Consider the following 144179-nt stretch of genomic DNA (forward strand, 5'->3'; position numbering starts at 1 on the left):
ACTTAACGTAGGCCTACATGTAATAAAAGTTTTCCAATGAATAACTGTTCCGCAATTCTACAGCAGAATTTGATATCCTGCATGACAACTCGTTTGTATTTGAATGGGGGATGCCATGCTTAACAGCGTACACCCAAGCCTTTTGCCTTCAGATACATAAGGAGCAGACTGATAGATTTGCAGCTTTTAATTCAATTCAGGAATCAAGAATTCAGGAAGACCAATTCAGGTCCTTTGATTGACTGGTAAATAGAAATGTGTTTGGCACAGGGAATTGAATTACAGGGACATTTGGTCGACAAAAATAATTTTGCAAGTACAATCAATGTCCAAGTTTGGCTTTGTGCATTATACTGAGGGAGTTACTGTAAATGCTGGTCTTTCAATTAATTTTTCATTCTCTTTTTTTCATTTGTTTCTGCTGATTTTGTTCACAGAAAATCTGACAGGTTTACTTGAATGATTCGTTGGAGAATTTTATATGTATGTACATGTGTATATAATATATATATAGAGAGAGAGAGAGAGAGAGAGAGAGAGAGAGAGAGAGAGAGAGAGAGAGAGAGAGAGAGAGAGAGAGAGAGAGAGAGAGGAGATGCGTGTTATCAATTCTACATGACCAGAGTAGTTTCAGAAACAGGTTGACCTCAAACACCTTTCATGGCCTTCCCAGTCACAAGATCTAAACATTATCTACTCTTCTTGAAAGTTTGGCACCAGTTTGGCACCATTCACTTCAATGTTGTTTCCATGGAAAACTGCACAAATATTTTGTTAACTAAAAAACTTCCCACCCGACCTTCCACCAGCATGGGGGTGAGTAGATAATGACTACATTTTCATTTTTGGGTGAATTTATCCTTTAATAAAGTTTTATTAATTAATAAAAGCTAAAGAAATACTCTGCCGGGCACTAAGTAGTTTACTAAATTAAGGTCATATATCAGTGGATAACAACTGTTGAGTGCTACTATGCAAACTGTGCAAATTACTGTTAGCTATGCATAAAGATATATAGATATGCTATAAAGAGTTAAAACATTGCCTTTGCTCTCTTTAATCTTTTTGTTTTTACTTATGGAAATTGATGTCTTTGATATTATGTGTTTTCCTAACATATTGGGACTGGAGACAGCAAAATCTCAAAATCTAGGTGATCCAGTATATAACTGCTAACTTTTTCAGTGCGCTTGCAGAGTATCTGTCCCTAAGTACAACTAAACCAAATAAACATAAACAACATAGAGGGAATTATGAATGAAACTGCCTCCATAGAAATTGGCTCCCTAAAACCTGGTTATACCAGGAAATAGGCTGAAAATAAGAACAAGAAAATACAAAAGTATAGCTTCAGGCAATCTCAAGTGATAATTTTCCAAATTGCTAGTCTCCTCTTTCTTCTGTCTCACCCGTACAAGTTCAAATCCCTCACTCAGACAGACAACTCTCTTATTACTGCTCTCCCCATGTATGTGAGCAGGTAAACAGTAGCAATAGCCTACAGTAGTAGCTGAATGTGCCTCACAGCTATGCTGCATATAATAATATTACAAAAGCAGTGAGTTTGCAGCACTCAATGACATCTTGCCATCGATTTGGATGAGTTATTGTAAGATGGGGGTCGTGTTTGTGAAAATACTTTAAATTACCAATTCCGAAAAACCAAAAGGTACATTTTCAGATTACAATCAAAAGCGAAGCTTTTAATCATGCAGACTTTTCTAGTTCAGGTTTGTCACCTTTATGTAACCAAGCATGTTATCTTAGAACTCGATGTACTCCACTTCAGTCACTGCAAGGAGCCTGGAAACAATGTATCCAAAGATGTTAACACTGACAGAACCGCTTGGTTGCAGACAGAATTCACCAAGGCTCTGATCCAGGCAAACCAAGGGACATAAAGGACGATAATCTCCCTGGAATTCCACAGCATTTCATCTAGAGAGGAGGGGAGCGCTGGACAGTGGGGTTGAGAGGTCAACGGGACCAGTTTGCTGAGGCCCAGCTGTCGGCCCCGGCTCTGTTTACGCACCATCTCTGAGCGCCTCAAGAGCTATCCTGTCCTCACAACACTACGGCACTTCATATTGGTGGAGGAGAGACAGGGGGAGCTTGTGGTCTGAGCCCAGCTACCAGCAGTGTCCCCCTCCTATTCTTCTTCTGCCGGACGTACGAGACCTCCAGACAAAACCAAGAGGAAGCTTTGATTCAAGAGGGCCTTTCACTTTCCAGCTTCTGTCCTTTCAGCTTTGATGCTACAAATGTTCAGTGTGCCAGGATATCTCCAGAACATGATGGCAGGCATTCTTGAGAAGTGATGCACGGGCGTGAACTTTTGTTTTGTGTAAAAAAGTAACAAGGTTTGAATTATTTTGAGTAACATTCAAGAAACAGGTTTGATACAAAGTGATTTGCAGAAAACGCAGGACACACAAACAAGGCAAGATTGTGAATGTGTGTGTGTGCGTGTGCGTACATGTTCTGTGTGTCTATGTGCATGGTCAATGTGTGCCAAACGTGCCAAACGTCACCATTAAGATCTGATTAACAATGCAAAATGTAGTGAGGTGGATACAATTACAGAGCAGGCTTCCCATTCGTTGTTTTGTTTTATGGTTGTTTATCTGTGTATTGCCAGTCTCTGCCTTCAATATCAGAGTAACCCTGTGTTACTGTCTCAGAAATAAAATGCTTTTAAAATCAGGCTTTAACACCTGGAGGCAAGTAGTGAAGTAAGTGCTGCATAACTGCCATTTTGACTCGACAGTGAGTCGTTTCATTCACAAAATCTATGATTATACGTTTTAATGATACCATGCCACTCGATGAGAGAAAGGATGGCTGGTGTTTCAGGTTGTGACTGAATATCAAATGGTGATGTACAAAATGAGATGGTGTTCCTAGCCATTTGAAACTATGATACTGTATTTAGAGTGCATTTTGCCTAAACTTGTAAAAATTACAGCCCTGGCTATGTATTTAAGAGGAGCTGAATACAGTCGGAAGGCAATATATGAACACCCCATGACCACATTAAACAGCACTTTAATATTTGACTTCAAAGGGGCAGAGTAAGAGCACCAGGAGCAAGCGCTGACAGCAAAAACAATAATTTAACACATCATTATAAATATTAGGTAAAATTCAAATGTACTTTTAAGTGGGATTTTATTATGTTGACTTCATGTAATAAGAGGTTTGGTTGATGAATGTGTCAGGTGAGAGATAGGCTTGCCGTTTCTTATTGTGGGTTAAGATTAAAAAAAAATCTATTTATAGACATCAGATTAGAAAATACAGATACATTGTAGGATACTTTTCAGATTAATTTTGTATCTGCCAGGCATCACAGCACTACATTCAAAATTGTAGTCGGAAAACTTGCTCTGACATTTTTCCTGTAACAGTGTTATTTTAGTTGATTGTTAAAGTGTCAAGAATATTTTCAGGATTTGTACAGACGGCATCTAAAGAGGTATTTTTCCTGTGATTGCACTATAGGACGATAATGTGGGGAAGGGGATATCCTTGTAGTGCAGCAGTAGATTCCCTGCCTAACACGAAGGTCGCAGGTTCGAGCTCCCGTGTTACAGTACCTTCGGCTTGGTCAGGCGTCCATACAGGCACAATTGGCCATGTCTGCGGGTGAGAAGCCAGGTACGTGTCCTGGTTGCTGCATTAGTGCCTCCTCTGGTCTGTTAAGGTGCCTGTTTGGGGGAAATATAGCCCCATATGTTCCCCTGTTCTCAGTTCCTCTGTGATCCACTCTGAATCAGGGTCAGACAGCGTTCCATAGGGAAAATGGCGGGGGTTGAGCGTTTAAAACGCTCTCCTACCTGTCTCCGACGTCCGATCGCAGATCCAATGATATAATAATCTCCCTACGGAAGCCAGTAATATAGGCAGGTCTGTTAAAATGATATTCCTGTGTGAAACAACCATTTAAAAGCAGTCTTTACACAGCCTATGCCAAATTTACAGCAGGGTCAGGTGTGTTTGATCTTACTATCACGGTGCACCGCTTGCACGTGCCGAGCAAACAACATTACAGTAGAGCCCGACCGATTTTGGAGGCCGATGCCGATACCGATATTAGCGAGTAAAAAGAATCCGATATCGATATATCGGCCGATATTCTTATATTATATAATAAACATTATATTACACAATTCTTTTGCAATGATCCCTCAAATATCAAACACTTGACAAAGATATGACTTGACATGACTTGAGATATGTAATGTAGGGAGGATATTTTACAACTTATCAATAAACTTTATTGTCCAAAATGACATCAATGTAATGAAACAGTAAACTGAACTGGGAATTTAATAATTATAAAAATCTAGAAATACAAAAACACAAATAGAACAAATATAAAATATAACTTGAGTTAAGAAAAAAGATCAAATCTACACAACATGCTGTCCATAACTTAAAAAATACAAAATAAAAAAATATCGGCATATCGGCCAACATATCGGCCGATACGATATATCGGTTATCGGCCGATAATATCGGTGGCCCGATATATCGGTCGGGCTCTACATTACAGACACACAGATACGGCGGCACAGTGATCAAATCCGGCGCACCTGGGAAGCAAAACATGTCATGAAATACTCAAACTCCCAAAGTTCCTGTCGGCACTGGGACGCTTCTCCTCTCCTAAATTTGGCACAGGCTGCGGAAAGACTGCTTTTAAATAGTCGTTTCATGCAGGAATATAATTTTAACAGCCCCACCTTTATTACTGGCTTCCATGGGGAGATTATTATATCTTTGGATCTGCGATCGGACATCGGAGACGCGTAGGAGAGCGTTTTAAACGCTCAACCCCCCCGATTTCCTTATGGAATGCTGTCTGACCCTGATTCAGAGTGGATCACAGAGGAAAGGAGAACAGGGGAACATACTGTATGGGGCTAGGGGGAATAGTGTGATTGGACCCGCTACATCCTGCCGGTGACACTCCTCACTGTCAGGTGAAAAGAAGCGGTATGTACATACTGTACATGTATGGTAGGAAAAATGTAGGAAACGTGCTAGTCTCCAACTCTCCCAGATCAGCAGGGATTGGAAATTGGCAAAGTACAGTTGGGGTGAAAACGGGAGGGAAATCCAGAAAAACTTGATTAAAAATAAAAATAAAAATTTCACTGTAATGTGGGGAGGGCCTGCAATATTTAGAATTAGTCAAAGGAAATGATAGGAAATGATGTGTATATTGCTTTGTTTTTGTTTTTTCTCTAAGTTATTGGTCATTTCGAATGAATTGAGGTCTGCACAGGCTCATTTGCAATATAATTGTTTCATATTGGAGGGGAAGTAATTACAAAACAACCCTGTGAACTATGTAATTACATTAAAGTAGTGGGCTTAGTTAATGGATACTGAGGTAACATCATTCAAACACTTCAGTGGCATGAACCCTTCAAAAAGGAAACAATGGGGTAAATCTTTAGAGATAACCTCGCTTTGTGCCGGAGTTGTGTAAACTAGGGAAATTCCTATTGTTGGCAGATGTACCAGCAGGTCTAGAAAGTCCTTAGGCATCTAACGTGCAAGTCCTGGCTACACGAGACACAGCCTGAGGAGCTCAGACAAAATATACAGACCCCAGATACAGGGGGGGAGAATCATCACACCCAGTGGAGATACATAAATTGTCTTGTCACCCCATGAGATTTTAATGTGAACAAAAAAGAACTGCACAATTATGTCACCTTAATGCTATGCCTTAAGTATCAGTTTGAAACAATGATGAAGACTGTGACAAATATGAACATCAAAGTAAACCACTTCTTGAACATTTAGACTTGCTTTGTGTACACTGTAGACAGACTTGAGCAAGCCCAGACAGGCCCACACGAACATTTAATAAATCTTACATTGAAGGAGGAAAACCCTTAACAGATTGATTAACTGCTGACAGTTTTATGGCGAAATTACTATTGTTGCACTGCGAGCACTCATCATTAGTTAAATCAATAGCAAGGTAGGATCATTTATACGATACCGCACTTCTACTGTCTGTGTCAGCCCTTTCATTTGGGCCCAGTCTATCAGCAGTCCCCAGCAGTGCAACACACACACAGACCCCTAATAGCCCCAGTTATGACAGCAACTGTCATATGACACCTAATAGCCTACAGTAAGTACTTTATATCTCAGCAAAGTTTCAATGGAATTGTAAAGAGCGTATATAAGGTTTATGTTGCAAAGATGTATCTGTTACTGTAGGTATTTGCTTGCTTAGTAAATGGCTACATTATGATACATTATCTCTTCTCAATAAAACAGGGTCAAACGTATCCAGTCTGCTATTATCAATATGTATGTGCTGGCAAGTATGTTGCTTAATATATATCTGTTATTTCTGTCTTATTCACACCTGATCTGCAATCCAAATGTAAAGAGTTAAATGGTGGGGCTAATTGGCTCTACTACCAAAAATAAAAACATTAACTTTAAAGGCATAGTTCACCAAAAAAAAAAAAATCTGTCATCATCTACTCACCCTCATGCCAGATGAAACACAGGTGAAGTTTGTCCATAACAAACAGGGAGGTTGCCAGCACAGCCCCATAGGGACCTTCTCCAAAACAACTGAAGTCAGTGGAGACCATAGTAGACTGTCAAGAAAAAAGATGGACATATGTGACGTCACCCATTGGTTTGTGGAATCATGTTTTGAAGCCTCCAGTTAGGCATTTTGAGTGCTGCCATCTTGGTTCTTCTCGCGCGAGACCAGGGGTTTGCCACAGAGCCGCCTGCTGTTGGTCCATGATCAGGGAGCTGCGTGATCACTGAACAGGCTATTTAATCTACTTTTTTTCATCTATTTTACTCTAAACGGGTGGGTTATATAAAAATTCACCCCCATAGTTGTCATGAAAGGTGAAATGAGCTAGACCAAAAAAAGAATTTTTGGTACAAGGCTGTAAAGATATTTATTTCTGCTGTAAATTCAGACATTTTAACATGGGAGTCAATGGGGATTTAGTCACTTTTGGAGCCAGTCTAAAGTGGCCATTCGAGGAACTTTTAGCACTTCCGCATTGGCCTCATTTTTGACAACCGAAACTCCCCCTTCGGTGGGGACCAGTTCTTCAGAGTTCCAAAAAGATCTATATTTAAACCATAATTGAGTGCAAATCTTAAAGGAGAATTTCTCTATTTTTCAACTGATTTTTTATCCCATTTTTATCCCCCGTTAGTGCTAATTTTTAATTTATTTCTCCTGGTTGCTGCTCCACCCTCTGCCAATCTGGGGAGAGCCGAAACTGGCTCCATGCTTCCTCCGAGACATGGGCAGTAGCCAGCCACTTCTTTTCACCTTACAGGGGAAGCTTCACCGGTAGGACATAGCACGTGGGAGGATCACGCTATTCCAACGAGTTCCCCTCCCTCCGAATGCCCCTAATGACCAGAGGAGGCACCACATCAGCGACCAGGATATTGCATGTTTTGGTGAAGGGGTTCCTATATGATTTTTGATATTCCTATATACCCTTATGAAGATATATTCTGTTTGTAACACTGCTGTGGACACGAATATACTACTTCGGGATTAAATACTATTTTTTGTAAAACTTCAAGGAGCTCCCTTCTTATTTTTGTTCCTATATGAAGGAAACCCCCAGGGGGCATGGGGAGAACATGCAAACTCCACACAGAAAGGCCCTTTTGGCGATCCCACCCGGGCAGACATTTTTGAAATTGATGCTGTATTGACTGAGATCACATCAGCTGGCCAGCAGCAGCAATGGCTACAATGTAATCACACGGGGCAACATGCACCGGCAATGTACGCGGTCCACTAAAAGTGCTCGTTTTTGCAACTGACAGCCTCAGATTGTTATTATAAGTGTCTGACAACATGGAAATGAGAGAAATTGTTTCTCTGACTTTTGTTTACCTGTCGCTGGATCCTGCCTGTTTGTGTAACAAAGTCTCGCTCAAGGAGAAGTCTAGCTCCAACTCTCATGAGAGTTGAGTTGTTAGAATAGAATAATAGAATAGAAAACTTCATTGATCCCCGGAGGGAAATCAAATCGTCATAGCAGCCAAGACACACAGATGACAAAAACATTAAAAACACAACAGATTAAAACTAAATGACCGCAACACGGACTTATGCCTCCGCCATTAGTTCATTCTACAGTCCAAATCGCCATTTGAGGCAAATTGGAAGAAATTACGTCAAGGCGCTCCTGAGATCTTGCGTTACAGAGCTTGAAAATTGGGTCTGTGAGGTCACAGTGACATTTAACTTTGACCACCAAAATGTCCTTGAGTCCAAGTGGACATTTGAGGCAAATTCGAAGAAATTCCATCAAGACATTCCTGAGATATCGCGTTAACAAGCTTGAAAATGGCATTCGAGAGGTCACAGTGACCTTGACCTTTGACTTTTGATAACCAAAATGGAATCAGTTCATCCTTGCGTCCAAGTTGATGTTTGAGCCAAATCAGAAAAGCCGTTCTTGAGATATTGCGTTAACGAACTTGGGAATGGCGTTCATGAGGTCATAGTGACCTTGAAGTTTGACCACCAAAATGTAATCAGTTCATCCTTGAGTCCAAGTCGATGTTTGAGGCAAATTTGATGAAATTCCGTCAAGGCATTCCTGAGATATCGCGTTAACAAGCTTGAAAATGGCGTTCGAGAGGTCACAGTGACCTTGACCTTTGACCACCAAAATCTAATCAGATCATCCTTGAGTCCAAGTCGATGTTTGAGGCAAATTTGATGAAATTCCATCAAGGCATTCCTAAGATATCGCGTTAACAAGCTTGAAAATGGCGTTCAAGAGGTCACAGTGACCTTGACCTTTGACCACCAACATCTAATCAGTTCATCCTTGAGTCCAAGTCGATGTTTGAGGCAAATTTGATGAAATTCTGCCAAGGCATTCCTGAGATATCGCGTTAACAAGCTTGAAAATGGCGTTCGAGAGGTCACAGTGACCTTGACCTTTGACTTATGACCACCAAAATCTAATCAGATCATCCTTGAGTCTAAGGCGAATTTGATGAAATTCCGTCAGGGCGTTCCTCAGATATCGCGTTAACGAACCTCGTACGGACGGACAACCCGGATCAATAATGCCTCCGGCCTGGCTATCGCCGGCGGAGGCATAAAAAAAACGGGACCCAAGAGACTATGATGGCTAAAATGGCTAGAAAAGCAGCACGACTAAATAAATAAATATAAATACTGACAATATAGGAGGTATAAAGAAGCTAGAAAGTAGCTAAAGCTATGCTGTCTGTACTCCAACACTCCTCTCTCCAGCTCTCACTCACGTTTCCACTGTTCTCTTCCTGCAACAACTCCACTTTTCTCCTCTTCTCCTCAAGACACCTCCTGAGCCAGACTTGGTCACACACAGCTACAAACAGAAGCTCTCCTTTCCAAGCTGTCAGACACTGATCATAACAATCTGAGCCTGTTGCAAAAACGAGCACTTCTAATGGACGTACATTGACGCCCCGTGTGATTACATTGCAGCTGCTTGCCAGCTGATGTGATACAATACAGCATCATTTTCTGCTCTGATTATTTAGTTAAAGATAAAAAAGAGGGAAAAACTAAGGTCCAGTTTGAAAAATACTGAAATTCTCCTTTAAAAGGAAAACTTTTCAACAGCTTGATTACAATGTAGTTATGCAGATGAACAATATTTACCTTCCCTCCATGTTTCCTGCACCGAGAGCTCCCCGTTAGTCTGCCGACAGAAACTCCGCCCCCGCCAGCTGGTATGGCTCGTTAAGACTCTCCATGACTGTTCCTATGTATGCATACAAAGATGAGTAAAACAATAATGTGTAGCTGGAATAACAGCCATGAGAGGCAGTGCAGCTTCAAGATCTACTCTCTTCCTCGAACCACTGATGTCACTGGATGACGGAAGAAAAGTCAAAACTCACTGGAGTGATGATTGGTTGGTTCAGGCCAATCAGAGGCAGTCGCCCCTCCGGCCGATCTATTGTAGCACCAACTTTCATAGGACTCAACAACTTTTGAGAGGTGGATATGCACATTACTTCACAGACCTCCTGCACACCGAACACGATCAACTTGCATGTACTCGCCATCGCCCTGTCAAGCCCTGCCCCAGTGCTGCAGCTTAGTTGGCTGCATTGCTGTATTTCAGTCTTAAATTGGTTTAAATTAAAACTTAAATTTAGATTTTGGCCCCTCCTCTCGTCTTGTCGTTCGCGATATCCTGACGCCAATGTCCCAGCATGCTTTGCAAGGTGATGAGCGACAACGCACTGCAGTGAGGAAAGGAGGGGCCATTTCGAAATCAACCAATTGAAGACGGAAATACAGCAAGGCAGCCAACCAAGCTGCAGCAGCGGGGCAGGGTTGACTGGGCGATATGTAAGGGATAATGTATATTGAGGCGGTGATTACGGGGAAATAATGACCGACAGGTGATGATTGAGCCCGACGCGTAGCGGAGGGCTTAATGATTCACCTGAAGGTCATTATTTCCCAGTAATCACCGCCTCAATATACATTATCCCGCTTAGAACACGGCCTACAACTAAATCATTCAATAATCTGACAAAAATAATTATTCAAATAGATTTTTTAATAGCGTTTTCAACGACAAAGCGGTTTCATTCGTAATAGACCAGAACTGCATCGCGTCTTCAAGCGCCCAGCTCCAAGGCCGCGCCCCTTTTTAGGGGAAACCCACCATAGTAAACGACGGTACAAGAAGCCGAAACCACTTCAAACAAACTATTTAAAACGGTTTAATTTGATAGAGATATGCCGAAGAGTTGCTGTGTTGTTATAGTTTCACTAACAATAAAAAAAAAAAAAAAAAAAAAAAAAAAAAAAGGTCTGCGATAGGGTAGGCGACGGCGTGACACCGTCAATGTGGACGATGCATGTAACCTGGTGGAAACTGGATACAGCGTTCATATAAGGCAAGTACCTCGTGTCGATGTATCTTGCGCATTCTATGGCCGGCCGAGTTGAAATATATTGTCATGTCATGGTGTCTTTGGGTCATTTATAAAGGAAATGAATTCTGTTATTTTTCTATAGATGTTTTGGGTACTGCTATTTTACATTGAAGTCAACGCGAGTGGCTTGTGTTATCCCCCAAAAAGGGGCGCGGCCTTGACGCTTTGGATGTGCAGTTCTGGTCTATGGGCACACAAGACACCACAGCTGCAACTGGTTGGCCTAATTACGGTAGTAGGGTTTGCTGACAAAAAGCTCTTATCAACTGATTAATCTCAGGTGTGGCAGAGCAGCGGTCGGTTGTCGAGAAATAATGACCGGTGAATATTGTTGATTGACCAATCAGAATCGAGTATTCAAGAGAGCCGTGTTCTAAATAGGAGTATATCGCCCACATCCCTTGGCGGTGTGCAGGACCCGTCAGGCCATGTTGCGGAGGAACGCAAATGTAATGTAACGAGTAGTGTAACAAATCACTTTCTCCAGGGAGTAAGTAAAGTGAGGCATTACTTTGAATGTGTAATATATTATTCCTTTTTTGAGTAACGGACCCCCAACACTGTTTGGAACTCGATGTGCGTTCAGACCGGGGGCGAATTGGTGAGATTACAACAAAGTAAATGTAGACACACAAGCAGACCCTGGGCCGTGCCAATGAGGGAATGAAGCAAAATTAAGTGGCACAAATGACGCAGAATTCTCCTCATTCGCTCGAGTTGAAATTTTTCAACTTCTGCAAATAATTTGCATGGTCAAACTCAAGAGAGTAACGTGATTTTCAGTCTTGGTCTGAAAGCACAGTAAAGAACTGGTCACCAATGACTTCAGTTGTTTTGAAGGCTGCTACGAAGTTGTGCTGTCAATCTCCCTGTTACCCTGTGCAGGGCTCACCATTATTTTTTTTACCCGGCAAGTGGGTAAAAAATCCACTTGCCCAAAGTCAATTTTTACCCTATACAAATCGTTTTAGTGTTTCCCACAACCGGTGGGGGTCGCTAACTTTTGCTACCTAAACAAAATCGCACCATGTCTTGGCCAACCTGACCGCAAAATGCTCTATTATCATATGTTTTTGTTTTATAATATGACCAGTAGGTAACATGTGTCCCTCCAATAGCCTGTTGAAATGCATAGAGGTGTTTATCTCAACATGGGCTACAGGGACTTTACTCTTTGATCCACAGTAGATGTGGTGTGCGGAGTCTCCTACTGGTAAAGAGATTAATAGGCTCTTTGCATTAATATTTAGCTCAGTGTTTTGGAGTGGTAAAGCAGGAAGTAAAGCAGGTATATAACACCAGGCATCGATTCATAGTCGCTAGCCGCCTGCTCTGCAGCTCGCCCGCTGCGCAGGCTCGCCTAAGCATACAGTACGCAGCTCGGCCGCTGCGTGGCCTCGCCTGCTCTACTGGCATGCGCAGTGCACAATCATGGATTGCTCGAGTGACATCACTCAGCGCATAATTGCTCAACTTCGCATGTCATAGACATTGTGACATCATCAGTGACATTACAATTGCTAGCTCGAGTGACCATCACTGATGATGATCATGATGATCATTGAGTGCCTTACCCGCAGCTCGGATGCTGCGTGGCCTCACCTGCTCTATAGACCCTTCTCACGGGGGGCATTTTGTGTCTAAAAGGCAGGGTAAACACAGGTGCAAGCAAAACACTAATGAGGGTTTCCAACTTCCATGAGTGGAATGTTTTGCTTGCACCTGTGTTGCCTTTTCGACACAAAATGGCCCCTGTGAAAAGAGTGTATTGGTTACACCTGCTTCACTTCCTGCTTTACCACATCATAATTAGTAGGCTACATTAGCTCTCAACCTGCCCTAAACAAAGTGGCATATAAGAGCATTATTTGGCATTTTACTTGCCCCTTCAGAGAAGAGCCTGGTGACGCAAGGTGAACTTCTCCCAGCCCGGGCAAGCCTTATGACCCCTGACAGAATGTTCATTTTCTATTCCTTTAAGACACTTTTTCATTCTCAAACTGGCTGTCAGACTGCAGTCCTCTGGTCAGCTCAGCTGGTGAGGCTGTCAGACTGCAGTCCTCTGGTCAGCTCAGCTGATGATGTGCTTGCTAGTTAGCTAAACATGAAAAGGCCTACTGAATTGTGTGACATCCAGAGGATGAACCCCACCGACCCCAAAACACAACAAGATGCTCAGGCAGGCGCGTAGTGGAGGGGTCCACCCGCTATGCCGACCACCCGCAATGCCGACCTTACGTTTAGGCATGGGGGTGGGAGAGGTTAGGTTTTGGGTTAGGGTCTGGGGGAGGTTAGGTTTAGGCATGGGGGGAGGTTAGGTTTGGCGTGGGGGCTGGGAGAGGTTAGGTTTTGGGTTAGGGTCTGGGGGAGGTTAGGTTTAGGCATGGGGGGAGGTTAGGTTTGGCGTGGGGGCTGGGAGAGGTTAGCTCCACCGACACGCTGCACGGCGCCTCGCTCAGCTGGTTCTGCTTGTGGGCTATCGGCATTGCGACCAGGCCCGTAGCTAGGGTTTGAGAATTACCAAGGTCATTTTAGCGTGGCGTGGGGGGCCCAGGGGGGCTGTGCCCCCCCTGATAGAAAATTGTGTCCATTTTAAAGTAAAATGCTTCAATCTGGTGCACTTTGAGAGCAAAATGAAGAGGCTAGATCTATAAAGAACTACATACATCATGTTAGATTAATATCCTCTTTACTGTGCTGTTGCTTTAAAATGATCCAAAAAATAAATGTCTCCGCATATGATATAATTTATATTATAAAACGGCTCTCTCAAATCAAGCAATCTGATTGGTTCACAGCCATTGTATAATTCCAGTAACCGAGTTCAATAACCCATGGCCATGGGTTATTGGTTGCCATGGCAACTCTCTTACTAAGAGAGTAATAATAAGGCTTACCTCAAATGACAACGTAGAAAAAAAAATGGCGGAGACAGCTGTCAGATCCTTGTGAATCGATCTTCGCTTATAACTTTACTAATACTTCGCAGAAAATGATGTTTTGTACAAGAATAGATGCGGGCTAATGTCTTCTTTGCAAAAGAAAGGCTGTTAACCCCGCATTTAACCCCGCATTTAACCCCGTAACGTTAGTTGGTGTCAGGCTTTGCAGAAAGCATTCAGCTTCTCAGCAAGCGCTGATGCAACGCTGCGCTCGAGCTGCCTGTGTCGGGGTTTCCAGAAAGCTCTCAGCTACTCAGCAAGCGCCAGGATTGGCCAATGTCAACTTCAGTCTCCAGAACGATCCAATCAAATCACCCGCATGTTCTTGCGGTCCCGCCTTACAGTAGTGTTTCAACTGACTCTATCAGAATGACATGCCAGTCGGAGTCGGACTTATAGTATTATTATTATTATTATATTATCATACTTGGAAACCGTTTTATAAAAGCAATATAGCACTCGAGCTGCGTGTGTTGTGGAATATATCCCCCTGCTCAGCAGTTATCCCACGAGGCCGATAACAGCTGAGCAGGGGGATATATTCTTCACAACACACTGGCTCTCATGCTATATTGCTTAATTCTGCATACAGGTCACATGGCAGAATACTGCTCAATTAAATACAATGGCCGATCTACACAAACATCACTTACAGGGGAGTTACTTACCCATTCACTTCAATAGAACTGTCCCCAAAGTATAGCCCCAATCTAGCCTCAATGCAAAATCTGAATGTTATTCCTCTTCCTTCTATAGCACACAGAGAGGAAGGAAATTGTTGCATTTCCGATCAACTGTCACATTAAAACATCAATGACAGATTAATAGATCTGGGGACCGGGGCTATTTAAAAAAAAAAAAAAAAAAAAAAAAAAAAAAATTGGTGTGGAAAATACCGAGGTCATGACCTCGGTGTCCTCAATGGTAGCTACGGGCCTGATTGCGACCTGTCGGCACTGCGACCTGTCGGCACATAGACGCGGCACCGTAGTGGAAGCCGCTGTCCCAGTCTGAGGCGTTGTGTTGTGAAGTGGATGCTCCTACAACAACTTGTTACTTTAGGATAGAGAAGCACAACTACAATGACTGCTGGAACTTCCCTCCTCATCATTGGCCTATCAGTCTCGGAGCAGCGCGCATTGCGCAAAGCCTGTGGTAATGTGAAAGAGGACAGGCTGCTTGAACTTAGCAGTTAGCAAATTAGCTAACGTTAATTAGGTGCTAGTTTGCTACTTTGGCTAAATTCTAGTAGCCGAGCTAGCTAGTGAGCAAAATAAATACATTGATTTACCTCAAAGTGCGCACCTGTATCCCTCTGGAGTTATGAAATCCATTTGCTTGTAATACATTTGTCAGTGTCCTGTTCCATGACGTTTGTAATCATGTGCATCATTCTGTAGCCTACTTGCTCTTCCAGGTCACCTGGAGGTTCCCACCCCGAATGTGAGGACAGGGTAGCCGTGGAAAGGTCTAAATGTATTTTAAATCCGTTTTCACATGCAGGGTTCATTTGCAGTGTTTGCAAACATGAAATTCCATTTGCTTCTAAAATACGTTAAATACATTAATAGGAGCCGTTTTTCCATCAAGAAGTCCAGCATTCCACCATTGCAATTATCGGGGTCATCCCTATGTTCCCCGGGTCCTATGTTCCCCGGGTCCTATGTTCCCCGCTTTTCCCAAATAGGGTCCTATGTTCCCCGCTATGTTCCCTGGGAGAGGTTAGGTTTTGGGTTAGGGTCTGGGGGAGGTTAGGTTTAGGCGTGGGGGGTGGGAGAGGTTAGGTTTTGGGTTAGGGTCTGGGGGAGGTTAGGTTTAGGGTTAGTGAAAAACGGGGAATATAGAACCCGGGGAACATAGACATGATCCCCAATTATCAGGTAGGCTACACTTCAACACTCCCATTTTATACATGTGTTCTGTCCTTATATCATATGACATCTCGACCATGCTGACAGCCTAACAGTTAGGCCTCATTGTACAATTTCCTGTTTTAGGGAAACAGACACTTCTGCATTTTACAGGAGAAGCAAATCAACAGTCTGTGATGTGAATCAAGTAAAAAGTGGAAAAACACTCCAAACAATAGCAACTTGTTTGAGTGAAATGATTAGGCTGGATCACATTTGTTTGGCTAAAGCAGCTTAAAGCAAGGAACATTCATCGCCAACAGCGGAATAACACACTGACTGGAGAGGGGCTTAACAAATGCCAAAAATCTGACAAAACAGCAAACAACGGTCCAATGGCCTCATTCTTTGTGACAGGTTCACATTCAATATGCTATAAACAAGACATAGTATAGCCTACTGTATGATACTGCTGACAATATTCCCATTTGACTCTATCATTCAGCCATGGCCGTCATTTACTGACAATTTGAAGACTGGTATTGTACACTCAGGCATTGCTGGTGCAATTACTAGCCTACCGGTACTTATTTACTCATTTCTAGGTCTAGGGTATGTGTGTGTATGTGTGTCTGTATGTATCATGTATGAGTGTGTGGTGGCACATTGATTCATTCAGCTCTGCCTCGTGTATTCCCTGCCTACCAACATTTTACAACCCAGTTTAGCTGAAGCCACGCCCCCATACGCCACGTCACTTCCGCTTACTCGCACCAAAGCCGGTGTTGTGCCAAAAAGTGATTTGCTGCCAGAAACTGATTTCGCTCCATGGGACCGCGCACAGCACTGCCTCTACCCACCCTGTGAGCCCCATGGCCGGCCCCAGACACCCAGGGCACTGACCCACCCCCACCACCCCACCCAGGGATGGTGCGTGAGACACATCCAGTGGTTTGAAGAGGATGCCCAAAACTGAAAGCCATGCCAAGACACCGCATTCTTCTCCAAGAACTAGGTGTGATCCCAATTGAGCTTTAATGACATATTCTGGGATGGCATCTGGGATGGCCTTTTACTGCAGTGTAATGAAGGTGTTGGGCGCAGATGATCACACTTGAGCCAATCTGAAAGGCCTCTGCAGGAACATGAGTGGACCAAAGCCATGGCAGGAAAACCATCAGCACACTATTACAGCTCTACCGCCACTGATGCGCTTCCTCTATTTTGACCACGGCCCATCTCTGCTCGCCCAAACTTTGAATCTCACTCGACACATAGCCCTTTCAAAGGGCCTCGGGTCAGGCCCTTCCTTCAGCTCCAGCAGTTAGTAACTCCATCTCTTTCACAAAAGGTGTGTCTGTTTACAAAACCCCGGGGAACGCGACACTTACCGAGTCGGCGGGTACAAAGCGTCAGTGGAGTGATCTGGGCCCTGGCAGTGGAAGATGAAAGCTCAGACTGAGGCCTGCACTCTGAAGCACGTGTCTGGATGATGCTCTCATCGGCCTTCATTAGACAGGTGGATGACTGCAAAGAGGGGCCAAGAGAGGCGAGGGCAGGGAGGATGAGGGTTAAGCCTCGGCCGGGGTTGGGCGAGCTTCACTCTTGTTTGATACACTTTGATATGTACACTCCACCTGAGCCCAGACTGTGAGTGTGAGGGGGGCGATGAGCAGGGACTTGTCGGACGCTTTATGGGATGCGCCGTTTGTTTATTAATCACTAGGTTCTGTGATGTGTCTCTCATCGCCCCAACAGCTATAATTAAGCTTTAAAGGGCATGTGAGGCTTGATGTGTGTGCAATTCATTTTGTTTTATCTCCATGTTCCTTTTGAAGTCACTAAGGTGTGTGTGTGTGTGTGTGTGTGTGTGTGTGCGTGTGCACGTGCGCGCGCGCGTATGGTCAGAGAGACCGATAGTAAAGAACTAGTCTTATGTTCCTATGTTGCATGTTCTTTGAAATGTCTGCTTACACACCAGCTTGTTTAGCCTGACACGTGTTGTTTAGCCTGAGTGAATCCAGCCGTTTTGAAGGGTGACAGTTCAAAGGTTGTCAGTTTTTGATGGCCAGGTATTGTGCTGCTGCTTATATGACATCTTGGGTTCCCGGCAGCCAGCTGTGGCTGCCTCTTTTCAGCGGAGGTATGTGACAAACGTTGGGGGGAAAATAAACACCAAGCCGGCACATCGTGACTGACATGGCACTGTTGACCCCATCGAAAGGTCAAGCGAATTGGAATATACATCAGAGAAATGTTTGAATTTCAGGAGTTCCTCGCCACTTCATCTCCACTAATATTGATTCGCGGTGTCAAATGAGATATGTTGAGTGGGACATCATAGAGGAATGTAAACAAGCCAGTGCTGCGCCTTACTAGCCTTGATCTTCCATTTCAGCTCTCTTCCAGCAGGACAGATCGTCAGACTTACCGTAACACGACAGATCGTCAGACTTACCGTAACACAAGAGAAAGCTAGCAGCCAATCAAACCTGCTGCAACTTAGGGATTCTTTTTCTCTGTTTTGAACAAAATCCAAACTATGTTACAGTCATCTAATACAGTGGTTTTCAAAGTGGGGGCACTAGGGGGGCCTCAGCAAATTAATTGAAATGCTTAAAAAACATCTTTATGGGGAAGGAAATGTTTCAGTTATATTTGTTAATACTACAGTATAATAAACAAAGAATATATGTTTTTATTATATTTTATAATTATATTTAGGGTAGTATTAAAACATATAATTGAATCCTTTCCTTCCACATAAAAATCATATTTGCCATGTCCATTCTGTCTAATTGTCTACCAGTCAAAACATCACATTCACTGTCATTCCCCCCAGGTGGGTAATAGTCTGGAACAATGTTTATAACGGAAAATAGAAATATTCAATATGAAGAAATTAGAAAAGATTTGAGATAAATTTAGACTGTTTCATAACAAGTCAGAATTTGCTCAGAGCTGCTTTAATAAAAGTCAATAAATATATTGGATTATGGTTATATGGATGTGATTTTTGACAATTTTCAATAGTATTGTCAATGGGTTTTTTAAGGCATCTTGCAATAGGGGGCCAAAGGCTAGTGCTATTTGGGGGGCCTTGGCATGAAAAAATTTGGGAACCCCTGATCTAATATATCCAGTTTGATGATATCGGCCAGGCTACCTACCTCCTTTGCTGCCTGTAAGCATGCCAAACTATTGGCCTTACAGTAAATGCAGAGCGGCTTATGTGCTTCTTCTTGGTCCCGTTCCATGTGATTCTCCAGCAGGCTGTCAGGAGAGCGCGAGCAGGCGAGGTGCGAAAAGATGAGAAGCTCACCTGTTTACCTTGGCATTGGACATCGAGCCGGCAAACAGCCAGTAGCCTGTCGCTTCTCCCACTGGATCCTCCGCTAATGTCCCTTCACATGTGAGTGAATAAATGGAACTCATGCAGAAATGTTATTTGAAATTGCACTTAAAAATATGACTAGGACGGTTCAACGGAACATTTCAGGAACAGTCCCGCCTGATGAAGCTTACGTCAATTAAAATTAGACAAAATAAGACAAACTGTTAATTAAATGGGACATTTCCCAGCAGTGGTCTATATATCTGACATCAATATTTATATTTACTTTATTAACACTGACTGTATCACATTCAAGTAGCATCATGATTGTGTGTATACTGAAATTCTATACTGTAGTAATGAGGTACTGAGATAATAATCTACCCTAGTATACCATAATAGAGTTATGAAAGTCAAATGGTTAAATGATTGATGTAGAATCACAGTATTTAAGGCCATCTTACTACTTAAAAAAAGAAGTCCAAAATCAAAAAGTGGTTGATGAATGTTGCTTTCAGGGATCGCCAGACAAAAACAAAACGTGAGTTTCTCACCTTAAAACAATACCGTCCTTAAAAACAATACAGTTATCGCCAACATGTCTTTGCTAGATACGATCTACAATAAAATAGTGGCCAATTTGTACTGCACATACTACTGTCATTTTAATATTTGTTATGATGATTCCTTCTGACATCAGTGGTATGAGACTTCCCATGACTACATTCTGGTTCATGACATACAGATATAGTCAAGCCAAAACCTTTGCTTTTCCAATATCAAACCTTCCCATCTCCCTCCAGCTTGCAAGCTGTCTTTCAAAGCCCTCTGTGCTCAGCTCAATGCATCATGGGAAATGCAATTAAGTGGTGACAGTCAAACATCACATCAGCAACTTCAAGCTTACAGTTACAGATTCACCGGGTGCCACAGGAAAAACCCTGACACTGACTGTGTTTTCACATCATTCACAGAAAGGCATATGCTAGATACCATTAAAAGTTTAATATATTACAAACACAGCAGTACTCCCTGCAAAGAAAATGTGAGATTGTCATTACCCAAGCAGGCTGTTGATGATGGAAATCTTTATAATTAGTAACTAGAAGGGCACTCGGTCAAGGCCAATTGCTTGTTCGTGAGTCGGATCCGGATCTGCTCCAAAATTTAACAGGTTCTTCCTTTGCCAATGCTACACCCTTCCACAAAATTTCATGAAAATAAGGACAGTAGTTTTTCTGTAATTCGGCTGATAGACAAATAAACAGCACCCAAAACACAACCTCCTTGGCAGAGGTAATTAGATAATTAGTTATCTTAAGCATATGGGGTTATGTCGTTAATATTGAGTTATTTATTACTTTCTTTCAAAATTGTGCCACAAAAGCTGCGATTCATAAACAAACATTCATCAAACGATCGGAGGAAGAGATTTGATGAGACAGATAGTGGAAACAAAAACATCTGTGGCTGCACCTTTGGCACAGAGAAAAACAAGTAAATAAGTGTTGCTACTTTAGCTTTCATCGCACACTAAAATTACAACCAGAAACCAAGAGACTTCTCTTGTTTGGCAGAATCTCAACATGCTTTGAAGTATGCAAGCCATGGTGAATGACTTGCCCTCTGAATGGTGAAGCAACACGTGTCATTTAGACTGTGAGGATTTGATGTGTTTTTTAAGATTGACTTGGCTTTTTGACTATCAAATCATTTGGGGGTTTTAGTAGGGCAAATGTTTTGGAGCTTAAGGCTGAACGCTGAGCTGGCAGGGACACGAGCAATGCCAAATGGGAATACAGGACCTCTGCCTTAGTAGCAATTTATTGCATCCTTCATGTGTTATGGCAATCCTTATAAAAGGGGCCCTATTATAGGAATTACAATGTTCTGTATTTATACAAGGATATTTAATGAATACATAGTTAAAATTTTATTCTGCATTCTCAAAAAATCTCTATTTACAGACAGTTTCAGTCTAACAACGCATCACAACTGAACTTGGTCTTGATTGACAGCCTTACACACATTAACACTGCCTGCTCTCACACACACACACACACACACACACACACACACACACACACACAGACACACACAGACACACCCACCGACCCACCCCCACAGACCTCTCCCTAGCCCCAAGTCAGCCAATCAGGATCCAGCATTGTGATGCCTCTGCCTGTGAGAACTCTACAAATTTGTTTCATAAATACCACTTAGCTGCAACACATGAAGAACATTATTCATATCAACAAAATAATGAAACCAAATGATATGAAACCTTTCCATCAAGGAGTTGCTGTTGTCTTGAAGCGTACTTAAACCTTGCAAGCTTCTCCTAAGATATGATCTCTTGCCTCCATGTTCCCACACCTCATCACCTGAGCATGGGCTCATCTCATCCCATTGCAGTGCATGTAGGTAGTAGGAGGAGACAGCGGGGTCCTGTGCAGACGCGGAAAGTCCCCAATTATGTGGTAATTCTAGAGAGTGGTTGTGATATTTATTCTTATTGCCCAAAGAACTTGGCATTTATGAGACTCACCACAAACACATTCCGCACAGCACAGGCAAACTTCAGGCTCTTGCACTCGTTCAATCAGATGAAATAGCTGCTACTGATTTATGGCGGGGGTTCGAAGGAAGTCTCCAGCCCCACTTATTTAATTCAGGTGCTCCTTAAAAAATGAAATCAGGTAATTTACAGTACCCTCTCTTTGATGAGCCTTTACAGTACCCTCTCTTTGACGAGCCTTTACAGTACCCTCTCTTTGACGAGCCTTTACAGTACCCTCTCTTTGACGAGCCTTTACAGTACCCTCTCTTTGTCGAGCCTTTACAGTACCCTCTCTTTGACGAGCCTTTACAATACCCTCTCTTTGACGAGCCTTTACAGTACCCTCTCTTTGACGAGCCTTTACAGTACCCTCTCTTTGATGAGCCTTTACAGTACCCTCTCTTTGACGAGCCTTTACAGTACCCTCTCTTTGAGGAGCCTTTACAGTACCCTCTCTTTGACGAGCCTTTACAGTACCCTCTCTTTGATGAGCCTTTACAGTACCCTCTCTTTGACGAGCCTTTACAATACCCTCTCTTTGACGAGCCTTTACAGTACCCTCTCTTTGACGAGCCTTTACAGTACCCTCTCTTTGTCGAGCCTTTACAGTACCCTCTCTTTGTCGAGCCTTTACAGTACCCTCTCTTTGACGAGCCTTTACAAGACCCTCTCTTTGACGACCCTTTACAATACCCTCTCTTTGACGACCCTTTACAGTACCCTCTCTTTGACGAGCCTTTACAATACCCTCTCTTTGATGAGCCTTTACAGTACCCTCTCTTTGACGAGCCTTTACAAGACCCTCTCTTTGACGACCCTTTACAATACCCTCTCTTTGACGACCCTTTACAGTACCCTCTCTTTGACGAGCCTTTACAATACCCTCTCTTTGACGAGCCTTTACAGTACCCTCTCTTTGATGAGCCTTTACAGTACCCTCTCTTTGACGAGCCTTTACAGTACCCTTTCTTTGACGAGCCTTTACAGTACCCTCTCTTTGACGAGCCTTTACAGTACCCTCTCTTTGAGGAGCCTTTACAGTACCCTCTCTTTGATGAGCCTTTACAGTACCCTCTCTTTGACGAGCCTTTACAGTACCCTCTCTTTGACGAGCCTTTACAGTACCCTCTCTTTGACGAGCCTTTACAGTACCCTCTCTTTGATGAGCCTTTACAGTACCCTCTCTTTGATGAGCCTTTACAGTACCCTCTCTAAGCATTTACAGTACCCTCTCTTTGACGAGCCTTTACATTACCCTTTCTTTGATGAGGTCGATGAATATGTCGGTAAATCTCCAGAGCCAAACATCGCTTTGTATTTTCATCCCACACGTCAAACCGTTCTTTGTGTGTCAACTAAGGAATACTATCATCAAAAAGTATTGCTTGTTAATGATGGATCTGGAAATTACATAAGATAGATTTGATGCTGTATGTCAAATTAAGGGCCGTCAATCGCACAGCTTTTATTCTGTAGAAATGCTGCCATGCATCCCTTCCATAACACCCTGCAAAGGTCAACCGACTGCACTCATGAAAGGCATAAAAGGTATGATTTGACTCACTTGGATGTGATCAGCATGGAGTCGGATATAAGGATGAGAGTGAATGTGAAGAAGTTGGAATGCCTCTCCAACTCAGCGGGGGTGGTCAGATTTTCTGCGCCCGTGCCTTCACAGGCCACAATTTATGGCCATTATGGTGTGCTATTTCTGGCTATAGTGATGGATTCTGCTCAATTATTGTCCATTATGGAGAAAGATGGCCGCACTAGCACACTAGAAATTATTGGTTGCTGCCGCAGTGACATTACAGTGAAATCGTCGCCGCGCATTCAGCCCAGTAAAAAGTAACCTACAGTAGGTTGAAATGGCTGTTGAACATGTGACAGATTTATTGCATATATATATAACAATGTGACTTAAAGACTGAGACTTCCCTTACATGCCGTATAGGATACATTTCCGTCCACTACAGTACTACCTTCCTAGAGGACTAAGACATCGCTAATCACTGCTATTATTATGATATTGAGTGATCCATCTTCTTGATAAGGGTAGAAAATGCCATCTTGGACACTTTTATGGAATCTCTCATACGATTAAATCTGGTGATTGAGAGGGTTTGGCAGGTGACTTGACGTCATTACCATACTCTTGAAACTACTGAGTGCCACTTGTGACTTGCTGATAGGTTAATTGTCCGCCCGGATGACACTGCTCCCATCAAGAAAGAGATGCATCACAGGTGGAAAACAATGTCACCGCATGCTCATCTTAATCGTGATTACAGTGCTTCTTCGCCTGCATTAGGAATTATCGATTTGAAAAATGCATCTCATAAAAGTTGTACATCCACCAGTCCAAAACTGTTGAGTGTGTGTTAGGTCATACCCTGTATCTCTGCATAACATTGCTAATTATCCTACAATGATCCTCCATCGGTAATGATCCGACGGCTGTCCAATAAGTAAACTCTCCTTAAACTCTACCCTTATTCCTGGCATCAGGACACTGCAGTGGCTGTCCTGTTGCCAGGGTTCAGGCTGGCAGTCAGCACAAAGTGAAGGTAATTGAGAGGGAGAAGTCCCAGCCAGTAGCACAGGGGGGCCTCCGCAAGCCTCCCAATGCCACCGTAGCCCCCGCCGCACGTTAATCAAAATGCCCGATCAATAACTTCTCAAGTGCTAATAAGCACTGGCACATTTTGTGATATGTGAGCCCCTTCGTCATTTCAACTACCCCGAGATTTATAGGAAATCCATTGTTAGGTCCAAAGTATGAGGTAATGTAGCACTTAGTAAATGAAGTAAAACCAAAAGCCCAGGGTGATTTGTATTTCATTTACAAAGGACATGTCTAATCATTAGAAGCTCCATCTCTCTGAAAAGCAACTAAAACGGCCGTAATAATGGCTGTGTTCTTTTATAGCTTACTTACTCAGCAGTGACGCAGCAGATAACAGCAAATAGTACCCGCTGCTCTCCACTCCTGATTGGTTCCCTCCCAGATAGCCACGGGGGACTCCTATTCACCGCCGAGTGATTAAAGTCATGTTAGGGAAGCGTTATGGGTCAAGTCATAAAATAATTTGATTTCTGTCCCCTCCACTGTCTCCTCTCAAAGTGATTGGTCTCCTGGTCATCTCACTGGCTGACATAATTGTTAATTAACCATTATGGGCTGCCCTCTCTCATCCATATCTCAGGGCAATTACTCATTTGACAACAATGCAATATATCACAGTGTATATATGATGTATGGATACGGACCAGTTTTACGACTATGAATTGACACAGTATCATGAAAGTGCATTTCCTCACATGACGCTTTATTTCCTAACATATTGATTACAGTCATGCAATGTTTGTTTCACACGTGATCTTCTCTACAGGTGCCTAAGATGACTCACTGAAATCTAGTTTCAAATCTTAGCCGCTTAGCATGACAGTGGCGAGGGAAAAACTCAGTATAACAAGTGCATTGTATTCTCAAAACAAGCATTTGTGATTTGAATTTACCTGCCTGTTTTTTCAGTGTTTATTTGTCTGGCCAAACATGAAGGGTCCTGCAGAAGAGTAGAGTGCACGCACATCCGAGATTATTTCAACAGGTGCTGGAAAAAAATATGCGTATAGAAAAAGAAAAGGAAATCCGCACACTGTTTTTTAAGCTCCCACGGTGAGTTTTTTAATTACAAAAAAGCAACGTTTCGACCCTCACGGGTCTTCATCAGGCAGTACAGAGAGGGCCATCACCAAGACTGCCTACCCCCCCCCCCCCTTCCTCTCAAAATGTTAATCAGATCGCATACCGTGTCCAGACCAATGCTGCCTTTTTTTAATACTTCCTCTCAAAATGTTAATCAGATCACATATCCAGAATATATCCTTAAACACAGGTGAATTTTGTTGTCCTTTTCAACCTGTTACGGGGGCAAATGTGCAAACCAGTTCAGCAAAAGGTTCAGTTTCAAAGTCCCACTGCAGCACAACCTACCTTTTTTTTCCTACCTTTCGCTTAAGTCATCAGCTCTTTGCACGACAAGGTGAGTTTTCTTTTCAAAAAAGACCACAGATCAGGTAAAGAGGTTCAGGGGGAAGAAAGTTAAATAAAAAGCTCTTTAAAATGGTATTTATAAAGAAAAAGACAAACAGTGTCCCTGTTGAAAATAGAAGCGCGCGCTGAAATCCATTCTGATGACAGTTGGAAGAATGCAGGCTTTATGAGGGACTTGAGCCCCATCTTTGCCATATCTTTTAAGCGTGATTATTTACTTAAAACAACAAACCGAGGCTCTGAGTCTGCCATTGTGGACGACAGCCCTTTGATTGAGCTCGGAGCTTGAATTCTTAACTAATAAATTGTTCCACGCCTTTGTGTGGGGCATTAACGGCAGTGGTCTGCGTTTTTCTTGCTCTAATCTCAAGAATGCAGCAGCCTCTTGAGAAGCACAGGGGTTTCCTCCTCAGGTCTTCACTTTGTTTTCTTAGAGGACTCCCTGGATTGACAGGCCTCACCGTTAGCCCTCTCCTCGGCCATCTGTTTTCACTGATTCTGTCTGAGCACATCAAAGTCAATCAAGGCTGCAAAGCATTTTAAAAGTCACACACACCCCCGCACCCTGTGTGAGAAATAAAGCAAACTTTTCATCGAGCGCACAAAAAGAGACGCTCGGGCTCCTATGTGTTTGTGTGTATGGTTTTCCATGTAAGGGGGTGACCTGGGAGGGATCCCTTAGCTCACAGCACAGGTATGAGCAGCTTAGCTTTGTTCAGTACCTGCTCTGACGACAGCTTGGTGAGTCACACACACACACACACACACACACACACACACACACACACACACACACACACACACACACACACACACACACACACACACACACAGAGAGAGCACAGGCTAGCCTTCTTTGGTCAGGTTCCAACTATTCACTGACATCTCCCTGACAATAAAATAATCATTAGTGAGAAGTAATCAAGAGTACCTGGCTGCAGACAAGTGGGCGGACCTCACGCCTCCGCAACTGACAGGAAGTCACGTGACCTCCGCAGCGGAAGTTCATATTTTTTTTATCTTTATTGACATATACCTCACACCTCGGCAGCGGAAGTTTGTCTTTTTGTAATCTTTATTGACATATTGAAGTTAAACAGACACACAACAAACATAAATGCAACTTTGCCAATGAAGTAGCCTACATGATGTCGGCAGTTCGTCTTCATATTTTGAACACAGATTTAAAAGGCTTTATACAATATATAAAACTGAGAAGTTAGCAGGTAAATGTGCTATGGATAGTATTTCTAAAGTAAAGATCTAACTATAAGTGACAGTCGGAATTATTGGTCGCCATGGAGACCCCCACACACACCTACATAGCCCTGTCAAAAACGTGTAAACAGAACATTCATATTGGACCCTTCACAATTTTTTATACTGTAGTCTACATTCTATACTGTAGCCTGCAGTCTATATTTATATACTGTAGCCTGCAGTCTATATTTATATACTGTAGCCTGCAGTCTATATTATTTTCAGAACATCAATAAAGAATACATGGCAGTTAGTCAATGGGGGGGGGGGGGGTTAAAAGAAACACCACCACCACCACCCAGGGCCGATTTTACCAACGGGTTTACCGGGGCTGAAGCCCCGGGGCCCGGGACATCAAGGGGCCCAAAAAATAAATAAATGTTTTTTTGAAAAAATAATTGAATAACCATGTGTGTGTGCACTGTAATAATAACAGCAATAATAAATACTAAATAATAATAATAAAAGTGCTTGTTGTGACATCTCAGTGGCAATGTTTTCTTTCCAATCAGGCTGTTTATGAAAGAACATGATGGCTAAACCTACAGTTTGTGTTTGTAAGTTAGAATGCTGACAGGAGAGCAGGTGGTGACATGAAAGTTAGTGAGAAAAGGAGAAGATACTGAATAATGACATCACAACAGTATAATCCTAATGTTGATTTAAAATGAGATATTCCTTTAAATACGGCTAAAAAAGGTTAAAAAAATACACTCAAATCTTTTTCTTTCTTCAGACACTCCCTTCTGCTTGAGGGGGGGGCCCTGCAGAGATGAATAGCCCCAGGGCCCATGAAGTGTAAAATCGGCCCTGCCACCACCACACACAAATCAATAAAACTTTACTTATTTATTCAGGCAGCCAACAAACTAAACCAAAGTCCTCTTCTTCCGACAGTCAGCGACCGTCAAAATCTTCTTCTTCTGTTTTACGGTGGTTGGCTTCTTCTTCTTTTTTGAGTTTTATGGCGGTTGGCAAACATATGTATGTGCATTACCGCCACCTACTGGAGTTTCGGCGGTTGGCATTGGAGCATAGAGAGCCGCAGGGATGACGTATTTTCGTAGTCAGAACGCGGAAGTCCCGGACTTCCTGGTTCTTCACTGTTTCTGTCTATGGGATTTTTGAATGGGTTTTTGCCGTGATGCTTCAAATACGGTCTCTGGGCAACGCAAGATTAATCAAACGCGAACCAGAGTTCAGTCGGATAATCTTCACACATGAGGACCACTTTCATGAGTTTTGTAGCGTTACTAGCGTAAATGCAAGCCCTAGAAGTAAAAAGCTCGAGCTAAGCTAATCCAGAACTACACACTGTCGCATAGGCTTCCACGTCACGTCAGCACTCAACCTGGACTGTTGTTGATGTGTGCACTGATTACTCCGGGCTGAACCAGGTGAGGGAAAGAGAATTTCCGTGTTCGTCCTTTGAAGTGGTGACGTTATTGACGTATATATCCCCATGGACTCAACAGTGTAGTCTCATTTAGCCGTTTGCTAGCTAGCCGCCCTTTTAACAGCACGTAAAAGCTTCAAAACTCATAAAAGTGGTCCTTGTGTGTGAAGATGATACTAAACATTGGTTCGCGTTTGATTAAGCCAGCGTTGCCCAGAGAGATTATTAGAAGCATCGCGCCAAAAACCCATTCAAAACTCCCATAGGCGAAAACTGTGAAGAACCAGGACTGTTAGCATCGATGATTTCCGGACTCGTTCCTGCGGCTCTCTATTGGAGGCAAAAAAAAGAGACCTTAATGCTATCAACACGAATAAGAAGAACTTCCGCTGCGGAGGTCACGTGACTTCCTGTCAGTTGCGGAGGCGTGAGGTTCTCCTACCGTCTGCAGCCAGACCCTCCTCGAAGTAATGGAGACACTCTTTAGATAGTGAAAGAAATAGACAGGATTTGACACCAATTTTAAACCAATTTTAGGAACACACCACCAATTTTCAACCAGCTTTGTATATCTGAAAAGTGTAAACAGTTCTGCAGGCTTTCATTTAGTTTGACAGTTATTGAGAGTTGATTTGAGTTTGGTTGTGGACCAGTGAGGTCATTCATGCACAAATGACATCACTGGTCCACAACTTAACTGCAAAACTGTTTACAATTTTCAGGTATACTACTGATTTTGTAATGATACAAAGTTGAAAGTCGGCAGAGTGTTACTTTAAGCCATCAGACAACAGGTGCTATTGCATAATTCTGAAAATTTAATTAATCACATTTGAAATTTTCATGATTCATGTAAGAATTTGAAAGCCTATTGAATGCCCCATTAGGGAGAAAAAGAAAAGAGAAAATACTGGGGTCTTAAAATGGCTCTAATGATTCAAATTGTAAGCAAAAAGAGAGCAGTGCATTACAATGACTTTAGAGAGCTATTGCTAGGCACAATCATCATGAATGATAGGCTACCATTGCTTTTAAAAAGAAAGAATGCAAATGTTCAAAATAAATATTTGTTATATCTGCATTAGTTGGTGCATTAATATTTGAATCTATTTTACCACTTCGGGCCTGAGTCAGCCAATCAGAACTCAGGACAGGACATCCTATCCATGGTAGTGATGAGTACATGTGGTGGACAAGGAACCTATAAAGAAGGAAGAGACATTTACCATTTGCCAGTTTACACCTATGGGAAATGCATGGAGAAGCACACTAATGTCGTATGACCTTTGATGAAGAAATGCCTCTACCAGATAAAAGAATACACTTCAGAGCCCTGTAAAGCATGTCTATAATCAGGTTTGGATACTGTTTGGAGACCAACAGCAACTAAACAAATGCACACATTAGGAAAAATCAGTCAGTAGCAGTCTATTTGATTGTGTATTTGATTGTATTTTTGTATGGACCTTGAGTCTGGAATAAAGCATATCTATCTATCTATCTATTCTCTGAAGTGTGTTCTTTCATCTGGTAGAGGCATTTCTTCATCAAAGGTCATATGACATAGATGTGTTTTAGTGTGCTTCTCCATGAATCTCCCATAGCCTTGAATAGAACTGGCCGCATAGAATCAAATGTTGGTATGATGTAATGTCTCTTTCGTCTTTATAGGTTCCTTGCTGGTGGAGAGGAGGGGGAGGCGGGAACTGGTTACCTAGTAACCACATAAACACTGCCTTGATAGGATGGCAATGCGGAAGGTTTGGATTTTACACAATATTCTTCATTTTGTTCATTTGTTTATTACATGAAAATGTGCCTATTGTGTAACTGTTAAAGCGTTTGGTTCTGTTTCTGGTCTTTAGACAGCCAGCCTGTCTTCCTTGATAGCAGGTTGGCATGTTTGTGTGTTTTTATTTGTTTGTCTGTGCTGCCTGTTTGCTGCATGGAATGGGATCGCAAACACCCTTGTCAACTGAACTACATGCAGTTTATGGGGGGAGGCAATGTATCATTTTATTTATGCGTAAAAAGTTTTTTGGGGTAAATATAATGAAGGCATTTGCTGATGTTGCGAAACCAGAAAGTAGTGTGTAGCGTAGCCCACTGCCCTGTCCCCCCCCCCCCCCCCCCCCCCACACACAGTAATTGCTATGACTCACTAATTGCATTATTACGTTGCTAATTGCTTACTAATTTCTGCATTAGTAAATTATCCTTAGCAATTCAGCATCGTCCATTTGGCTAAGCAATATCTTCTCTGCTCTGTGCCATAATTTGGTCTAGACAGTACTACAGAATTCATTTAGGCGATTATGCTTGGCTGTCTTCTTATTGTGATGATCAATAAAAAAGTCCACATTTGCCGCTTGGCCCTGTTCATGTGACATACTATAGCAGTGTTAGCCATTCATCAGTTCTTGTCAATTCAATTATGCACCATTGAACTAACATATTTTACAGGGCTTGACATCTAAAACGGGCAACAAGTTGGTAATGACCTCGGTTGCCTTCCAAGACCACATAACACGGACCCTGCTGCATCCGAATGAGCCTCTGAAGCTGAGGGGCAATAGAAAAGCCCCCCCACACACCACCGAAGACCCCCAAAGTAGAGGACGAGTGAATGAGAAACGTCTCCACAAACAAGATGGGCAAGAAGAGAGAGAATATGTGCTCGATCCAGCTTCACCTCGACTAACATTAGGTACACCTGGGAAAATTTGGGAATGTCAGACATCTTACTTTATGAATGAATCATACGTGAATATCGCACCACTACTGTATTTCCATTCTTTCTTCCAGCTCAGAAGATGGGTTTGGAGCCATCCCCAGCTAGGAGGCTGACGGAGGATGAATGGATGCAGGTCAAGGCTAGGTCTGTTGAGCAGGGGGGGTCGGCTCAGCCCTGTGCCATCTGCAGGGAGGAGTTCTACCTTCAGCCTCAGGTGTTCCCCCAACACAAGTATAGCTGTTGTTAATATTCTGTGAGAAAGCCCTTTTCTGCATGTTTTCAGCATTCATCACGCCTCGGGGAAACCTGTTTCCCTATACACACATAGCCATAGCAAGGCACAGTATGCGCGTGTCCGTGCGTGCCCACACACACACACACACACACACACACACACACACACACACACACAAAGCCCCACCCCCTCCAGTTCCTGTATGTTCTAATCTGTGTAGACAACTGTACAAATTTACCCATACTGCCTTGGAACTCAACTGTGACGCGATGATGTAGCAATCAGTGTGTTACTGTGAGGGTCATTCAGTCTTTTACACCTTTCCGATCCCCTTTTAAGATGCCAATCTCCTGAAGAATGCAGGGCTGGAATAGACGGCCTGACAAAGCACAGTTGCCATAGTAACATAGACGCACGTGTCAATATTAGTTTGACTCAGGGAAAAAATGTTAATTAGTGGCTGCTAACAAGGGAAAGTGACAAGAGGGAATCTTTGTTGATTCGGCATCCTCTCAGTCTTCAGTTCATATTGTAACAATGCGTTTTGTTACACTCAAGTATTAATACGCCAGCAGTTGTACTGAATCAGTTGTGTAGACAGAAATATTTGTTACTCAATCCGGCTCAAATTATGTGAATGCCAACCACACCAGAAATTGTCCATAATAGGTCGGTGTAAAAGAAAGAAAAGACAAAGTGAATGTGCTTTCTATATTGTGTGTCTGAAAGTGTAGCTTGTAACCTCGAGGCTTTGATAGTGAGAGTTGAAAATTCTCTCTGGTCTAATGGCTTGTCGAGCTCCTGGAAATTGTGCACTGCAGGGGGCCCTTTCACTGGTGATGGAGTATGTTGGTCAGGCCAAAAACAATGGGAAATCAATATGCCTCCCCCCTGCCCTCTAGACATCTGAGTAAACTGGTTTGTGTGCCAAGCCCTATAGATGTGGCTGTCTCCTTTCAGACGATAAAAGAGCCCCTCTCGCAAGGAGAGGAGACTATAGTCCAGGTCCCCTCTCACAGGGAGAGGAGACTATAGTCCAGGTCCCCTCCCGCAGGTGGAGGAGACTATAGTCCAGGTCCCCTCTCGCAGGTAGAGGAGACTATAGTCCAGGTCCCCTCTCGCAGGTAGAGGAGACTATTGTCCAGGTCCCCTCTCGCAGGTGGAGGAGACTATAGTCCAGGTCCCCTCTCGCAGGTAGAAGAGACTATAGTCCAGGTCCCCTCTCGCAGGTAGAGGAGACTATAGTCCAGGTCCCCTCTCGCAGGGAGAGGAGACTATAGTCCAGGTCCCCTCTCGCAGGTAGAGAAGACTATAGTCCAGGTCCCCTCTCGCAGGTAGAGGAGACTATAGTCCAGGTCCCCACTCGCAGGTAGAGGAGACTATAGTCCAAGTCCCCTCTCGCAGGTAGAGGAGACTATAGTCCAGGTCCTCTCTCGCAGGGAGAGGAGACTATAGTCCAGCTCCCCTCTCGCAGGGAGAGGAGACTATAGTCCAGGTCCCCTCTCGCAGGTGGAGGAGACTGTAGTCCAGGTCCCGTCTCGCAGGGAGAGGAGACTATAGTCCAGGTCCCCTCTCGCAGGTGGAGGAGACTATAGTCCAGGCCCCCTCTCGCAGGGAGAGGAGACTATAGTCCAGCTCCCCTCTCGCAGGGAGAGGAGAATATAGTCCAGGTCCCCTCCCGCAGGTCGAGGAGACTATAGTCCAGGTCCCCTCTCGCAGGTAGAGGAGACTATAGTCCAGCTCCCCTCTCGCAGGTAGAGGAGACTATAGTCCAGGTCCCCTCTCGCAGGTAGAGGAGACTGTAGTCCAGGTAGAGGAGACTATAGTCCAGGTCCCCTCTTGCAGGTAGAGGAGACTATAGTCCAGGTTCCCTCTCGCAGGTAATGGAGACTGTAGTCCAGGTAGAGGAGACTATAGTCCAGGTCCCCTCTCGCAGGTAGAGGAGACTATAGTCCAGGTCCCCTCTCGCAGGGAGAGGAGACTATAGTCCAGGTCCCCTCTCACAGGTAGAGGAGACTATAGTCCAGGTCCCCTCTCGCAGGTAGAGGAGACTATAGTCCAGGTCCCTTCTCGCAGGTAGAGAAGACTGTAGTCCAGGTAGAGGAGACTATAGTCCAGGTCCCCTCTCGCAGGTAGAGGAGACTATAGTCCAGGTCCCCTCTCGCAGGTAGAGGAGACTATTGTCCAGGTCCCCTCTCACAGGTAGAGGAGACTATAGTCCAGGTCCCCTCTCGCAGGTAGAGGAGACTGTAGTCCAGGTAGAGGAGACTATAGTCCAGGTCCCCTCTCACAGGTAGAGAAGACTGTAGTCCAGGTAGAGGAGACTATAGTCCAGGTCCCCTCTCGCAGGTAGAGGAGACTATAGTCCAGGTCCCCTCTCGCAGGGAGAGGAGACTATAGTCCAGGTCCCCTCTCGCAGGTAGAGGAGACTATAGTCCAGGTCCCCTCTCGCAGGTAGAGAAGACTGTAGTCCAGGTAGAGGAGACTATAGTCCAGGTCCCCTCTCGCAGGTAGAGGAGACTATAGTCCAGGTCCCCTCTCGCAGGTAGAGGAGACTATAGTCCAGGTCCCCTCTCGCAGGTAGAGGAGACTATTGTCCAGGTCCCCTCTCACAGGTAGAGGAGACTATTGTCCAGGTCCCCTCTCACAGGTAGAGGAGACTATAGTCCAGGTCCCCTCTCGCAGGTAGAGGAGACTATAGTCCAGGTCCCCTCTCGCAGGTAGAGGAGACTGTAGTCCAGGTCCCCTCTCACAGGTAGAGGAGACTATAGTCCAGGTCCCCTCTCGCAGGTAGAGGAGACTATAGTCCAGGTCCCCTCTCGCAGTTAGAGGAGACTATAGTCCAGGTCCCCTCTCGCAGGTAGAGGAGACTATAGTCCAGGTCCCCTCTCGCAGGTAGAGGAGACTATAGTCCAGGTCCCCTCTCGCAGGTAGAGGAGACTATTGTCCAGGTCCCCTCTCACAGGTAGAGGAGACTATTGTCCAGGTCCCCTCTCACAGGTAGAGGAGACTATAGTCCAGGTCCCCTCTCGCAGGTAGAGGAGACTATTGTCCAGGTCCCCTCTCACAGGTAGAGGAGACTATTGTCCAGGTCCCCTCTCACAGGTAGAGGAGACTATAGTCCAGGTCCCCTCTCGCAGGTAGAGGAGACTATAGTCCAGGTCCCCTCTCGCAGGTAGAGGAGACTGTAGTCCAGGTCCCCTCTCGCAGGTAGAGGAGACTATAGTCCAGGTAGAGGAGACTGTAGTCCAGGTAGAGGAGACTATAGTCCAGCTCCCAGCCGGCCCAGTGGGGGTCATGCCCACTCCCTTTACCCTCATGGAAAATAACGCACACAGAGGCTGACACACACATTCAGAGGCATACACACTCAAATACACACAGACGTAGCATGCAGGCATGGCACAATGCACATACACACACACACACACACACACACACACACACACACACACACAGCATATGTGCACAGGGTGTATAAGCGCACACATACATGAATCCCACATTGAATGTTCACAGGAGCTACATACCAAAGCACTTAGAGAAAACCTGAAAACCAATACATGGCAAGCAGCATCCTCAGGAGACACGGCCGCCCATACTGTACCTCTGGACTCTAAATCAGACTGATTGGATACTTCTTGATTTACAGTCATACATCAGCATGTGTGGTACACATTGGATTTAACATAAACCAAGTTATGTATATTTATGTCCTGTTTAGGTGTTGCTGTCTTGCACTCATGTTTTCCACAGAGCATGTCTGCAGGCATTTGAGAGGTTTACTGGGAAGAAGAGCTGCCCCATGTGCAGAAAGGAGCAGTATGAAACACGGGTGATCCATGACGGGGCTGGCCTCTTCAGACACCAGTGTGCCACCAGGTAGAGAACTGTACAAAACACACACGTTCTCTCTCAAGGTGTTCTTTGCTGCTCAAAGCTTTGACAACACTGTCTGCTGTACTTCAAACTTGTAGGCTACTGGGCAGATTAACATTCAAACAATTTCCCAAAGACGCAAATTTATGTTTGGATATACTGTAATAAAAACCCGCAATGAAAAGGAAGATACTGTATACATCACGCCATCTGTGACGTGTATCTAGTGATTTACACCAGCCAGCAACATCACTCATTTTATGTTGAAGGAAGAATGAACCCCAAATAGTAACATTTAGTAACATGCTTAATATATTCAAATGTAATTTCTTAGGCAAAATAATGCCATAGAAACCCGAATTCCTGGGTGTGATCACCAAAATTGGAGTTATGAAGTTTTCATACAACTACAGCAAAATTCTGAAGTCACTCTGCCCACTCATACTGAAACAAATGTAGAATACGGTGATCTGTGAGATGGGAGGCATATGGTCAAATTACAATGGCAATTTTTGTTTTACTTCTAAAATACATGTTCCTTATCGGAGCCAATTGTTAGTTAGTTATCCTTTATTTATCCCCTTGGGGAAATTCATCCTATTTGTGCAATTGTGCTACTGTAGTGTGGTTGAGGTGTGGATATGAGATACAAGATAATTTTCATTTGTAATAAGATTCAATTATCTGCATTACCAAATATATAGCTGCATAGTCACATCTCCAAATCCAAATATATAGCTGCAGTCACATCTCCAAATCCAAATATATAGCTGCATAGTCACATCTCCAAATCCAAATACATAGCTGCATAGTCACATCTCCAAATCCAAATATATAGCTGCATAGTCACATCTCCAAATCCAAATATATAGCTGCAGTCACATCTCCAAATCCAAATATATAGCTGCATCGTCACATCTCCAAATCCTGCAAACTCTCCATTTCAGCACATTTTCATTCATCAGTCAACATTTGAACAAAGCATGCACCACACTTGACGATTAATGTGATTGTTGGTTCAATGTTCTTGGTAAACACATTTTGTGTTTGCAGAATTCAAGCGTGTTGGCGAGGCTATGTTGCTCGAAAGCGGTACAGAGATGTGAGGAAGACCATCTGCCCAATAGACAAACGGTTGCGACGCAAGTTCTTTGAGGCAAAGGTGAGTTTACAAATGATCCAGTTTTTATTTTATAAAGAGCCTTATTGGGTAATCATGCATTTTTGGACCACCTTGAACATACTAAGGTCACATTGCCCACAATGCCCAGGTTTCCTCTTCACAAGTCTCCTTCTCTTCTTACGTTCCCCCCTGACATTCTTTGACTGTTTAGCTGGGCAAACATAAGCCGTGACCAACATCACATCCGAGGTCCATGAGTTGAGACATGGGTTTCAACTGCAGAGGGACTCACTGACCCCAGTGCACACATGCACATACATGCACGCACGCACACGCACACGCACACGCACGCCCACACACACCTTTGCCCGCTCACACCCCCTCAAGCTCCTTTGATGCTGTGTGAATCGTACACTGTTTGTCAACTAATTGTGGAGAGAGTTTTAGTCAAACAGTCTGGACATTCCAGCGTCAACACAAAAGCAGGGTCCTCCTCTCTCTCTCTGTGTGTTTGGGTCCAGTCCTCCGGCAACTAAGTGTGTGTGAGTGTGGCTGCTGCGGAGGGGAGGGTGGATACTGTAGGTGGCGTTGGCAGGAGGCTTAGATATCTGATGCCCGATGTCTTTTCAGTCTCCGTTCACGTCCTGTTTCAAAGCTATAAATCATGCAACAACTGGACTTAGAGGGAATTTTTAAGAGTGGGCTTTGGTTGAGCGGTGGCGTCCAGAACAGCCAGTGATGGGCTCGATTGACACGGAGGCTCTGTTGACTTGATGGTCGCTCTGTGGAAAAGGGAACATTGCCACCTAGTGAGACACAAACCTCCCCCCATCACTCCCTGTTGACATGTGATGACCGGGGAAGACACTGGTCATCATTCTCTCATCTCAGCAGTCAGGGGAAACCCTGTCCAGGACTTAAAGTTCCCAGGCACCATGCCTAATAGAATTCTTCATTCAATACATTGTACAATGGACAATTTTTCAGGCTCACAAATATGTTCTTGCTTTAACCCCTGTTAACCCCTGTCTGTCAGGTCAAACCTGTCAGTCAAGGAAAACCCTAAACCGCCTGCGTGTTGTGAAGGAACGCTGCAAGGTGTCCATGAAGAAATGGAAAATGGCAATCTCAGATGCATGTGTGTGTGTGTGTGTGTGTGTGTGTGTGTGTGTGTGGCGACCCCCAAACCATGGAACATGTCATGAGATGCAGCTCCGCTCCACAATGTACCGTCGCACTTGCCTGTGCCAACTATTGGAAGGATACGATATAGACAATAGATATAGACAATAGATATAGACAATAGCCGGACACAAGGAAGGAAGATGCAGTCAAAACGTCGTAGTTTTCTTTTGTTTATTTATCAAACTAGGCGATTAGCTCGGCCGCTGTACGGCCTCGCCCGCCCTGCTGGCCGAGCTGGCCTTGCAGCTCGCATACACAGCTCGGCCACTGCACGGCCTCGCCCTCGCTCGCCTGTGCTATTGCCATGCACACCTCACAATTGCTCAACTTTGCGGGCTCTCTGCTCTTATGACATCACTGATGATGTCACAACTTCGCATCACTGATGACATCACATGCTCTTATGACATCACTGATGACATCACTTCTAGTTGGGTGACATCACTTCTGGGACAAAAATCACAGAGCCAACTTGCTTCCTTTTTAGTCATGATGATGATGATAATGATGATGATGAGGAATTGAGGGTCATGCACTAATTTTTGCAAGCGAGTTTATCTCATGACCTTTGTTTGTGCTGTAAAAGCAGTGATAGGTCCTACACATCTGTGTCCGGTGGCTTGTTAACAACAGGCACACGTGTATTTCTCTATGGAGTGGTGCAATCAAGCAGAGTGCTCCTGCAGTTCAAAGAGGCTGATTAAGCAAGGGTGACAAATGCATGAGGGCCACAGTTGTAAGGTGTTGTGAGGGTCGGAGTGTCCTCCCCATCCCCCTGTCAGGCTCCATCATCTCGCCTATAAACCAAGCCTTAGCATGTCGCCTAAACAAAGAGGTGGCGTTTAATGAGCCAATTAACTGTGCTCTAACACATTAGGCCATGTGCACCATCCATGTTACGCTGTCAGCCACTTACAGTAAAGGTCTGCGATTGGGTGGTCTTGTCTCGTATCTTTTAGTCACACCAAGGATCTAGAGCGCTGATAGGTCCGTCTGACTTACTTTTCAGAGTCAAGACTTATTTGCTTAGTTGCGTTACTGTAATTTCATTACTTTCCCCCGGTAACTAGTAATGTAAGGGATTACAATTTCCAAAAAGTATTAGTTACTAATCCAAGTAACGTTTCTGTATTACTTTCTCCAGCACTGGCACAGCGCTAAAACAAAGTGTGGAGATAGGTCTGACTATGTGAGACTAGTGCATTGCTAGAACGTGATTAGCTTTTTGTCCTAGGTAGACAACTAAATAAAAAGTATGCAGTTTGGCTGATTGTTGACTCCTGTAAGGTTAATTATTGTTGTTCCAATAAAGTGGATTCAGTTGTAAAAGGAACTAGGTAAACAGGTTGTACGTCACTTTTTTCAGAAGGGTGTGTAGCAAAAGTAATATAGTAAAGTAACGAGTAATGTAACTAATTACTTTTGATACCAAGTAATAAGCAAAGTTATTTTTAAACTTTTTAAAGGATTAATAAGTAATAAGTAGTAACTAATTACATGTCCTGAGTAACTTGCCCGCCCAACACTGGTTGACTGTAATGCAAACAGGTGTTTTAGTGCTCTGGCTGGAACTAGTGTTAGATGGAAAAACCTATTCAGCATCCTCTTTAACCCCATGTTAGTAGGAGGCAATAAAGCATCATTGTGCCATGACCCGCCATGAAGCCACAGGTGTTCCCCGCAGGAAAGCCTTCAGAATATATATATAAATATATATATATATATATATTTTTTTTTTACCTTTATTTAAACAGGGGGAGTCTCACTGAGAGCAATGCTCTCTTTTTCAGGAGTGCCCTGTTCACATTCACACACACATTCATACCTGGAAGCTGACCAGTACAACCACAGTCTGATCTGTTGGCCACTGAGCAGCTCCACTGGAGCAGTTGGGGTTAAGGGCCTTGCTCAAGGGCACCTCAGTGGTGGTAATGAGGGAGGGGCAAGCGCTGCCTTTTCACTTTACCCACCCAGATTTATCCTGCCGGTCGCGGGGATTGAACCGACGACCTTCCGGTCACAAGCTCGCTTCTCTAACCATTGGGCCACCACTGCCCGATATCAGGTCAGTTTCACAGGTGTTCCCTGCAGGAAAGCCTTCAGAATATCAGGTCAGTTTCACAAATGTTATCAGCTGATTCCGATGGCCAGCTTTCCATTTTTACTTGCGTCGGAGGTCCGACCCTGAGTCAACACATTAAGGGGATAACTACTGACACGTAGATGGATTGCCATGAGATAACGCCCTCTGCTGCACTCCGCCTCCTCTCTTCCTCCTCTGTCTTCTCTCCTGTCCACATCCACACTCCGCCTCCTCTTCCTCCTCTGTCCTCTCTGGTCCGCATCCACTGTGAAACCAGGCAAAGTTCACCAGAGGCTGTGTTGTTTGCCTCGACTGTAGAAAAGTCCACCAGGCTCATAAAACCATCCATCCCAATGGTTAACAGTTGTTTAATTAGTGATAAAAGCCTGGCTGTAAAGCAATTCTGATGTCACTGTGACAGGCTCAGGGATGGGGTGTGTATTTGTGTGTGTGGGAGGGAGAGAGAGGTTGTCTTGTGTGTGACAGAACATAAGTGTGTGTATGTGTGTGTGTGTGTGTGTGTGTGTGTGTGTGTGTGTGTGTGTGTGTGCGTGCGTGCATGCGCGTGTGTGCATGTGTCAGAGGGAGAGAGATGTGTGTGTGTGTGTGTGTGTGTGTGTGTGTGTGTGTGTGTGTGTGTGTGTGTGTTTCCATGTTTCCCAGCACCGTCTCTCTTTTTTACTGGTTTCCATTAATTCTCTATGTTAGTGGGAGACATGACTGTATCGATCCGGCTGTTTAACAACTGCACCCTGTCAGCGTGCCTCAGCCATTACAATACACACACACACACACACACACACACACACACACACACACACACACACACACACACTGCCTCAGCCATTACAATACACACAATTAGCCCTTATAGAAAACACCACTCTATTGTGTACACTGAATGAAACATGCCTCTCATCTTTTGTGCGGCTAAAATAGCTTTTTCTAATTAGTTGCAGGAGTTGAATGACAGCTTTGTCCGATACTGTCACACCGACGTGGAGGCTTTTCTGAGTGATATCGACCGCTCCTTGTCATCAAGCAGACGAGTGTTCCAGCAGCTGGAGAGAAAGCTCGTCTCTGAACCTCGAGAGAGCGACTGGGGCAGAATACAGAGCCAGGTCAGGAGCAAAACAAGTATCATCACCGGGTATCATCACACATTCCAATAAGGGTACATTAATTAACGGTTAGTGCATGCTTAATAAGCAATAACTAACCTTTAGTTAATGCTTGTAAGGGTTACTTAACCCTAACCATTAATTACCCCTAAACTATTAAATAATGTATAAAATAATACTTGGTTAACATGAACACGTTAGTAAATGTGTAAATGTGTCTGATGAAGAGCTTGACGCTTGAAACGTCACTACTTTTTGGGTGCATTACATTACATTACGTCATTTGGCAGACGCTTTTATCAAAAGCGACTTACAATAACACACACAAGGATGGTGCTAAAATAAATCACTGAAACGGAGCCCGATGCAGTGTGAGCTGTTTTTATTATCTTTTTAAATGTTTACTAGACACATTAGTTAACTGTTAATTAAGGGTTAGTTCATTATTATTAAGCAGCCATTAACTAAACCCTAATGAATGTAGCCTTATTGTAAAGTGTTAGCCATCATGGAGGAGGGCCCTTGTGAAAAGCAGCTAATCCTTGTCTCATTCTGCTGCCCAGCCTTGCCTCTCAGCCGACATGTTAACGCTTGCATCACAGCTGCCATATAGAAAGTACACGTCTCTCCAGAGGTGATCATTCACTTGTCTTTAGCCAAATGAATGGCAGCAGGTAGGCCCAATAATCCTCTACGTTGACAAAAAACACCACCCGTTCTGATCATGCACCGCAGCCTTTTCATCGCCTCGACTACTGCGGAGGAACTGAAAAGACATCTAGATTTGCGGTTCCATAGGGCTCCATTGTTGCACACAAGGCTTTCATTGCAGTCAGTACCATTTTCCATAGAGGGGGGGGGGGGTTGTATGGAAAGGAGATGTATTTTTCTTCTTCTTGATCTGGTGTGAAAAGGTTGTGCACAGGGCAGGGGCGGCTCAAGCTTGACATTGAGTATCAACACATACTTTGCACCTTCTCCGTGGGTGCAAACACTGTAAAGCAGCGCGCGGCTCGTTATGAAGCCATTAACAGCGGGGCTTGGTGATTGGCTCTAAATAAAGGAAGCTGTCTTTGGGTTCATCATTGGCGGAGCTGTGCTTAATTTTTCTTTTTTAAAAGGATGGCAGATACACGTGCCTTCCAACACGAGGGTCGCAGGTTCGAGCCCCCGTATTGCCTCCGGCTTGGTCGGGGCATCCTTACAGGCACAATTGGCCATGTCATGTGGCAAGCCCGGATTAGGGGTGTGTGTCCTGGTAGCTGCTGCACTAGTGCCTCTTCTGGTCTGTCGGGGCACCTGTTCGGGGGTGAGGGGAACTGAGGGAAATAGCGTGCTCCTCCCACGCGCTACGTCCTGCCGGTGAAACTACTTGCTGTCAGGTGAATAGAAGTGGCTGGTGACTGCACATGTATCGGAGGAAGCATGTGCTATAGTCTACAACTCTCCCCAGATTGGCAGAGGGGGTGGAGCAACGTCCGCGAGGGGGCGGATCTGGAAAAAGAAAATCGTCAAAAGGGCAAGTGAGCCCATTCTATATTTTTTTTCGTCTGACTAATCAGTCACCATTGTTTTGTTTCCACCTTTGGCAGGCTATCCAGAGAGATGTCTGGGACTGTCCCATCTGCCTCACTGCACTCTGCAGCCCCGGCCTGGGCACCGAGGCACAGAGAGCCACCTGTCCACAGAGCAGACGCAGCGTTCTGCTGTCTTGTTCCCACCTCTTCCACCAGCTCTGTCTAGAGGCCTTGGAGGCCTTCTGTGTGGACAGCACACCTACCTGCCCACTGTGCAGATCTGCCTACGACAAAAGACTTATCTGATCCAGGTACAAATATACAGTATAACCTGATGCTGCCCGATGGTTTGTTACACAGAACCATCTGGAACTCGTCCTTGGAAAACGGTTTAGAAAAGGGCAGGTGATTGGATGAATCATCTGTCTATCACGGGCTGGCTTCTCGCTGTCATCACACCTAAATCCCGCCCGTAGCTGCCTCTGGACTCTGGTCAGGCCCACTGCGGAGAGCATGCTTGGAGCACGACAAGATGGATTTCTCACACCACCGTGATCTTGCGAATCCAGCTGCCTCGCATCATCATCTACATCACCATGTAGATAATCTGATTCCAAATATGCTTATATTCATGAAATAAAAGGACATTCATTGTGGATTACATCCAGTGTAGTCATATTTGTAAACTCAAGTACTCTATTATGAGCAAATCATTTCCATGTCTTACTTTTTGAAAGAGAATTAGAATCACAACAAGCTGTAAAACAAAAATGATCAACCTCCTGGGAGATTTATGGACAATGAATGAATTCATAAATGAAAAGTTTTTCCTACTTTTATTTGCAAACAAATCAACATAGCAACCTCAGAAATTAATTGTAAAAAAATACATTCACAACATATGCCAACAATTACATGCAGAGACTGACTGACAGAGGGACACTAGACAAAAAAAAGCTGCTTAACTTACAGTACAGGCCAACTCTCAACCTTTGAAACCCCACACAAGACAGAGATGTACTGTAAAGGCAACCAGAAGTGCTCCTCCGAACAGAAACAGGCTGTGTCAGCCCCCACCTCAGAGGCTACGGCGAAGAGGATTGTGATATTTTATTTGGGTTGTGGCGACCCGTGCGCCCTGCTGAAGAGAGCGCAAAACTTCCCTGCCAGATATCAAGGACCCCACCGAGTCCGATGTTATCACCACCAGCAACTGAGTGGGTATATGGATGTTAGTAGACCAAAACTATTAACGAAAAAAATCTACCATGGGTAAATTTGGTAGCAGCTTTAGTTCATCCAGAGTAATTAATGCAATTCAATTTGTTTTACTAGAATCTGCTTCACTTTGGGCCATCTAGATTTTGCCACAGTATCCAATAATCAGCATGGTCTAATAAATCTGTTAATAAAGTCGCTCAATACACACAGTAAATAGAACATCAGTTGGTACACCATGCACCAGAAAATCTACCAAATATTCTTGCTAGCAAAGAGTTCAATGGCTTCAATGACATCTTCCAACATCACATTTAAATGAGGTGCTGAACGAGGCTTGTTGGCGTTATTTTTGAAAATTCGCCATAACCACATTGACCTAAACCAAAAACGTGGCCCTGCTTTTTTTGTTTTGGTAAGAATTAGTTCATTTAGACATACATTTCCTCTTTACAAAACATACTCTGGGGGCAATTTCCAGCTCCTTGGAGAAGATGGCTTGAACATGAGTTTTTGGATTGAGAGTTAGCACTGCTGCCAATTTTACTTTCTATCCATTATTTGTAATATAACAATTAATGGCAGACAGCCCATCCTTTTTTGAATAAAATCAATGTAAAAAACATTCCCTGTCCAAAGAAACAAAAGTTTCATATGCATATATAATAAAATGTTTCCTTTCTTTGTTTTCGGTGTTGTCATCATAATCACAGTCACCATGAAAAGATACATCTATATCACCATAAAAACAGCTGTCCACTAAGGCAGTTAACTCTATCCTACCAAGTGCTGAGGTTTTTAAGGTAATGAATGAGCTTCAAAATGGAGTCCCCCACCCCCCTTACTATCTGAGAACTAGCTGTTGGAAAGAACAAGGTGACTACATTCATGGCAAAGAGAAGTACTACGTCATATCTGGACGACTTTTGACTGCAAATTGAGATGATGTACAGGGGATCACAGTGGAATTGTCTACAGACTCACAATGTGCATGTGTACGCACGATGACACAGAACACGAAACGATCTAAACACTAAGCCTGCGAGACACTCGTCCCATAAATACCTGGCAGGTGATTGGATGAACCATCTGTCTATCACTATAAGGCATTGAAGGTGGTTCTGGAGACAGACAACATCACAGTCTGAAGATTACGCAGCAACACAACAACATATGAGGCCTGAGTCACCAAGTCTTTGTACCAGCTGCAAGTTGCACATTTTTCGCTCATGTAAGACAGTTTCATGTTTGCATTCCTTTTAGGTAAATTCAACCATATGTACAAAAAAAGAGGTGCAAATTGCTTAGTGAGTCAGACCCTCAATGGGCTAAATGACAGCCCACTTATTTACAACCAAATAATGCAAAAGAGGTATGAAATAATACATTATGTACATCTAAATACAGCATTTACAAAAATGACACAAACATTTGATTTGACAAATCTTCAGTGCCCTGTTAATTTAAAATTGCGTAATAATTATTTTTGGGAAGACCAAAACTGGGATGACATTTTCTCACCATGTGCATATTAATAAAATCTTTAGTAAATACAACCACAGGATCAGCTCCGAATACACAAAATCATTCTTCTCTTTGGAACCTATATGGACTCCTTTAAAAAGCCACTCTAGTTTCCCATCTGTAGAGTAGCCTAAGTCTAATCTAGAGCACCTAAAAAGAGTTCTTACCCTACTTCAAACAAAGTCATGACATCATCCATGAAGTTAAAGCGCACTTCAGTAAAGCCAAATAAAAGAGCAAATGATAGCATGAGTGCTAAAATCAGAGGCCTAACAAGTAAGAAAAACAATGTAATTGTATACAATTCAAATTGTACTAATGCTGTGCTGATATATGTAGAGGCTGTGATGAGTGAATTAATGACTTCGTTCATGCTGCACAAATATTTAGCTATCTTCACATTTCGAGATTAAACAAATTAGAATCACAACTAAATACTGACAAACTGACGCCGTCGCCTTACCATTATGCATATATCAGTTCACATAACAGTGGAAGTACAGACCATGAATTGTGAATGCTCCGTGTATGCCTGTGTATCACTGACACCAGTAACTATAGTGACTACAGAAGAGGAGGTTATGGAGGAAAACCCATAACCTTGTATCGCGATGTAAGACTTGACCAACAAGACGACGGACAGAAAACAGAACCTAGTTCTTCAGCCACCGGAGGCTGCATCATTTCACCTGCTGAAGCCCCTAGCTTTTGTCTAGTGCGGAGGCGAGGAGGCGGTAGAAGAATAACAGGTAGTGACGCTCGGGGGAGGAGTTCCCCTGAAGCGAGAGATGGGTGGTTTTAAACTCACAGTCACGGTTAAGGTCAACATCAAGGTCACTGCAGTGATGCCAGTCTATTTCCCTCCTCAGTCTCATCACCCTGGCTCTGGCCCAGCTTCCAATCCCAGACGCGGAGGATGGAATGTCATGAAGCTAAATGGCTCTCAGCCTCCGTCAGACACTGGCTGGGTTTATTACGTCCCCTTCCAATCCCTTTCACCTTTCAGCAGTCAGTCAGACGGGACTGTCAGAATCTCCCTTTGGCTGCGCTGAGGTGTCCATGTGTGTCTGTGTATGCGTGTGTTGATCTATCGTCCCTTTCACAGAGTTTTCTGATGCCCGTTGGCCGAGAGCTTCCCAGACTCGGGGTCCGTGGGGCTGTTTGACAGTTGCAATTTATCCAGACCTGGGCAGGGGGAGATAAGGGAGAGAAATCTCATTAAAAAAGCCTCAGACTTTCACTTAGATGGAGGTATTGATGTGCCCCCCCTTCCCGCCCCCAGTGCCTCTGTCTGACCGTATCCCACCCTGTGTATCAAACAACCAGGGCCTGTCACAACAAGCCACATCCTCTCTGTCACATGTCAGTCCCACGGCACACTGGATCCTCTGTCACGTCAGTCCCACCACGGCACACTGGATCTTGCTGCATTTTGTCTAAATAAACACCATCTCCCTTCAAAGCCACAGTAGCATTTTGCTGCCAGTGTTTCAGACCCAACCTTTGTGTGGATGCAAAAATAGGATGGAATTGTGTAGGCCAAGTTGTAGTACTGGATACAGGGCTCATGATGAGGCCTGACCTAGGCCTCTATCATAAGAGGGCGTATGAGATTATTTGTCATACATTGGAGGACATTGATGTGACTCCACTATTAAAGAATTCTTGATACACCCCAGCGAGCATTTTTAGGTTGAAAAGATGTTTAAAAACGTTTAGGGTCAACGTTGAAAAAACGTGCAAGAAAGGTTCAAGAGTGAAAGTTTTTTCACCGACTATTTTCAGACGTTGATTAAACGTTCACATTTAGACCATATTTCACCAGGATCTTAAATTAAAAATGCAGCACCGCCTACGGGATTCAAACCACGTTCTCCCACGTTACGGTCTGAGCTATATATTTACTTACATTATCTTGGGAGCCGGGCACATATATACTCTATATCTCTCACACAACTTGTAGACTACACGATTGTACAATACCGCAGGCTCAACGATCGGGAGGACAAGTTATTTTATGTGATGTGTACGAGACTATTACCGTATATTATGTAACAGACTAAAATTATGTTGTGTGTGTGTGTGCATCTATAGTCTGTAAACTGTACGCTTCAGAGGTTAACTTCATTTAACACCAGAAACTCAGGGGGTACACTCGTATACAGTCTGTTACAATAACATAGCGTGCCCAGAGCACCTCGTTCCGCACTTGGTGCAGACCGGTGCAGACTTGCTTTGGTCTAGTCAGTCACAGCTAGTAGCTAGCGACTAAGTACTTGCGCATGCGCGTTGCTGCAGGAACTCAATTCATTATTTTATAGTATTGTGCTAAACTATTAACCATAGTTGTGTCCTGGAAGCTTTTTTGCTGGCACCACATAGCCTATATAGTCCCATATTTATGATATTTCATGTGACATAAAATGCGTTGAAATGTACCGTAGTTTTCGTGTAGACCAGATTTCAACTCTCAGTTAGGCTACACAATAAAATGGACAAATGCCAATTCACACACTATCAATATTGTCTCTATTCCAAGCTACAACAAATGTTTTAACAATATGATGCACCAAATTGTGTTTTTTTTTACACGTTGACGTTGTAACCGCATTTTAGCCAGTTGAAAAGAGGGTGAAATTAGGTCTTAGACGTTCAAACCCAATATCACCCAGATTTAAACTAAAAATCAACGTTGAAAAAACGTTTTGTGCTCGCTGGGACTCAGGGATTACACAAATGGAATACTTTTTTTTCTATCCAGTTTTTTCTGATTTTCCCGCCGTTTTCTCCCCCGTCGTGTCCCCGTCCGGTCATTGCTCCACCCCCTCTGCCAATCTGGGGAGTTGTAGACTAGCACATGCTTCCTGTGATACATGTGCAGCCAGCCGCTTCTTTTCACCTGAGAGCGAGGAGTTTCACCGGCAGGACGTAGCGTGTGGGAGGATCACCTTATTCTTCCCAGTTCCCCTCCCCTCATACAGGCGCCCCGACCGACCAGAGGCGCTAGTGCAGCGACCAGGACACATACCCTTAATGCGTCTCCCCACCCGCAGACATGGCCAATTGTGCCTGTATGGACGCCGACCAAGCCGGAGGTAACACGGAGGCTTGAACCTGCGACCCTCGTGTTGGTAGGCAGGGAATCTACCAGTGCACTACCCAGATGCTCCACTCTTGGAATTCGTCATACCTGCTGGGTGGAACCAACTATTTGCTAAAATGTGGACCTTGAACAGCATGAATCACACAAATTGATAAACTGATAGTTACCTAAGGCCTTTAGGAGCTCTTCTCGAACTGCTGATGTGAATTTTCTCACAAGACAGAGTGTTGTCACAACCGCAAACAGCATGTTGTATGAAAGGACGATGTAGAAGTTTCCCAGCCAATTAAATCTCCCAAAGTCTCCCAGGAGATCAAACCTGGTGATACCTGTGATGGGCAGAGAGATCAGTCAGACACGTTTCAAACACATGGCTCAAGCAATACCTATTTATCATGACCACTAGGAACACAGCAATGCATGTGAGATGGGTGCAGATGTTGAGAGACTCAAAGAAATCTAGATAATTCATTACTCCGTTTGGCCTTCTGTGTTATGAGTTCCGCTGAGAAGGTGTGTCAAAGATTAATTTGCAGTAACTGAACTATGAAGCAAGAGGATTTCCCTTCAAAGTTCAAATATTGCTAAATCCATAAAATAATCAAGGTTTTCCAGAAGAAACTCCAGGTAAACAAAGAACGTTCACTCTTCCAAGTTCCCCTTGACAAGACAAGTATTGTGTTCATAAGCAAAACCTCTTCCCTCCCAACAAAAGCATGGGGCTGCAGCGAATGGGCCAATTTAGGAATGTCTGCTCTGTCTGCAGTTGAGGCACTTTGAAATGTGTCACTCTTCAATGGCCTATCTCTTTCAACAAGCAAGAAAGGCCAAACTGAAAGAAGGGCTTACATGCCAAAAACCATTTGATGTAGATTGCAGGCAGAATCTCACAATACGCCTGGCTGGAAATGCATGAAAACAAATCCTAGAACCGTGACATGTTATGCAAATGACTTTAGGAACAGTTGACTTACTTTCTGGGTAAAGACTAACTGCAAGGATCATTGCCCCTTTCTTTTCATAGGAAAGGTTTTCCTTTGTGGTCTCATCATATGGCTCGTTTTCTTAGCGTGCAAAACAAGGTGGTGCAAAAAAAGAAAGCTCCGCCCAAGCCAAGACAGCGCGCAACCTTCAATGGAGCCACAGTCACCTGTACACACATCCACCTGAGTCAACCGCTGATCTAACTACATATCTAATTCAAACAGTAAACAAGCACAATCTTGTAGGTTTCCGCTGAGCACAGCGCTTGTGCAATTCCTGGCAGATTTGGACCCCGTCAGTGATGGGAATCCTCCCAAAATCAGTCTACACCTGATATTCCTGGGCAAGGAACCATAACTTTTCCTTACTATGTTGTTACTTCTTTATGGACGTGCCAAATAGCAATCTGACATCAAAACAAATAAATCAAATCTAAGTAAGTTTATGTAACTGTGATATATTATATCCGATGGGGACAGACACAAATGCATCGACTTGGACTCTATGTAAACAATCACCGATGCACATAAAAATGTGCTGCATAGCTTCGGCTTATTTTCACTATGTGACGGTGCCTAGGTGAGCAGTATTGTGAGGACTCCTCCCGCTGGAATATGAAGGCGGGGTGTAACTAAGTATAGAAGCACAGGCAGCATGCAGGTGGACTACGCCTCTCTCCCAGGACCTCCAGACAGAGACAAAGGAGTGGGTCTGACCCGCTACTGGAGGATTCTCCTGCAGGCTCCTCTTTAGCTACATGCTGGGGACTCTGCTAGACCAATTTCAAAGCGTCTGTCAGCTGATCGCACGCTGCCTGGAAAGCCATCAACACCCTATTGTTTTCCTATTGATCCATTTTGCCCTGCCAATCTAACTGCTGCTCATCCTACCAGAGCATTCCATAAGGACGGGCCAACTACAGCATCCAATAACAACACACAGAAATGTAGACATATAACTGGGCTTTCAACAACCTGATATGTATATTACACATACACATAAGGCTCTTTCACACCGGCCTTGAAAGCCGAAAAATGCACGGAAAATAGGATTCGCGCCTCCGATGTGAAAGTCGTGAACGCGCGTTGGTGGATAATTGTTTTACGCCTTTTGTCCCGCCACGGTAGGTAGTAACAGCGCCGGGTTACCTGGCAACCCGCCTCCATTTGAAAGCGTTGTCGCAGCAAGCCGGAAAAGGTGCGAATGGTCAGCTCATTCATAAAAAAAGTTACAGGGGAAATCACCTCATGTAGCAAGAAAGTGCACGAGTGAAAGTAAAAAAAGTAGCCTATACAATCATGACTGCAGGGACGCCAGGAGGAATGCTCCGTGCGGTTAGGCTTTATGCTCAAACGATGTTGACATTAGTAGGTAAAATTAACGGATATAATAATAAGCTTCAGAGGGCTATAGCTGTCTGTGGCGAGTTGGTCTGAGGAGCAGATGCATGCGTTTTGATATTAACACATTCAGTGCCAGCGACGCCATATGGCGTCATTAGAAATTTACCGTAGAGTGCCAGCGACGCCAAATGGCGTCAATAACTCGAATTTTTTTTTTGACGGGGGGGTGTCGATCTATGCCTCTTACATCGCCTCTTACAATATCAGAGGTATTGAATGTGTCTAACCTATTTTACAGAACCCTTAGGTGGCGACAGCGCTCTCCAGATGAGAGAACGTGGAGTGAAACACACAGAAGAAGTCATTGGGGGGAAGGAAATCGCATCGCATCCGTCCGTATGCAGCGGCTTCATTGAAGCAACGTTTAGCTGTGCCCCTGCAGCAGCCAATCTGCTATCACAATTGAGCACCTCGGTGTCCGCTGCAACAGCCTCCGTGTCCGCTGCAACACCCATTTGCATGATCAGCCGTGGATTTGTTATTATTCTCAACTTGAAGCATGGGAGCTGGTACACGCGGCTGTAAAAAAGCAGGATCTAGCGGACTTTTTCAGTGCTGAGCACAGGCAGAGAAAACAGCAGAGCAGAGAGACACTCCTCCCACAACGGGGGGGGGGGGAGGAGGAGGGGGGGAGGTGGGCACGCAGAGCCAAGTACACAACACAGACCCAGACAGCAGGACAGGGTTGGCAAACGCAAGCCAGAATATCCGATGCCCACCAGCAGCAAAAGATCAGCAAGAAGCTGCAACCAGCAGCGCATGCAGGCGCCAGCGCTGCTGGTTTCAGCTAAAAATATTATTCTTCCAAACAAAATTCCCTTGCCTTCACTGTTTTATTGAAGGAAATTATTTTTGAGGTGTGACTACATCAGAAAATTAGCTTCAGAGTCAGTGATGTGCTTGAAATGTTTAATTTCACAAAAGGCTCATTATCTCAGCTCGTAGAAAAAAAGCTCTGTTTTTCGTTCAATCAAGCTATCTTCTCCGGCTCATAACTAAAGAACGGAAAATGGGATCAATAAACTTTTTTTTGCAGGTGATAGAAGAGAGTCTCATCGTTATTTGTGCGTGTTCAGTGTTTACATAGTAATTATTAAAGAAATTATATGACTGTTTTAAAATGCATTGCGGCCTATGTGGCACAGCAAGCAACCTTTTGCCCAAGGGCCGTGGCACTGAAAGTGTTAAGGCGAGTCCGCCCACCATGCGAGTGGTGCTCGCCTTTCAATCCGGGAGCAGGGGATTTCACCTGAAAGTACACTGTAGCACAGGAATGTGGCTGTGCTGCTTGGCTCTGTGTGAAAGCAATTTCTGTGGCGAGGCTGCGGGCTTTGCGGGACTCCTAAACTGCTTTTTTGCCGCGATCTGTGTGTGAAAGAGCCTATATACTAGCTATTAAGGTGGTATAATGGTACACTTTCTTTTACATGCAATAAACAAAACAAAAAACACTAGGGAAAAAATCAATACCTCAGACTAAATACCAAACCAATGGTCTATTTCAGTCATCTAGATCCAGAAATCATATTCAAAAATGTGGCATACTGCAAAGCTCAAGTCTGGGGACGTTGCATATTTCTGCTGTAACATCTTCACAACCTCTGCTCGTCAATTAGATGGGGCAATCGATTCAGTGTCCGGAGAGATGTATTTACAGCCGCAGTAAGCAGTTTGCAAGCATCAAGAGCCTTTAACAAAATTGCCTGTGAAGAGACAGGGAGAGAGATGATGGAGACCCTAGTCGATGCACCTTGCCACTGTAGTAGGACTAAATTCATTTCTAATGCCAAAGGTTTTGATCTTGGTTTGGTAATTTGAGAAAATCTAATAGGATGTAAAAAGATGCTTGGCATTTTAAATGTCAGAGGTAGCAGAGTTGAATACATTAGCATGCTGCTGGCATCGTTCATCATTGCTACAGTGTATGGCATACAGTACTCAGATCATTTTCTCTGTATGTGGGCCAAACTTGATGTTAGGCTCCTGCTGGCATTGCGTTGCACCTAACCACATTACTGCTTAAAAAACGCAGTAACACACCGTTGTATTAAAAAGGAAAGAACGCAAATGTTTATTTTTTTTATTTTTACGAATTCTACTAAAATATTAAAACTCTAACAAGCAATACAGCTTTTGAGCACTATAGAGACGAGAGCCAAAGTGGAACGTCACTTCCTGCTTCAGCACTGTACCAGAGATTTTCATCCGCCATTTATTTTAACCATAGACATTTCGTAAAATGCTTATAAAAATAGTTGTACTTGTTCAAACCAAACGGTTCAGAAACAGGAGAGACCGCATAACATTCCACTCGGACCAAAACGTTAAAAAAAATGCAGGTTTAAAGAAAATATTTTTTCGATGTTTTGGTCCAAGAGAAATTAGTCTCTCCCGATTCAAAATATAGCTGAACTGTTTGGTTTGACCAAGTAAAACTATTTTTATAAGCATTTTACAAAATGTCTATCGGAACATAAATTGCAGAAGAAAATCTCTGGTACAGTGCTGAAGCAGGAAGTGACGTTCACTTTGCCTCTCTATCCATAGTATTCCCATGATGTCACAAGCATTTTCCTACCAATATGGCGCTACAATACACACAGCTCATTGGCTGGTTGTGTCACTTGATTGTAATCACCTGTTAATTGATTACAATCACCTGCTATTTTCCTACCAAGATGGCCGTGTGGTGCTGTAACAGAATACTATCAATAGTCACAAGAGTACTAGCAGGAGTGGTGATTTTCAGTTAGCACATTGTTTAAATCAACTGTTGTGTTGTCATGTATGTGTTAATCAGGTATTTTACAATGGCTTAAGCCAATCAAAATGGAGGACCGGAACCACCCATTTTATATTTGCTATATCATAGCTCCACATGGATCCTAAGACTAAACAACAGATAAAATCATCATCATCATCATCATCATAACTAAAAGGGAGCAAGTGGGCTCTGCAATTTTTGTCCCGCAAGTGATGTCACTCAACTATCAGTGATGTCACTTGAGCAATTGTGCATTGTGACATCACTGATGATGTCATAGGCATTCTGACACCATCAGTGATGTCATAAGAGCAATTGTGGTGTCATCAGTGATGCAAAGGTGTGACATCATCAGTGATAAGAGCAAAAGAGCCTGAACAGCGCTCGAGCTGCAGGGCGAGATGCCTAGTTGACATGCTATTGTGGTTATATAAGTTGTCTCTATCTGCACCTATATATATATACCCGCTGGTCAAGGCTTCCCCCAAATCAGATCCGTCGAAGCTCTATCAGTGATGTGATCCATTGTTCAAGGGACCCCTTTGAAAACGGCCATGCCCATGCCAGTTTTTGCCTCGCCAAAATTGACCAGTCGATCAATTCCTTATGTCTTCTAGTTTCATATGACACCAGACACTTCACTCTGGCTTTAAAACTGAGCCTGCTACCGCCATTTGATTCAAACCAGGAAATTAACTGGAGAAATTACCAATACAGAGACACTGCATGAAATAGGCCAAGCTCCGTTCACTTCCACACACCAGCGTCATATTCCTTGAATTAAACAGCTAAAAGCTGTTGTGTGGTGGGCTACGCAGACAACAAATGTAAAAAATCACCAGTTAAAGTTTTTTTGTACTCCTGACGAAAACAAGGAAGCCATTGAGAATTGGCGAGAAGAAAAATTTGGATGTTGCTGTCAATGAATTAAGTTGGAGTGTTCATCTTCCGTATAATGATCTTTGTGTGCAACACCCGACCATGCACGCGACATAGGAGAACGCCAGGATAGAGACACTGCGGAACGCGTCATCATTCAGAAACCAAGCCCAACACGGGGAAAAACGCAAAGGACCAACTATTGTGCCAACTTCTAGCAAAACAAACCGTGGCTAACCGGGTGAACAAAGGAACTCTCGTCAGATACAGATAGTTTTGCAGATATCTAGGAGGAACTGGCTAGTGTCAAATAATGAGACGACGTGTGCGTTTACTTCATTCATTTGAACTGCGAACGAGACGTGAGCTGATCACGTTTCTCTGCTGACTTTCTGCTTCCTGAAACTCCCCCCCAATCCTGGCGTTCTCCTATAGAGACACTGCATGAAATAGGCCACGCCCATCACGGGGGAAAAGCTCCGTTCATTTCCACACACCAGCGTCATTTTCCTTGAATTAAACATAGCTAAAAGCTGTTGTGTGGTGGGCTATGCCGACAACAAATGTAAAAAAATCGCCAGTTAAAGCTTTTTTGTACTCCCGAGGAAAACAAGGAAGCCTAGTTAAATAGCAATAGGATTTAACCCCTGGGTTTTTGCATTGTTGTATACAGTTCCCCACTCGTGTGTAGTGTCTCTCCTTTCCCACACCGCACACACGCACACCTGACATCAGCGCACAAACGCCTTTCTTGTCTCTGAACATGTCACTTGGTCACAGACTCAACTCTGCGTATGTCTTTTCTCTATCGCTGGCAGGCCTTTTCTCTTCCAAACTGTCTCATGCGTTTATTCCTTTTCATCTATTCAGCGTCACAAAGCAGAACCTGTTGATATTTTGTAAAGCTCCCAATGAGTCACTGTATGCTCTCTCTGTCCCATTCTGCCACTCTGTAGGTTTCTCTCTCACACACACACACACACGGTAATGCTATTTGAACAGCTGTGCTCTGCGCTCTGCATGTTTATTAGTGCCATTGTGATGGTGCTACTCCTGTCATTTTTACCCTTTCTCTCCGCACTTCTTTTTAAAATCACTATGGGAAACTATAGAAGAATTCAACTTGCTTCTTCAACTTCAATGGTCTTTGTGGGGGGGGCACTTATTCATTGTGGTCATTTGTGTTTAGGCTGTTATGACCCTTCTCTCAAACTTCAATTAAACCTACTTGTCACTTGAACATGCACTCATGCATTCTGACTAGGTGTGAATCATTACGTTTACATGCGTGTAAACGTAATGCACACACACACACACACACACACACACACACACACACACACACACACACACACACACACACACACACACACACACACACACACACACACACACACACACACACACACACACACACACACTCACCCAGTGTTCTTGACATCACTGGCAGGGCTGAACTCAGCACCAGGATTGACACACAGCAACCGATGATCTACAAATCAGAACAGACAGGTTAATAATGGATTACAAACAAGGTCCTGATCGCAAGTCACTCAAGCACATTAACGTACAGTGGTTAATGGGGGGGGGGGGAGTGGCAGATGTGAAAGGAAAAACTACCTATATAGGAGTGCTGTCACGATAATCGCAATATGATAATCGTGTTCAATATCGTGTTAATAATATACAAGATCATGTAAATCAGTGGTTCCCAAACTTTTCACACCAAGTACCACCATGTACCAAACCAAATTCTCCAGGGACCACTTCCACCCCATATACCAATTCCACCCCCACCCCCCCTAAAATAAACACGCACACACACAAGCCAACATTAATCTGTGAAAGACCCGCTTGAAAATGTTTTTTCCCTTCGATATTTAGCCACCTTCCTGACAAGCTAGCATGGTTGGTACCAATCGATGCCTTAGGTCTTATAGCTTTATATGATACCAGAAACTTCACCCTGGCGTTAAAACTGAGCCCGCTACAGCCTCTGAATTATTAAAAAAAAAGATTACCGTGATATTCCGGGCCACTAGGCGGGAGCCCAGCGGACCACAGTTTAGGAACCAATGGTGCAAATCCAGCACCTCTTAAATAATTTCCATTTTTACTACTGTAGCTATCTCATTATCCATTAAGTGTAATTGCTCTTTTTGTACACTTTTGTACAGTTCTGCTTACAGACTCTCTCCATCTCCCTACACTCGTATTGTGCGTGTCATTCATTCGCCACAAAACAAAGTTAAAGATGAATTTAACAGACAGCAGTATTATTATTTATTTATTTTTCAAATTTGCTATAGATATTGTGATAATATCGTTATTGAGAATTCTTTTGGCCACGATAATAGTGTAGTGAAAATCTGCTAGATCTTCCTAGTTCTCCCGGTGTGTCTGGGGCTTTAGAAATAGACAACAAGTGACATCACTTGCGGGACAAAAATTGCAGAGCCCACTTGCTCCCTTGTAGTTATGATGATGATGATGATTTTATCTGTTGTTTAGTCTTAGGATCCATGTGGAGCTATGATATAGCAAATATAAAATGGGTGGTTCCGGTCCTCCATTTTGATTGGCTTAAGCCATTGTAAAATACCTGATTAACACATACAGGCATCTCACCCTGATCGTGACAGCCCTACTACAGAGTACAATTTAGTTTCAGCAGTGACATGCACATACACATACATGCACCTGTTGTGTGTGTGGCTGTGTACACTCCGCCACATACACACACACCACTTGAGGTTAAATAGGTTCCACATATTGTACAATTAGTACGGTAGTAGTACCTCTGAAGTTGCTCATTACCAGGTTCTCCGCATTGTCCTTTCAAGTCCTTTCAGTGAGGCGTCATGGCTAGTTAACAAGCCTCACCACTCCCAAACTCATTACCACGTCAATGGCTGCCACCGTGGGCCAAACAGAGCACACATCCTCCCCCCCCCCCCCCCCCCCCAAAAAAAAGCCGCTCTCCCTCTGATGTACAAGAAAAGGGCTCGCACCGCGTCTGTGTTGACGCAACCCGCAAACAAATATTGGACAGATCAACTAAAGCCATTGAGGGGCCCAGAGGAGCACGGCGTGGGGGAGGAGGGGGGAGGGAGAAGCGGAGAGAGAGGGAGGAAAGAGATGAAACACAAGAGGCTCCTAAATACATCAGTACCTGAGGCCTGCCAATATCTGCAACCCCACCCCCCAGTCCTTCCACCCCATCTTTACCTGCAACCCCACCCCCCAGTCCTTCCACTCCATCTTTACCTGCAACCCCACCCCCGAGTCCTTCCACCCCATCTTTACCTGCAACCCCCCCCAGTCCTTCCACCCCATCTTTACCTGCAACCCCCCCCCAGTCCTTCCACCCCATCTTTACCTGCAACCCCCCCGTCCTTCCACCCCATCTTTACCTGCAACCCCACCCCCCAGTCCTTCCACCCCATCTTTACCTGCAACCCCCCCGTCCTTCCACCCCATCTTTACCTGCAACCCCACCCCCCGTCCTTCCACCCCATCTTTACCTGCAACCCCCCCGTCCTTCCACCCCATCTTTACCTGCAACCCCACCCCCCAGTCCTTCCACCCCATCTTTACCTGCAACCGCCCCCGTCCTTCCACCCCATCTTTACCTGCAACCCCACCCCCCAGTCCTTCCACCCCATCTTTACCTGCAACCCCACCCCCCAGTCCTTCCACTCCATCTTTACCTGCAACCCCACCCCCCAGTCCTTCCACCCCATCTTTACCTGCAACCCCCCCCCAGTCCTTCCACCCCATCTTTACCTGCAACCCCCCCCCCAGTCCTTCCACCCCATCTTTACCTGCAACCCCACCCCCCAGTCCTTCCACCCCATCTTTACCTGCAACCCCCCCGTCCTTCCACCCCATCTTTACCTGCAACCCCCCCCGTCCTTCCACCCCATCTTTACCTGCAACCCCACCCCCCCGTCCTTCCACCCCATCTTTACCTGCAACCCCCCCCAGTCCTTCCACCCCATCTTTACCTGCAACCCCCCCCCAGTCCTTCCACCCCATCTTTACCTGCAACCCCACCCCCCCGTCCTTCCACCCCATCTTTACCTGCAACCCCCCCCCCAGTCCTTCCACCCCATCTTTACCTGCAACCCCCCCCAGTCCTTCCACCCTATCTTTACCTGCAACCCCCCCCCCGTCCTTCCACCCCATCTTTACCTGCAACCCCCCCGTCCTTCCACCCCATCTTTACCTGCAACCCCACCCCCCAGTCCTTCCACCCCATCTTTACCTGCAACCCCCCCCAGTCCTTCCACCCCATCTTTACCTGCAACCCCCCCCTAGTCCTTCCACCCCATCTTTACCTGCAACCCCACCCCCCAGTCCTTCCACCCCATCTTTACCTGCAACCCCCCCCGTCCTTCCACCCCATCTTTACCTGCAACGCCACCCCCCCGTCCTTCCACCCCATCTTTACCTGCAAGCCCCCCCATCCTTCCACCCCATCTTTACCTGCAACCCCACCCCCCAGTCCTTCCACCCCATCTTTACCTGCAACGCCACCCCCCCGTCCTTCCACCCCATCTTCACCTGCAACCCCCCCCGTCCTTCCACCCCATCTTTACCTGCAACCCCACCCCCCGTCCTTCCACCCCATCTTTACCTGCAACCCCCCCCAGTCCTTCCACCCCATCTTTACCTGCAACCCCACCCCCCAGTCCTTCCACCCCCCAGTCCTTCCACCCCATCTTTACCTGCAACCCCACCGCCCAGTCCTTCCACCCCTCAGTCCTTCCACCCCCCAGTCCTTCCACCCCCCAGTCCTTCCACCCCACATCTTTACCGTTGTCATGGTTGTGTCGTCCTTGCTGGGAGTGAGGCCCTCGAAGACGCGCACGCTGTAGAAGCCGACAACCGAGGACACCATCAAGTAGCTGTTCAGCAAATCAATCAAGGAACCAAAAAAGGGTTGTCTGCAGGGAGCAGAGCCGCTTCATAGAGACGTCTTTTTAAAGTGTTCTCTGCAGGGAGCAGAGCAGCTTCATAGAGACGTCTTTTTAAAGTGTTCTCTGCTTTGCTGGGAGCAGAGCAGCTTCATAAACACGTCTTTTTAAAGTGTTCTCTGCTGGGAGCAAAGCAGCTTCATAGAGACGTCTTTTTAAAGTGTTCTCTGCTGGGAGCAAAGCAGCTTCATAAACACGTCTTTTTAAAGTGTTCTCTGCTGGGAGCAAAGCAGCTTCATAAACACGTCTTTTTAAAGTGTTCTCTGCAGGGAGCAAAGCAGCTTCATAGAGACGTCTTTTTAAAGTGTTCTCTGCTGGGAGCAAAGCAGCTTCATAGAGACGTCTTTTTAAAGTGTTCTCTGCAGGGAGCAGAGGAGCTTCATAGAGACGTCTTTTTAAAGTGTTCTCTGCTTTGCTGGGAGCAGAGCAGCTTCATAAACACGTCTTTTTAAAGTGTTCTCTGCTTTGCTGGGAGCAGAGCAGCTTCATAAACACGTCTTTTTAAAGTGTTCTCTGCTTTGCTGGGAGCAAAGCAGCTTCATAGAGACGTCTTTTTAAAGTGTTCTCTGCTTTGCTGGGAGCAGAGCAGCTTCATAAACACGTCTTTTTAAAGTGTTCTCTGCTTTGCTGGGAGCAAAGCAGCTTCATAGAGATGTCTTTTTAAAGTGTTCTCTGCTGGGAGCAAAGCAGCTTCATAGAGACGTCTTTTTAAAGTGTTCTCTGCTGGGAGCAAAGCAGCTTCATAGAGACGTCTTTTTAAAGTGTTCTCTGCAGGGAGCAGAGGAGCTTCATAGAGACGTCTTTTTAAAGTGTTCTCTGCTTTGCTGGGAGCAGAGCAGCTTCATAAACACGTCTTTTTAAAGTGTTCTCTGCTTTGCTGGGAGCAGAGCAGCTTCATAAACACGTCTTTTTAAAGTGTTCTCTGCTTTGCTGGGAGCAAAGCAGCTTCATAGAGACGTCTTTTTAAAGTGTTCTCTGCTTTGCTGGGAGCAGAGCAGCTTCATAAACACGTCTTTTTAAAGTGTTCTCTGCTTTGCTGGGAGCAAAGCAGCTTCATAGAGATGTCTTTTTAAAGTGTTCTCTGCTGGGAGCAAAGCAGCTTCATAGAGACGTCTTTTTAAAGTGTTCTCTGCTGGGAGCAAAGCAGCTTCATAGAGACGTCTTTTTAAAGTGTTCTCTGCTTTGCTGGGAGCAAAGCAGCTTCATAGAGACGTCTTTTTAAAGTGTTCTCTGCTTTGCTGGGAGCAGAGCAGCTTCATAAACACGTCTTTTTAAAGTGTTCTCTGCTTTGCTGGGAGCAAAGCAGCTTCATAGAGACGTCTTTTTAAAGTGTTCTCTGCTGGGAGCAAAGCAGCTTCATAGAGACGTCTTTTTAAAGTGTTCTCTGCTGGGAGCAAAGCAGCTTCATAGAGACGTCTTTTTAAAGTGTTCTCTGCTGGGAGCAAAGCAGCTTCATAGAGACGTCTTTTTAAAGTGTTCTCTGCTGGGAGCAAAGCAGCTTCATAGAGATGTCTTTTTAAAGTGTTCTCTGCTGGGAGCAAAGCAGCTTCATAGAGACGTCTTTTTAAAGTGTTCTCTGCTGGGAGCAAAGCAGCTTCATAGAGACGTCTTTTTAAAGTGTTCTCTGCTGGGAGCAAAGCAGCTTCATAGAGACGTCTTTTTAAAGTGTTCTCTGCTTTGCTGGGAGCAGAGCAGCTTCATAGAGACATCTTTTTAAAGTGTTCTCTGCTTTGCTGGGTGTAGAGCAGCTTCATAGAGACGTCTTTTTAAAGTGTTCTCTGCTTTGCTGGGAGCAGAGCAGCTTCATAGAGACGTCTTTTTAAAGTGTTCTCTGCTTTGCTGGGTGCAGAGCAGCTTCATAAACACGTCTTTTTAAAGTGTTCTCTGCTGGGAGCAAAGCAGCTTCATAGAGACGTCTTTTTAAAGTGTCCCCGAGTTTGCACCTTTTCAGCCAACGATAAAAGGTGAGGAAACAGCAGAACATGTCTGCCGGAAGGTGTCTGGCTGAACTCTGCCCTGAGTAAACAAAGCTGGCTTGAGAATGGCGCTCTTGGCCGTGGAGCATAATGTGGCTGCAGCCATGGACAAAGCTTCACTGAAAGGATACAACATGAGAATGATCTCCAGTGCTGCCTGGGCCACGCCAAACGTGGACAAGGTGGTGTTCCCGAGGCCTCGATCCTGGAAGATGGTGATACGAAGGGGAAAATGGGTTATTCAACATCATCGCACATATCAATCTTATATAAACACATCACAAATAAAAAAGAAATGAAAATGGGAAATGACAGCACTGCAGGCAATTCTGCACACACATGCAATTACAGAAATCCTGCAAAGTAAGTACTCAGTGCATGAAGAATTTCCCCACTTGAGACAGACAGAATCAAATTGGCTAAGTAATGAATGGAACAAGATGAAAGAGGCTCTTTTCAAATCACTGTCGATCATACAATATGTGAACAGGTGTTCAAACAAAAACGGCACATTGCGTACGGTAAGAAGAGGGTGTACAGGCTGAAAGCGTGCCAATAACATAAAAACAACAAAACAAATACTTCAGCAAATACACTCCCCAACCCCCCCCCCCCCCCCCCCCCCCCCGCAGCCCTTTTGAAACTGGAGCAGGGAAAACACATACATCTCTACATACACCGCACATACCGAGCGTCTGTGTTGTCAAATGATAAATATTTGCTTTTGTCGGACTTGGCACCAGCGCTGTTTAGAATAGCCATACTGTTATCAAAAGGATCAGTGTTCGGTATAGGGCATCTACAGTGCTATATAGTTTCATATGGGCAAGTAAGACGTAACCATTTCCACACAACACACATCACAGATGACACTGGACTGCTACTTTACAATGTATACACATTGTTAATAGGAGGAGCAAAAGAGCAAGAGGGGAGAAAAAGGAAAGGCTGGCAGGTTGTTTCATGCCTTTTTATGCAACTGTCATCTGTGGGAGCTTACTGCAGAGCCCCGCCCCTCTCCTCTCTCTCTCTCTCCTTCTCTCTCTCTCAGGGAATTAGCAGACAGCATCTGATGTCATTTATTAATGGAGGGAGGGAGGGAAGGAGGGAGGGAGGGAGGGCACGCATTGAGATTGTGTGTGTGTGCACCCGTGAATGCGCGTGCGCGTGCGGGATAGCTAGCTTTCACATTACGCCTCCTTTCAACTCTCCTTTCCCTTTACTCCTATTCATTCCAATGGCAGGAAGGGTGGTGGTGGTGGAGGGTGCGTCCGTGAGGGTGTGTGTGTGTGTGTGTGTGTGCATGTGTGTGTGTGTGTTTGTCGGGGGTGGGGGAAGGTGTGGGGCATGTGTGGGTCTGTGAAGGGGATTGGTCTTTGCTGCCTGCCTGCCGCGGCTAATTCAGCAGACGCACGGTTGCTGTTTGTTGCTTCTAGGATTAGCGCCTTGCAACACCTGTGCTGTGGGTGAGGTCGTCAGCTGGCGCGCGCACGCACGCACACACACACGCACACACACACACACACACACACACCTCAATCCACAACCATATCCAGAGTCCTGTCCTTTGCCACACTTTGATGTATATAGGGTAATTTTAATGGAAGATAATAACCACCCAAATAATGATGGATTAAACCCGTCTTTTTTTTCTTCCTGTAGGTGCACACTGACAGGAAGGAACAACAGGTCATCAGCCACAAGTTCAGAGGTCATGGCAAATTTGTGTGCATGAGGGAAAGTTTGTATGCACTATTATGCAAGTGTGTGTGCATATTCAGGGTTCAACATAAAAAAATGGCCCGCTGGCCCGGGGCCAGTAAAAGTTGATGCTGGGCAAGTTGATTGTGATGGCCAGAGTGCGTTTCAGAAGATGTCGTCATTTTTTTCAAGATGCCCCCTCATACACTGAAACTACTAATTACTCAGACTTCAGTGTTTCCCCTTGATTTTTGCTTCTGCTCATAGTTCAGGGGGAAAACACGCACACAGCCGTTATTATTATCCTATAGTAAATGAATGATTATAGAAATATTATAGGCAACGAGCAGTGTCCGTGTTCTTCTGTCCCTCTGTCCACGACATTTCAGCAGTGCCTTGAAACACTGGTTCTACAAGAAGTTTAGCCTACCAAGTGAGACCATTTAAACCAAAAACATACAACCTAATTATTTTGAACATATTTGTGAGCATGGTATGTCATGATCTTTCCGTGGCAGCCCACCACAGTAGATACAGACATCTACATCTATACACTGCATTAATTTACTGATTCAATATGTGCCTAATTTAATATTTTGCATATATGTGTAATATGTCAACATTACATATCCATAACTAAAGGAAAACAAAAAGGGAACAGTTTAAAGGGAAAATTGTGGGGGGCGGATTATTTATATTTTTTGCCTGCTGGGCCAGTGATAATAGACAAGGGGCCAGTAAAACAATGATCTACTGGCCAAAGTCAGCCAGTGGGGAAGAAAATATGAGGTTAAAGCTGGTATTTAGTGAGAAGAATATCACAGTCCAGTTGCAGCTTAATTGTCCACTTTGCAAGATACAGTGTCAAGTGTGGTGGCGACCATGGAGAAGGGCCTGCAGTAACTCTTTTATTGGTGCCTCTTAGTGCCTGTTCATCAAGCTGTAAACCAGCATGTCCTTTGACAGAAGCAGCTCCACTCCCCCACCTCCAACACCTCCTTTCCCCTGTCGTTTCCACAGCTCCCCTGCATCCTCAGCCTTCTCCACCTCCCTCCTGCTCTCTCTCTCTTCATCTCTCCTCCCTCCTCCTCAGTCTTCTCCACCTCCCTCCTGCTCTCTCTCTCTCTTCATCTCTCCTCCCTCCTCCTCAGTCTTCTCCACCTCCCTCCTGCTCTCTCTCTCTCTTCATCTCTCCTCCCTCCTCCTCAGTCTTCTCCACCTCCCTCCTGCTCTCTCTCTCTCTTCATCTCTCCTCCCTCCTCCTCAGTCTTCTCCACCTCCCTCCTGCTCTCTCTCTCTCTCTTCATCTCTCCTCCCTCCTCCTCAGTCTTCTCCACCTCCCTCCTGCTCTCTCTCTCTCTTCATCTCTCCTCCCTCCTCCTCAGTCTTCTCCACCTCCCTCCTGCTCTCTCTCTCTCTTCATCTCTCCTCCCTCCTCCTCAGTCTTCTCCACCTCCCTCCTGCTCTCTCTCTCTCTTCATCTCTCCTCCCTCCTCCTCAGTCTTCTCCACCTCCCTCCTGCTCTCTCTCTCTCTTCATCTCTCCTCCCTCCTCCTCAGCCTTCTCCACCTCCCTCCTGCTCTCTCTCTTCATCTCTCCTCCCTCCTCCTCAGTCTTCTCCACCTCCCTCCTGCTCTCTCTCTCTCTTCATCTCTTCTCCCTCCTCCTCAGCCTTCTCCACCTCCCTCCTGCTCTCTCTCTTCATCTCTCCTCCCTCCTCCTCAGTCTTCTCCACCTCCCTCCTGCTCTCTCTCTCTCTTCATCTCTCCTCCCTCCTCCTCAGCCTTCTCCACCTCCCTCCTGCTCTCTCTCTTCATCTCTCCTCCCTCCTCCTCAGTCTTCTCCACCTCCCTCCTGCTCTCTCTTTCTCTTCATCTCTCCTCCCTCCTCCTCAGCCTTCTCCACCTCCCTCCTGCTCTCTCTCTCTCTTCATCTCTCCTCCCTCCTCCTCAGCCTTCTCCACCTCCCTCCTGCTCTCTCTTCATCTCTCCTCCCTCCTCCTCAGTCTTCTCCACCTCCCTCCTGCTCTCTCTCTCTCTTCATCTCTCCTCCCTCCTCCTCAGTCTTCTCCTCCTCCCTCCTGCTCTCTCTCTTCATCTCTCCTCCCTCCTCCTCAGCCTTCTCCACCTCCCTCCTGCTCTCTCTCTCTCTTCATCTCTCCTCCCTCCTCCTCAGTCTTCTCCACCTCCCTCCTGCTCTCTCTCTTCATCTCTCCTCCCTCCTCCTCAGTCTTCTCCTCCTCCCTCCTGCTCTCTCTCTTCATCTCTCCTCCCTCCTCCTCAGCCTTCTCCACCTCCCTCCTGCTCTCTCTCTCTTCATCTCTCCTCCCTCCTGCTCTCTCTCTCTCTTCATCTCTCCTCCCTCCTCCTCAGTCTTCTCCACCTCCCTCCTGCTCTCTCTCTCTTCATCTCTCCTCCCTCCTCCTCCCTCCTGCTCTCTCTCTCTTCATCTCTCCTCCCTCCACCTCAGTCTTCTCCACCTCCCTCCTGCTCTCTCTCTCTTCATCTCTCCTCCCTCCTCCTCAGTTTCTCCACCTCCCTCCTGCTCTCTCTCTCTTCATCTCTCCTCCCTCCTCCTCAGTCTTCTCCACCTCCCTCCTGCTCTCTCTCTCTTCATCTCTCCTCCCTCCACCTCAGTCTTCTCCACCTCCCTCCTGCTCTCTCTCTCTTCATCTCTCCTCCCTCCTCCTCAGTTTCTCCACCTCCCTCCTGCTCTCTCTCTCTTCATCTCTCCTCCCTCCACCTCAGTCTTCTCCACCTCCCTCCTGCTCTCTCTCTCTTCATCTCTCCTCCCTCCACCTCCCTCCTGCTCTCTCTCCTCATCTCTCCTCCTCAGCCTTCTCCACCTCCCTCCTGCTCTCTCTCTCTTCATCTCTCCTCCCTCCTCCTCAGTCTTCTCCACCTCCCTCCTGCTCTCTTTCTCTTCATCTCTCCTCCCTCCACCTCAGTCTTCTCCACCTCCCTCCTGCTCTCTCTTCATCTCTCCTCCCTCCTCCTCAGTTTCTCCACCTCCCTCCTGCTCTCTCTCTCTTCATCTCTCCTCCCTCCTCCTCAGTCTTCTCCACCTCCCTCCTGCTCTCTCTCTCTTCATCTCTGCTCCCTCCTCCTCCCTCCTGCTCTCTCTCTCTTCATCTCTCCTCCCTCCTCCTCAGTCTTCTCCACCTCCCTCCTGCTCTCTCTCTCTTCATCTCTGCTCCCTCCTCCTCCCTCCTGCTCTCTCTCTCTTCATCTCTCCTCCCTCCTGCTCTCTCTCTCTTCATCTCTCCTCCCTCCTCCTCAGCCTTCTCGACCTCCCTCCTGCTCTCTCTCTCTCCATCTCTCCTCCCTCCTCCACCTCCCTCGTGGGCTCTGTGAAGCTGAGTGGCGGCACTGCTCAGTATGCTAAGGGTATGTGTTGGGATGCTTAGTAGGGAGGGAACACAAACATTGACAGGGCACTTCCATTGTGCTCCCCCTCCCATCAGCATATCGGGGGCCTCAATTGACTTTCCCACAGTCTGAGCCTCCTTTCTCCGGCAGTACCTTCTCCAGGCGTTAACCCCCCACTTTCTTCCCTCTGCCCCCTTCTCCCACCCTCAGCTCTATGACAAAATGCACAGACAGCGTATGTAGAGCTGGGTAAAAAGAAAAATCTATATATCGATATCAAAACGATATTCATTTGAAGGAACTGATATTGGGTGCTTGAGGCTTTAACTCCCAGTTCTTAGCGCAACGAGATCTCGTAAACATCTGTAAACATTAATATTTTTAATAATGCACCAGGTTAGGGGGTTGTTCCTTGATATATCCATATCAAATTGGAAATCGAATTGGGACCTTTTGTATCGGAATCGTATGGGGAAATCAGTGGGGATATGTATGTATAACGTATGTGTAACTTTCAGGGCATTTCTGTGATGGAGGGTGCAGATTTTGAGAGCTGGGGCGCGGGTAAGGGGGGGGCAGCTAGATGGATATCATATCAGTATTGATCGTCTTTGAGGACAACACCCCCCCCCTCTCTCACTCCTTGTAGTGCTCTGAGATCAGAGGTGTGGCATCCATCCAGCTCAACAAATGCATAAACCATTTAGTGGGGCCACACTGTCAGGGAGGACAGCTTCAAGCTGCATGACAAGTGTAATTTGGGGGATTTTCTGCGACGCGTCATGCCAAAGAAAATATCCCTCCCCGATAAAATAATTGGAATGTCGAGGGCAGCTCAGTCAGTTGCCGGCGAGACGTGAAATGAATTGAGGGGAGAAATAGGATACATTATGTTGCCCCCTCTCAGACAAGAATGCAACCACAAAACACACACGCTGACGCACACATGCAAGCGCACGCACGCACGCACGCACGCACGCACGCACACACGCACGCACACGCGCACCTCTGTCACTGCAGATGAGATGAGATAAGGAGAGCTTGAAACACATTGCATGTTAGGCAGAGATGAGAATCTCAGAGCAGTTCCACAGTAAGAGCCCTTCACCTGGCCTGAGCAGTTCCACAGTAAGAGCCCTTCACCTGGCCTGAGCAGTTCCACAGTAAGAGCCCTTCACCTGGCCTGAGCAGTTCCACAGTAAGAGCCCTTCACCTGGCCTGAGCAGTTCCACAGTAAGAGCCCTTCACCTGGCCTGAGCAGTTCCACAGTAAGAGCCCTTCACCTGGCCTGAGCAGTTCCACAGTAAGAGCCCTTCACCTGGCCTGAGCAGTTCCACAGTAAGAGCCCTTCACCTGGCCTGAGCAGTTCCACAGTAAGAGCCCTTCACCTGGCCTGAGCAGTTCCACAGTAAGAGCCCTTCACCTGGCCTGAGCAGTTCCACAGTAAGAGCCCTTCACCTGGCCTGGCCTCCACAGTAAGAGCCCTTCACCTGGCCTGAGCAGTTCCACAGTAAGAGCCCTTCACCTGGCCTGAGCAGTTCCACAGTAAGAGCCCTTCACCTGGCCTGGCCTCCACAGTAAGAGCCCTTCACCTGGCCTGAGCAGTTCCACAGTAAGAGCCCTTCACCTGGCCTGAGCAGTTCCACAGTAAGAGCCCTTCACCTGGCCTGGCCTCCACAGTAAGAGCCCTTCACCTGGCCTGGCCTCCACAGTAAGAGCCCTTCACCTGGCCTGAGCAGTTCCACAGTAAGAGCCCTTCACCTGGCCTGGCCTCCACAGTAAGAGCCCTTCACCTGGCCTGAGCAGTTCCACAGTAAGAGCCCTTCACCTGGCCTGGCAGTTCCACAGTAAGAGCCCTTCACCTGGCCTGAGCAGTTCCACAGTAAGAGCCCTTCACCTGGCCTGGCCGGCGCGTTGCAGCAGCTTATTTGCCCGCCGTGGACTTCAGACACGTAGCGCGCTCATTTCATCTGCACGCTGCTGTGAAATGACTTTCAATGAGCGTCCCAAACAAAAGCAGGGGGACGAGGTTGGGGCCCGATTAACATCTGGCTGGGCCTTTTCTTCCGACATGCACCTGAGCATATCCGGAATTTGATTTATGTCCCCGCCGGGAACATGGCAGGTCTGATAGGCGAGCTCAGTTTACATTCTGGGCGTGTGTGTTTGTGTGTTGGAGGGTAAAAATGTCCTCCAGCTGGAGCGTTTGACCAGTAGACTTACTGCGGATCCCTTGGGCATGGCAGTCTCATCCACGAGAAGGTAGAGAATATTCAATGCCACCATCAGAACTGAGATTGTCTACAGATAGAGGAGAAACATTTATTTACAAATGGTATAACTACTAAAAAATAAAATCACACGCTAGTAGGGGTGTAACAGTTCACAAAATTCCCGGTTAGGTTCGATACGACACAGTGGTGTCACGGTTCGGTTTTCCATACAGCAAAAAAGTAGGAATGCCAGAGAAATTTCCTTGATTTAAATTTTTCGAATGTATTTTCTTTTGTTTCATTTATTTTATTATTTTCACAGAAATATTTACTTTATCTCAATTTACGACAATTTCTTTTTAACATGTTTTGCCTTTTTCGTCTCAGTTTTAGTTTACCGTGATATCCTTGTAGAAGGCTTCCACTGTTCAACAGTGAAAGACCCATAAATACTGTATATATGAATATGTGTATTGTTATACCCCTACACGCTAGTGATCAGAAACCTCCGTGTATCAAGAATCAGGCTAAAATCAGACTGTGGGTGTTCCACTGATCCGCATACAGCATGCTAATGTGTAATAACCATCTTGTGATTGTACAGTGGTGCAACATTTAGCCTGTGAAAACCTGAACAATGTGAGGGTTGTGTGATACACCTGCCGTGCTTCTCGCACATGGCCTTCCTGCTTTATCCAAATGTGATCACGCAGCATAAATAGGATTGCTACGCTATAATCTCTCCAAAATCACAGTTGTTGTAGGTGGCTATTGAGCATTTTCTTAAACACCTATTAAATGAAAGTACATTCCCACCCAGAAGCTTGGTATACAGTGAGAGGATGGGGCTTGCGGTGCACTGTGTTAGTCCCTATGGCCACCAGCCAGGCTGTGTACGCCATGGGTAAACACTATGAGCTTAATGATAGGTCAGTCTCAGCACCCACCGTTCCTGTGAGCAGTATCAGCATCACTATGGGATACAGCAAGTTCTTCTCCCAGCCTGATGCTTTCTTTCTCCTCTCTGACGAAGTCAGCAAAACAGCAAGACAAGATTCATTCATGTAAAGAAAGACAGAAGATTAAATCTCTGTAATCAATCATGAGGTAATTTCCATCTACACAAACATTCAAACATTGGTGAATTAATATATTGATCAAAGGCAGTTACTGAAACCTCAAGCCTTCAGGCTTCATTTATACAGTTTGTACAACTTGGTTCAGTAAAACATATCGTGAGTGTGTGGACCAAAGACAATCTCCCATCTCATCGCTCCCCCCTCCAGGTAATATGGATTTCACAACCTTCATAAATTATGCTCTTCCTCTTTAATTAGTCTAGCTTATCATTGCCATAGTCAGTGAAAACAATAATAAAACGTACATAAAAAGAAACGCAACAAAATTAATATTATGATTTATATTTTTGCCTGGGTGGGGGGGGGGAAGACATACTAATAATGTGCCTTCTGGGCCAGGTGAATCGATTTCGAGTTTATATCATCATTTTTCAAATCCCTCTTAATTAAATAGTACTGTACATCCATCATGTTTAAGACCATTTGTACTTTGTTTTCTGTTAGACATACAGTGCCCTGCCAGTGTACATAGCTGGCCTCAAGTCTTTGCCTCCTTGACTTTCTTTCTCTATTCCCAACCTTGCTAGCTCGCCCTGTTCTCGGAGCGCACCCTCCCCGCCTGCCTCCCCGCCTGCCCCACAAGTTTGCCAAGTGCACTTTATATGCACCATCCTTCTAAATTAATGACATCACTAAAAGGCTGGCTACAATATAAAGTTTGCATCTTGTCCAATATCCTAAGTGCCTTTGCCCTCCTCCCCCTCCCTGCTCCCCAAAAGGCTCGGGCATAGTGTGCACACTGCACCTCATTTATAATACCCTCAAATGAATGGAGAATTATCAGGCAGTTTTGGTCCACGTCCAAATTAAGAAATTAAGGCAGTGGGGGAAAAGGGCCTGCCTGTCAGCAATATCTAAAAAGCTAACATCTTGGCATATATTTCCATGGCGATTCAAGGTCCTAAGAGAAAATATATCAGGCTTGTCACATAATACAAATGCTTACCCAATTTATTTCTCTGATTCCTAATGTTGTCCAGTTCTTTGTTCAGTTGGTGAGCAGAGCCTCCCCGAGTAAAAGCATGTGTGGATGATCCTGCAGGGAGAAATCATTGAAAGGTCTTATCCAGTCTTTTACTTTCAGTGACATGACCAGTTGTTGTCTTAACACTTAACACACACTCAAGCACCACTTATTTGCCTAACATGTGCCAGACATCTGCCAGACCACCTTCAGAAGCACGTTGCTTCAGTTGGAAAACATGATCAAAATATCATCACAAGGGCAACATGTCTTAATGTTCACTACAAGTGGACCCCAATCATTGTGGTGGATATACATCTCCAGTATTTTCAGTCACCTTTCATTATGTCAAACACTTTTTCAGGAAAAGGAGAAGATGCTGTCCCTAATGCTACAATTAAGAGCATGTTAACTTCTCGCTGTATTTGTCTTACCTCAGCATATGGCATTTGACTTATCTTTATTAAGAAACCCCATCAAAACAGGTAATCCTGCTCAGAACATAACAATGTGATCTCAAACAAGTAAAAATAATCTCCTGTGTCAGGAGCTGTCTAGCACATGCCACAACTGGTTGAGCGGGTTGGAGAAGACAGCAAGGGATTCTCCAGGAAAACCACAAGGCCAGCTCATTTAAGGCTAATTTATCTGTTTTACTCTGTTTTCCTTCCAGGCTTGACGCACTAGCGTAGAGGCCCCTCGGAGCCAAAGTGGAAGAGTATCCATTTGCATGCCCTGGGGTGATTGGCAGATCAAGACCAATTAGTTCAGTGTTACACCGTTACTAGCGTGCAATAAAAATACCATCTTTCATCTTTGTTACAGGAGTGAAGGACCAATCACTTTGATCAAACCTTTCTCTCCCCCTCTGTTATTATGACACGCCCTGTCTGGATGGGTTGAAGTAGGCAAAACGAGAGAGAGAGAAAGACAGGCAGAGGGAGTTAACAGCCTTGTCTGTGCCCTCGCAGATACCTGTCCCAGGATCTAAGCAGGGGAAAGTTTGAACCCTCCGAGCAAACGCAGTCACAACACAACAGGAAATGTCACGGGCAGTTCAACAGAGACGAGCTGAGCCGCGCGCTCCCTCAGGGGAGCCAAATCTGCTCAGCCTCGAGCAAGCTAATCTATCACCTATCTCCGGAACATATCCAAACACGGCCTTACTCGTCACCCAGGACAGATAAATCATTGATCCAATAAATATCACGTTCTTGATAGCCATTAGCCATGAATAATAGGATGATCTAACTAAATACAAAGAACAATATCATCACTTGTTTAAAGAAGGAAGAGGGGGGGGGGGGCATTGAGAATTTGAACCGCAGTGTGGAAACTGACATCACTTGGATCGGAAGTTAAATGGATATTTCTTACTCTGTTGCTGGCAGCATCAAGTGAAAGACTGACTGAGTTACAGCAAGGTACTGTAGAGATGCTGAGTGAGGCTAGAATAATTCAACGTATCCTCTCCAACCTTCACCACAGTCCAACAATTACGTCATCCACAATTATGCTAAACACCATGCTGAGACAACAGAGGCACTGGCAAGGTCATTGTGCCGCATAGCATCTGCCCAGCCAAGCCAAGACTGACAGCAGCACAGCAGATCAGGGTCTGGAGAGGGCAGTGTGAACAAGTGCGTGTGTGTGTCTCTCTGTGTGTGTGTGTGTGTGTGTGTGTGTGTGTGTGTGTGTGTGTGTGTGTGTTTGTCAGGGTTCCCACACCTTCTTAAACATCAAATTCAAAGACATTTCAAGGACTTTCCAGGCCCAATTCCCTCAAATTCAAGGACCCAACATGGCATAGCTTGAGATGCGGATCAAGGTTAGTTCAACTTACAACACTGAGAATTTTATAATGAGAACTAGCGGGCTTTACAGAAGCTCACAGACAATGATTCAAATTAGAGAGACTTAAGTTAATGTGTGAATACTTCTCAACTACATGTGTTACATGTTAAGTAAAACAAAATCTAAATTTCTTGCTCAAAATAAAATGTATATAAATTAATTCACGCACTTTCAATGATCCATGTCGATTTTCAAAAACGCTGCAAGGCCTTCATTTTTCCCCCTTCTCAAATTCACAAACTTTCAAGGAGCCATGGGAGCTGCAGCATACTCCAGATACTAGTTTGGATACCTAATTACATATTGCAATTATACACCTTTTGCATCAACAGTGTGAATTCTTTGAGGTGAGCTCTACTGGATTGAGATCTGGGGGCTGCGTAGGCCACTGGAGTGAACTAAAGTAGCAGTCATGTCTCTGGAACCATCTTCAGACGATGCGTGCTTTGTGATATGGTGTATTATCCTGCTGGAAGACTATGTGTTTTCTTTTTTCTGATTTCCACCCATTATCGCCCCAATTGTACTTGGCCAATTTCCCCCTACTGCTGCACCACCCCCTCTGCCGATCTGGGGAGAGCCGTAGACTAGCACCATGCTTCCTCCGACACATGCACAGTTGCCAGCCACTTCTTTTAACCTGACAGCGCAGAGCTTCACCGGCAGGACGTAGCATGTGGGAGCATCACACAATTCCCACCAGTTCCCTTCCGCCCCGAACAGGCGACCAGGACACATACCCTTAATCCGGCTTCCCACCCGGCACAGACACAGCCGATTGTGCCTGTATAGACGCCCAACCAAGCCGGAGGTAACACAGGGTCATGAACCTGCGACCCTTGTGTTGGTAGGCAGGGAATCTACCACTACACTACCCAGACGCCTGATGTGTGCTTTGTGATATGGTGTATTATCCTGCTGGACTGATTCATTTGAAACATAAAGGGATGCACTTGGTCAGTATGTGGCCTAATGTAACCCAAGGAAAAAACATTCCCTACACTTTCACACCACCAGCCTCCTGCTGATATCAGGCAGAATGGATCCAGGGATTCATGTTGACTAGAGTTGTAACAATTATCCTATACATAATCAGTGGGGAAAGGTCAGCTGTGCAAAATATACATATTCAAATTTAAAGGCCACTGAGTGTATATTTTAAGCCAATTGCTTTATTGGATTCAGGATAGCATAGCACAGCACAGCGCACACACAGTAAGAAGTTCCAGGAAGGATGGGAGGATGACACGTGTAACACTTACACAAGTCACCCACATCTTTCATGTTACACCTGGTAGGCGCCTTACCCTGCTCAGCTACCAGGATTTCCTACCTACTGAATTTATACAGTCACTTTTCCTTGCTGTCCAATAACAAACTAGAAGTGCGCTCAGAGTGCACAAACCTGCCAAGGCTAACGGTCCACCACGCCCTTCGGACCGACTCTACGACCTGCCTATCTCTCTAGCTATGGCCCCTTTTCCCTAGTCCCTGTCCTGACCATGCCCCTCCCACCACCCACATACATCTAGCCACTCCCCTACCCACGCCTCAAACCACGACTCTCTATGACCTTACTATCCCTAGCCTAGCTATGGCCCATTTTCCCTAGCCACACCCCATTCCTGGCCACGCCCTCTCCCACCACCCAGATACACCTAGCCACTAGCCACTCCCAGCTACGGCCCCTTTTCCCTAGCCCCGCCCCCTTCCTTGACCCGACCCAGATCCACTCCAAAATGTAATGGGTTACACCCTTCCACCAAGTTTCATGAAAATCAGCCGAGTAGTTTTTCCGTAATCCTGCTAACAGACAAACAGCACCGAAAACATAACCTCCTTGGCAGAGGTAACCTAGAACAAATAATAATTGACAATTTCGGCCTCAGTACATACGCTTATTTCCCCATGTGTGTTAAGCATGGGCAGCTTATCTGATAGTGCCACTGCGTGTGTCCCAGCATTTCACATATTGAGTTCACTATTTCATACATACCCCTGACAGAGTAAACAAACAAACAGGAGCAGTCAGCCAGATGAAGGCAGGAACTGTCTGCTGATCTGCAACTAAAAACCTGAATCCACTAAGTCATTACAAATGTAAATTGCACGGAAAGGGAAGGCGGATGGAGGGAGCAGAAGTGTAAATAAACATAGATACAGCAACTGATGTGGCTCAATAGTCCAAATCTGCAAACACAAACAGAGTAATGGGATAAGGCTAATCTGCTGGACGCAGAGTGGATGCCTCTGGACTGTGTCCTGTGAACTATTCCTGAACTGCTTCCTACTCCAGGCTCTCAGGAGATCTACCCTCCAGTTTCACCTATGTGTGAGGGTGTGAGTACATGCGTGTGTGCTCGTACATGTGCATATTATGTATTTAAACACACACACACACACACACACACACACACACACACACACACACACATTCTTGACATGCCTGATATGCGCAAGTTTTAAGCTTCCACCAATCAACATACTCCTTTCACCCCCTAATACCCACCCACTTTAACATGCAAACATGGGAGTCCAGCTTGGCCTCAGTGCACCGGCAGAGATGTTGAACCACTGTTATTGTTTTTCGCCTCACAGTGACTTGTAAAGATCAAACACTCTTGGAGATGATAAGGAACAGATTACAATTATCCTATCACGCCGTTCAAAGCGGAGGAGTTTGGCGTGCGCTCTAGGAAACCATACGCTTTGGTGACAGTCTATGGAGGTGGCCGGCGTAGCGTTCAAAAACACGCGTTATCAGGGAAGCATCTCCTTTACCTCCCTGGTTTGAAAGGACGCTCATCCTCTTCATTTACTCGCATCTGTACACTTGGCTGTGTGCTTGAGTTAATATTAAAGTACGTTTTGGCCCAAATACTTCCTGCTTTGTGACATTATTCGGCGTCAAAGAAGGAATTTGGGAACACAGGGGGCGGCAGATGAAAAGGAAATGCAGGTTGAAAAATAACATTTTCTCAAACTCGGCCTCTTAAGATTTGCCCATTGAGCTGAAGTCCGGAGAGCAGAAAGCTCCTGGTCTCTTCTCAGCAGTCACTTAACCTGTGAACATCCACAGCACCAAGCCAAAGCCTTTTTTAAAGACACTTCAATCAATTACATCCTATTACCCAGGCCACCATTCTAGGCCTGTGATCAAATGAGACAATCATCTGGCCAGCAGTGACAGTGCCTTTAAATGGACCTTTAAAAACCTCCCCAACATCAAATATGGCCCCCCGCTATGGCAGTTGCCTTGCCCTTTAGCAGCAAGGTCTGAGAGCAAGACAGAGGTAGAGAAAGGCCTAGTATCAACTGTGTGGGTTTTTCCTGTGTGTGTGTGTTTGTGTGTGTGTGTGTGTGTGTGTGTGTGTGTGTGTGTGTGTGTGTGTGCATGCACACGCGTGTGCATGACATGTGTGTGCCTGGCTGATTTGTCAATGCTAATTGATTCCAGTGTGCCGCGCTCCATCACACCCAACAGGGCACTCACCCCCCCCCCCCCCCCCCCCCCTATAATGTGCCAACACGTCTCCCACAGACGTACCGTTTAATCTCCTCTGAAGGGCTTCCTCTTGCAAATGGATGCAGTAAATCTGCTCATCCAGGTCCTCCAGGATCTGAGGGGGAGGGAGGAGAGGGAGAAGAGATGAAATGGTTTATAATTAGGCCCAAAGTGGGACTGGAGAGATGGCAGATGGGAGGATGAGTTGGTGACGTATTTGTAGTCCTCTGTTGTGCATGTAAATTGGTGACTAAGACAGACATCTTTCACAATGGAGGAGCACAGTGACTTGAAGTCTGCTGTGTCAAACCACAACTCTGTAGACTTTCAGAGAAACACAAGTTTTCAAATGTAGAATAAGTCCTCAAAATGTCACTGAACAATTTTTTTTTTAACGACTGACAAAATTATTTTTAAAACACTCAAAATCTAATCTCAATAATTACTCACTGTTGGCTTCACTAGTAACTGGCCCATGACAGTGAACATCCTAGACAGTCCCACAGGAGTACACACTAGATAGGAGACAAAAAAGCAACATGAACATTAGTTTGATTATTTCACTGCAATAATCTATTGCTGCAATACGTAACTCGAGTGTGGTATTTTAACACCCAAACAGAAGCTTCAGTGTGTATGGCACTGTCACTGAACTAGAAGACATACTTAGCAAAAGCAGCCCCCCCATCAGGGATATACAGGAGTAGAGGTACGGTAGGTAGAATTCCCAGAGATCTAGGCGAAGAGACAAAATACAATATTACACAGAATATTATGAAGAGTCGGAAATCCAATAAGAGAGTTAGAGAAACGTCTAAAGACATAAAGACATACCATAGAGCGACTCCATACTGGCTGCATCATTGTCAATGAGTGCTGATGCCACCCACACTATGCCCAGGATGAGCAAAGCCAGCAGGAAGAGCATCACAAAGGTCTCTAGGATACGCGCCCTTATGCCCTGTGTGTGTGTGGGGGGGGGGGGGACACACGTGCAAACATAAGAAAGAAATCAACCTTAGAATACATGCTAGCAGCCCCCCCCCCCCCATCCCCATCCTGCCTCACTCATATTAAACAGCATTACCTCCATTCACAGCACACAAACATGACATAAACGCTCCCACGGATTCCTGTGTAAAACAGCTCTTTTATACACACATATTGCGGTCTATAAAGTGGGTCTAACCGGGGGAGGGGGCGGAGGGCTGGTGGTGGCAGAGGTGAAATTAAAAAGGGGAGGGGGGGGGGGGGGTTAGCTACTGTCTGCGATCGAGAGCAGGCCTCCCATCTGGGGCCGATTAGGAGGTCCCTTAACACGGCCGTGTCCCGGGCCGCGCAGACGAGAGGGTTTTGGGGTAATTTGGGTTTTCCGGGTCACAAACCGCTGAGTGGTTAATAAAGTCCTCCTCTACCTGTTCACACAGATTCCATTTCCCCCCTGCTGGAGAGCCTTGTCGTCTAGCACTGTAAGATAGATAGGCGTTCTCGTACACATGTCAGGCAGGTTACCAGGCACGAGCTAACAAGGGCTCTCTGCATTGGTTAAATTGGGTACATATGAGCAATTTGTTGCCAGCTAACATAATGGCTGTGCGGTTGCTGGTCAGTATTTGCTAACAGATACATGAAGGAGGTCTCTCTTTGAAAGCCCCCCTTTTATACACGAAGACCTCTTTTATTGGATGGAAATGGTTTTAGTCCTGCAGATGAACTCAGACAGGGCTCAGGTTTCATACAATTCATAATAGATGTTAGCTCCGCAGCACAACTAGTGTATAAATCCTTGTACGACTGTCATCCATAGTAGTGGTTTTTGGCTTGTGACCCCTCAAAACAAATCAATACCTACTCTACGCAACCCCATCACATCACATGCATCATCAACATGCAGAGTGCTGAACAGTTCAAACAAATGATTATCCCATCCCATAAATCATCTCACAACCACCCAAAACTATATTGAGAGCCCCGTAATCTGTCATAAAACAGACAGAATTAGTAATACTAATGGACAGATTTACAGTAGATTTCTGTCCGTTGGGCTGTTTTGGAACGTCACCGATCTGGCATTCAGAACAGTACGACTCCTCGACAATTTTTTATTGATTTAAATTTTAACATACAGAGAGAAAAACATAACCAAAAACATCTACAAAAAAACACACAAAATACAAAATATATACATAACACAAACAAATTCACTCATAACCCCCCTCCCCCCCACATCCATCAACCCACACATATATTGGCTCACAGTAGCAAAGAAAAGAAAAAAGAACAGAAAAAAGAAGCTAGCTATCATGGAGAAGCCCATGCCCTGCCCCCACGCACGGCTTCAATAAATGAATTCCAGGACGTAATATTTTCTACTTTAGCGCCATGCATACCGGCCACCGACATCTCCATGCCAGCCAGGTCCCCAACTCAAGATACCCATTGTTCCAAAGCCAGAGTATGAGGCGCCATCCATCTCTGAGCTACCTTTTCTTTTGCGGCAGTAAGGCCCAGCAACAGCCAACAGCCGTGGCCTTAGGGGTCCAGACCCCCAGGTTGAGAACCACTGATCCAAAGCATCATCACCTGTCATCATTTGCATGATCATTTTGGTCACTGAACAGCAGTCCTGACTCCTACAGCTTAAGAAAACCCCCTTCTCATTTACTCCATAAATATATGATCACATTTATTTTCAAAAGATAGCACCTCAAGCACAGGGGTCACAGGAATAGTTTGTCACATAGTTTGTAACGGCAGGACACTATGACTCAGACCATTGCATTCCCTTACTGCTGACTAGTTGTAATGTTAGTGATCTAAGAATTTAAGCTTATTCTCCTATTCATCATCAGTCACCCTGCACGAGAACGTCAGCCAAAAGCCTCAAATGTAAAGCAGCAAAAATCTGTAGCATCCGTTTGCTATTATTGCTGCGCCCTCACTTGTTCTATACTTGCCTCTCACCTCCTCTTACAGCATTATTCTGGAGGAGCCTCAGTGATTGTAGAATTTTCTAGCACAGCAGAAAAGAAAGTGGGCAGGGTCTGGAGTGCCCCAGTGTGGCCACAGTGGACACTGCAGCCACTTGACAGGTAATGTAAAAAAGGGGGTGAGCAGGACTTGAACACACAGTACCTTAATTCAGCACGGATGTGCTGCCCATAAAAACATATTATTAGAAAAATGTTATGGGGGCGGGGGGTTATATACAGTACAAATTAGATAGAAACATTGTAGTGATAACATCTGAGGGAACCATGGAGGCATATAGGTTGCTATGCCATTACCAATAAATCCCTAATAGCAATACAGAAAGCAAAATATAGCCTAAATTCTGAAATCTGACCCAGACTGAATTGACTGCCTCGTGCTCTTTTGTACTCTAGTCTCTAGCACACCATGAGTGCATGAGATGGATGCTGCAATCCAGCATCTCACAGCTCGGCTCAACTGGGCAGTGGGGAAAACTCAACACCACTGAATAAAATGAGGGTGAAAGGAGGAGGGGGGGATGGCGACTGAGAGAGAGAAATAAAGAGAAAGAGAATGGCGGAGGAGAGGAGTCGACGTCTGAGCGCATCTTGTTCCCCGGAGGTGAAAGAGGTGAGAGAGGAATGCTTTCAGGGACTTCAGCCATGTCCCACAGGCACTCTCTTAAGGATGCATGGGGACGAGCGGGACCCACAGGCAGGACGTGCGCCCGCTCGAGCGAGCCGGTCCACCTTAACAAGCTGTCCATGCCATGCTGAAGGTGTATTCCCTTTAGACTAGGTCTCTCAATCATTTATAAGACTCAAATCATTACCCATTCAGATCATTTAGGGCAAAGGCAATGCTTGTCACCTCCCTTACTATCATCCCTGGCTGCTGCCCTGATGGAAGAACAATCCACTGTGTCAGACAGAGAAACAGCACTCTGAACTGAACGGCCTGATTCATGCATTCCACCCCTCTCAATGCATGACCTTGCACATCTGAAAGATTCTAGCTGCTTGTCTTCCCAAGAAAAGAAAAGATCAATGGACACCTTTGTTCAAACAGTGTGAAATAATTAAGGTTTAAAAATAGGCAAATCAAACCAAGCTATCATAATTGCATCAAACATCAAACTGTCTCCTCTGGTTAAGGAAGGGAGAGAAAAAAAAGAATTGAAAAAAAAAAAAAGACCTGTGCCATGGCATCCAGAGCGCCCGCTGAAAGTTTCTATTCTTGCCATTCTAAATGTGTAACTACCTCTAAATATAGCAGCTCTGAAATATTCAGCATCCCCTGATCCTCACACCCACATAGAGTGTGAGGCTAGTTAACTGCAGCTAGGCTAGTACAAGACTGGACTGATCCTCACACCCACATGGAGTGTGGGGCTAGTTAACTGCAGCTAGGCATGTACAAGACTGATCCTCACACCCACATAGAGTGTGGGGCTAGTTAACTGCAGCTAGGCTAGTACAAGACTGGACTGATCCTCACACCCACATGGAGTGTGGGGCTAGTTAACTGCAGCTAGGCTAGTACAAGACTGGACTGATCCTCACACCCACATGGAGTGTGGGGCTAGTTAACTGCAGCTAGGCTAGTACAAGACTGGACTGATCCTCACACCCACATGGAGTGTGGGACTAGTTAACTGCAGCTAGGCTAGTACAAGACTGATCCTCACACCCACATAGAGTGTGGGGCTAGTTAACTGCAGCTAGGCTAGTACAAGACTGGACTGATCCTCACACCCACATGGAGTGTGGGGCTAGTTAACTGCAGCTAGGCTAGTACAAGACTGATCCTCACACCCACATGGAGTGTGGGGCTAGTTAACTGCAGCTAGGCTAGTACAAGACTGGACTGATCCTCACACCCACATGGAGTGTGGGGCTAGTTAACTGCAGCTAGGCTAGTACAAGACTGATCCTCACACCCACATGGAGTGTGGGGCTAGTTAACTGCAGCTAGGCTAGTACAAGACTGGACTGATCCTCACACCCACATGGAGTGTGGGGCTAGTTAACTGCAGCTAGGCTAGTACAAGACTGGACTGATCCTCACACCCACATGGAGTGTGGGGCTAGTTAACTGCAGCTAGGCTAGTACAAGACTGGACTGATCCTCACACCCACATGGAGTGTGGGGCTAGTTAACTGCAGCTAGGCTAGTACAAGACTGATCCTCACACCCACATGGAGTGTGGGGCTAGTTAACTGCAGCTAGGCTAGTACAAGACTGGACTGATCCTCACACCCTCATGGAGTGTGGGGCTAGTTAACTGCAGCTAGGCTAGTACAAGACTGATCCTCACACCCACATGGAGTGTGGGGCTAGTTAACTGCAGCTAGGCTAGTACAAGACTGGACTGATCCTCACACCCACATGGAGTGTGGGGCTAGTTAACTGCAGCTAGGCTAGTACAAGACTGGAATGATCCTCACACCCACATGGAGTGTGGGGCTAGTTAACTGCAGCTAGGCTAGTAAAAGACTGGACTGATCCTCACACCCACATGGAGTGTGGGGCTAGTTAACTGCAGCTAGGCTAGTAAAAGACTGGACTGATCCTCACACCCACATGGAGTGTGGGGCTAGTTAACTGCAGCTAGGCTAGTACAAGACTGGAGACACTTCCAAGAAACGCATTGCATGTGGGGACCGGAGAGAAAAATAGCTGCTTCATAACACAGTACCATAATATGAATTCACATACAGGCAGTCAGCAACATAAATCAACCTTCAATTCCACCCAATAGCACAATAACCACAGATGGCCTAGGGACAGTCCAAAAGCTTTCTCCTAGCTCACAATCTGAAACTGCCCTTGATATAGTGCATTGACTGTGTTCACCTCTGAAGTGCAATGGTGGACAAGTGAGAGAGAGAGAGAGAGAGAGAGGACACTGGGGAAGGTGCAGGGCTGTTGGGCGGGAAAGAGAGAGAGAGAGTGAGAGCGAGAGAGAGAATCAGCGACAAGGGAGACAGACAGAGAGCGAGTTAGCAGAGGTGCAGGAGCTTCCTAGCACCCGCCATCAATCGTTAGCAGGTCAGCGGGCGGTGGCAGAGATGGGCCCGCGGCTCATCCCTCTGCTAACTGTCAGGGGGCGTGTGGGACAAGGGCCAAGGGTGTAAGTGAGGGAGGGGGGCAGGGGCCTAAAGACACGCCAGACGCCCGGGGACCTTATTAGTGTATCCTTCAACCAGCCGGCCACAGCGCCGCGGCCGTGTCGAAGACAGAAAGCAGAGGAGAGGGACACTCCCCTGTAAAGCCGCAGAATAAACTTCTAAAGACTCTTAATAAGACTTCTTAATAAAAAAAAAGCAACGACACAGTGCATGGGAAATGATGGGCATCACGTCGTATCGTTCAAACTGAGTGAGGGAAATTTGACAAGGAAAAAAAACATTGCAATAAAAATCATACTTGGCGTTTTGAAAGTAAACTGAAACTCTTTGAAATGAGCCAATCAGCTGCTCCCATGGCCGATTCACCAGCTATGAGTCAGAAAACAGAAGAATTTAAATTGAGGAAGTAGCTTCAGTACTTTTGATCTTTGCCAAGCTTTATTTGCCATCCTACAGTGACGACAGCTTGTTGTGATTACAACAAGGTGTCACACTGATAAGTCTTCAAAGAAGAAATGACTGTCACCTGGGTTTCGTCAAGCCAAAGGTTATGTCCAAGTACAGCAAGTAGCCTATCAGCATAATAGACTGGCCTACTTAAAGTGATGTAAATGAACAGGATTTGTAGTAAATCTGTGGAGTCAGATTCATATTGGGAAGTTTGATGCAGGATATCTCGCTTTAAAATTAACAGCAGGAACAGGAAATCTGGTCCAGAACCAGTCCGTCTCAGAACTGATTACTGATCAGTTTGGAGAAACGGTGTCAAGAGAAGGGGGGGGGGGGGGGGGTCCGAACAGCTCGCTTTTTCTTTTTTGAATTCCCAGCTCAAACTAATATGTTGCCGTGGTAACGGACATTGTAACAGGCAGCTTTAGGGAGACATTGTGACCTTAAGGGAAGGTATGTAAACACCACTTTATATTCTCCGGCTGGCCCTGCCTCAGAGAAGGCCTGGGAAAAATGTCTGCATGTGCAGGAGATTTGAAATAAATATCCAGGCCCCCATTGTGGAGCTCCAACAAAGACGAGTATCTTAGTAACACCACGCGGGTTTGCTCTCCTCTCCTCTCAACCCCCCCCCCTCCCGACCTCCACAATAAACACACTTCTCATCATCGGCGGGTTAGGCCTTAGGATGAGATTGATGAGGAGTTTCTTTAACTACCAGATGAAACCTGTTGGCCCTTTGCTGGGTCAGTCAGGGGGTCAGACTCGTTCTAACTCGTTTCAGGATCAAACACATTTCAATACTGTGGGTAAGACTAAAAGACTATTTACTGCAAAGCATTCTTGCAATTAAACACACTTTCCAGTATTTACACTGTGCCTTTACCGAAAGCTTACTCGAATCAAAAATGTCTAGGATAAACCTAAAATCATTAGGACTAGCTGGAAATGTTAATTGGTTTTCACAATTATGATCATATTAGATCGATTTAGAATAACTGTCGGTGAAACCGAATGCATGTTTCTGAGCTACAGAAGAAACTTCACAGATCTGGGGGTTAGGGTTAAAAACAACAACTAGAAAATATAACAGAAAGTTGTCATCTTCAAAACTTTTACAGCCTCACATTCATCAAATTATGCTGCTAGAATATGTTCTTGGGTAAATACAGCTTCAAGATATATCACACTCTTCAAGTATAATTACTGTGGCAGATTTAATTTCCGTGACACAAATACAAGGCTGAGGAGAGGGATTTGTGGATGTGTGATTCGGGGCTGATGCTACCGCCATTGGCGGGACAAAATGACACGCCATTGCGTTGTTGTGACTTTGAAACAACACAGGAGGTGAAGCGTAAGAACGCTGCAGCCATCACAGCTTCAAAGAGCCAGCAGCATCTTCACATCCAGCCTGTGTCAGAGCAGGATGACATGGATGGCTCTCATCATGATGCCATCTACTGGTGATGTGTGGACGCCACGCCCCCTATCAAGTCCCAACTATCCTTCCCTTAACACTGGTCCCTACACTGTGATGCACACGTCACAAGTACCTGCAGACTTCCGGGGATGCGTGCGCCACAACTCTTGCAAAAAAAGCTAAAAAACAGCGTAATTGTGGGATAATTGAAAAATCTGCATCATCAATACCTGCCTCTGCCTCTGCCCATGTGCAGTTACATTAATTGGCCAACTCCTTGAAGAGAAAAATGGATGCAGACAGACAGGACAGAATTTTCCTCGTTGTATAATAGGATATAATACAATGAGAGCTAAAGAACAGAGGTACTGGACAGTTTGAATTACCTCAATGCTCTGAATTATACGCCAACAACACACAACACTTACTGCCATTATTATTAATATAGTTGTGACATGCAGTAGCAGCAGCAATGCAGCAACTCTAAAAAAAGGCATTATAAAACGGCCCTCCTCTAATATACAAGTAATTATTTGAAGGTGCAAATTGAATGGCTCAAATACACCAAAGACAAATGGCTTTCTAAAACACTTACTTAACTATAGGATGACATTTAAAAGTGCAAACTTTCTCAGCTGCCTCAGTTGATGCAGCTCTTCTGCAAAGATTTGAGAGCACAGCAGTAAGTGAGAGACATTTTACGCCAGCAAATAAAGCTAGATCATAACATCTGACATCAAGACCCTAAGTCACTCCGATACATCCACAATTTGGACAATTTGTTAAACTATTAATCACTCAGGCAACAGAGCCTCTGAAGAGCTGAACTGTTAACATTCACACACACAAAAAACATCCACATTTCAATCTTTATTCTGGTGGCGTCTTTTAGTACATCGTCAAAAGTAAACACAGCCACATGAAAAGGCTGACTTGCACCGTTACCAGTTAAATTCATCATTCGCTTCATTTCCGCAGTCAAAAGGAGCTCGCAGTGCCATAACAGCCTGGGATGATCAAATGGCTCATAAAACCCCACGACATCACGGTCTAATACTCTTATTGGGAAAAGTATAATATCACATTATAAAAACTGAAATCCATTGTTTGCTGTTGGCCCCATGATCGACTCTGCACGACACCTGTTTTTTTTTTAGGTGAAATTAGAGTGAATCAGAAACACTTTATTTGCCAAATGCATCACAAGGACACACAGGAATTCATTCTGGCATAACAACAGCACACCTCCACCCCTTCCTTTGCAAAATAGAGCAGGAAGTGCAGCTCAACATTGAACAGTGCTTCCTCTTAACACATTTATGGATGATCAGTAGCAAGAAACAGTCCCGTTGAAATGAAAAAGAACAAAAAGCATAATGTGACAGAGGCCCTCGTCCCACTTCATAGCGATCGGGGTCTGCCCTCGACTGAAGAAATCCAACCCAAACAAATTAGTGGGCTGGGGAAATAAAGAACTGGCTGTAAACTACAGTACAGACTAATTTTTATGTGCTTTTGCCAGGAGGGACATAAACCAGAGAGGTTTCAAACTGTGACACAGGATAGAGGTGTATTAAAAGTAAATCTTTCCCCCTCCATTTTGCGCGGCTCTATTGTGCTGTCATGTTGTTGCGACTTTATGGACCTTCGGAACACGGGCCCCCAGCCTCTTTTTGGGGGTAATCAATTAAACGAGGAAGTTCGCTGAGCCTTACAACTCGATTATTAGCCTGTCCTTTTGAAGTTTTATTTTAGGGGGCTGGGGAGGGGGTGGCGGGGCATCAGGCCTTAAATCAGTGGGGCCGATGCAGCAGTGTTGAAGCGTTTGCAGCCTATGGCCTTATTGGAAGGGTTTGTCAGGATGTGGCGCTGGGCGAAGACCAGATTCAGACTTTCATGGTTAATGAGCTTTCTGCGGTGGCAGTTACGGTCAGTGGCCTGAGTCAGGGAGAGGGCAAAGACTAGGCACCTGCTGCTGCTTTTGGATGTTTGAGAGGCAACATCTCACACAGAGAGACAGGCAGGCCCAATACATGCATCCACAAACAGAGAGGAGAAATAAACAGGACTCCATGTTTCAATGTTCCATAGGTTTCCAGGCCTCAGTTTTTAGATCGAGCAAATGTATGGATCATTCCTTGTTTCTCACCTTTGCCGAAAGAAAGGCTGATAAAATCATAAAAAAATCTTAGGGTCAAGCAATTTGCCATCAGGTAGGAGAAATAAACAGGACTCAGGAGCAATTTGCCATCTGGTAGTGTATCCAGACTACCTGTGCTTGGCCAATTTCCTCCTGCTGCCCCGGTCGCTGCTCCACCCTCTGCCGATCTATGGAGAGCCGTAGACTAGCGCCATGCTTCCTCCGACACATGCGCAGTTGCCAGCCGCTTCTTTTCACCTGACAGCGGGGAGCTTCACCGGCAGGATGTAGCACGTGAGAGGATCACGATATTCCCACCAGTTCCCTTCCACCCCGACCAGGCGCCCCGACCGACAAGAGGAGGCGCTAGTGCAACGACCAGGACACATAACCCTAATGCGGCTTCCCACCCACAGACACAGCCAATCGTGCCAGTATGGATGCGCGACCAAGCCAGAGGTAACAGGGGGACGCAAACCTGCAACCCTCGTAGTAGGCAGGGAATCTACCGCTACCCCACCCCGGACGCCCAACACTTCAATCAATCTTTGACACATGTTTTTTCCCCCTCAGATTGTAAAAGCCAGGGAAATTGTCAAATTAATTTTCCACACTTTTTTGCCTGGTTACTGAGGTGGCACTGAGCATCCTGACCAAGCACAAAGGCAATGACAAAAGGATAAATAATAATATATAAAGACAAATACAACAGCTGAGAAATAGCAAGCAAAAAAAACATTCCAGGCAGCAGGGCAACACAAAGTATTTAAAAATTGAGGACCGGTACCTTTTTTGATCCAGCGAATCCCTCAGACTCCAAGAAGAAATAGGCGAAAGGCATCAGGACAAAGAGGCAGAGGTTGGAGAACAGTGACACCAGGTTCCACAGCCCTGCAGAAGCCATGCACATGAGAGTGTACACATATACATGTACACAAAATATACACACATACAACCAACATTTACTCATCAAAAGTCCATATGTAAACAGACGTTGTTGGCATTGTTTTGGCAGAGTGGTGAGAACTTAAGTCAAGGCTCTAAAAAACAATATTTTCAGGATTTAAGAAGTTTCACTTGAATATCATAGTGGTTGTGATAGCAGGTGGCAACATAGCCCTTTATCTGGCCAGCGTCATCCTGGCAAGTCTAAGCCATGGACTCTGATGCCCCCTGGTGGCTGTAAGCAGTGGAACACCAGAGTATCAGTCAACACCAATCCTGTGAGTGTACACATGCTCGACTGTGACAGTGCCACTAGATGTTATCTGATGTGTTTGTGATGAATTATCAAGCAACATTGTACAGACCTCCAGATCCTACATCGCTGTGGATTATAATCAAGGAAAGTAACAGATGTTTTTTCAAACTGTGGCAGACCATTTTCAAAATTCACCTGTCACTTTCACTTCTTCACCAGCCAATTTGATGTTTTGAATCAAACCTCTAAATGTTTTAAAAAATAATTTATTTTTAAAAACACTAGACTAAAAACAATATAAAACAAGACGTTTCTGTGTTCATCCAAACACCATCATCAGTTGTAAATACAGCAGGAAGTAACTCTCCTGGTGGAGAGTTACTTCCACCAGGTGCTTGTTACCAGGCAAAGTAGCTGATAGTCACAGCAAACTTACCAGTCACAGCCCAAATTTAGTACCATGTGGCTGGTGGTAGTTTCCCACCCTGGTTATGAACAAATTAGGTAGGGTCCTCCTGCTATTTCTAATTCATGTGGGATTCTTTCACCTAGTCAAGAAGAATATGACATAGCTAAGAAGTTTTAGAAGGAGAGGTTTTTAGAAGGATATCTTGAAACCAATCTTTGGCATTGGTTCAGTCCATTGCATTTAGGACAACATGTTAATCAAGTCAAGTCAAGTTTATTTGTATAGCCCTAATTCACAAGCATGTCTCAGAGGGCTTCACAGAAAATATGTCTAGCTAAATCTAGCTGACACAACAGTAGCAATTACAGTAGTAACAATAACAGATTGAACAATAATATGATAGAGAATCAACACATCTACTGATTGTTATGTTACTGTATAACATTGAGTGTAATCTTTGTTCATCTAAATGTGGATTTACTTCCTTTGAATAACAAAAATAATTCACATTCAAAAGACAATACGCAAAACAAACAAAACAAAAGTAAATAAGATAAATAAATAAATGAACTGTGTGAGCTACTGACCATGAATGAGGGAGCCATTGAGCCACTGAATGTAATAGTTTTTGGGGAAGGAGAGGAGGATCTCGTTACTAATGATGGAGAAGGGCAGAAGGAAGACAGCACCACCCGACACTGCCAGGGTGAAGGTGCACAGGTACAATCTGCAAATGGAAACACACGCACGCACGCGAGCACACGCGCAAGCACACGCACACACACACACACACACACACAGAGGCAATTAAGTCATGCCTGGGGGGGATTCTAACAAATACATGTATAGAACAAGAGCGTCAGTATTTAATAAGGGCTATAGTTTTCTGTGAAAATGTTTTTGTTACGGAAGACTTTATCTATCCACTGTTAATTCTACTCAAGAGTCTCACTACACGTCGGTAATGGCACAAATGCATAAACTTTGTAAAATCGGATTATATTTTACAAGCACTTACCGTACTTGGTTATTTGAGGATTAGTTTGGATTACATGTCATATTAATGTAGATTCATTCGGCGTACAGTGTGACAGGAATTAATAAGCAAAACTAAAGGGGGAATTAATTTATTTGGTGTCATCGACCACTCAAAGACTAGTGCCATGTAGCATATGGTAATTTCACTGTCGACGGGCTGATTGTCAATCTCCCCCCTCTTACAGCCTTCCACTCTTCATTTGATCTACCCCCGCCCCAGTCCGACCACCCGGTCATGGATTGTCTGTGCATCTGGTGGCTGCCGTGTGTTGAGATTCGGAGGCAATGGGTTTCCAGATTAGACCCAGAGGGGTGCACCATCTGCTCAGTGGTCCTCAGTGAGATGGCACAAAGTCCCCACATCACTGAGGAAAGTAATTCATGTGAAATGCTTTCCATTGCTTGGCTAGGCGCTTAAGTATCATTCTCCTCAGCTGGACCTAAACATTTCAGTGTGCAGGCAGGATGCATGTGGTATGGTTCCCCCCCACACAATTTTTCTCCCATTTTCTCTGCAATTGTACTTGGCCAATTCCCCCTGCTGTCCTGCTCATTGCTCCACCCCCTCTGCCAATCTGGGGAGAGCCGTAGACTAGCACATGCTTCCTCTGATACATGTGCAGTCGCCATCCGCTTTTCACCGGACAGCGAGGCGTTTTTTCACCGGCAGGAGGACACAACGCGTGGCAGGATCACGCTATTCCCCCGGTTCCCCTCCCAAGCGAATAGGCACCCCAACCGACCAGAGGAGGCACTAGTGCAGCGGCCAGGACTCATACCCCACCACAGACACAACCAAGTGTGTCTGTAGGAACATCTGACCAAGATGTAAGTACTGCTGCCGGTAATTGAACCCGGGTCTCTACACTACGTTGACGCCCCCCACCTGTATGTGATGCTTAAAGGCCCATTATGTAAAGGTTTTTGCCCACTAGATATCATGTCACGCTGAAGCTCTAACGTCAAAACATGAACACAAACGTCTATAAAACACATACGTAGGCATAGCTTCCCATGCCACCATAAACACTCGTATTGCTCTGATATAGCGTCTGCCATCTACACTTTGCAACCCCAGACACTCGTCGTCTGCCATCGAGACATGCAGAGCAAGTGACACAGCCGACATACCGCACTGTAAACAAAGACCAGGAAACACACAGTCCCAAACCGCGATACAAACAGAGACCACTCACCTTGTGCCAGCATCCCGCATTCATCCAGCATCTCCAGAGCAAAAGCTTCACCCCACCACCTCCCCAGATCACCACCAATGTCATGACTCCTGTTGGAAACAAATCCCCTTAGGGGGGATTTCCTATCTCATACAGCACTGACGCCCCCTCTCTCATAGCAAGAGGAGCGTCACATCATGGAGTCATACGCCTAACCTTATTTTCACAGCCATGGCCACTTTATTTTCATTCTGATGAAGATCCTTGTGAGAAATGTGAGTAAACTGACCGGGAGCTTGACACTTCAGTGTTGCGGACTTTATTTCTTCCTTCCGCTTTATTTTCCCAATCACAGTCACCGCTTGATCCAGCATATGCTGTCAAGCCTTGCTGGGTCACTCTCTGTCCATTTATAAATGCGGGGAAGAGCTAAATCCACAGAAACCAAGCAGGAGCCTCGGACCGACGCTGCAGCAGGTTTGAATCAACAAAGCCTGTTTTCACAACACAGAGAGGGGGCATGGCTTCTTTCACCGCTCTGAATATTAGAACTCGCCTGTCTCGCTAGATAATATACTGTATAATAGTCTTTTGCGGGCATCTAGTCGTGCTGAATATCGCATTTAGTGCCTTTAATACAAAACTGAGCAATGTACAGTACACGTGCGATACACGCCACAGTTTCTAAGTTACACTGTGCTTCAAAGGAGAACTAATTGAAATCGGCTTCACTTACGATATTCTATTGACGACAGCATCTTCATCTTCCTGATCATCTAGAAAGGAAATCAAATCAATCACAAATCAATCACAATCAATCACAGGACATATAAAATAGGTCCCCTTTCCAAGTCCACATTTAATACTTAAAATTATATTTATGGCTGTATTCAGGGAAATGCAGCATTGGACAATTTCAAAAGTGTAAAACAAAATGCATATTTTAATACAGATTATAACAGATTAGAGCATTATCTAAAAAAAAATGCATTTTATTTATTTATTTACAGAAAATGTTTTTAAGAAAGTAAATGCTATCCTGAATAGAGCAGTTTTTTGACAGTAGGGTAAAAGTTGGATTGCTAATGCATGCAGTGGCACTCTTCCTCTCGACTGTAGTGAGAGGATTAGGGTACCGAGCCACCAGGGTGCAAGGACAAGAGCAGCCTAGATCTGCAGTGGAGTGTACAACACTCCAGAGAGGACTTCTGCTGCAAAATGGTCTAGTTTTAAAATTAGATTAGGGAAGCCTAGATGACCTGGACGTACTATATTTGTCCAGGGGAAATGGGATACAGTTCATAATATCTGACTGGGCCTCTTTGTTTTCCTTGTAGGTTTCTTTTTTATATATATAATATATATAATTCAGTCAGGTTTTGACTTGCAGTAGCATTTGCCTAATGCAGCATACAAGCTGTGAAGAGACATTACAGACAAAAAATGAAATGTACAATTTTCCTTGACCTCTATGCATCTCAGACTATCCGAGTGAGTGTCTCTCTACTTGCATTTGTGATGATCAGACCAACAAGCCTGTGAAGCAGGTTGTGTCAACACTAGCCTATTTATTGTGGTCAATTGTGTATGTAAATATATGTTTCCAGCCACTGCCCAAAAAACTATTTAAGGCGGAGACCGTTTACGCTGATATAGAGCTGACTATATGAGCAGATTGTTCTTACACACCATAGTGAAGGGTGTGGTTTCTCACACACACACACGACACACCTAAAGCCGACTTGGGCAGTTGGCCATACTGTCCTTTCTGTTTGGACACAATGAAGGACTCTGTGTGAGAGCAAACACGGCGTGAACAACAGACAGACAGATTTCCACAAGGTTTGCTGTGAAAATATGAAAACATTTCACCTAAATGTGACAGAGCAGAGGCTTTGAGAAAAGTGACAGTTGATTTCTGTTTTCACGGGATGAGGGTTCAATTCCAATCCCAATTTTTCAAAAACACTTACCACTTTTCCTCTTGTATCTGGTTATGATGCAGTATGACACGATGTAGAGTACTGCAAACAGTAGGAAGCAAATCTGAAAGGACAAGCAACATAGGAATCTTTCAAAAGAAAATGTAGTTCATCACTTCAGATGATTCAGCACATTCTAAGCCTTTGTGTTCTTCTCATCTATCTGTCACATCCTAAAGGCTATGGGTTTGTTATGCAATCAACATTTGATAGGGACAGGGCCAGGCTAGCCAGGTTCAATTCCAAAGGCTGTAAGATTTCAACGTAATCCACACTCAGTTATGCATAGTGACGATGATGTACATGTAGAGCAGATGATGTTGGAACTGATGGGTCTTCAGTCAAAATCAGTCAGGTCTGCTGCCTTGATCAAGTTACAAAATCAGCCTACTTATGAGTAATTATTACTCAATATTAATACGAGTATTATTCATCTTTCAACAATACTGTAATTATCTGCCACCAAGGTAACAATTCTGCTGATATTTAATATCAGGCTTCATTGACTAACAAAGATATAGGATAACACTTCTCAGTTTAGAAAAGTGTTTTCCTCTAAAGAAAAGTCATGGAAGATATTATGAATGATGACTATGTGTTACTAGTTTGTAATGGAATTTCTACAGCAAAACATTAACAACATGCGCCATTAACACACTTTTACAGTGTGTATATATTGTAAAAACTACATAGGCCTACATCTACTGCAAGGCAGGCAGAGTGGAGCACAGAATGCAGCAAATTAACCATAGCACAAGAGATTAGATTAATGTTCACTGACCAAACATTACTGTACAAATTTAATCTGTAGTTCTTAGTAGTACTTGCCCAAGAAATAAGCCTTCTCCATTTAACAATTGACTGATTTGTAAGTGGACTTTAGGCTTGTTATGTGCAGAATAAGCAAGTTTAAATAGGTGACTTGACTACTGACTACTTGTGGGGTCTCAAAATCATTTAAACCTCATATCACTTCACATGAATCGGCAACTGGACCTCTGTGAAGGTCAGCACGACCCATTTAGGTCCATTTGATTTATGAACTTTAAAGTAAGCAAGTCATCGATCATTGTTTTCCAAACTCTGATGAGGCTAATTAGGCCAAGGCTACATGCACAGTTGTCCAAAAATAACCATTGCATGGAATTTATTAGGTAACATCTCCACAGAAGTTGGACGGACAAGCAGAAATATCGGATTCCACATTCCCCCCTTCTACTTTGACAGTGACCAGGACATAACTCATGTTAGAAGCTCTGACTTCAGCAGCACTCTACACCATCTCAACATTACACACAACTCTCAGCCTGGCTGTGATGATGAGATGACTCAGACACATTTCAGACAATCTGCAACTAAGCATGTGGCATGGAGAAAAAATAAATGCTAAAGTAAACCTCCTCAGACAATTTGACAGGTAAAATAGACTGATCAAGCAAACACACAGACAGTTTGACTCATCGTGCACCAGCAGTCCTCCAAAATGAAGAAAGCACAAGTCTTTACAAGCTATAAAACTGAACACAAAGGTGGCTCAAGCATTAGTATGTCCAGAAAAAAAGAACCCAGAATCAGGTGGACGGTGCTGATAGACTGGCAGACACACAAAGACCCTACTGTCAGAGGAGAGATAACGCCACAATAAGAGCAGGTTGGCCCAATTTTCATCATAACAGTCATTTCTCAATTTCTCTCTTATGGTGAAAGTGTTTTGTTGGATGAGCCAAATGTACACTATTTGCACTCTCAATAAATTAGTTCTAACAGTATTTCACACATTTCTGATATTATGAAGTATGAACTCACACTGGGGGTAAGAGACAGTAATAGTTTCTTCTGACAGAGTCTGTCCAGGTTTAATGTTAGTTACGGTACTTCATCCTTGCCAGTTGATATAGTAATACTACTAGTGCTCTTTAAGCAATGCAATGCTGCTAACAATGGGGCCATATTATGGGGAGAAAAAACAAGGTTTCAAAAACTTTAAGTGACTAGAGAGAGAGGGGGTAATCTAATCTTATCACAGAGTCACGTTTACAAGTAACTTGTAAACCTTATTCTAGAGCAGGGGTGTCAAACATGCGGCCCGGGGGGGGGCAGATCCGGAGATAACCCTACGTGTTGTAGCGTTGTATCTGTAATTCTTTACACTAAAAGAAACAGGAAAATTAGGAGGTTTTGTCATTTATAGGTTATTATTGCTTTTCATTGTCTGGCCCACTTGACATCAAATTGGGTCGCATGGACTAAAATGAATTTGACACCCCTGTTCTAGAGTAACCTTGGCTGGAAATAAGTAACTACTACATGACAACAACACATCAACAAGACGTAACATTCAACGTCTGTTATCCATGCACAAGCTGCCAAAGACATGAAAGTTAAATGACACAGCAACTTTAGGATCATGTTTAGTCAAGCATGGGGGGTCTTGTCCTGGCAAAGAATGTTGACATGGGAATGAGATACTGAGTGCCGGGTATGGATAGACACTTCAGACAAAATGTGCAAGCCAAACCAGAGATGCTGAGGTTGCTTGCGAGCAAAACATTTGATAGGTTTCTATATGTTGAAATTAATTCTTCACCAAGGAGATCCAACTAAAAGTGTCCCTTGTTAGATTGTATAGTTTATGCTTTATGGCATATAGTTTATGCTTTATGGCATACACTATGCATTTCTCTGATGCTCTGACATCAGGACACAAAATCAGACATGATGTAGCTAACGGGTGGATTCAGGGGCGTAGAAAGGTCGACAGCCCTGGACAAAAAAAACGTCCTTGGACACAGCAAAGCGTAACGTAACGTTACTTAATTAAAACAACGTTAAGGTTAGCTATAGAGTTAATTAGTTTAGTAAGCTAACGTTTTTAGACAAAATCAACGAGTTAGTTAACTCATTATTTTATTTTATTTAACTACCGTTAGCTAACGTTGCGTTTTACATTAGTGGTCGACAACGATAGGAAAAATGTTATTAATTCTGCCGTGTCAAATTGACAGACCAAGCTAGTGCTAGCTCGTTTAACGTTATATCACAGCAGAGGACGTTGTTAGCTAGCTAGCTTTAGCTGTCCAGCAGGAGCAGGCTACTTACGATGTACTCTCGAACTTGGCTGTGGAAATTCTGCTCTCTGATAGTAACATCGTCTTCTTCCATTCTTCATATTGCAAATGCAAATCTGCAGACTCACTACATGCTAGCTCGTACAAATGGCAGTAAACAACAACTCTCCAGTGTCCCCAGTGCTGACTGGTTCGCAGACAGTTTGCAGACAACGAACGAAAACCGCTCAAAAAAACGCCCCAAAATAAAATACGTCATCACTACGCGACAGTCTTTGCTTCGCCCTGGAAGAAGAAAACCAGTCACGTGGTCGTAGGTCATATCAACACTGTCCTCATGGAGATACATGTGTGCCAAAAAACGCAAAGAAGAAGAAGATAGCGTTACATGTGTGCAGTACAAAATAACGTTGAAGTCTAAGGTATTTAACTGTTTAAAATAGCCTACAGCTTTAATTTAGTGGATTTTCGGTTGTTTCAAACCCTCTACAGTTCCATATCTAGCTTGTTAGCCAAGCTGACTGGCTAACAAGCTTTTTCAAGAACCGATTGAAGTTAGCTCATGTTAGCCAGTGTACCTATCAATCACAATACGTTAGTCAACATATTAGGGTTTCGTTTGTAGCAATGAAGGGCCAAGGGAAATGGAAGAAGACTAAAAAGAAGAAGGACAATGGAAAATTGCAAAAGTACATGGTGTCGGTGGATGAGTTTGTTCAAAGCAAAAGTGGCTGTGGTGAAGAAGAGAATGGTGATGATGGGTTGAGATTTGTGAAAAAGAAAAGCAGAAAAGAGTTACGCAAAGAAAAACGAAAAACGAAGAAAGCTAAAATGAAGAGTCACTATGAGGGCAAAAAGGATCTCAGTTTACCCCTTGATGATGGAGAAGACTCTGGAATAACATCACCCACTGAGAAACCACACAACAACAACAAGGTGAAAGAGAAAGCAAATAAGGAATTGTCAAAATCACATCAAAGCAAATCTGCTGATGCTGCTGCAGATAAGTCAAAGATAAATTCTAAAATGGCACCAGTTTCCAAGAAAGGAAATAAAGTTAGTAAGCTTCAAGAAACAAGAAAAAGGGCACTTTTGGAAGCAAACGAAGCAGAGGACAGAGAAATAAAGAAGTTAGAGCGGTACCTCGGATTAAACAAAAGGAAAAACAAGAAGACCCTCCCACAGTCCTTCACAACTGACGGACTTGATTACATCCTTGGTGTGCTGGACTCTGGTTCGGCAGCTGTGGGGATGTACGACAGTGATGACGACATGGACATGGCCAAAGATAACTTTGAAAAGCTTGGTAAGAGTGAGTCCCAAACGCCAGGTGAGGGGGAAGAACCAGAAGACGAGTCTGCAGATGAAGGCAGCGATGAAGATCTGGATTCAACAGATGAAGAAAATGAGGTTGGTGATGATGATAATGATGATGCAGAGGATGAAGAAATGGTTGATGAGGAGGAAGCAGAGGAAATGAAGGAAGAGGATGGGCTGGAGGAGAGTGATGTCGCAGACTCGCCCGGGGAAAGTGAAGGAGAAGCAGAGAACGAAACAGATGCTCCTGACACAAAGACATCAGGAACTGTGAGTTCAGAAATTTGAAAGATTCATTTCAACATTGCAGTAATATTGATATTTGTCTTAGGGCTGGGCAATAAATAATTCAATATTATCATTTATCATCTTTCGGTGGAATCATATTGTGATGAAATGGTGATTTTAGGATATATACACAATCCTGCTGACAAGACTAAATTGACAATAATAAGCAAATTTTATTTAAAAACTAGGAATATTATTTAAAAAAGTTTTGTTTGACATCAATCACACCTCATATTACTATGCAACATTGTTATATGTGTTGTTTTATGTATCAATATAAAAACAATACTTGTTATTATTGTGATATTGATTTCAACCATTGCCCAGCCCTACTTTGTATACTGTATGTTTAAAGGATGGGTTTTCCGTGGGGAATATGAATATATATTAAATCTCACGCCCCTAAGGTTTTCGAATCCGTTGAAATTTTTGAAATTGGAGGTTTACTCACAGAGATATCAACCGAAATCCACTCTGTGTGTGGGGGGGGGTGGTGGGGGGGAGGTGCGGGTGCGGGGACTCGAAATACTACATTTCCCACAATGCACTGGGCTCGCGTGGCCTTCGTTTTTATGCCCACCCCTCAGGCATTTGGCTGATATCAAACTCCAGTAGGTGGCGGTAATGCACATATATGTTTGCCAACCGCCATAAAACTCAAAGAAGAAGAAGAAGAAGGCTTCGACAATAAAATATACAAAGAACAAGAAATAAATCGAAAATAAAATTGCCTCCAAATTGCACCAAATGTAAACGGTAGTATATATGTCGGGAGATGTCTTCATAAAAAAAAATTCATGCAATTTAAGGCATTTTCGTAGGAGTTACGCGCATCTGATGTTGTAACTATTTTCTGTAAAAATGTGTAAAAACGGGTACATTGCTCAGCGTTGATTTCGTTACTTCAACCCACCTACTACTAGATGTAAAATTTGACGAGCTTTCCAATGCCGCCAGTCCCGTGTCGATTAGTGCTTCCGTTCCCGAGATAATGGTCTCTTTGCAAGGAACTATGGGAAGCTAATATTAGCTACAGCAGGCTAGGCGGTTGAAAAGATGGCTGCCTTTTGGTTTTTGTCAAGGCCTCTGAAGGGGCGTGGAGGACCTCTAGAGGCGGGACCATGGCCAACAACAGTTGTAGTTCATAGGTGCACGACTTCCGCAAGGCGGACTTAGGCCAGATGACGCGAAACGCGTCGGCTGGCCCAAAAAATATGTGAGAGATGCTTGATATCTCTGGGAGTGAAGCTCCAATTTCAAGAATTTCAATGGATTCGAAAACCTTAGGGGCGTGAGATTTAATATATATTCATATTCCCCACGGAAAACCCATCCTTTAAGCTTATATGGAGCTTAACATTTTAGCTAACTTTAATTTGCATCTTTCCATGTTTAGGTCACCTCTACAGCAGGGAAGTATGTGCCACCGCACTTACGCGGCACTGGAGATGATAAACGCAAAGCTGAGCTTGAAAAACTGAAGCGGCATGTCAAAGGCCTGGTGAACAGGTAGGTACCCTTACCACAATGAGCTGTAAGGCATTTAAGTCGTCATCTTGAATCTTGTAGCGCAAACTCATGATCCACCTGGAAAAATTGTTTTTACTCCACTCACATTTATTTCACTCGTATTTCCAGAAATTGTCATTTGTTTATTACCTTATTTTGTCTGAAAACTCTGTTTTCCTGACCAAAAGTGTGTGGAAGTTGCCCTTGCCCATAGACAATCTTGACTCTGATTTTAGGAAGACTGTCCTTCCACCAGAACAGTGGTTCTCAACCTGGGGGCCAGGACCCCCCGGGGAGCCGCGAGATTATTTTGGGGAGTCGCGGGATGATTGTCAAAAAAGAAAAAAAATCAATGATTAAATCTCCTATTTAATGCATTATACCTCTTGAGATCAATAGAATATCACAAAAGAAAGATATATACTGTATATGGACTGTTAATCAAGGTTCAAGGGTTCAAGCTAGTCTTTATTATCCCAGAGGGGCAATTTGTGAAGCAGCCGGTAGAAGCATAAAAAACAAATCATCAATCAAACAAACAGCAACAACAAATTACAACAGTTACAATGTGAAAATCACATGGGGCTATGAAGCCAATGGCAGCAGGAACAACTGAGTTTCTGTGCCTGTTAGTTCTGCATTTTGATGGACTGTATCTGCGACCGGACAGGGGCAGCTCAAACTCTAGGGTCAGAGGGTGGCTCGGGTCAGCCAAGATTGACTGTGCCTTTTTCAAGGTCCTAGCTTTGTACAGGCTCTGAAGGTCATTTAGAGTGTTGGGAGCAATTTTGCTGCACACCCTCACAATACTCTGCAGTCGGTTCTTATTCTTGAGGGTAAGAGACCCATACCAGCTCACAAACGAGAAAGTATGAATGGTTGTGTTTCTGATGGAGTTAGAATGACCGCTCTGATAGGGCCTTGAGTTTGCTAGGCTGGATCATAACTGCAAGTTATGCCTACCCCACACTACAGGATAATTTGCAAGATTATGGTCAAGATTCCCCCCTCCCGATTTTCTCGGGGGTGCTCCCGATTTGATGCGCGTCGGGCAGATAATCTTCCCAAAAGATCCTGTAGTGTGTGGGGTTCAAAGATTCACAATCGGGAAGACTGCCTCTTCCCGATTGTGAATCGGGGATATCTAACATGTTAGATATTTACAACCCGACAGGCGATTGCATCTTGAGCAGAGAGCCAGTAGTAGCTGCGTTTCCATTACAGTTTTTCGCAAAATAATCTGGTCCGCCCGCAGCCCCGCACATAAACATAGAACGAGGAAATTGTCCTCGAGGTGAAATACCCGTGCGTCTTTGAACGGGACGGAAAACTAATGCTATACTGCAAAGCATGTAGCCTACACGGAAAAGTGAGTCAAATCAGCAGACGCCCCCTCCACAAGGCACCTGTGCAGACGGTTTTCGCCTGGCCGTGCACAGTAGGCCTACACCCCGAATGGACGCGGCTGTCCGCGCAAATATTAGTTAAACAAATCCTTTCAGTGCAAATGCATTATAAAAACAAAAAATAAGATTTGTTTAGAAAACGAAATGACACAAATGTATTATTATTATTATTATTATTATTATTATCATTATTACTACTACTACACCCGGTGCGCACACTGAATAGGCATTTTAAAAGTTAACGTCGAGCCCTGCTTCCAAGGTGAATCTTCTGCATAATCTTCTAGTGTGTGGGGTTGCGTTTGAACAGACGCGATTGTGTGCGTGTCCCAAGATTGAAATGTTAAAAAATCGGCTCTCTCTGTCCTGTAGTGTGTGGGGTCTCAAGATTTTTATAATCTTCAAGGATTTGAAAATCCTGTAGTGTGGGGTAGGCATTAAGCTCTTTTAGAAATTGTGCAAGTATTGTGCTTCGTAATTGAGCCCTTTCTAACTCATTAGGCTCAGTGAGGCCAACATGGCTTCCATCAGTGGTCAGCTGGAGGAGCTGTACATGAGCTCCAGCAGGAAGGACATGAACGACACCCTAACAGAGCTGCTGCTAGCAGCCTGTGTCACCCCCACCCTGATGCCTGACAGACTGCTGATGGAGCATGTTCTGCTTGTCAGCATCCTCCATCATTCTGTTGGGTTGGAGGTATGCTTCACACTCCCAGCCTTCAGCTCCCACACACTAGAGTTCTTACAGTGTTTAAGCAGGTGTTGTATTGTAGTCTTTCCCCTTTGGAGACCTCTGTTCACTTTCTGCTCTACTGATAAGAGTGACAATAAGAGACGAGACTTTTGGTTTTACCAGGCTTAGTAACCAATTAACCTGGGAATGGTACATTAGCCCATGGATTATTCATTGCATGTAGATTTAAAGGATTTGGCTGCTTTATCACCATCTCCTTTGTAAGCTAATGCCGCTTTTAATTAATTGGAAAGTGACATTGAATACCTGAGTTTCCTATACTTGAGGTTTAATAGCATTGTTATCTCTCTGTCATGTTGACTCTCAATCCCGTAAGCAAATTAGTCTCAGTCAACAGTTCCCATAGATTTTCTAAGGTAAGTCACATTTTTAGTGATCTGTGAAATTACACAATACACAGATGTACACATTATAGGACCATACATCCTAATCCTAAAATAATTTTTTATTGAAAGTATATTCATCAGATGTTATCATTTACATCTATATATATATACATGATTCAAGCGTCTTTCAATCAATCATCAATTTTTACATTTGATCAAATTGCAGGTGGGCGCCAATTTTCTGGAGACGGTTGTGCGAAAGTTTGACGAGGAGTACCGGAACCCAAGGGAAGGCAAAGAATGTGGCAACCTGGTAGCCATCGTGGCTCACCTCTATAACTTCCAGGTGGTGCATTCCCTCCTCATCTTCGACATCCTGAAGCTGTTGGTAGTAACCTTTACGGAGAAGGACATCGAGCTAGTTTTGTTTGTGCTGAGGAACGTTGGCTTCAGCTTGCGGAAGGATGATGCTCTGGCTCTCAAGGAGCTCATCTCTGATGCCCAACGCAAGGCCAAGGAACTGGGGCCTAAGTTTCAGGATCAAACCAGGGTATGGCACTAGATGCAGGATTACCTTTTAGGCAAATTAGTAAAGGCTCTTAACTAGTGCAACACACAATCTGTACAATACATTTTGGCATGTAGTGAATACAGTATCAGAGAAGAGAACAGGCCAGCACACTCAATGTCCTTTCAGAATGTAATCCTCTCATCTGGGCACAGCAGCAAGGGACGTTTCAGCCAAAAGGACTTCTTCTGTGTTTTTGTGAAAGGACATTGAGTGTGCTGGCCTGTTCTCTACTCAAATAAGTTTATTTTTGCCTTGCACCTAAGTTTTCTCGTTGGATTGAGTGTGCTTGCTATTGGTGAGTCTGACTACAGTAGAATTGATATCCCAATGCAATTCATGTCACAATTTGGAGAGTTAACTAACTTGAAATCATGTGTGAACATGTCCTCAGGTACGTTTCATGTTGGAAACCATGCTGGCTTTGAAGAACAACGATATGCGGAAGATCCCAGGCTATGACCCAGAAGCTGTGGATAGAATGAGGAAGTTGCAGAGGACTCTGGTACATGCTTTTCATAATGTGATCTCATTATTTGAATTACATTACTAAGTTTGAAGTAGTCACTCTTATCACTTCCAATAGATTGAGGAAGACAAAATCAAATTAGCTTTTGAATGTGTAGATAATAGGTATCACCGATTTAGATAATTTTATTCAACATACTGGGTGTGGAATGTCATTTTATCCCTAAACTGTTACATTTGTATTGTTTTAGAATGATTTCATGTAGCTTTCAATTGTACCACCAGGGGGCCCCAGAGTCCCACCATTACAGACTCAGTCCAGTCTTTGTTGATGCCTCTTTTTACAGTTGTGAACTGTGATTGTATGTCACAACTGTAACCTTTTCTGGGTTTGAGTAATGGGTATTCTCATAATTTTTACATCTATATCTAAAATTTAGTATGTGGGCAATGTTTGTTTGTTTCAAGTTGTGTTCAGCCACAGCTATCCCGTTTTATGTGCAATCGTTCTGAAACCTTCACGGTGTGTAAAGGGCACCTGTGCGGGTGACCTGACGGAGCCGGATTTTTTAATTAGGGCAGATTAATTGCCCTAAGGCTGATTGCCCTACGGCTGAGGCTATAGTTCAGTGATGATGTCATCAGTGATCAGGGTATCCGCGGGCGGGGTCTTGAAAAGTATTAAAAGTTGGTAGATATAGTTGGTAAATGAATTTAGGGTACATTGAGGCCCTTGAAAAGCCTTAAAAAGTCTTAATTGCCATTTGAGAGGTATTACATTTTGTAGCTATTGTGCTGATGGTGTTAAATGAGCATATGATATTGTCCCATATCGATCATAGACCCCTGAATTGAAACTATATAATATCGTGGCAGACTTTGCGATATCAGCAAATATCGTGTCGTTGTCCAAATAATCTATATCATATTGTATCGTGATGAAACTTGTGGTTTACACCCCTATCGCTGATGTGATGAAAGTGGCGTTGATGTCTTGAAAAAGTCTTTAAAAAGGTATTGAAGTTAACTTGAGGATTCCTGCATATACCCTAGTGATGTCATCAGTGTGAGGCTATATAAGTGATGGAAGTATAAGTAGGTAGAATCGGGAGGAACCAGACGGAGACGATGGCTTCCGTCCCTGGGCTGGGTGACCTGACGGAGCCAGATCTTTTAATTAGGTGATTGCCCTAATTACGATGTCATAGAGCACGCAGGCAAGGCTGCGACACGCAGTGGTCATCAGTGATGTCATAAGAGCAAGTGAGCTACGGGCGAGGCCGCGAGTGCATGCTTGAGCCACTAATCCCCGCTGAATGTGTAACGCAGATCCACAAGAGTGCGGGTGGCAGTGACGTCAAACTGAGGGTCTCTCTGGAGAATCTCCTGGCAGCGGAGCAGGTGGGCCGCTGGTGGATCGTGGGCTCCTCCTGGAGTGGAGCGCCCATGATCGCTGACCAAGGGAACAAGAGCTCACAGCAGAGTACAGCTGAGGGACAGGTACAACACTGCAACCACAGAAGACCTGCAGATGAGGCTCTTTTCCTAAGATGAATTGAGAAATAGTGCTGTAAAGTATTCTTTGAATTTAGTTTAATGAAATATGTCGCCATATCTCTCTCAACAGACAAATATAATGCTTATGAATCACCTCTACTACATCTACTGGTTTTTTTTTTTCATCATTCACATCAGTGTAGGAAATGAGTCAGGGGCAAGGGCAAAAATGCCCCAAGAAATCTCAGAATTCCCATAAAAACCGTGATGCAGGGGCAAAAATTACCGCCAAGATTTTGATCATTTTAATTTCATTCAATTCATTTAATTTCAATTTCCATCTCTAACACACACTCAACATATGCAAGCTGGTTGCCAGAAGATGAAGAACACACAGAAACAGCGCTGTTGTTCACTATGCTTTAGCAACTTTATGCACTTTTTTTAAGTGCCCCCAAAATGTTGTAAGTGCCCCTATTTTTTACACTGTGGGGGCAAAAGTATATTTTTGTATTTCCTACACTCATTCACATTCATATTTGGCAAAGTCCAAATGATTTTTTTAACAGACACTTAGACACTGCATCTGTCTAACTAACACTTAGACATATATATTTTAAAATACATTTGTCAGTGCATTATCAGTAGTACACTGTATCTTGATGGTCTAAAAAGGCCTTCATTTGTGTCATAATTAGTCTTGTTAATAATACCAGCTTTTCTCACTTTACTGTTGCCATTGTTTGATTTGCATTATACCCTTTCCTGCTCCTTCAGTTTAGTGCCAACGTTTTGGACCTGGCTAAGAAACAAAGGATGAACACTGAGATCAGGAGAAACATCTTCTGTGTGCTTATGACCAGCGAGGATTACCTGGACGCATTCGAGAAACTCTTGAGGTTTGTTATGTCCAGTCTCTATGTTTCTAACCATTGTACTGTATAATTGAGTTGCTTGACCAAGATAGAAAGAAGGTGTTTGCTTTGATATTTCAAAGAAAACTCAGGCTGTCCATTGTTTTGCTGTGTGTGAAGGATGGGCCTGAAGGACCAGCAGGAGAGAGAGATCGTCCATGTTCTGATGGACTGCTGTCTGCAGGAGAAAACCTTCAATGCCTTCTATGCCGTGCTGGGAGAGAAATTCTGTTCCCACGACCGGCGCTTCCAGGTACCAGCAAAATCTGCACCTTTTATATGAATAAAAATAAAAATTACCACTCAATACAAAATTTACTCTAGGCCTACCTCATCAAACACAACATGAAATGAAACTGGCTCCCATTCCACAAAAGTGTATAGGACTACCAATTATAATCAGTGCATAAATAACCTCTCCTAGAAAATGTTTGATACATCAAATTAATACATTAGCCTACATTGTTATCATGAAAGCCATAAAGCAGCAGTTCCCAACCCTGTTCCCAACCCTCCCAATGCCGCAACGCATTTGGTACTGGGCCGCGACAAACTACAAACATAAATAAACGTAAACTTGAAACTATGTTTCAACTACCACACAGCCTATAATATTATAGCCTATGTTTATAAAAACTAAAAATTATTATTATTAAATTTGACAACCGGTCCGCAACTTTTTTTTCCATCTATCTACCGGTCCTTGGCACAAAAAAGGTTGGGAACCCCTGGGCTAATTAACAAATAATTGATTACAAATGTAATGACAGCATCATTCAACAGTGGAGAAATGCATTCTCATACATAATAATAATACCGTAATTCTGCCAATAAGAGCCCGGGCGCTTATTATGCTAAATCAACTTGGATCCTGGGCGGTAAAAGGAAGACAGGCGGCAATTAGAGTCAGGCGGTTATTTTCATTTTGACATAATTGAGCCAGGCGATTACGGTATTACTTTTTTGAACAGAAATGCCTGCTCAGCAAGAATGGAAAGTATCACATTTCTTATTTAAACCAGTGAGATAGTACTTAGTACACACAGGAGGGTAGGTACAGGCAGTTTTGAACATGCCTAGTATTGTACAACTGACTGGAATGAACGAAAACAACTGATAGCCTTCATCGTCATCATCATCATCATCATCATCATCCAACTACCTTGCGGTATCAGTTCATTGCTCTCCTCTTCTCCCTCTGCCAAACAGCCATACCATATTTTAAACAAGTAACATTAGCCTACCGCTCACACATTCAGTTGTTTGTGTTTCATTGGAAAGAAGTCATAGCAACGTTATTAGTCTCGCTTGCCAGATACTCTCAGCCAGGGCCGGTTCCAGAACAAGATGACTAGGGGTGCATCCTAGATAGGAAGGGGTGCAGATGCCCGGCCGAAATAATGCATTTGACCATCATTTCAAGTAGAATGATACCACCCAAGCAAGAATATTTCAAGTGTTTCAAGTGCTTTACTGAAATATTTGGACCATATAATGATAATACAATTATCTCAACCTTAAAAGGTTACATATAGGTGCCAAAAAGCCATAAAATCACATCAAAGAACAAAGAAAAACAACAACTATAATTCAAGTTTAAACAGTAAGTGTGCAGCTGTAGCATTTTTTTTTTTTTTACTTTTCAACTGAGCATGCAGACAATTAAAATAAGGGTGCAATGCATGCTTTTGCACCCCCGTAGAACCGGGCCTGCTCCCAGCAAAGCAACATAGAAGGCACGCTAACATAGCTACCAAGCTAACGCCAAACAAACAAACAGCACTGCAGCACTAGACAAAACAAGCAGACTTACCAAATACCGGTATAGACGCCAAGTTTCCAATACATGTCCAGTATAATGGGTATAATCCATAATGCATTTATGATCGCTGTTCCGCTGAGAGAAATGCACTTTTACAAGGCACAACTGTAACATTACGCTACGTTAGCGTAAGTTGCCCACCACTCTCGGTTAGACAGCATCTCCAGCACGTTGCCTACAGGAATCCGTACCATTAAACAATGCGGTATGCTGCATACTTGAAACATGTCGGTTACAGCATGTATAAATAAAATATAAAACTGTCTGACAGGAGGAGAAACTTCCGCCTGACTTCCTCCAAAACAACGTCATTAGTGACTGAATTTAGTCAACACAAAAACATACAGTACAAAAAAAACATATTTATTCTAATAAACGCCCCGGCGGCAAAATGAGTCAGGCGCTTATTATGCTAAATCAATTTGGACCCGGCGGGAATTAGAGTAGAGGCGCTTATTGGAAGAATTACGGTAATTTATTTCTTTTTTTATGCCTCCACCGGCGAAACAATGGCTGGAGGCATTATGTTTTTGGGTTGTCCTGTCCGTCTGGCTCATTAATGCAATATTTCAGGAACGCTTTGACAGAATTTCCTCAAATTTAGCTCAAATGTCCAGTTGGACTCAAGGATGAACTGATTAGATTTTGGTGGTCAAAGTTCAAGGTCACTGTGACCTCACAACCATCCGTTTCATGCTCATTAACGTGATCTCTCAGGAACGCCTTGAGGGAGTTTCTTCAAATGTTGCTCAAGCATCCGCTCGGACTCAAGTATGATTAGATTTTAGTGGTCAAAGTTCAAGGTCACTGTGACCTCATGACCACCTGTTTCATGCTCCTTAACGTGATCTCTCGGGAACGCCTTGAGGAAATTTCTTAAAATGTTGCTTAAACATCCACTTTAACTCATTGAGTGCCAGCCACTTTTGGAGAACGGACGCTCCCAGTGCCAGAGTTTCAGAGCGTTTTCAGTGATTTCTCGAGGCCCACAGAATATTGTGTGATATTACTATGTAAACACCGAACACGCACAAAGAACGAGGAGACTCTCTTCTATCATCTGCAAAAAAAGTTTATTGATCCCATTTTCCGTTCTTTAGTTATGAGCCGGAGAAGATAGCTTGATTTAGCCAAAAACAGCAATTTTTTTCTAGAAGCTGAGATAATGAGCCTTTTGTGAAATTAAACATTTCAAGCACATCATTGACTCTGAAGCTAATATTTTCTGATATAATGACACCTCAAAAATAATTTCCTTCAATAAAAGAGTGAAAACAAAGGAATTTTGTTTGGCCAAATAATATGTTTTAGCTGCAACCAGCAGCGCTGGCCCCTGCGTGCGCAGACCCTACACCTTCTTGCTGGTCTTGATTTACTGCTGGTGGGCATCAGATAGCCTATTCTAGCTTGTTTGCTCTCTATGCATCGAGCCTGCTGCTGCCTGGGTGTGTGTGTACTGTCAATGGTTGTATGCTGACAGAGATGGGTAGGGCAGGTATTTTCCTCCCCTGGGGATAAAGGAAGCAGAGGCGTCAGTATTCTGATTTCTAAGAACATGTCTTTTATATCTACAAGTGTGCATTCTGACCATGATGGAAGATATGTAATTGTCTCAGGCAGGTTAGAAAATGAAACCATGACACTTGTGAACTTGTATGCCCCAAATACATCACAGTCTAAATTCTTGTCTGCTCTGTGCCCCATGATAACTCAGTCCATGGTAGGTCCTCTTCTTATAGGAGGTGATTTCAACTCTGTTTGTGATCCTACATGGGATCGATCCAGCCCACCCCTCCCTTCAGATAAACGTATATCGGTGGCCATGAGGGAATTTCAATCTCAGCTTGCTGTAACAGATGTGTGGCGCTTAATCAATCCAGACGCCCGAGAGTATTCCTTTTATTCAGGTGCACATAATTCTTACTCTAGAATAGATTATATTATGATGTCGACAAATTTGATCCAAAATGTTCTGGAGGTCAAGATGAAGAGTATCTTTATAAGTGACCATGCTGCAGTCTCTGTAAAATTCTTTCCTCTGGCCAATCCCTGCAAATCCAAACTGTGGCGACTCAACACATCTCTTCTTAAAAATACAAATTTTACCCTCCGTATAAGAAGTCAAATTGTTGAATTTTTTGAGTTAAATTTAAATTCGGTATCACGTGTGGCCACGGTCTGGGAGGCTTTTAAGGCTACTTGCAGGGGCTGGCTTATCAGCTTCGCCTCAGCAGAGAAGAAAAAACGTGGCGAGGTTAAAGTTAAGCTAAACCTCAAACTCAAGAACTTAGAGGAGCTGCACATGCTGAACCCCTCCAACTTAGAACTGAGGAACTCCCTCCTGACCACCAGGGCAGATTTACAGAGGCTCATTCATGAGGAGACAGCTTTCTCCCTTTTTCGTTTGCGTAGGTCATATTTTGAAACTGGAGATAAGGCAGGGAAGATGTTAGCTCATAGATTAAAGCAAATAGAAAATAGACAGGCAATCCCACCAATTAGAGATGAGAACGGGGTGTTACAATGTGATGCATCTGCAATTAATCAATCTTTTAAAAAGTATTACTCTAAACTTTATAGTACAGTAAGCAACGCAAATGAATCTGAATTAGAGAGTTTCTTTAAAAGTTTCAACCTTCCCACAATTAGTTTAGCTGACAAGGATCTGATGGATGCTCCTGTTACACGGGCTGAGATTGAGAGTGCAATTTTAAAGATGGCCTCAGGAAAAACTCCAGGGGATGACGGCCTGAGTATTGAATTCTACAAATGTTTCAAGGAACAACTTTCTCCTTATATTTTGTTGTTATTTAATGAAATACTTAAATTTGAATCTATGCCTCCTTCCATGTGCAGGGCCATCATCTCTCTGTTGCCAAAACCAGGCAAAGATCAGGCGCAGCTGAGTAATTATCGTCCTTTAAGTTTGTTAAATTGTGATTATAAGATTTTGGCCAAGATTTTAGCTCTTAGATTAGAGAAAGTTGTCCCATCTATTGTACATATAGACCAAGTGGGTTTCATCCCAGGCCGTCTCTCCTCAAATAACATGCGGAGGGTTTTCCAGGTTATGTTAGAAGCAAGTTCCAGTAAGTCACCAGTCATTGCAGCATCTTTAGATGCTGAAAAAGCGTTTGACCAGATAGAATGGTCTTATTTATTTTATACATTTAAAAAATTTGGTTTTGGCCCTAAATTTACCAGCTGGATAAAAGCTCTCTATAACTCCCCATCCTCCTCAGTTAGAACTAATGGTTTAATTTCAGACTCCTTCCTGTTACAACGTGGCGTGAGACAGGGATGTCCTGTCAGTCCTTTACTCTTCATCGTCGCACTAGAACCACTAGCGTGTGCAATACGCTCTAGTGGCAATATACACGGTGTGAATTTCCATGGTCATAATTTTAAATTGAATATGTATGCTGATGACATCTTGCTCACCCTAAGCAACCCAGCTATCTCTATTCCTGCCATTCTTAATTTGATTAATTTATTTGGAAAATTTTCAGGCTATAAGATCAATTGGAACAAGAGTGAGGCAATCCCTCTTAACTCTTATACATTTAAATCAGATTTAAAGGATGCTCCTTTCATTTGGAAAACAAATGGAATGAGGTACCTTGGAATCAATATCATCTCGCCTATTACTAAAATATTCAGCCTTAATGGTCCTGGTATGCTTCAATCTATCAAAGATGACATTAACAGATGGACAGTATTGCCACTGTCTTTATGGGGCAGAGTGGAGATATTGAAGATGAATGTTTTACCAAGACTTACGCATATAATTTCATCTATTCCCCTTAGAATTCCGCAGAACTGGTTTAAAGATGTCAAATCTCTTTTTATTAATTTCCTTTGGAATAGCCAAAAACCCAGAATTGCTTACAAGAAACTAAATATACCAAGATCGAGGGGAGGACTGGGAGTCCCTGATGTATTCCAGTATTATCTTTCATATAATGCAAAGTACCCTTTGATGTGGGCCTACAAACCCGACTCTGTGGTAGGTAGCTGGGACTGGTTGGAGAAATCCATTATGTCTAAATGTAAAACAATTTCCTTGGCATCACTGTGGTACTGTCCTAGTCCACCTCCATTGTTAGACAATATCATAATTAGCTTTTCTTGTTCTGTGGTAAAGCAGCTGCATAGGAGATTTAACATTGTGGGGCTTGCTCTCCCATCCTGCCCCATTTGGAGTAACCCCATCTTCTCAGCAGGAGGTGGCACTTTAAATAATAAAACCTGGCAGAGGCTTGGCATCATAACAGTTGGTCAGATTTTTAAAGATAATTTGCTTTCATTCCAAGAACTTAAAATTCAATTTAGCCTTACTGACTCCTCCTTTCTAATATACGCACAATTATGTTCTATCATAAACAAGAAATGTGGGGAGGGAGTCATGCCAGCCTCTTGCTCAGAGTGGGACCAGCTCTTCAAGAATACAACACTGAAAAGAGGTGTGGTCTCAAATATTTATAGTTTATTGTCCAGGGCCGCCCCTGATGCATATTCTCCTGTTCAGCAGGCCTGGGAGCACGACCTCAATGTATGCTTGACTGCTCCTCAGTGGAGTACAATTTGGAAATCAGCTTTAAGATCGTCTAAATGTGTTAGATTCAGGATTATACAATTCAAGATACTTTGTAGAGCATATATCACTCCTGTTAGAATATCAAAAATGGATGATAAATGTCAAGACTTATGCTGGCATAACTGTGGCAATCGAGGTTCATTACTACACTTGCTTTGGGACTGCCCATCTGTAAAAACATTATAGTCAGATGTAATAGCCCTAATGTCGAAGTTTCTCAATTTTCCTTTCTCTGTATGTCCTAAGGAATGTTTGTTGGGCCTAAAAACAGGCAATAATAACGTTTCTGTTGACCGACTCTGGACACTGGCTTGTTTAACCACTAAGAGACTAATTCTTTTAAATTGGAAGGAACGTAAACCAACCTGCTTTTCCAGGGACTCATGGTTGGAGGAATACTTGGACTTATTAAATATGGAGCGTGCAGCCTGTTTGTTAAAGGACTTTGATAAGGGTTTAGAGGACGACCACTGGGATATTGTTCGCAAGTTCCTAACTTGATTCTTTCTTTTTTTTGTGTTATTCTGCTCTGTATCTTTTTTCATTATAATGTCCTTTACTGGTAATGAATCCCATGTCTAATATCTGTGGCATCTTTGTTGTACAAATACCATTTGTACAATATGACGGGCTCAGGCTGACACCCCTGCATCACCCCCCCCCCCCCCCCCCATCCCAACCACTATCCTTTTTATTTTATTTTGTGTTATTTAGTTTTAGTTTTAGTTTTTATTGTCTTGTCCTGTAATGTTCTTCCCTTTCGGTTATTGTCTTTGTTATGTTTAAAAATGGCAAATAAAAAACTTAAATGACAAAAAAAAAAAAAAATGGTTGTATGCTGTAGTGCCCTGCGTGCCCCACCCCCCTCCTCCTCCTCCTCCGTGGTGGGAGGAGTCGAGTGTCTCTGCTGCGGTTTGCTCTGAGTTTGATCTGCACTGAAAAGTCTGCTGCCTGCATCCCCCCGCTTTTTTACAGCGTGTCCTCGGCTCCCAGCTGAGAATAATGTAACTTTTCAGAAAGACGCTGGTGTCGCCGTGTCGGCAACTAAATCATATGGATGGACTATCGCAGCGGACACGGATGGGGCTCAATTGTGGCAGCAGATGGCTGCTGTTCACAGGCACAGCTAACGTTATGCTTCAAGCATATCGATGCGATTTCCGTTTCCTCATGACTTCTTCTCTCTTTTCTCCTGGCCTTTGTCTAATCGGGAGGGCACTGTCGCCACCTAAGGGTTCTGTAAAATAGGTTAGACACATTCAATAGCTCCCATATTGTAAGAGGCGATGTAAGAGGCTTAGATCGACATCCCCCCGTCAAAATATGAATTTGGAGTTATTGACGCCATTTGGCGTCGCTGGCAGCCTACGGTAGATTTCTCCTGACGCCATTTGGCGTCGCTGGCACTCAATGTGTTAATGCAAGGGTGAACTGGTTCGACTTTGGTGGACAAAGGTCAAAGTTCAAGGTCATTGTGGCCGCATGTCCGTTCCATCAAGGAAGAGGGCCAGGTCTAGGGAAAAGGGGCCATAACTAGGGATAGGAAGGTCTTAGAGAGTTGGGATTCGAAGGGGTGGGGCTGGGGAAAAGGGCATGTAGCTAGGGATAGGAAGCTCATAGAGAGTCAGGATTCGAGGGGTGGGTAGGGGATGTGGGTGGCTTTGCGTTAGGGGTAGGACCATTCTCCATGTTGAAAACGATTAGCCGTGTTGTTGAGGTACCCCCATCATTGCCTAAAGTGCCAGACTGAATGACGACACCACTGTGCTGTGGGCTTCAAGGTATTTGTGCTTGTATGAGTCTGGACAGACATGGATATAGACTGCTGACTTGTTGGCGGAGGCATACAACCGCGAGGCGGTATTTCTAGTTTTCACGAAGATTGCAATGTTTTGCAAATGATTTGGCGGCCCATTTGCAATACCTTCCTGGCCCACCAGTGGGCTCACAGGTTGGGAATGGCTAGTTAGAAAAAATACAAACTCCAGGTAAAACATAGTGCAGAATATAAAATAGCCAATGTAACCCTGTGCTACTCAAACCAATCACAGACATACGCCACAGACAAACTCCCTCAAGGCATATGCATATCGGTTATTAAAATACTATAATAAAGAGGGACCTATGCTACTACTCACATATTTTATTATCACACATCCACACACTTATTAAAACGTACTTGCAAAAAAGCATTACACTTCAACTGCCATATAATTTAAAGTGGGATTATCAATGTTTTGTTGGTGCCCAACCTATCAGTCTTGCCACTCATTCATGATGTGATCCAAGACTGTAGTGTAAACAAACAACTGGTAACATCGTCCTACTCCAAAGCATTTGTCATCTCAGTGAGCGGTGTTGGTAAAAGATGGTGATATCAACCAAGTATAGTTTGGTGACAAGCTGGAGAGACAGTTGACGGTCGGAGAGACGGCATCCGGTACGGGATGGGTTTTAGCACCCCAGCCTGGCTCTCTCGTGAGGGAGAAATCCACAAACGCTACGGATCAGCCTCCTGAAAATCTGCGTAAACATCGGCGCGGCCTGTGGTCCTTCAGGCTAGAGCGAGGTGCTTGCCGCAGGTGTATGACGTGCAGCGCACAGGCCTCCTTGAGGCATCCTCCCTGCCCATGGTACGGCATGGTAGGATTGCCTTTTTCCGCAGGAGGTTCTGGTGAGACGAAGGAGGTGCCCGGCCTGGAATCACCCCACAGGGCCTTAGACCTCCATGCGCCGAAGGTCTTTCAATACTGCGGTGTAGCACTAACTCTATTGCAGCGGATTGGGCGTGATCAACCCTTCCGCGGGCAACGTTGCAGACAGAGTAGGAAGGCTGATCCGTGAGCGGCTGCTTCTGGGACGCGGGTCGGGGTCGTAATCGGCCTCGGCTGGGTCTACTGGGCGAGGGTGTATGATGTTGACAGACCCGAAACACCCCACGACCCCAGTTAACATACTGATGACGCGTCCCAGCGCATGCAGTAGTATGTATACTTGAACATGTCTATATCCAAGACTGTCAGACAAGAACACTTTGTTACATTCATTAATTTCCCAGAAGCTCACAGCTGGCCGGCTGTGAGCCAGCCAGCTGCCAGTAACTATCGCTAAACAAGTTTTCACTTGTTTGACTTTATGCCACTCAGTTCTTGGCATTAAAGAATAAAGTTACACAGGGAAATTGACAGGGAAATAAAAGTGGCTTGGAGCCTGTGGGGAAGGAGGTAGCTGACCTATTTAATCAGTAATTACAATGTGCAAGATTGCATAAAATAGGAATTCTGTCAGAAAAGTATTTTTGTGACAGTCAAATGAAATTAATCTCATAATCAGTATGTTTTTGTTATTGTTTCCTTAAATGCTACACATTTGCATCACACATTCAATAAATGATACATGTACCATTGCAGTACATTTCATCATGTCAGCCTGGTGTTCTGTGTGACCACCCAGTCTCTTAAACTGTATGTGACCCGCCTGTGACCAGCAGTTCACCCCTCCAGTGCGGGAGTCTGTCACACCTCTCACCTCTGATGTTCGTTGACTCAAACCGAGACTACAAACAATGGGCGTGACAGCACACTTCCTCCTCTGCTGCCATGTAGGCCACTAGTCCATATCAGAAACAGATAAGCATTGTCCCCATCAAAGAGCTTGAAACAGAAGTGGTGGGAACGTTTGTTTCTCACATGTAAACTGGATCTGGGTGAGAGGATTACCTGTGTAGAGAAGTTGGCTTCTGTTGCTTTTGTCTCCGTTCTTGTTTTTGAGTTATCAGTGTGATAATTGTCATTGAATGCAGAAACTGTTGGGTTATAATATTTCAAATCACTAGTATGCAGTGTCTGGGTAGTGCAGCCTTAGATTCCCTGCCTACCAACACGAGGGCCGGCAGGTTCAAGCCCCCATGTTACCTCCGGCTTGGCGTCCATACAGGCACAATTGGCCGTGTCTGCGGGTGGGAAGCCGGATTAAGGGTACTGTATGTGTCCTGCTGGCTGCAGGTGCAAAGAAGCGGCTGGCGACTGCACGTCATGTATCGGAGGAAGCATTTGCTAGTCTACAACTCTGCCCAGTTCAACTGGGGAGAGTTGAGAGGGAGTGGAGTCAAGTCAAGTTTATTTGTATAGCCCTAATTCACAAGCATGTCTCAGAGGACTTCACAGAAAATATGTCTAGCTAATTCTAGCTGACACAACAGTAGCAATTACAGTAGTAATAATAATACATTGAACAATCATATGATAGAGAAATATAGAACAGCAACGACCGGGACGTCACCCTAACAGGGAATTGGCCAAGTACAATTGGGGAGAAGGGGGGCATCTGAAAAACAATAAAAAAAAATATCACTACTTGTATAATATATGTATGTAATTTATATATCTTGAGCCTGCTTTGTGTTGTCCTAGATGACCTTCCAGTTCAGCCTTTGGGACAAGTTCAAGGAGCTGTCTGCTCTGCCCAGCAGCACCTTCAGCAACCTGGCCCAACTGGTGACCCGCTTCCTCCAGAAGAAGTGCCTCTCGCTCTCCATTCTGAAAGTAAGTGATCTGTCATATCAGCAGGTAGATTTCACTGGCTGACAGTTATATGTACTGTACATAATCTACATATACAGTATGTATGTGTATATTTTCTCTGTGTAGGTAATCGAGTTTGGGGAGCTAGATAAGCCCAAGGTGCGCTTCTTGCGCCAGGTGCTGACCAAACTACTGAAGGAAACTGAGCCTGAAGATCTTGTCAGTATATTTGGAAGGTGAGTGTCATCATGTACAGTATACTTAATGCCCAGACTTGGAGCCTAACACCTTGGTATTTATGAAGCAGAAAACACATCAGGAATTCTTTTAAACAAGCAGTAAGCAAGCATCATCCTGCAAGCGTCATCCAGACTTCCTCCTCTTTAACTTTTAGAAATGTTAACCGCTTGGCATTCGCCCGCTTCTTGTAAAAGCACTCCTCTTTGGTGCTAAGCACTATGTGAAAATCTGGAATCAATGTCCGTCATTGTGTTCCATCTGCCAGGATTTCAGGAATTCCCAAGCTAGGAATGCTGCGGGAAGGCTTGAAGCTTTTCATCAGCCACTTCCTGCTGAAGAATGCCCAGGCACACGGAGCAGCTGAGCAAGCAGCGCTGCTGTCAGAGCACGCCCAGGTCGCCACCCAGGCCATGGAGGCCAAGGAGACCAGGCTCAAACTGTAACCTGTAACACACACACACACACACACACACACACACACACACACACACACACACACACACTGGCACCCCAAATGAAATGCTATGAAACAAAACCACAGAACAAAACAAGGCTTGCTGGAGCAAAATTACTCTGAATACAAAGCACACAAGTTTGCTTTGAGTAGATTTTTTAAAACATTACTAACTATATATTTTTTATTTAGTGGGTCCTTGTACAGAATTGTTCCCATGGAAATATTCTAATCTGGAAGATCACAAAGATGCCTTCAAAGACATACAGTACCAGATTCACTGCTATGTATTGCTTAAAAATGTGATGAGCAATATTTCAGAGATATTTTGGGTATTTCAAGTAGAATCTAGATACATTCTCCATGCTTGTCCATATTTGTACATAAACCAGGGGTCAAATTTTGAAAAATGTTTGCTTATTATTGAATGTAACATAAATGGTAAATTTTATTAAATGTTAGAGGTCTTGTCATAAAGGCAGTAATAAATCTCAGACTTTGTGACAAATACTTTGTCTTTTTTTAAACGGTTTTCCCCTTGCAGCAGTCTTTCTCATTTGTCTGAAGTGTTTAAAGTGTTCAAGCTTTATGCGTTTCTGAATCTGCCCTCTTGGAGGCAGTGTACAGCAGGGGTTCATTTGGCACCGTTTGACACCTGCGGCCATTTGTCTGGACTTTATGGATATATTCACTCTGACACAAAAGCATATTATAATGAAGATTTCTTTCAGCCCTAAACCCAACTGATCAGTAATTACTTGTACGTTGTTATGATTTCATCGCTATATCTTATTTTCTATTGATCTCTCCAGTTGGCTTTAAGATGTAAACAAGAGAGGAGAGAATAGAGACTGTGCTGCTGTTCATTCACAGTGTTTACACACCCTGATGAAATGAGCATGCAGGCCTTTGAGTCCAGGCTCTCCTGCTTGTTAGCTGACACCAGTGTCTGCCATGCATGGTTAGCATAGCAGAGTCATTCTGTTACATTTGATACTTGCTCTTATTAATTAGCTCCATTTGCGTGGCCTGCATCAATGCGGGGGTGGAGCATGGTCAGAGGGCAAGAATCGGCCACCAAGGTCATCCAGAGGAAACGTCCTTCACTATGGTCTACAGACCTAACTGTATAGCCTTCTAACACAAGATGCAATTTTTGATTTAATGACAAAGAAATGTATGTCTCCACAAGGATCGTGAAATGCATGCTGGGCATCAGTAGCTTTAGTGGGTTTTCAATCAGGCCTCTTTCATGTAATGGAGAGAGATAAAAGAATTTGTGAGTTAAAAAGTAGAAATCATGGGATCAGAGTATGATGCCCTTTGCGGTCCACACTGGCCATTGTCTGCATGTGAGTCAGCAGGTGCCATCAGCTTTACCTGGTGTACTCTGTCTGGGCTTGACCCTCCGCTGAACTTTGATTTAGTCTGCTAAATCTAAAGCAAACAACTGAGGTAACCAATAGATCTCTGAGGACGTCTGTTGGCATATAGTTTAACATTGATGCTGGGAACAATAAGAGAGAATGAACAAGAAGTCTAGCTTATAAGGCCATTTTGTGGACTGTGTTTTCCATGAAGTCAATGTTACTGTTCCATCTGTGTACAAATAAGTTGTTGAATTGGGCCTATATCGGCCAGATCAGCCACTAAAGGTAGACGCATGGGGCCATGGGCCGACTCCATCAAGTGAAATATCACATTACAGCCTACAATGTTGATACATGTTGCATTGAAATATCACATTACAGCCTACAATGTTGATACATGTTGCAATACAAGTGAAAGATCACATTGGATTGCAACATGCATCGACTTTTTTGGCATCGGAATCAAGCTGAAACATTGGTCAGATTATATATTATATTCTGCAAAACTGAAAATCAACATAGGCTTATATATATATATATATATATATAATATAATATATATATATATATATATATATTCTTAAAAAATCATAATTAAATCTCGCACATTTTTATTAGCCTATACAGTGGCGTTATCGTTGTTCTATAATAGACTAAAATTATTTCACCCCTGAAAATTGTGCTTGAGCAGCAGACAAGTGGTCGATTGACAACCCGTTTCAAAGGTTTATTAATACGAGCCCATTGCTAGTGTGGTGTGAAATGTTTCCACCGTCTGACTGCCTACTTGTTTGCTCTCACTGCACGTTTGCACAGATCCGACAGCGCTATTAACAGTAATTCCCATGACCCGACCTGTCAGAGCAAGGAGAAAAACACCACCCTCCTACTTTTTTTTTAAACAGAAGACTATGCACACTGAACACTGAAAATAACGACCGAATTTTACAAAAACAAATTTTATTTCACATCGTCTGCACCAATAGAGACGCTAAACAATAATTTAGCATGCACTGGTATAACCATTTTATAAATACATATAGAAAAATAAACATAACATTTTTTCAGCGGGATATGACACAATTAGGCCTATAGGCTATCGAAGTAGCCCAACACAAGAGTTAAACAAAATTGGCCTATAAAGACAAACGGAGTAGAGCAGACTAGTGATTATTGATGACGAACTAACCACAGCGGGGAGAGATTGCAGTGTCCTGAGCCAGTTTACACCATTTGCATAAACCATGCAATGTCACAGATATATACTGCTGAATGATACATGTGCATTATAAAACTTAATCTCCTGCTTTATTGCTTGTTTCGTACACGAGGATCACACAACCAAATCTATTCTTGACCGATCCTATTTTATCAATTTTATTACAAAAAATGCTTATTAATTCCATGTAGCCTATGTAGCCTATAGGGGTTGGATAACATGCAACTGCATTTGAGTGAAAATCCACAGTCACCATTAATGGAGAATAATGTTTTTTTTAAGGCTGTGGACTTATGTCACTGGTGTGGTTTCTCTCGTCATCTGACGAGCAATCTGACGAGTTGTACCGGAAGTTATCGCCGTCATCGTCGTCACTGTCCCTGAAGTCTCTGATTCTGCCGTTTTTTGAGTCCGTCTTGCTGTGATAATCCGTCTTTTCGAGTCCATCACCTTTCTCTTGGCCGTTCTTTGTGCCTTTCTGCTTCTCAGCCTCCTGAGCAGCCTGCTCCTTGGCCTTCTTACTTCTCTTCCACTTCATACGTCTGTTCTGGAACCAGATTTTAACCTGGAGATATAGGAAATCCGTCGTTTAATTTACCTAAACGTATAAAGAAAGGGGGCTGTGCGTAAAGGCGCTGACAAGGCTATAGTAAAGGTCACCAGAACACCTGACATATGTCAAGCAAAAATCAGCTGCTATGCACTGCAAAAATACATGCTAAAAAGTTATTTCATTTATTTTGAGTTTTAAAATATTGTTATGCCATGTGTGGGATGAGATAACCCCATAACCCATTCCACAATTTTGTAATTTCCTTGATACCAGCGCGACATTTATGTTGCTTTTTTGCATGACATGATGTTTCTTTTTCTGGGAAATCTCTGAAGTGCAACATTGTGAACAAATGAATAATCGAATCCTATGCCATAATTTCTCACTTTACAGGGTTTTGTGCGGACATAATTATTACCTGAGTTTCCGTCAGCATGAGGGATGTAGCCACTTCAAAGCGCTTGGGTCGTGACAGATACTTATTCAGTTTGAACTGATGCTCCAGCTCCAGTAGTTGTTGACTTGTGAATGCAGTTCTGGGTCTTCTGCACTTCCCAAGCAAGTTGGACTGAGCCTGAGCTGAAAAAGGAAAACAACTTAAATTAAGCTATTAAAATCCCCCGAAACCAGATTTTTTAAATGCCTGATGTAGAGCTCTAATTTGGGTCAAACTGTTTTTTTATGTTCAAGAATGAGAGCCCATTTGTAATTAACAATTTTTTTTTATTAAATAACGTTTTTTACGGTATAAAGCTATAATATAATATCACGATGTGATGCTGCCGGTGCCCCTGACCTGAGAAACAAAGTGGCCCACATATATGAATATGGCCAGAGAGAAGCTATTTGCCACTTCATTTTGAACAAATCTGCTAAAACGAACAGAAACAAAAAGGCAGTATCTGGTGAGCAAATAGTATGTCGACTGTGGGTTTCACACCCTTCTGCTACTTTCCTAGTGTCCATTATCTGTCCATTTTAGTTCCTCTCAGAAAAACCATCACTCTCTCTGACAGATTTTTTTCATACAGACAAATAAGACAAAATATAATTGACTATAAGCTTGTTTACTGCCCACATACATTATTTTTGGGTTAAAAAAATGCCATAGCCTACTAATTTTAAATGGTAAATTGACTGCATTTATTTTAAATCAGACATTTTGGGTATAAGCAATGCCAGAGAAATGCAGAGGAATAACACAATTAAAATCAGGTGCTTTAGCATCATAAACATTTTAGACATTTTGGCCAGCACCAGTTGATCTATGTAAAAAAAAAAAATGGTAATATGCCTTTGCAATATACTCACAATTAAAATCTGACATTTTGGGAAGCATCATCCCAGCTGTGGAAACCCGGAGCCAGTGGTCCAGCTGGAAGGTGCTGGCTGTTAGTTTGATGGGGTCGCTGGCGTGGTGGTGATGGGACCCATGTGGATAGGAGTAGGACAGGGCAGGGTGTTGGCCTGTGAGCGCTGAGTAGGTGTACATAGGATGGCCGTAGAGAGCCTGAGGAGGGATCCCTGCGGTGCTCTGCGGGTGTAATCCAACCATGCCGTGCGGGCTGTTCAGGAAACCCGGTTTAGGAATCAGACCGCAGGAAATCCTCGGTGGAGACGGCGTCTCGGTGCGTAAGGACTCGGCACTGGTGGTCAGGTCCGGGACTGTGACACTTCCGGACGACGAAATGGAAGAGGAGGAGGACAGAGAAGTGACCAGCGCCAGAGGAGAAGTCTGCACTTTAGGTGTATCGACTGCTAAAAGCGCGTCGATACGAAAGTTTTTGGATTTCTCCATTTGGCCGTGCGTGCGCGTCCCTGGTCGTCTCTAAACGGAGGAGGAGTGTTGTCTCTCCACCTCTCTAAAGTTATGATGTGGTTCGGAGTGTGAGAGGGAGCTCATTGTGACACTTAATCCCTGTGCGATGGAGCGGATTGGTGCAGCCGGCTAACAGGGGGCCGTCCCAACTCCCAAGCCCTACGTAATGACGCATCTCCGCTCTTCTGTAAACCTCGGCCTTGGATTATTACAAAACGGCGACAACACACCACTGTGATACAAAATAATCGTTTTATTTTATTTTATTGTTATATATGGTTCCGCCACGCAATGCACCTCTTTAACAGTTGGGCAGCTAAAGGTGCAACATGTATAGCTAATTGTTGGTAGAAGTGTTGATTTTCGGTTAACGCATTAATATTTGAATTAGGCTTATTGATATGCGGCCACAGGTGTGCGCTTATCCAGTAGCCCACAGCCTCCAAGGTGACTTAGCCAATCAGAAATGAGGACTTTCTGGAGCTATTCGTGTTTTTTCTTAGTTTATATTATTGGGGGTTTTTATGACTTAAAGTTTATTGAATTTTAAATTTTAAATAAATCTACACCATAATAATAAGAGTATAAACTTTGAGCATTTATTCCTGCATTGCTTAGCTACCTCGCCAACATGTCTCATTTGACGATGGGACAGGTTTAGTAACATTTAATCTTTCCCTTGAGATAAGAACTGATTAGTGTAGTGTGTTGTTGATTGAATTACAGTTCAGAAATTACTAAAAAAAAATTGTAGAGTCCCCAAACCATGCATTGGATAAATCGGTTGCATATGAAGAGATTCAATAATCCACGAGTGAGGGGGGATCAGGCTTGCAGTGCAAAACGGTTCACATAGGCGACATAATGTCATCAGGCCTATTTTTGCCTAATGATTTTAGATGCATCATGGATAATAACTAATTACATAAAGCTGTGTAGGCTGTTAAAAACACACAAAGGCAAGCAAGTAAAAAATGAACATCTTTATGATCCTATAGCATCCTGAGGCCAACAGGGAAATTTAGCTAAGAGCCTTCCTTCTGTCGTGTCCCAAACCTGCATGGAGGTGTGTCTGACATGCTGACCTGCTGGAGCTGCATAGGCCTTAATGAATGAACCTCACGATAACATGATATTATCAGCAAATCCAAACAAGGTCTATTCTAATGTGATACTCATGGACACATGCATTTGGGGGGAACAAAATAAAAATAGGATAATAATAAGCTCGTTCTTGGTATTTTGTTCTGGGATATTGGAAAATAGACATTTTAGAATAAAAACTGACAAATATCTCATAGGCTATATCTAGGTTGCTTATTGAAACCACGACCAATTGTCAGAATATAATGGACGGGTGTCACATTTAGGCCCATGAGGAGCAAACTTTTGTAATTGAAAGCACTGAGTGTGATGAAGAGAAAGATGTAATAGGCCTGTGACTCGGGGTTGCTTGGTCTAATAAGCCACTTAAAGTTAATGGAAGAGGAGGTCAAAATGAGAATTATTGACACCCCGTTGCCCTTAACCTGTCTACCAATAAAGCTGATTAGTTTTTGTCAATTCATCAGCTAACCGCGCTCCTGGGACGTTTATTTGCTCGGGGGAAATCAACAAGTCACCGGGTAGTTTTCAAGTAAAGGATCGCCATTTAATTGTGAACCTTGATGATCATGACCAATTACAGAATGATAACTGAGAGATTGATGTGTGTGATGTGGGCCTGCATGGAAACGTGGAAAAAAGAGAAGATAAGGGTTAGAGAGCGAGAGAGAGCGAGAGAGAGAGTCACTTCACCAAGTCGCTCAATCTAATATTTTTTGTCACAAAAACGTCTAAAGTGGCTTATAGCCTATCGAATACATTTCTGCGGACAAATGGCCACTGATGATGTTAAGATAATAGCATACTATTTAGTCAAATATGATAAATTATTGGGCATAGGTCAGCAAATGTCGTGCACTTTGAAAATTGGTCCTGAATGCTCCTGCTGATATATATATATATATATATATATACACACACACACACACACACACACACACACACACACACACACACACACATATATATATATATATATATATATATATATATATATATATATATATATATATATATATATATACACACACACACACACATACATATATATAATTTTTGCTCGCTCTATAGTGATGAAGAAATATATAATATCAAATTTGCGCTCACTTTAGGACAAGTGCCCACACCTGCATGCTGATGAGAGAGCGTGCAGCTATAAATTATTATGATATTGTAAAGGGCTAAATAAACATTTTCACCTTTGGACATTTAGCAGAGTTGTTTAATGAGCCACCGAAACGGATTTCTTTTGCAACAAGCTCATCAATTAGATCCATTTGATCAGGATTCTGTATTATTAAAGCCAGAGTCTTGATCGCCACGCCACAGAGCTGCGCCTTGTCCCCTTTACTGGTTTAATTTCATTAAGGGGCTCGCATGAATATTTCTATTAAAGCAGCGGTGAAATATGGAGCCATTTAGTATTGGCCTTCACCAATCACCGAGATTTATCGCTCCTTTTCATCACATCTGGGAGAGAAAATTAATAAGGCCCCCAAGATGGAGACCAGGAGACGGACCCTAAAACCCTGGTCTTTCCTGAAAGCTGTTAATTTGCTCCATAATTACTTTCACAATTAACTAAAATACAAATCAAAGTGACAAATCGGGATAGTTTATATATTAATTACCATCGGTAAATGTGTTCATTATGAAAAGGCAATTTAAAGGACCTGTCTCTTTTATTACAATAAATACATTCAGTTGAATTGGCACAAAATGACCGTTTCCATGGATTGTATAGGACTGCTTTTAAAAACATTTAGGGCAGACATTTTATCAGTTTGTCGAGGGAGACATCATGGCCGCCTAATTTCTGTCAGAAAAGAAGATCTTGACATGAGATCAGATTCCAAGAAAGGCTGGACGTGCAGATTCATTTACCGGAGAGAAACCAAAGTCCATAAAATTCAATATTGGTGGTTAATTTGTCGGAGACGTGCCATCAATACACTTGGAATGGAAATCCTGCATCCCCTTCATCATGGTAAGCCTAGGCTATTATATATAGTCCAATCACTTCTTATTGATGAAACCATTTTCCAGTGGCTCGTGCTCATGCTTTTAAAGCCATACTGTATTCGGTCAGGATAAAAGAAAAAAGAAAAGAAAGTCTGACGGTATGCCATCAATGGCTATAGACAAAATGGTCATATTTCTTCTTCTTCTTCTTCTTCTTCTTCTTCTTCTTCTTCTTCTTCTTCTTCTTCTTCTTCTTCTTCTTCTTCTTCTTCTTCTTCTTCTTCTTCTTCTTCTTCTTCATAGTATTATAGTATTATCAGTATTATTAGCCTTAGTAGTAGTAGTAGTAGTAGTAGTACTAGTGCAGCAGCAGTATATCAGCATAGCAGCAGCAGCAGCAGCTAGGTTATTTTTTGAGTATAGGCCAGTTGTACTCCTTGTAGGCTCACCTGCATAAGCAAAAATAAATTATTAATATTAATATTAACATTAATAATAATAATGATAATAATACTACTACTACTACTACTAACAACAACAACAACAACAACAATAATATAAAATAGCCTAATTTTAATCATGTTAATGGGATAACATATTCAACACTTTTGTAAGGTCCTCATTAACTTCCTTTATATTAAATTTTTTGCTGGATCTGGCTTAATTCTTATATTATATTATATTATATTATATTATATTATATTATATTATATATATTATATATATTTATATCTTAAATTGGTCAGTTTTTTTAGACAGTTTACAACTTGACATGCAACATTTCTAGAAATTATTTTTTATTTTACAGAATAATATGATTTGAAAGTGAATAGAGTATGCCTTTGAGAGATGGCCTAATCTGAGCAGTACATTTCAATTATCAATCTCAATCAAAACTGCTCAATCAGACAGCATTTAAATTGACAAACGTTTCGCTCTTCAGTCACTTCAATGACAAACATAACTGATCTTGTTGGGAATACTGGAGCTGTAAAATGGAGGAAAAAGAAAGACATTAGTCAGACAGATAGTCAGGAGTGAGAAGTGATTGAGAAAAAGTTATTAGAGCCAACCGGCATCTGATCTGAGTTTGCATGAGAGGGCAGGCACTACAACCAGTACCAGAACACAACCAGTACCAGAACAATACAGACACCAACACCAGTGCAGAATTCACGTGGGATGCAGCAGTAATCATATTAAAGAAAACACAACTTTCTAAAGCCAACTTGCTGCAACAGTACATAATTTGAGCCCAAACTGGGATCACATTAACTTCTCATTACTTATTATTTGTAATAAATATTGCTAATTGTCATAGATTTGGACAGATAGCCTTTTCCATTAAAACATCTCATGGAAGCATTGTGAGGGAGTAGCACTCTTCCACATCAAAACGAGATTAAAACACTCAAACGATTCTGTGCACATTGGACACATGCAGAGACAATGAGGCCGCATTTACACCTGGTGTTAACATGCGTTTTCTGCCATCAGATTGCAATCAGATTGTATTTTATCACTTCAGCCTGATTCCATTTACACCTGCAGCGTTAACATGCATTTTCTACAATCTGATTGCAATCTGATTGCAATCAGATTGCAGAAATGGTTGTCCTCTCAATGCGCATAAAGTTGCTGTATCCAGATTGAGAGGACACATTGCATTACACTTGTGTTCAATGTGTACACAATGCATCCCTGACCACCTCCGGAGGTGGTTTGGCCGATCAGATTGCAATCCTTCTTCAATGCATTTTGGGGCTGTTTACACCTGTACTTTCAAGTGATAAAACACAATCTGATTGCAATCTGATCACAGAAAACGCATGTTAACGCCAGGTGTAAATGGGCTCAATGATATAGTTGGTATATGAAATACTGTGAGATTGTGACATCATTTTATCTACATTAATTTTTTTATTCTTATATTATAGTATATTATGAATGACTTTTGCACTTGAAAGGTTAATAGTCAATTATTGTATAGTGTATAATTAGATGATGTGATTTTTTTATTATTGTATTTATTGTGTTCTGTATCATGTGATACAGTATAAATTAGCCTCTGGCTATAATCTGGTGCAATATGTTATATTGTACACTGTCCCGGCCAACAAAACTAATAAAATTAATACATTTAAAGCAATATTTTCCTGGCACTATTTGCAGTTGATACGTCTACCATCCTCTCACAGCTCAATAGACATAAGCATGTGGAAGATCTTTGTATGTATATATATATATATATATATATATATATATATATATATATATATATATAGCTAGGCGCACTCGATTCCTAGGCTCGCCCGCTGCGCTCGCCCGCCCTGCAGCGGGCCGAGCTCGCTGAGCTTGCCCTGCAGCTTGCATAGTCAGCTTGCCCACTACGCGTCACATATTATGCAGCTCGGCCTCGCCTGCTCTGACATCACTGATGACATCATCACTGAATTTATAGCCTCAGCCAGGAAGGATGACATCACTGATGACATCATCACTGATGACATCACCGATGACATGGGTGTTCTTTACACTTCCTGAAAGTTTCTGCCCGATCGCATGTAAAACGGCATAGCTGTGGCCGGCCAAAATTCTTATAAGAAGAAAGAATTTTTGGCATTGTGACATCATTGTGACATCACTGATGACATCAGTGAGACAAAGGGAGAGGGAGAGAGAGGAGAGGGAGAGAGACTGAGGGAGAGTCGAACAAGAGGGGGAGAGACTGAAGGAGAGAGAGGGAGACAGTACGGCAGGCGAGGCCACGCAACAGCCGAGCTGCGGGCGAGGCCGCGTAGTGGCCGAGCTGTGTATGCGAGGGGCCAGCTCGGCGAGCTGCAGGGCGAGCCTATAGGAATCAAGCCGCTCCGCACACGATGCCTAATATATATCATCATCATCATCATCATCATCATCAGTATCATCAGTATATAAATGGGAGCTAGGGCTCTGTCTGTTTCTCTGTTCCTCTGTCCCACTGTGCTGTCATAAATCCCACTGTGACATCATCAGTGATGTCATAAATCCCACTGTGACATCATCAGTGATGTCATAAATCTGACATCATCAGTGATGCTGGTCTCATTGGCCACACAGCAGCCGAGGCTGCGCAGCGGCCGAGCTGCGAATGCGAGCTGCAGGGCCATTATATACCTTGTTATTTTCTGCCAGACTAACCCATTTTCATATTCAGAGTATACTTAGGGACTTCCAAGACAGTAAATTAAACTGATTTACGCATCTAAAAAAGACAGGCTTAATGGATTAGATTTGGTGAAATGCCATACATAACTTACATTTTCCAACACTGAATTCCTGTCATCTAAGCCCAATACAATAGTTTAGAGTTGGTATCGTCTTCTGTGCAATATATCCAACAGCATTGTGATTTGCATAGAGTTTGTGGAAATAATTAGATTTCTCCCTCAGGCCAATACAGAATCATGGCTGTTTTATTTCATTTCAGCATCAGCCCTCTCTTAGGCTTCACTCATTGGATGCAATCCTCACATGACTGTATCAACTGAAGACTTCTCTTTGGCACCTGCTATATGGCCATTCCCCTAGCATATGCCGGCACTCCCAATAAAAGAGTGCTGTGCCCGGCAATCTGTTCCTTAGAATTCTCCATGCTTCAACAAGCAAGACTAAAGCTTCTCTTCTCTTCAATAATGGCTTACAACCAGCAAGATCAGCGAGACTGTCTGCGCCCGTCCCGAAATGCCTCCCGACTGTGTCCGTCCCGGTGTCCAGGCCTGCCGTGAGTGCCGCTCGGTGGCCGTAGAGTCAGGTGACTCGCACGTGAGGTGCTTTGCGTGCCTGGCACGCGAGTATTGCACTCACTGCCCACGCTGCTTGCCCCTATTGCACGGAGCTGTCCACGGAGGAGCTCCAGTGCCGCGTCGACTTCTTCTCTACCCAGCACGAGGAAGAAGCAGCTGCTGTTGCTGCTGCCGCTGCTCCCATGATGGCGTCCTGAATCCAGGCTGCCCTGCCCGATCTCACAGAGACCGGTGTGGTGGTGGCCGACCAATCACTCGACGACTCCAGACCGGAGGATGACTCCTCTGCCTCTTCACGTGCTCCCGCTTCCAAGAGTATGGTGATGGTCTGAGGGCACTGCCTATGCAGCCTGCACCCTCCCCGGCCTCCTCCTCCTGTTTCACAGTGGTGGCCCAGACAGTGGCAAGAGCCCTCTAAAAAACCTCCCAGAGCTGATTGCCAAGGCTGCCAGCCTGAAGAACGTTCCCCTCCCTCCGGCACCTCAGCGGAGCATGCTGGCTGGGGATGTCTACACCGGCGAGACAGCCCAGAAGGCTCCGGCAACCAGGTGGGTGGTGAGACAGACAGCGTGGTTCCCGGCTGTTCCCCCATGCATCAAGCCCAACCTGGTGACCATCTTCCTGCCTAAAGCCAACTTCTTCGGGAAATGTAAGCCTGTTCCTGCGAACGTGAGAGACCAGTTCACTGCACAAGCAACTGACAAGTCTCACCGCTGCGCTGCCCAGACCATGGCTGCACAGAACAACGTGGTCCTGCATGGCCTCTGCTGTCTCCGCTATGGTCCTCGACCCCCCGACAATGAAGTCCCTCCTTCGGTGGCCTACGATGTGGGAAGATACATGATGGGCGTCCATCAGCTCGCTCAGGCTTCCACCGTGAACTCCTCCCACATCATGGCATGGCAGACCCAGATCCAGAGAAATGTCTGGCTCAGCCAGTCACCCATACTCTCTGGACGGAAGCAATTCCCTCAGAGTAATAAAGCTTACATAGTCCCCGGAAAGATGGTCCTTGGGTCAGACATCAGACATGCGTATTATCATGTTCGCCTCGGGAGCAGTCCCTCCCTTAGGTGTGAAACAAGGATGGATTGTCCACAATAATACATGTTCATGCAATTATTACACGCATAAACTCCACGGGCAATGCCCGCTAGGGGCTATCTTATCTGTGTGCTGTCTTGCTACCACCTCTGGGGCCCGTCCCCCCTGGGTGGGGGAGTGTAGACTGCCCCCTGCGCATCTCACTCCAGGAACATGCCATGCACATGCGTTCAGGCTGACCTGGTCACCCTTCTCAGGTGAAAGCGTGGCCTCCACAGCCACAGCCTCATATCATATGGTCATGATTGCCCCTGGATAATATGAGCTGATGGTGACCACTGCGTTGTGTCGCAGTGAGCGTCGACCCATCAGGCTCCGCCATTATCCCTAAGAGAGGGCTGAAGCTGAAATGAAATAAAACACAAGATTGAAAGTAATCTCTAGTTGTATGAATTCAGCGAGGCCCGCTCTTAGCTTGAGGCTCACTGCTCCACAAGGTGAAGAATCCTATTAGGAGCAGATTGCCGGGTGCAGCGCTCTTTTATTGGGAGCGCCGGCAAAGGCTAGGGGCATGGTGGCCATATGGCGCCAAAGAGAAAAGTCTTCAGTTGATACACTCACGTGAGGATTGCATCCAATGAGCGAAGCCTAAGTGGGGGCCTCGCTGAATTCATAAAATTTGAGACTACTTTAAATCTTTCGTTTTGTCTGTATTTGGATTTCAAAACTAAATATGAACTATACTAACAATGATATGAACAAATATCAATGAAATGTGAATTATCAATCACTGTGATATCTCTTAGTTAAAATTGGCTAAGTGGGCTCTGTCCATCTGTGGGGGCGGTGTTAGTCACAATTTGTGACAGAAGTGATGTCATCAGTAATGTCACTTGAGCAATTGTGATGTCATCAGTGATGTCACTTGAGCAACTGTGATGTAATCAGTGATGTCACTCGAGCAACTGTGTTTGCCCGACTGATGTCACTCAGGCAGTTGTGATGTCATCAGTGATGTCACTCGAGCAACTGTGATGTAGTAGCCGATGGTGCACAGGTGGGTGAGCCTAGGTGGGTGGGCGGTGTCTGTCTGTCTGTCTGTCTGTCATGATTTTGGGAGCCCACAGAGTGGGCGATTTCCATAACTGCAGCCACGGCGCATCATCGCCATTCTCCACCCTAGGTATCGAGCGCGTGAGATTTCTTTATGAATTACAATTGGGTAAGTGGTGTCTATCTGTCTGTGGGCTCGGTGTCAGTCACGATTTGTGACTGAAGTGATGTCATTAGTGATGTCATCAGTGATGTCACTTGAGCAATTGGGCAAATGTGAATTCACATTTTGTACAGAGGATCTGATGCTCTGTAAGAAATAAATTTGACTCTAAGCACTCTAAGAAAAAAGAGTGCTTTTGTAGAAATGTGAATGGTTACGTTACGTCATTGGGTAGGCCTACCAAAAGCTTCAGACTCTTCAAAAAAGGCTAATCAATAAATAGCATCATATAATTAACTTCCTACATCAACAAGTGAGTCTCATTATAATGAAGTGTAGGCTACCTTTACAACTCCAAAAAAGTAAAATAATGGCAAACACGTGCATGCTTGACTTTGGGAGGAGGGACCTTTGCCAGTAGGTTCACTACAGGAGAAGAAAGTCAATAAAATAAATTCACAAGTCTCTACCAGAAAGGATGTTTGAATTTCCGGACATAGAAGAACTGACAGTGATCTGATTCTGAACACACACACACACACACACACACACACACGCACGCACGCACGGGCACACACGCACGCACGCACACACACACACACACACACACACACACACACACACACACACACACACACACACACACACACACACACACACACACACACACACACACACACACACACACACACACACACACACACACACACACACACACAGAGGCTAGTACTACTATGTTTTTATTTGCTACAGGATAACTCATGTATTTCGATGCTCCTATTTGGAGAGGAGGTTATAACAGCACCACGGAATTGATTGGCATTGATTCTGTCCAATCAGCTTCCCAACATGGGCGGAAGCGGATATAGCGTTAGTTATTCTCTTCTCTGTTGTGTTGATTGAGAGAAGAGGAAAAGAAGAACTGACATTTGTATATTATTAAATTGCAGCTCCAGAGTTTGTCCCCCCTTATTTCAGAAGTCAAAAGGTAAACGATTACTAGTTTATGAATGTATGCTTCTCAAATGTATACCTTGTAATATGAGAAATGTCAAAGAGGACATGCGGATATGAAGATACCCTCCGTAAAGTTAGCCTGGCTCAATGCTAGCTGCTTAGCTTGCTAGCTGTAATGCTAACGTCAACAATATCGTGTTACTTACACATGTATTGACTGGTAGGGCGACACATCATCAAGAAATCTTTTGTAATTTGCCGTCTCATTTTGCGGCCGGACTCATGCAGCGTAAATAGCAGCGTTTACAACTTGACAGCTGCTGAGTCATTAGCTAACCGGCTGGCTAACTATTGTTGCGAGCAAATTGAAGCTGTCAGTGTCTGCTTTCTTTCGTTTCACAGTTATACAGATTGAGTTTCAATCACGGATTTATATAGCCACGAATTAAAAACAGCCAGTGACGTCCCTGGTTTGTTAGCGAATTGGCTAGTCGAAGTATAGTAACTTGGATGGCTGAAAAGTAGGCTGGGAGCAAAGAAGAAGAATGATCAGATTATTTTCCTGCTGCTTTAACGCCACTGGTTTGATTGATTACTTTCAAATTGACATCTTACTTTCTAATTGACTTGTTATTTACAGTAATGGTACCTGGTTATACATCCAGATTTGATGAGAGTGAACAATAGCAAAGGCAGTCATAGTCATTTCATCAGTTTGAAATGCTGTTAGGTATTCACAGTGAATGCTGGGAATATATATTGTTTTTGCACAGATACTTCTTCTTATTGTAAATGGCTCTAGCTCAGTGTCTGATTGAGGATTTGTGATTTAGGGATAAACACCTTCAGGCCACCCTGAGAAGACTGATGTATAAGTTCATATGTAGACTGCAGGGGTCCCAGAATGATCTCATTATACAGTTGACCAACCCAAGGTGTAGTTCTGTGAGATACCAATCCTATATGTGGACACACTGGTATTTGTGCCTTCTATAGAATGTGTATAAGCACTTTTAAATGGCATTTTAATGGCATTTACTGTTCTTATTTATTAGATGCCTTTTACTGAATTTGCATAAGCACTTTTTTAATATGTGATATAACGCCTTTTATAATGTTTTTTTTGTTGTGTGTGTTTTATTTTTATTTACTATATGTGATTGTATGTCTATTTGGACGGTGGAGTCTGCAATAAAGTTTGATTGATTGATCAAAGGTTTGTAAATTTGGCACACACATAGTGCACATTGTGATATCATCAGTGATGTCATAGACATGACATTGTGACATCATCAGTGATGTTAGACATTGTGACATCATCACAATGGGGACTTTATGAAGTTTGCTGTTTATATACTATATAGGCGGGCGCTGTACTGTGAATACCTGTCGAGGCTGCCTGCAGCTTTAGTTTCATTTTCTGTTTCAGACAGAAAGCAGTGGCACCCTCTGAATCAATTGACCAATCAATGGGAAAAATCTAACAATGTTCAGCTTTGAAGGAGATTTCAAGACAAGACCCAAGGTATCACTTGGAGGAGCTAGCAAGAAGGTATGTTTTATTTTACTTTTACATGGAAAGGTATAACGTTACAGGCATAGGGAAATAACCCCATAACAAACATGTCTGCTGTTCTTCATATAGAAAACATATCCAATTCATTCATATTTCCGATGTTCCTTGCAATTCTCAATATAATAAATCTCTGGCTTAGTTATTATTGGCGGGGCTTTTTCAGGTTCTTTCATGTTGCCTTTCAGGAGGAGAAAGCATCTCTGTTGCATCGCACTCAAGAAGAAAGAAGAAAACGAGAGGTAATTACGCATGTGGAGCGCTTTATATAAAGATTGCTCATGAAAGCAACTCTTTCCTGTGTGTGTTGTTAGTCTTCTATGTTCATTCAAAGGATCCATTGATCATAAAAAAAAGTTTCACAATAATGAAGATTTACATTTATTTTTCACTATAAATATCAGTGAAAAAATAGTGTGCAGGCTGAAAGCAATAAATGCTGAATAATATTTATCCTAATGCAATGTAGAACTTAGTCTGTTACTTTGGTCATTCATGTGGTCACTCAGTCAGTTAAGTGTGTTGTTTGATCACTCTCAGGATGAGAGGAGAAGACTGAAGAATGCCGTTATAATTCAGTCCTACATTCGTGGCTATCAGGACCTAAAACAACAAGTAAGTCTGCAAGCACTTTTTTTTTAGGTTTAATAAGTCATCTTCAATAATGTTGCACAAGCTGTTTCAAGCTAGAAATGTCAGCTGTGAGCTGTCCTATTAGGCTATTGTTGTTGAAACCAATGGGTAGTTTTGTAGTTTAAGCGTCTGTAGCTGTGTTTCTTGTGGAGGTGGTTCGGCAACACCAGATCTTACTGTTGGACAGTTCTGGAACTATCATAGGCCTAATTCATTGAAACATCTGTGATGGCAGGTGCCACTCTCACCATGTAACATTTAGATTAGGTGACTAGTGAACAGTGCTGCCTGTCTGTCTGGTGTTCCTGTAGATGTATGTGGGCATAGCCTGATATATTACCCTCTGTGGTCACCATTGGTGGGTTTGTACTGTACACAATGTTTTGTACATCATCATATATCAGTGTGTGAGTGAGCAGAAATGGTGTTTGAGCACAGCTATGCCATGGCAATCTGGCTTTTAGGTGTTTTGCTGATTTTTTTTGTATTGATTGTTAATTTGCCGTATGCCCAGGTTCACATGCTCTGTTAATGAAATAAAAATATATACATCGTCTTAGTCGCATGTGCTGATCAGAGTTGTGATTAAAGGGTTCGGTGGGCCCCGGAAGATTTTCAGATTTCAAAGTGGGCCCCAGCATTCTTAAGTTTGGGAACTCCTGATGTAACGTAATGAGTTACTCAAATAGTTGTATGGAGAGGTCATGGTGGTGAGAACTTGATATTATGAAGCAAAAAGTAAAAGTCTGTTTCTTTTCATTGTGGAAGTGAGTTCCTTGAGTTGAAAATTATTTAATTATGAATGACGGTAATCCCTTACTGCCTGTCAGCAAACCAAGTAAAGCAGATCAAGCTGGCTTATTTTTTTAAAGCACTGACAACTACCACAAACACAAGAAGTTCAGAGCCGGCAGCAACGAGTGTATGTGTTGGCAAAGCAGCTAACCTATTCTGATAAAAAGAAAAGAAAAATGATTGCATACACCTCATTTTACCTGGATAACATGTAGTGAGTTTCATTTAATTTAACTCATTCTCTGCCATAGTTTTTCAGAAAAAGTCAGTAGCCACCGGCAGGGTTTTTGATCATTTTCATTAACTTTCCACGACCCACAGAATATTTACTTCTATGACTACGTAAAGACTGAATATCCCAAAAGAAAGAAGAGAGCCTAGACTTGGAAAAAAAGTTTGATTCTACCTTCATCCGTTCTTTAGTTAGCGACACCTGAATGTAGGTCATTTTCACCAAAAACAGCAGTCTCTCACCAGAAAGCGGAGGAAATGGCATTTTTATGCCTCCGCCGGCAATAGCCAGGCCGGAGGCATTATGGATCCGGGTTGTCCGTCCGTACAGTCCGTACGTACCGTATGTTTGTTAATGCGATATCTGCGGAACACCTTTAAGGAATTTCATCAAATTTGCCTCAAACATCGACTTAGACTCGAGGATGATCTGATTAGATTTTGGTGGTCAAAGGTCACTGTGACCTCTCAAACGCCATTTTCCAGCTTGTTAACGCGATATCTCACGAATGCCTTGACGGAATTTCATCAAATTTACCTCAAACATCGACTTGGACTCAAGGATGAACTGATTAGATTTTGGTGTTCAAAGGTCAAAGGCCAAGGTCACTGTGACCTCTCAAACGCCATTTTCAAGCTTGGTAGCGCAACATCTCAGGAATGCCTTGACGGAATGTCATCAAATTTGCCTCAAACATCGACTTGGACTCAAGCATGAACTGATTACATTTTCGTGGTCAAAAGTCAAAGGCCAAGGTCACCGTGACCTCTCAAACGCCATTTTCAAGCTTGTTAACGCGATATCTCAGGAATGCCATGACGGAGTTTCATCAAATTTGCCTCAAACATTAACTTGGACTCAAGGATGAACTGATTAGATTTTGATGGTTAAAGGTCAAGGTCACTGTGACCTCAGGAATGCCATTCCCAAGTTCGTTAAAGCGATATCTCAAGAACGGCTTGATGGAATTTCTGCCAATTTGGCTCAAACGTCGACTTGGGCGCAAGGATGAACGGATTACATTTTGGTGATCAAAGGTCAAGGTCACTGTGACCTCTCCAACGCCATTTTCAAGCTTGTTAACGCCATATCTCAGGAATGCCTTGACGGAATTTCATCAAATTTGCCTCAAACATTAACTTGGCCTCAAGGATGAACTGATTACATTTTGGTGGTCAAACTTCAAGGTCACTGTGACCTCACAAACGCCATTCTCAAGTTCGTTAATGCAATATCTCAGGAACGGCTTGCTAGAATTTCTTCTGATTTGGCTCAAACATTGACTTGGACGCAAGGATGAACTGATTCCATTTTGGTTATCAAAGGTCAAGGTCACTTTGACCTCAAACGCCATTTTCCAGCTTGTTAACACGATATCTCACGAATGCCTTGACGGAATTTCATCAAATTTACCTCAAACATCGACTTGGACTCAAGGATGAACTGATTAGATTTTGGTGTTCAAAGGTCAAAGGCCAAGGTCACTGTGACCTCTCAAACACCATTTTCAAGCTTGGTAGTGCAACATCTCAGGAATGCCTTGACGGAATTTCATCAAATTTGCCTCAAACATTGACTTGGACTCAAGCATGAACTGATTACATTTTCGTGGTCAAAGGTCAAAGGCCAAGGTCACTGTGACCTCTCGAACGCCATTTTCAAGCTTGTTAACGCGATATCTCAGGAATGCCATGACGGAGTTTCATCAAATTTGCCTCAAACATTAACTTGGACTCAAGGATGAACTGATTAGATTTTGATGGTTAAAGGTCAAGGTCACTGTGACCTCAGGAATGCCATTCCCAAGTTCGTTAAAGCGATATCTCAAGAACGGCTTGATGGAATTTCTGCCAATTTGGCTCAAACGTCGACTTGGGCGCAAGGATGAACGGATTACATTTTGGTGATCAAAGGTCAAGGTCGCTGTGACCTCTCCAACGCCATTTTCAAGCTTGTTAACGCCATATCTCAGGAATGCCTTGACGGAATTTCATCAAATTTGCCTCAAACATTAACTTGGCCTCAAGGATGAACTGATTACATTTTGGTGGTCAAACTTTAAGGTCACTGTGACCTCACAAACGCCATTCTCAAGTTCGTTAACGCAATATCTCAGGAACGGCTTGCTAGAATTTCTTCTGATTTGGAACTGATTCCATTTTGGTTATCAAAGGTCAAAGGTCAAGGTCACTGTGACCTCTCGAATGCCATTTTCAAGCTTGTTAACACGATATCTCTGGAGCGCCTTGACGGAATTTCTTACAATTTGCCTCAAATGCCGATTTGGACTCAAGAATGAACTAATGGCAGAGGCATATGTCCACGTTGCGGTCGTTCTAGTTGTAAATTAAGTCATCTTTATGGCTCCTGACCCGAATAAATGCCTTTGATGGCGGATACTGGCGGTTACACTCAACTATGAACCCCATAATGATTTTGTTTCCCCTTCTGGTCAAACTCGCCCGTGGGCACAGCTTTTACCGTAACACCGGTGTGAGAAAGATTCCCCCGCTATTGAGAGAGGGAAGCCCAGGTCACGCGTTCGTCTTGCACGGGGGACGACTGGTTGTCTGTGTAGGCTACTGTATGTCAAGAGCTGAAATTGAGGCTGAAATTTACACGCCGTCAAGAGTTTAGGAACTGGATTACTATTTCCTGAGGACAAGTGACTTGTGGACATGTTGCGTGGTGCGTGGTGAAAACAAAATCCTTTACGTTTGAGTGACAGGCTGCCCCCCCGCTGTAATGGAGTCCAATCCCGTATCGATAAAAGCTGCTGGACCAGCGTTTGAGCTGTGCTATGGACCTTTTCTGATGGGAGATTGTTGCTTTTTTCTGCTTCCTGGTTTTGTTAGACAATCGTGGTCGATTCAGTGCACCTTTAGATGTGCTGTACTATTTCACAAGGTGTGTAAGAGAGCCACCTATCACATGACGGTGAAAACACTTATTGCCATCCGATGACGTCAATGGCGGGGAAGCGTATTTTTTTTAAATAATGTTTAGAGATGCCAATGGTGGGGAATGAGTTAAATGACTGCTACGAAATTTGCAACATGTGCCTTTTGACCTTTCCCTCTTCAGTATGCTATCCAGAGGGCTAAGTTTGATGAGTGTGCCAGCCAGACACAGGTGGGGGGAGCACAGCATGTCTTGGACAGTGCCAGCCTCAGTCTGCTAACAAGACGACTCATCTTTTTCTACCGACAGAGTGTGGATGCACCTAGATTGGTGAGAATGTGATATGTCTTTGCTGTTCTTCAGTTTCAACTATCTTAATTGATTCACAGAAGGTATCATTGCCAAATGCTTAAGTTTTAGCCAAAGTCCAGTGTGTGTGTATATAATAGAAAATGTGTCTGTGTGTTTATTCAGATATGGATATGTCAGAACCTGGTGAAACACAACAGTCAGTTTGTGAAGCTATTGGCGGGCCCAGAGAGACAGACCTGTGTTTTTCAGATCAAGAGGATATTAGGCTTCTGCTGCAGGTACAGTACTTGGACATTAATACTGGATAGACATTGTCGGATCTTAGATGTATAGATGACGGGGGTACGGTGGTGCAGTGGTAAGCGCTGTCGCCTCACAGCTCGAAGGCCCTGGGTTCGATTCCCACCTGGGATGCTGTGAACGCTGAATGAATGCGTGCCCATCCGCAAGCATGTCCTCGAGTGCCCACCGCCTGGGTGGGGTCGTCAAAAGGGCCTTTCTGTGTGGAGTTTGCATGTTCTCCCCATGCCTCCGGGGGGTTTCCTTCATATAGGAACTCCTTCACCAAAACATGCAATATCCTGGTTGCTGATGTGGTGCCTCCTCTGGTCGTTAAGGGCGCCTGTTCAGAGGGAGGGGAACTCGTTGGAATAGCGTGATCCTCTCACGTGCTAATATGTCCTACCGGTGAAGCTTCCCCTGTCAGGCGAAAAGAAGCGGCTGGCTAACTGCCCATGTCTCGGAGGAAGCATGGAGCCAGTTTTCGGCTCTCCCCAGATCGGCAGAGGGTGGAGCAGCAACCAGGATAAATATAAATTAGCACTAATGGGGGATAAAAAAATCGTGGGGGAAAAAATATATATAAGATGTATAGATGACCAGATGAAAGAGTTGTTGGTTGGATATTTGAAGGCACAGCAGTTGTCATTAACACTCGTCCCTCTCTCTCTCCGTCTCCTAGACTTCTGCAGAACTGCAAGGATGACAGTTTGAATGTTGCAGTTCCCATGCGGATGCTAGAGATCTATTCTTCAGAGAGAACCTATCTTCCTGTTATTCTAGACGCTAACTGTGTAGCATCACTAATCGAGCAGATTTTGCACTATATGGTACAGAAAGGTAAGATGGATCACTGTCTTCTTTCATTTGGACTCACTGATGTATTTACACTATGGAAGAAGAAGCTGATATATTTTCTGCTGCCTTCATAAATTAGCACTGCCACTTCCTTATTTGGAGCATTTGAAGTGGCTCTGATTGGCGAATAGTTTACTCTCTGTAGAGTCTGCAGATATTTAAGATGCATTTTTGTGGATGAAGGATGCAACATTACAGTATTGCACACAGGTGCGAAGTATTCTACTGCACACTGAAACACCAGACACTAGTGGACCTTTTGAGGCCTCGTGGTCAAACATTGTTTGCTTCTTTGTATATTGATAAAGCAATGACGATTGTGAGTAATTTATCATGTAAAATACTGCAGATATTTTCCTTTGCAGTCTCAACAAGGAAGATTTTACTTATTTATTCCCCCCCCACTTTCTCTTCAGTAACAGTACTGCAAATTCAATGGGAATGCTCTGAGAGTCTGTTAAGGTTTCACGTTCGTTTGAGGCTATTTTATGGCTGAATTTGATTTGACCCCTAGATAGAGAGGCAAAGTGGAACGTCACTTCCTGCTTCAGCACTGTACCAGAGATTTTCATCCACTGTTTATTTTCCCATAGACATTTCGTAAAATGCTTATAAAATAGTTTTACTCCGTCAAACCAAACGATTCAGCTAACGCTATAATCGGGAGAGACCATAGAACATTTCACTCGGACCAAAACCTAAAAAAACAACATCGAAAAAATATTTTCTTTAAACCCGCATTTTTTTTAACGTTTTGGTCCCAGTGAAATGTTATGCGATCTCTCCTGTTTCTAAATATATATGTACCGTTTGGTTTGAACCAGTAAAACTATTTTTATACGCATTTTACGAAATGTGTATGGGAAAATAAATGGCGGATAAAAATCTCTGGTACAGTGCTGAAGCAGGAAGTAGGCGGTCACTTTGCCTCTAGTCTCTATTCCTTACTTGCTTGCAATTTTGATGATGTAAGAATTTGAGCTTATTTTCCCGTTGTACTCATTCATTCAGAATGAAAGCGTCAGCTGAATGTTTTGCATGTAGTGTAACTGTAAAATGAAAGCAGACATAACCTGCAAAATAGACTGGGAAAAGAATTCAAGCCCATGATGTAAGTATATGGTAGTGTATGCGTTTTATCCCACTAAGCCACCAGGATGCCCCTGTACTTAACAGTTTAACCTGTAAAAGTACATTTAGCCAGCTTGCCTGTTTAATTGGACTCCCAGACATCTGACTGCAGGTATTTTCTGATGCAGTAGAGAAGTTTTACCTAGATGTTTTGTTCTAAATAGCTGAAACCAGTATAGGACTAATTTTTAACATCACTGTTGACTCACTCTTCCCAAATGCAGGGTACTGTAAATATGGTTGTGGATTCCCTGTGCACAGAAGCTATATTCTTGTCAGAGGAGGAACAACATTCCAAACACAGATAGACACAAAAAGTACTCAACTACACATTCAAAGGCTTCCAGCCCATTTCATGCATTCAGTGTCATTATACACCACCTATGACAATGAAGCATATTATGTCTAAAATAAACTAAAATAATTTAAACATAGAAAATTACCTTTATATATACGTTCTTGAAGTAAAATGTTCAGAAAATGTAAACAGAAATCTCATCTGGAAACTCAAAAATGCCACAATACTTGCCAAAAGCAAGTTTCGAGACATTTCCAATTTCCAGACTTATTTGTTTGTGTCATGCATGCTAAATGACACCATTAATCTTCTGTGCACAAGTGCTATACATATTAGTATTAGTCTTGGTGATTTATAATACACAGTCTATTGATTCATTTCTTCTCATTCTTATACATCAATTATTGTTAAATTAATGCCAGTAGGGCCATTACCTACTACTTGTGTTTGCGTAAAGTTAGATTTACTCCAAGCAGAGCAGACCTGTAACTACAAACCATATTATGGAGTCATTATGATATTATTATAAGTCATTCAGTGTCTTATATCCTCTCTGTTTCTCTGTCCCTCTCTTTCAGGATACTACAGGTCACTGTATATTCTTGTGAATCACAGGCTTCCTTCCAGCCTGGAGTACACCGATGCTCCCTCTGTCCCTCTGGCAAGCACACTGTTGGAGCACATCCTCAAACCCCTGCACTTTACCTACTCCTCCTGCACAACAGGCGCAAGGTACAGACGGAGAATGAAACAAAACGTTTGAATATTTACACAGGTGCTGTAGTGGCAAGTGTGTCCAGATGTAAATGTTCAACTTACCTGACAGGTGCTGGTAAACTCTGCAAATTGACCTGCCAAAAATAATTGTCAGACAAAATAAATATATATAATCCCCCCGCCATAGAAATATGACAAAGTTTGCAGACGTTTCTATCCTACCACTTTGTGTAGAGACAGGCAGCCAATTCAGGCTCTGTTTGCCACAGAGCTATTATTTTGATTTAATTGGTTTGATTTGCTCAGGGTCAGAGAAACAGTACGGTGGTCAGCAGGGAAAAAATGTGAGGACAGGCAAAGATCAAAGGCTGTATATAACCAAGGCTTTCAAATGTTATTGTCCCACATAGTTACCAGCCAGTGTGGCGGGTGACGCTTATTGATTTTCTTATCCACCAAAGACAAATTTTCCCAGCATTTGTCACTTGCCGGGTGGTAATGTCAGACTCTGCTGCTGGGTCATTTCTCAGTGGCACACGCATGTAGAGCCGAACAGGGTGATGTCAGGGGATTTTACAATAGAACTGTTGATGTGAGACCAGCGTTTTCTAGGGCAGGAAACCTACTTTTCCCCTACAGTCACTTTCACTGTTTATAGAGCCAATTAGAATTTTAGATTAGTAGTGGTGCAGAGTAAACACTTTGAACTCACCACTCACCAGTGAACCTGACAGCCAGCAGCCAACCTGCTGAAGTGTCTTTGAGCAAAGATACTGAGTCCCAGTTCCAGGGGTGCTCCTCCAGCTGACCCTGTTCTCTGACTTCACTCTGGAAGGGATTCTACTCCAGCTGAGCCTGTTCTCTGACTTCACTCTGGAAGGGATTCGAGTGGGTCAAGTGAGAAGAAATGTCCCCTCTTAATGGAGTATCCAAAAAAACTCCAATATAACTCTCCATGGAGGGTAACGGCGCATTGATACATAAATCTCCAAGTTATAGAGGTGTCAGGTGTGTAGACCTCCCAAGTCACTGGCTCTTGAGTACCAAGCAAAGAGAATTGTAAGAAGGCAGGAAAGGAATGTCTTTGTCTCTGGTGTATTCTTTTAAAATCATCCATTAAACTGATCAGACAAACTACAGCAGTTTTCTGTCCCTCAGAGTCAGTGGTGAAGCAGTAATTGCTTCAGAGACCAATTTACAACAAGCCATAAAAGGCCTGAGACTCGCTCGCTCACCGGAGTGCAGAATATCAGACTATTTGCCCTCAATTTGAGACATTCTTAATGACAAACGACAAGGGGACTTCTTTTCTTCTTTGAAGAAAAGCGGGGCGGGAGTGAGAGAAACTTGTGTACACACTGCCTCTTACAGCTAATTATCTGACTGGACCCACCAGATGTGTGACTGAGGCAGACAAAGCACCTCTGTTTGGAGAGACAATATTGGAGCACTCACGAAGCAGAAAGAGCAGGGCGAAGTTACTGCAACCCACTCTCTCAGCCCAACTATTTTGTCCTTGATGGACTCATTTTAAGGCAAAATCGTGTTTTTTACAAGTCATAGCAGCCAGTTCATGTAGCACATTAACTTGTCCTGTAAATCCTATGTACTACCAGCGATCTGTTTGGGTAGTGGTATGTTGGCCTAGTAGATTTGACTGTCCTGCATCAAAGTCAGAATATCGCCTATTGGAAATCCTTAACGAGCAGCGAGGACCGGGAGCGCTGACTGTGCTCACACCGGTTGGACTAGCTATCTGTCAATGGTCAAACCCTACTACTGGCAGTGAGAAAACACTGTCGACGTTCTTTTGTAACTAATGTTAAATGCCGACCGGGTACAGCCATCGGCTCCTCGCAGCAGTAATGTTATGAACATGTAACTGAAGTTGGCCGCAGTGTAGCTTAATTCTGAATGTTGCCAAACTTCATTCATACTGACGTTTTATTTTGAAAATGGCCGCCAACTAGCGTTGAACCGGAAGAACAAATACGTTGCGTCGAACGCGGAAGAGATAAAAAGTGGGCGTGGTGAATAAGGTGAATAGATAATCGTTTCAAGTGGATATGTCAAGTACATTACACATTATTAAAGTCTTTCTGATTCTGACAAAAGTCTAAACTACATGGTGTGCAATACGGTGAGCTTGAGTCTCACTCTTTCCCCTTGATCTCCACTTGTCTCTCGTCTCTCAGGCAGTTTGTGTTTGCGGCCTTCACCGAGGAGTTCATCTCGAAGCCGTTCACCGAGCAGATCTTTCACTTCTTTATCCCAGCACTGTCGGACTTCCGTTGCTCATTCCCGTTCGAGGCCTTCCTTGGCTCCCTCCAGACCACCGTAGGCTCCTCCTCAGCAGCACAGAGCCGGGCACCCTGGCTGTTTTACTTCGTCCTCTCCGTGGGGATGAACTGCCTAGGTGGGTGGCACAGATTAGAGGTGTGCGCATAGGCGTGTGTATTGTGTTTATGTATTTAGATATACTGTAGTGTGTGTTTGGGAGGTGAATGAAATATGGTTCAATTTGCAGTATAAACCACTGAGGAGAGTGATCCATAGAGAGGTATGGTGATAGTGATACGGTGTCTTATTGTGGAAGTGGCAGTGACTGTGTGTGTGTGCAGGCACACTATCAGAGGAGGGTCTCTTCCTGTACCTGCGGGCTCTGCAGACTCTGCTGCCCCTGCTGCCCGTGTCAGAGAGCAGCAGCAGGCCTGGCGTCTGCAGTGACTCAGAGGATGAAGATGACGCTGGCATCCATCCACCACCCATGCAGGTACCATACATACAGTATGTGGTCCACTGCCCATATGATGGGGTTCCTTACTGACCACAGCTACATGAAAAATCAGTCTATAAAACCTGCAATTTTTCCCCCAATATTTGATTTGACAGTTTTTTGGAACACAAAGAGCAACATTGAACAAACTCAGACACAGGAAACAAGTAAAATAGTGAAGGGCAAAACCAAAAACCATGGGACAGTGTGCCCTCTGACACCTGATACCTATCACATAGTGGTGAGACAGAAGGGAAGATCTTGTGCAACTTATGCTTGGAATAATGAAGATGGTGAGCGACTTAAAATTTTATCAGCTGGTGTCTGCCATTACCTGAGCAGAGTTGGACCACAGACAGACCCCTGTCCCATATAATTTCAGATAAATCAACCAATCAATCATCAATCATTTTTAATACATGTCCCAGAAGGGCACTTTGGTTTACATCAGGCAGTAGTGGTTATTACAACATCATTACTAGTTTGAAAGTAGTAATAAAGGCACATTTCAGAATTATAGTAACATTATTACTAGTTTGAAAAGTAATAAAGGCACACTTCAATATTATACAATACATATATACATTTTTTGCAATATGTACAGATTCCAAAAGACCATCTACTCCCTTCTGCCAGGTCGCCGCGTGCGCTGCGCCCCGTTGCAAACTAGCTCATCAACAAACGCAAGAGGCTATGCTGTCAACATACAGCATCAGTTGGATGTATCAGAGGAAAGGGGTGGGGGGGGGGGGGATGCGAGAGGGAGAGAGAGGAAAAGCGTCCGCCTTTCTTGAGAGCTGAAGCAAGAACATCAACAATCAACACCAAGTTCCTCTTGCCACGCTTCTCTAATCCTCCCTGATGCAGCTGTCAAACAGACACACAAATCTAGAAATAAGATGCCTGGAGTGGGGAGGGCTTAACAAAACATGTTCAATTGGGAGAGCTTCAAAGTTATGAATTTTGGATCGAACATAATCTCCGATTTGTAGATATCTGTAAAAGTGTGTTTGGGGCAACTAAAATGTCCTCCTCAGAAGATCAAAGGATGCAAATTGGCCATCAATGTACAGGTCCCTGATGGGAAACCAGCCCCTTCTCACTCCAGGCATGGTAGGTTTTTTGTAAAACCT

General features: G+C 43.9%; 5 protein-coding genes across 5 annotated transcripts in view; 3 read left to right on the top strand and 2 right to left on the bottom strand.

Annotated features, from left to right (window-relative positions):
* Nucleotides 1–23254: 23254 nt before the first annotated feature.
* On the top strand, nucleotides 23255–42571 carry rnf32 (ring finger protein 32; the record flags this gene model as incomplete). Its single annotated transcript, XM_083663348.1, has 8 exons — nucleotides 23255–23375; nucleotides 24184–24308; nucleotides 30852–31095; nucleotides 31194–31336; nucleotides 35082–35239; nucleotides 36290–36398; nucleotides 40581–40748; nucleotides 42341–42571. The coding sequence occupies 8 exons, from the start codon at nucleotides 23255–23257 to the stop codon at nucleotides 42569–42571; spliced, it is 1299 nt and encodes a 432-aa protein (XP_083519474.1).
* Nucleotides 42572–43808: 1237 nt separating this feature from the next.
* lmbr1 (limb development membrane protein 1) lies at nucleotides 43809–95004 on the bottom strand. Its single transcript, XM_083655772.1, has 17 exons — nucleotides 94861–95004; nucleotides 91753–91825; nucleotides 90516–90555; nucleotides 88154–88293; nucleotides 86744–86847; nucleotides 76674–76800; nucleotides 76506–76574; nucleotides 76290–76354; nucleotides 75882–75954; nucleotides 70463–70552; nucleotides 69325–69401; nucleotides 68388–68465; nucleotides 61227–61300; nucleotides 58960–59050; nucleotides 55566–55632; nucleotides 48278–48439; nucleotides 43809–46192 (listed from the first exon to the last, which is right to left on the bottom strand). Exons 1-17 carry the CDS (start codon nucleotides 94921–94923, stop codon nucleotides 46107–46109), a joined length of 1479 nt encoding a protein of 492 aa, XP_083511898.1. The 5' UTR covers nucleotides 94924–95004; the 3' UTR covers nucleotides 43809–46106.
* Nucleotides 95005–95172: 168 nt separating this feature from the next.
* Nucleotides 95173–115970, top strand: nom1 (nucleolar protein with MIF4G domain 1). The gene is made up of 11 exons (XM_083632265.1): nucleotides 95173–96416; nucleotides 97831–97943; nucleotides 99851–100046; nucleotides 100656–100979; nucleotides 101392–101502; nucleotides 102795–102965; nucleotides 103740–103861; nucleotides 103997–104129; nucleotides 114708–114839; nucleotides 114945–115054; nucleotides 115324–115970. Exons 1-11 carry the CDS (start codon nucleotides 95457–95459, stop codon nucleotides 115499–115501), a joined length of 2550 nt encoding a protein of 849 aa, XP_083488391.1. The 5' UTR covers nucleotides 95173–95456; the 3' UTR covers nucleotides 115502–115970.
* Nucleotides 115971–118378: 2408 nt separating this feature from the next.
* Nucleotides 118379–120452, bottom strand: mnx1 (motor neuron and pancreas homeobox 1; the record flags this gene model as incomplete). Its single annotated transcript, XM_083659123.1, has 3 exons — nucleotides 118379–118666; nucleotides 119073–119233; nucleotides 119966–120452. The coding sequence occupies 3 exons, from the start codon at nucleotides 120450–120452 to the stop codon at nucleotides 118379–118381; spliced, it is 936 nt and encodes a 311-aa protein (XP_083515249.1).
* A 10029-nt stretch (nucleotides 120453–130481) lies between these two features.
* ube3c (ubiquitin protein ligase E3C) overlaps nucleotides 130482–144179 on the top strand; it is a 63229-nt gene continuing 49531 nt past the window's right edge. The window contains exons 1-10 of the mRNA XM_083650739.1: nucleotides 130482–130572; nucleotides 131971–132093; nucleotides 132303–132356; nucleotides 132655–132729; nucleotides 136859–137005; nucleotides 137150–137265; nucleotides 137949–138106; nucleotides 140132–140285; nucleotides 142466–142686; nucleotides 142892–143043. Coding sequence (XP_083506865.1) covers nucleotides 132028–132093; nucleotides 132303–132356; nucleotides 132655–132729; nucleotides 136859–137005; nucleotides 137150–137265; nucleotides 137949–138106; nucleotides 140132–140285; nucleotides 142466–142686; nucleotides 142892–143043 — 1143 coding nt within the window. The 5' untranslated portion in view covers nucleotides 130482–130572; nucleotides 131971–132027. The remainder of the gene's footprint in view (nucleotides 130573–131970; nucleotides 132094–132302; nucleotides 132357–132654; nucleotides 132730–136858; nucleotides 137006–137149; nucleotides 137266–137948; nucleotides 138107–140131; nucleotides 140286–142465; nucleotides 142687–142891; nucleotides 143044–144179) is intronic.

This window comes from Poromitra crassiceps (genome assembly GCF_964638095.1).
Source record: "Poromitra crassiceps genome assembly, chromosome: 2".
Taxonomy (NCBI): Eukaryota; Metazoa; Chordata; class Actinopteri; order Beryciformes; family Melamphaidae; genus Poromitra; species Poromitra crassiceps.

Coding starts and splice junctions, on each gene's coding strand:
- lmbr1 (XM_083655772.1), bottom strand. CDS start 94,923: ATGGAAGAAGACGATGTTACTATCAGAGAGCAGAATTTCCACAGCCAA. Junction 76,575..76,673: donor CAGTATGGAGTCGCTCTATG/GTATGTCTTTAT, acceptor CTCTTCGCCTAG/ATCTCTGGGAATTCTACCTA. Junction 75,955..76,289: donor AGTTACTAGTGAAGCCAACA/GTGAGTAATTAT, acceptor CCTCCCCCTCAG/ATCCTGGAGGACCTGGATGA.
- nom1 (XM_083632265.1), top strand. CDS start 95,457: ATGAAGGGCCAAGGGAAATGGAAGAAGACTAAAAAGAAGAAGGACAAT. Junction 96,417..97,830: donor ACACAAAGACATCAGGAACT/GTGAGTTCAGAA, acceptor TTCCATGTTTAG/GTCACCTCTACAGCAGGGAA. Junction 104,130..114,707: donor CCCACGACCGGCGCTTCCAG/GTACCAGCAAAA, acceptor GTGTTGTCCTAG/ATGACCTTCCAGTTCAGCCT.